The 125,248-nt window shown below is 53.8% G+C and overlaps 4 protein-coding genes across 4 annotated transcripts; 2 read left to right on the top strand and 2 right to left on the bottom strand.

Annotated features, from left to right (window-relative positions):
• Positions 1 to 34,506: 34,506 nt before the first annotated feature.
• CAMK2N2 (calcium/calmodulin dependent protein kinase II inhibitor 2) lies at positions 34,507 to 35,304 on the top strand. The gene is made up of 2 exons (XM_077827245.1): positions 34,507 to 34,675; positions 35,234 to 35,304. Exons 1-2 carry the CDS (start codon positions 34,507 to 34,509, stop codon positions 35,302 to 35,304), a joined length of 240 nt encoding a protein of 79 aa, XP_077683371.1.
• Positions 35,305 to 48,133: 12,829 nt separating this feature from the next.
• On the bottom strand, positions 48,134 to 79,621 carry EEF1AKMT4 (EEF1A lysine methyltransferase 4). Its single transcript, XM_077826550.1, has 3 exons — positions 79,396 to 79,621; positions 61,216 to 61,499; positions 48,134 to 48,663 (listed from the first exon to the last, which is right to left on the bottom strand). The coding sequence occupies exons 1-3, from the start codon at positions 79,619 to 79,621 to the stop codon at positions 48,376 to 48,378; spliced, it is 798 nt and encodes a 265-aa protein (XP_077682676.1). The 3' UTR covers positions 48,134 to 48,375.
• A 952-nt stretch (positions 79,622 to 80,573) lies between these two features.
• On the top strand, positions 80,574 to 87,045 carry ALG3 (ALG3 alpha-1,3- mannosyltransferase). The gene is made up of 9 exons (XM_077826960.1): positions 80,574 to 80,808; positions 81,990 to 82,089; positions 82,300 to 82,447; positions 82,866 to 83,026; positions 84,230 to 84,350; positions 84,936 to 85,141; positions 85,523 to 85,600; positions 85,943 to 86,086; positions 86,618 to 87,045. The coding sequence occupies exons 1-9, from the start codon at positions 80,610 to 80,612 to the stop codon at positions 86,787 to 86,789; spliced, it is 1,329 nt and encodes a 442-aa protein (XP_077683086.1). The 5' UTR covers positions 80,574 to 80,609; the 3' UTR covers positions 86,790 to 87,045.
• A 799-nt stretch (positions 87,046 to 87,844) lies between these two features.
• VWA5B2 (von Willebrand factor A domain containing 5B2) lies at positions 87,845 to 124,750 on the bottom strand. Its single transcript, XM_077826275.1, has 21 exons — positions 124,582 to 124,750; positions 123,057 to 123,218; positions 115,257 to 115,488; positions 114,459 to 114,613; positions 108,307 to 108,438; positions 107,639 to 107,763; positions 107,241 to 107,417; positions 103,881 to 103,991; positions 102,898 to 103,100; positions 100,940 to 101,054; positions 99,483 to 99,665; positions 99,032 to 99,230; positions 98,403 to 98,692; positions 93,892 to 94,117; positions 93,353 to 93,694; positions 93,129 to 93,266; positions 92,468 to 92,587; positions 91,801 to 91,878; positions 90,854 to 90,923; positions 90,249 to 90,357; positions 87,845 to 88,644 (listed from the first exon to the last, which is right to left on the bottom strand). The coding sequence occupies exons 1-21, from the start codon at positions 124,718 to 124,720 to the stop codon at positions 87,976 to 87,978; spliced, it is 3,975 nt and encodes a 1,324-aa protein (XP_077682401.1). The 5' UTR covers positions 124,721 to 124,750; the 3' UTR covers positions 87,845 to 87,975.
• Positions 124,751 to 125,248: the final 498 nt, after the last annotated feature.

Genomic DNA, 125,248 nt, shown 5'->3' with positions numbered 1-125,248 from the left:
GACTCATGTGGAACCTATGTGAGTCTGTAGGGTTCCCTGGATAGGTCCAGCTTCTTGGACAGACCATTAGTAAACCACAGTTACTTTCATTCTCTCCTCTCACTGCAGAGACCTATGGGTAATTGCATGTAGCCACGTGAACTGCAACATAAATGTTCAGCAAGATCAAAAGAACCTCCCCCTCCCCAGTCAGCAGGTCTTCCCTGCCAGCCCTTTGCAGAGGGAAACCCTCACCAGCATGGCCCCTCCACCCCATCCGTCCTTCCTAGCCCCAAGGCAAAGGCCACCCCAGCACTGCCCCAAGACTGGAATGAACACCTCTCCAGGAACTAGGCACCATCACAAGAGTCAGCATCTCTAAGTGCATGGTGCATTTCTTTGACCTGCCTTCTCTAACAAGCCTATAAGGAAAGGGGAGAGGGTGTGAGATATAACAGCACTCTGCTGCCCTAACTTCTCTTCCTGGGGAGAGGATGGGGGAACAAACATGCAACTGATGTTGGTCATGTCGCTCAGTGCATGACCAGAAGGTACAGATGCTATGGTGATGAGCACGGCATAAGAACTTGTATAGAACAGAATAGAATCAGCCCTGCCCATGCCTTTGCAGGGTGAAGGCCTCTATACTGGAAGGTTTGCGCTGTTACTGGCTGCACCCGGGCAGCATCAGTGACCAAGAAGCCATCTCAACCTCACTCCATCATGGTTGCCCCTGCCAGGATGACCTCACTCCCTTTCAGGCCAGTTGCTACAAGGCCCACCACCATCAAGGTGGTGGCTCTGACTTCAGGGGGTATGAAACATTGTTTATGCAGCTGAGAACATGGGACCAGTGCCCTGAGAGGCAAATTCTCCAGAAAGCCAGACGGGCCAGTTGAGTTCAGTCAGTGACTGAGCTTCGGAGGTAGCAGAGGGTGAAAAGGGCCCTCGCCCCTGGAACCATGATGCCACACAAGGCTAAGCCACGAGCTATCACTTCACCATAGGGCACCTTCTAGTCCCAACGGTGTGTACAGGACAGACCCCAGCCAGGTCCTTTCTATCCTCCAGTTTTATAACTGGGGCGCTGTGGAGTGGGGAGGAGAGGAGACCCAGTTCCTTGGGAGTTAAATTTCTCCTCAGCATTAGCCTCCCAGCGTGAGGTATTTCACGAAGGAGACAAACACCAGATGGGGGAAGAGTTGGTTGCCAGGAACACGGCTCCCAGTGTGCAGAGAACATTTGGTGTGAGCGAGTGAGGGCGGGAGGCAGGAGATCCCCTGTGGCAGCCCACCTTGTTTGTGTCCTCTCAGTGCCAGAGTTCAGTTCACTGGGCAGATGGGGAGGGGATGGGCAGTGAATTCCCCTTGAGTGCACTCCAGGATCCCTCCCAAAGGACACATGGCCTCCAGCACCAGCTCCCTCTACATCATTTGCTCTGGTCGCCTCATCAGATTGCTGGTCCATGGAACCGGGCAGCTCACTTCCTAGCAGAGACTGGATCAGACTGTCTGTAGGAGCTAGGGCTGGAGAAGACCCATTAGGAGGTCTAGTCTATCCTCTACCATTAGTCCTTCCAGTTCAGGAGCCCACCTCCCACCTCTCAGATCAAAGCACTGGCTGGTGCCTTCTGATTTCCTGCCTCTGGCAATGGCCACTTCCCTTAGCAGGAGGCAGAAGCACCTGGTTGGCGGTGGGGCTGTGCAGGCAGCGAGTATGGCAGCACCTGGGCAGGAGACTGCTCAGAGTTGCTGGAGGCATCTCAGGGCAGCTCTCAGCACCCAGGAGGTTCTGTACTGTGAACTCACTGAGCATGACCTGTGGGGAGCCTAGGGCATGGTAGGGGTGGGGGATTCAGTCCAGGGCATCATCCAGCATAGAGGTCAGCCCCAATTCCAGCTGCCGGTCCCTCTGCCTGCGCTCTCAGCCCATTCACAGCTGGGCTTGGGGCTGCCTTCTCCCAGACAGGCTGCAACCTCCTGGGGCTGATTCCTGGGCGAAAGAGTAGGAAGTAGCATCTAAAAGGAATGACAAGCCAAGGAAGCCGCCGTGCCCAAGGGGGAGGCAAGCCAAGGGCAGCATCCCACTGAGTCACCTTGTGCCACTGCTCCCAGGAGGGAGCAGGAATTCACTGCCCCAGCAGCCGCTGCTGGAGGAGCAGGTTCAGCAAACAGATCTCCATGGATGTGACTGACAGATGACAGTCCCGCCCCTACCTCACCAGCGCTCTCCCATTTCCCACCTCAGGGAATCCATCACTCTCACCCCTTGGCACTCTGCCCCAGTTGCCTCCTCTTGTGTCTTGTCCCATGGACTTGGGAGGACACAAACACCTGGCCTGAGGCAGGCACCCCCCTGCTCCACACACACAGCTGTAGATGCAGGCCTGCTCGCTCACCCCCGGATACACCCAGCCAGGCGTGCTTGTCCATACCCACCAAGAAGGGCCCTGTGACACAAAAAGCCTTACAAAGGAAGGGAAAAGGGGGCCCTTTTTGGCTTCTTTGCGAGGCCTGAAAGCAGAGCTGCTTGTCTGTAAGGGGGTCTTGCCCCTTTGTTTGGTGCATTAGAAAGTCCAGTATTGCCTACCCTGTTTTCCCAGAAAGCCCTGGAGCTTCCCAAATGATTCCCCGCACTGGGACATTGCAGCTACCAAGGCAGAGATGCCTGCAGAAAGGAGATGGGGAGGGCCTGGAATTCAAAGGGCTTTGGAACACTTTGCTTTTTGCTGATGTCGATTTAACTATGAGGCCCAACAACTAGTCCAGAACGCTCCATTTGCTTGAAGGTTCAGCAGGACCTCCCGACGCAAGCAGGGATGGGGAGACGCCACAGATCAGAGATCAGCAAAACTACCCGCCCCACTCTTTCAAGGGAGGCCCTAAATACCCTCTCTCCAGCAGAAAGCTGCAAAATGGGGCACAAGGCCCTGCGATGGTTCCTGCAATATATTTGAAAACCCTGACTGAATGATGCTGAAGTGTCTTTGGAGTCCATTGTATAAAAAATCCAATGTTTGTGTGTCGTTGGATTGTGTGTAACTTGGGGGGGTAGGGGAAGCCAGGGCCAAGGTAAACCTTGGGAAGTGTTCTGAGCTTCAACGGCACAGATAAAGATAAGTAGGAATCTCTAAGGGGAGAAGAATGCAAATGTATCTCCCTCTATAAATAGACTCTCAGATATGTACCTGTATGTAACGTAACTATACTGTGACAGGGTCAGGCCAGATGGTTACAGGAGAGTGATCCTATTGAGATCCAGGAAGTGGGCTGGTGGAAGCCCGCCCTCTACTAAAGGACCTCCCCCCAGCCTAAGGGGAGTATCCACAGGTCCGGGATTCCAAGTGAGTAAGGGGATAACTAAAGATAAAACAGGGACAGGAGTGAGGTCATAGGGCTAAACAAAGGGAACTTGATCGGGACACCGAGCAGAGAACCCCGGACAGCGCCCACTGCTCCTCGAAGGTGTCAAGGGAGCCAGCGGATGCCACCCAGAGGAACTCTGCCCAGATGCATGAGCGGACGGAGGAGCGGAAATAGGCCCCACAGTCACAGGAGACCCCGTCGCCAATCTCCTCTCCCTGGTTTTGTAGATGGCCATTTTGGCCAGAGCTAGGAGGAGGTTGACAAGGAGGTCCCGTGACTTCGTGGGGCCATGGATAGGGAGTGGGTAGATAAGAAGGTGAGGGGAAAAGTGCAACCAAAAATGTAACATGATGTTCAAAAGGAGCCAGAATAGGGGCTGAAACCTGGTGCACTCCAGGTATATGTTCGCCAGGGTCTCCCTCACGCTGCAGAAGGGGGAGGCGTAGGAATCTCTAAGGGGAGGAGAATGCAAATGTATCTCCCTCTAGTTAGGCAAAACCCCAGCCCTGAGGAAAGGCCCTTTGTCTGCCGATCACCTGTAACATGTGGACCAGATCAAAGGCCCCAGTTGAATAAAGGAAAGAATGAACTATTTGCGGTTCCTCTCTGTCTCCCCTGTGTTGGGCACTGTGTGAGGGTGAACTCAGAGGACTGCTCCCAGAAGAGGTTGCAGAGGTTGGCTGTTGGCCATGCAACGTGACAACCTTTTGCTGCTGAACAGCCTCTTTGCAATGCTGGGCAACATGCGGACATCTCTGTGGCTGTCCCCATGTGTACCAGAGGGCCCTGTCCCTCTGGACACATCTTGGGGATGTGCCCAGCTGGGAGGAGCAAGCTTCCCAGGCAGGGCCAGAGGGTCATCTCACCACCTCACGTGGCCCAGGGATTGGCTGGGATGGAGCTTCTGCTCGCTTGCGGGGAGGCTGCATTTGCTGCGGTCTGTTCCCAGCCTTCTTTCTCCCATGCACAGGAAGATACGCACCCTCTACTCGACAGGGGACCCGTTACACTGACCCTGGGGCTTGTCAGCCCTCAGGAGCCCGGCAGAGGGGTGGGGTGTCCTCCTGGCTTAAATATTCTGGGGCCACGGTGGCTCAGGAACTGGGGAGGACACCTGTGTGCACACAGGAAGGTACTTATCTGAAAACCGCACACACACCCCCCATCCACCCTCCATGTTGTGACAGCTCCATCCCATCCCCCCATGCTCTGACTGACAGACCCCCGGCCCCCGCACAGACCGTCTTCAGTCTGGCAACTCCCCCTCTCGCTAACATTGCCGTCTGTTACTATGGCAATGATAGTTATGGCGACAGACAGAAGACTGCAGCCTATTCAGATGAACAAGCGGGAGCAGGTGAGAATCTTTGCTCAGAAATCATCCCATGGGGCCTGCAAGGGCTGCTCTGCCTGGACCCCGAAGGTCACCTCCACAGCCACAGGGATGGGGAGGACCAGCTGGGGCCCCAGGGAGGGATGCTTTGACACACTAGGTCTTCTTTACTCTCCTCACCAGCTCCCAGGGAGCCCCAAGGGGCCACTTGGGCTGGTTGCCTCTCCTAGAGGCAATGTTCAGAGCCTAAAGAGGTAAAGCTCCCAGCAGGCAGGAGGCTGCAGCGGTAGTTACTAGCTGTATGACAAAAAGAAAAGGAGGACTTGTGGCACCTTAGAGACCAACAAATTTATTTGAGCATAAGCTTTCGTGAGCTACAGCTCACTTCATCGGAGGCATTCAGTGACAGTGGCCATCCAGAGACTCCAGTGAGGATCAGGGCCCCTGTGGTGCCAGCCCTATAGGATCGGGTACCCTGAGGTGCCAAGTGCCGTGCACACAGCAGGAAGAGACAGTCCCTGGTGCACAGAGCTTACAAACCAGTTAGAGACAAGGGGAGGCCCTGGCAGATCCAGCCATTCCGCAATTAGTTGGAGACGCTGAATAAAGGGCTCAGCCAAGAAACAGAACTGAGGGATTCCCCCAAAGAACCCCAGGCTCCAAACATCCCCCACTAACCCATCTCTCTCCCCTTGGCTTTCTCCCCTTGCTCCCCATTCTGCTCTGCCCTGGAACCCGACCCAAACCCAACAGGACCCGAGGACACACGTCAGGTTCAGGTCAGAAAACAACCCCGATCTTCTCAGGCTGGGGCCAGGTCGCCCCTGCTGACCTTCGCCTGCGGGGGCAGTGCAGCCAGAGCTGCGTGCCCCACCTTGGCTACAGCATAAGAGTGCCAAGCAGTCACAGCACCCGTCACTCCACAGCACTCACACAACGCAGCAGGGCCCAGGAGCTGGCAGCCACCGGCACGCACAGCCGCCTCCACGCAGGAACTGGTGGCAGTGCTGACTCGGGTTCCCAGGGAGAGGGCAGGGTCAAAGTCAGAAAACAACTTGACCCTCCTGGGCTTGGGTCCCATTTGAGCTTATATATTAGGCCTGAGCAGCCCTTTCGCTGGAGCTGCCTCACCAGGCAGGGAGTGGCCGGATAAGACAAGCCCTCCCCAGAACATGACCAAAGCTCCAGAGGGTTGCCTCAAAGAATTCACCTAACCCACCTGCATTTCAGCCTGGTCCTGCCACCGTGCAATGCTCCATCTCAGTCTGAGCGGCCAGCACTCCTGCAAGTTGGGCCACGTGGTCCCCACCGGCTTCACCTCCACATTAACGAGGAGCACAGCTATGATCTACTCTAGGTAAAGCGCCGGTGGCCCTTGGGCTTCTGGTGGATTGCCAAGCAGGCCCTCAGCTAGGCAAAGTTAGCAAGCCCCTGTTCTGGGCGAAGGGAGACTGTCTCCATGTTCTGTGGTTCATACACTCCCCAGCTCCCAAAGTGGGCCTTTGGAGACCAAGTTTTCCTTGAGGGAAACCAAGATACCTACATGCTGCTTTGGTCATTGTTTATATCAGCTCCTGGGCATTGTGAAAGGGTGGACTCACCGCTGGAGCGCCTCTCCGGGTCTGGGCGTGGTGGAGTGGTTCTCTCCCCATCCGGCACCCCCTGCCAATGGTTGTTCTGGTCCGCTGGTGGTGTGCCGCTTCCCCTGACTCAGCCCTGCAGCCAGCTCATGATTTAAATTCACCCCTTCTGGCGTAATAATGTCCAAACTCAAAGGAACAAAAGCTCTTTTATCCTTCCCAGCGTCAGTTCTCCACAAACTCTTCCTCCCCCTCAGAGTTCCTCCTCATTCTGTCCCACAGCTCTGCCTTCCTGGGGGGCAGGGTCCTCCCAAGCCACGGACTCTCAGGGCTTCTTTCCTCGAGCCTCTTCTCTTCTAGGCCTGTTTTAGGAGTCTCCTTCCCCCCTCAGGGACAGTCTCAGGATATAACCTCCTTCCTGCAGGCCCCTCTATCGCTCCTTTCCCCTTTAGCCTGGGCCTTCCCCCAAAGCCCCACTTGCCCAGCCTTGCCCCTCTTTCAGGGTTTATTTCCCTTTTCAAAGCCCTCATCCAGTCCTGTCCTTTCCTCAGGACCCTTTGTCCAGGGACGTTCCTTTCCCCTGTAGCCCACTTTCCCTGACTCTTTCCCATAGCTTCCTCTCAGGAGATCCCACCAACACCTATTTTCCACACAGGCCTCCCCCCATCTATAGCCTGAAGCCCTACCCTTACAGTAGCCACCTAGTCCCCTCCAACTGGGCCTTGTCTCAAATTGGTCCTGGCTCCTCCTCCAGCTGTAATTGGACGCACTTGTTGAGCTCTCCAGCTGCTCTTAACCCCCTTAAGTGCTCAAGTGGATGGGAGGAAGGTTAAATCCCATCACAGACCGGTTCTAGCCCCTGGCTACCTGTGTCAGAGTCTGAGACAGCAGAGCACGAGCTGATATGGGCCAAGCTCATGTCAGTGATGGCAATTAAAGTTCAGGAGGCTGTACTCATTTGCCCGGAAGAAGAGGAGATGTGGAGGTGATTTATTAGAGGGCATCATCCCCTGGCGAGGGACAGATCCAGTGTCGAAAGGGAGGTTTATGCCCCTGAGGATGGATTTAAAGCCAAGGAGAGTCCATCTGGGAATGAACGGTAAAGAGGGAACCTGGGCTCGGCTTGGCTCCCACAGTTCCCAGGCACAAGGGATCCTGGCGTCTCTCTTCCGTGGAGCTGGGAGCGAGGCATGTTATACAGCAGGTGTGAACTACCCCCAGGGAGAGAAGGGGCTGGGCCGCGGGGGAACAATCAGCACATGTCCGGAGAGCTCAGCCGACCCTCCACCCCCATGCTAGGATGACCGGGGGTTTCAGTCCATAAGACGTGTCCTTATCCAGAGACACATCTCAGCGTCCCGGCAGGTGAGAGGCTGCTCAGGCTCCAGGCGGGGAGAGGCCATTTAGGTTCCCCCACATATTCCACCAGTGGGCCCTCGCTCTGCCCTAATGGTGCCACTTTCTGCAGGGAGGAAAGCCAGTCAGTCCTGGGACTCCCGGTCCCATTCCCCCACCAAATCCCAACCCTGACCTAGCTTAAGCATATCCCCCTCACTCCAGCTTCTCCTCTCCTTGTCTCTGCCTGTTGCTGGACTGACGAAGGCCCGTGCCCCCTCCTCATCGCTACCAGGAGTAGGACCCAGCAGGCCAGCTGTGGAAGGCAGAGCTGGCTGCTGCCAGCAGAGTTTGCTTAGAGCACTGCAGATGGACGTCTCAGCGTGTGTGTGTCACCAAGAACACGGGAGGCGCAGAGCAGTGGCACCAGAGGTCACACACTCACTTTTCCCTAACACTCAGGGCTGGAGGGAGGGGGCACGGTGGGGCGGGGGGGGGGTTACACCATTTTTATATCTGAACCAAGGGAGGAAAAAAAAGTTAAGTCTCCTCCCTGCACCCCCACAGAAAATCAGACAACTCATGACACCAGTGTCCCCCAGCCCTAGCTGCTTTCCGATTGTAGCAGGAAAGTCTGATGACCAGCTTGCCCAGTGGTCAGCTCATGGCCTTACGGTTTCTCCTGCTCTAGTCGTCCCAGAGACCCCTGATTGCAGCCTCAATGACTCACTCTTGCTCCAATTACTCCCCCAGAACTTGGTCACTAAAAAGGACGGGGGGGGGGCAAGGTGGGGGACCCAGGTCACTTCCTTCTAGCAATCTGGAGCTCCTCAGTTTGGGGCATGGTCGCTGGCTTGGCGGACTCTCCTCAGCCTCTTAGTGTGCTGTTCAACCAGTCACTCTCTCTTAAGGCTTTCAACTCCCAAAGAAAATGGAGGACGGAATCCAAGTCCCGAGAGCAGCTGTCACCAAGCAGTTGCCCCTCCTTGCAGAGCTCTCAGCATGAGCTTTCCTGCCTGGTGCCACATGCAACTCATCCCCCCCTTTCTCCTGGGATCCCAGAGGCCTTTTAAATTGTTCCTCCACTGGGAATATGCCCTGTACCTGTTGAGGGGAGGCCTCACTAGTCCTGTATTTCTCTACTTCATACCCTGGTTCAGTGTGGGGCCTGTAGAATCCTTCCTACAGGTTACAAGCAACACTCCAAACAGTTTAGCAACCTTCCATGCTCCCTTTAAACATCAGCCCTTTGCTCACCTTTCTTCATTCACTTTCCAGCCATTCAACTCCCTTCCCATCCCCAGCCCCAGGAACCTCCTAACCCCTTGAGCAAGAAGTGCCCATGGGCCAGAATTACAAGGGCAAAACGTCTGCGCCGTTAATGAACGATGCAGGATTAGTTCTGACCCCTATGGGAGCAGGGAGCTGAAACGCATGAATGACGGCTGGGATTTCTGGTTTGAGTTTTGGAAAAGGCCTCGGTGCTCCTAGGGACAAAGGTAACTGGAGTCATCAATACAACAACTACAAAATGGAGAGTGACAGGCAAGGCAGCAGTCCTGCTGTAGAGGATCGGGAAGTTATAGTGTATCACAAATGGAGCATGAGTCAACAGTGTGATGCAGTTGTGCAAAAGGTTAATATCATCTGGGGTTTATTAATAGGAGTGTCGTACGTAAGACCCAGGAGTTAATTGTCCCGCTCTACTCCGCACTGATGTGACCTCAGCTGGAGCACTGTGTCCAGGTCTGGGCACCACACATTTGGAAAGATGTGGGCAAATTGGAGAGAGTCCAGAGGAGACCAATAAAAATGATAGGAAAGGTTTAGACAATCTGACCTGTGAGGGAAAGTTAAAAAACAGGGCCTGTTTAGTCTAGAGAAAACAAGGCGGAGCAGGGAACCTGATAGCAATCTTCAAATCTGTTCAGGGCTGCTATAAAGAGGACTGTGATCAATTGTGCTCTGTGTCCACTGGTGGTCGGACAAAAAGCAATGGGCTTAGTCTGCAGCAAGGGAGATTTAGGTTAGATAATAGGAAAAACTTTCTAACTCTACAAGTAGTTATGCTCTGGAATAGGCTTCCAAGGGAAGTTGTGGTATCCCCATAGACACATAGACTTTAAGGCCAGAAGGGACCATTAGGATCATCTAATCTGACTTCCTGCACATTGCCAGCCACAGACGCTCACCCACCCACTCCTCTTATAGACCCCTGACCTCTGGCTGAGTAACTGAAATCCTCAGATCATGATTTAAAGACTTTAAGTTACAGAGAATCCATCACTGGAGGTTTTTAAGAACAGGCTGAAGAAACACCCGTCAAGGATGGTCTTGGTTCTCTTGGTCGTGTCTCAGCACAGGGGGTTGGACTGGATGGCTTCTCACGGTCCCTTCCAGCCTACGTTTCTATGATTCTGTATCACTGCAGGTGTAGCCAGAAAGGGTGCGTGACAAGACCCAAACACCTTCCGAATAGGACCAATTACAGGGGCCCGGAAGGCCCAACAGACTTTGGTCTATAGTGCAGCCCAGGTGAGCAATGATTGATTGGTGTTCCCATCTGATAGCTGTTAGATGACTGCCAAGTGACAGAGCTGGTGGGTTTTGAGTCCAGTTCCTTGTGGGTCAGATACCATCACTGCTTGGGCCCCTGTTTGTTTGGATTTAGAGAAACATTACAAATGCCAGTCCCAGCCTCTGGGGCTTTGGCTGCCAATTACAAATGCAACCCTTACCCAATAAACTCAACACAAGCCAGCAGTGAATCCCATGCCCACACCAGATCACCCCTAATTGGCAAGAACATATCCCAGAACAAATCCACCTAAGGCTCAGGCTCCCACAAGAATCACAAATGCCTGCTCCAATAGACAGGGCTCTGCAGTGAGTCCAGAAGGGCAAGAGTGTCCAACTATTTCAGGCCAAGAGGAGTGAATGCCAACGTTTAACACCCCTCTTGAGAGCACTTTGCCAGCAGCCTCTCTTGTTCATGCCAAGTGAAGTCCAGCTGATTACAGCTTTAGCACAGAGAGGGCATCTCCCCAGGCCACTTAGGGCTTTGTAGGTAAGACCCAGCACCTTAAACTCCAAAGGCAATAAGTAGCCAAGTGCAAAGTCCAGAGCACAGATGTCATATACTCACAGTGGGATACTCCATTTAACCAGCCACTGCCCTGTCTGCTAAGTTCACCATCTGAATGGATTTAAGGTGCAGCCACGGCCCATAGAACAAGAGCATTACAGTGGTCCAGGCTAGAGAAGACAGGCAAGAATCATGCCTCAAGGTGCACATCTGAGGAAAAGTTCATAACTCCTCCTGACGGTTGAAACAACAGACTGGACTTCTACATTGAGTGCTTCCGCCAACGTGCACGAGCTGAAATTGTGGAACAGCAGCATCATTTGCCCAATAACCTCAGCCATGCAGAACACAACGCCATCCACAGCCTCAGAAACAACTCTGACATTATAATCAAAAAGGCTGACAAAGGAGGTGCTGTAGTCATCATGAATAAGTCGGAGTATGAACAAGAGGCTGCTAGGCAACTCTCTGACACCACATTCTACAGGCCATTACCCTGTGATCCCACTGAGGGGTACCAAAATAAACTGCACCATCTGCTCAAGAAACTCCCTGAAAAAGCACAGGAACAAATCTACACAGACACACCCCTAGAGCCCCGACCAGGGGAATTCTATCTGCTACCCAAGATCCATAAACCTGGGAATCCTGGATGCCCCATCATCTCAGGCATTGGCACCCCGACAGCAGGATTGTCTGGCTATTTGGACTCTCTCCTCAGGCCCTACGCTACCAGCACTCCCAGCTATCTTTGAGACACCACTGACTTCCTGAGGAAACTACAATCCATCGGTGATCTTCCAGAAAACACCATCCTAGCCACTGTGGATGTAGAAGCCTTCTACACCAACATTCCACACAAAGATGGACTACAAGCCTTCAGGAACAGTATCCCCGATAATGTCACAGCAAACCTGGTGGCTCAACTTTGTGACTTTGTCCTCACCCACAACTGTTTCAGATTTGGGGACAATTTATACAAGTCATAGAATATCAAGGCTGGAAGAGACCTCAGGAGGTCATCTAGTCGAACCCCCTGCTCAAAGCAGGACCAATCCCCAATTTTTGCCCCAGATCCCTAAATGGCCCCCTCAAGGATTGAATTCACAACCCTGGGTTTAGCAGGCCACTGCTCAAACCACTGAGCTATACCTTCAAGTCAGCAGCACTGCTATGGGTACCCACATGGCCCCACAGTATGCCAACATTTTTATGGCTAACTTAGAATAACGCTTCCTCAGCTCTCATCCCCTAATGTCCCTACTCTACTTGTGCTACATTGATGACATCTTCATCATCTGGACCTACGGGAAGGAGGCCCTTGAAGAATTCCACCTGGATTTCAACAATTTCCAACCCACCATCAACCTCAGCCTGGACCAATCCACACAAGAGATCCACTTCCTTGACACTACAGTACAAATAAATGATGGTCACATAAACACCACCCTACTGACTGCTATACTTACCTACATGCTTCCAGTTTTCATCCAGACCACTTCACATGATCCATTGTCTACAGCCAAGCCCTCAGATACAACCGCATTTGCCCCAATCCCTCCGACAGAGACAAACACCTACAGAATCTCTATCAGGCATTCTTAAAACTACAATACTTACCTGGGGAAGTGAGGAAACAGATTGACAGAGCCAGAAGGGTACGCAGAAGTCACCTACTACAAGACAGGCCCAACAAAGAAAGTATCAGAACGCCACTGCCCATCACCTACAGCCTCAACTAAAACCTCTCCAGTACATCATCAAGGATCCACAACTTATCCTGAAGGACGACCCATCACTCTCACAGACCTTGGGAGACAGACCAGTTCTCGCTTACAGGCAGCCCCCCAACCTGAAGGAAATACTCACCAGCAGCAACTCACCACACAACAGAAGCACTAACCCAGGAACCAACCCCTGCAACAAACCGCATTGCCAACTCTGTCCGTATATCTGTTCAAGGGACACCATCATAGGACCCAACTACATCAGTCACACCATCAGGGGCTAATTCACCTGCACATCTACCAATGTGATATATGCCATCATGTGCCAGCAATGCCCCTCTGCCATGTACATTGGCTAAACCAGACAGTCTCTATGCAAAAGAATAAATGGACACAGATCAGACATCAATAATTGTAACATTCGAAAACCAGGAGGAGAGCACTTCAATCTCCCTGGACACACAATTACAGACTTAAAAGTGGCCATTCTTCAACAAAAAAACTTCAAAAACAGACTTCAACAAGAAACTGCAGAACTGGAATTAATTTGCAAACTTGACACCATCAAATTAGGCCTGAATAAAGACTGGGAGTGGCTGGGTCACTACAAAAAATAATTTTCCCTCTGTTGATATTCACCCCTCCTCGTCAACGGTTGAGAATGGGCCACATCCACCCTAATTGAATTGGCCTCGTTAGCACTGCCCCCCCCCACTTGCTAAGGCAACTCCCATCTTTTCATGTGCTGTATATTTATTCCTGTTTACTGTGTTTTCCACTCCATGCATCTGATGAAGTGGGTTATAACCAACGAAAGCTTATGCGCAAATAAATGTGTTAGTCTGTGTCAGCAAAAACAACAAGGAGTCCTTGTGGCACCTTAGAGACTAACACGGCTACCCCTCTGAAACCAACTCCCCCAGGCAGACACGAATGGGAAAACAGCATCTCTATCACTCCTGCTATTTGATCATCTAGAACCCAGGCAGAACCCCAAGATGCAAGCTTTGGACAAAGCCTGCCGTCCAAGTGGCTGACATCATCTTAGCCAAATTGCCCAGGTGCCTCCTCTAACCCTCTGTGTTCATATCTGCGTTAAGTCACTACCGGCTCACTCTGATTCATGCCCCAGTTTCTCCCACACACCAGGCTGGGAAAGAGAGCAACAAAGCTGTGTCTGGCATCCTGATAGTGCTCAGCCCTGAATGGCTGCCCATGCCCATTGAATAAACAGGTGACTGCGGAGAACCTTGTGGTACCCACATGAGAGAGCTCTTGGGGTAGAAGAGAAATTGTCCAGCACTACCCTCAGAGATCTCTCAGAGATCCAGGGATGAAACCACCTCTGGGCAGTCCTGTCCTCTCCCACCAGGGACCACAAAAGTATCAGGACCACCTCCTGAGTCATGATATTAAAGGCAGCCAATAGAGTTAGTAATATTAGCATGGACCCCTGATTTTCATCCACTGCCAGATCAGCCACCTGGCTTTGCGCTGGACCCAGGTCAGACAAGATGTGGAGAATGTGTGACATTTCTGTATTATTTCTATGAACAATATCTGTGACCCAGTTTATCCACTGAGTGTGAAGGGGTTGATTCCTACTTTAGGAACAAGGGGGAGTGGGGATAACTGACTGTCCTACAGGCATTAGATCTGGCAGGGTTGGATTTTATTGCACCATCAACATCTGAACAGAATCAACACGTATGAATGGAAGACCCAAGGACTGGACCATTAACTCCTAACAACTGGCAGCCAAGAGCATCCTCCAATTGTCTGCAGGGAAGCAGAGTGGAAAAGACTTGAGCAGGAGAAACACAGAGCGACAGAGACAAGATGGAGTCCAGGAAGGCATGGAGTGATGGGGCAGTTGCTTCTGCTTCTATAGGCACTGTCTTAAGCTTGGCTATTCCATGCTCCCCTGAGGTCTGTCCCAGGTGGATCCCAGGAGACTATGAAATGCTGCCTTGTTTTGAAAAGGTTGCCCTGCGTCACTGAAAACACTCACTGGTTGCTTGCTCCCTGAAGGGGTAGAAGTGTCCAACAAGGATCTGAACTCACCACTGAGAGCACACAGTAACACACAGAGGGTGCTGGAGGCCAGAGGCCCCATCTCACAGTCGGGGAGCTGCGGAGCTTGCCTTTGAAAGGGCTAAGCTTAGGGATTGGCAGGAAATAGGGGTACTCTCAGGAGACTGTATAAAGGCCAAGGCAACAGACCCCCTGTAGGCCCATGACACAAGGGAAGTCACAGGAATCCAGATGCTCCAAAAGTTGTCTTGCCACAACTCCACTTCCACTCTGTGGCTTGGAGGGGAGGACTCTGCCTCCCTGCCAGCCCCTGTGAGACCCCTGCACCATCCCAGGCTACTCAGGCACCGGGAAGGGGAAGACCTCCCCCTCAGAACAGAAGGGAAGGAAGCTGCAGAGGTGACTCTTGGATTTGACCCCAAGGGAGCTCAGGACCTGGCTGGCCATTCCATGCAATGTGTCTGCCACAAACTCTAACCCCGGGCACTTTACAGAGCTTGACAATAATCAGCCAAGGAGAGGGAAATGGAGAGGCCAAGAGCATTGGCAGACTCTTTTCGGGTGGGATTGGAGAGAAGGTGGAGAGCCCAGGCTTGGAGGATGGCATTTAATAGGCAGAGCTGCTTCTCTCCTGAGATGCTTCCGTCCTTCTCACCAGAGAGTTTTAATAGGCAAGACCATGGGGAGCAGTTGGAAATTCTCAGCTGCTTCTTGTGCCTCTTCAGAGCCACCCAGGAAGGGAATGTCTTAGGAGAGCTATTTCCCTTGGCTTAAGTTTATGGCCCACATCAAGGGAGGCCCAGATGAGGGGGCTACATTGGTAGCCTGCTAGGAGGCTGAGGGCTGCCTGTGATTTGGCCAAATGGAGGAAGTGGTAATTGCCCTCCTCTTTTAACACTGGGGGTGTGGTCTGGAGAGACTACAGAGGAGCACTGAATTCTGGGATAGGTGGTCCTGATGGGCCACACTCATATAGTAATGCTGCGTCTGTCCAAACCCTACCTATTGCCACTTCATGGGTCTCATGTGGTCATGCTCTGGCCATGCCTGGTCCACATGACCAAATGTGTGTGGGACAGGACCCACAGGAGAGGTTAAGCGGACTGAATTTGTGCCGGAGCAGGAGGGGAGAGTTCCAGTCATCATATCTACCCTAATGTTAGGAAGAGGGGAGAGTCCTCAGCAGTGCGAGGATGCATCAAGGGGTGAAGAACTGAAGGATCGTGAACTGGAAAGAACAAAGTATAATGAAAAATGCCATTCGTCAACATAGGAGCGTGGGGGGTGGGATCACCATTAGGCTATTCCAAGCCAGACTAGAAGGGGGACTAGAGGAGGTCATGTGCTGGGGACCTGGGTGACCTTAATATCAGTTTTCAGAGTAACAGCCGTGTTAGTCTGTATTCGCAAAAAGAAAAGGAGTACTTGTGGCACCTTAGAGACTAACCAATTTATTTGAGCATGAGCTTTCAGTGTGAAATCAGAGCTATTTATCTCTTGGGAGTAAGGGGAGGAGATGGATGCTCATGTTACCTTGTTAAATCAGCCCTCGATTGGCTGTCAGTCAGTTTCAGAGGGCAGTTTAAGGCCTTGATCCTAGTCACCAAGGCAATTAGCGGATCAAGCCCCAGCTACACCAAAGACTTGAATTTCGATCTGTGAACTGCTGAGGCAGCTGGGCTCTTCTGGGATAGTGCAGGTCACAAAGCTCAGGACAAAGTGCATGAGCGCTGGGGCCAACGTACTCTGTCACGGGGATCCGGCTATGGAACAATCTTTCAGAGCAGGGCAGGTGAACCCAGATTCTGACCATCTTTAGGAAACATTGCAAAACCTTCCTCTTTGAAAAAGCCTTTCTGCCCTAGCAAGAATGGCAATCACCACAACATCCTCTTCCACAGAGTGCCCCCAGCCTCCAAAAATACCCCCACAAACAACCACAACCTCTCATCCAAGCAGAGTTTTATCCCAAGAAGGGAAAAGACACAGAGCTTCCAGAAAGTCCCCTAAAGACTTTGCTCTTGTTATTGATTTTATCAGATGCTATGGTGATGGGCAGCAGGATAAAGCCCTCAGCCGGAAAGGTTGCCCAGGCAAGGCTGCTGTAGGGAAATGGGTTCTGGCTGACATCCTGCTGTGAGGAATGATGCTAAATTTTCACCGGTGCACACACAAGAGTCCACAGAATTGGGGCCTTCAGGGATGCCATGTCGTCCATCCCTGTGGAGCCATGTTTCCCATGTTGTCCATTCCTGTGGAGCCATCCCTGCTGAAGCCACTGGCCCCAGTTCCTTACCAACGCCATGCTCAGCCCTTGCCTTCCAGCTCAGCCAGTCCAGGTGCAGCATCACGCCCCATCCCTAAGCGGGGACACGGGCGGCTGGAAGTGGGGTGAGTCCAGGCAGGCCTCCAAGGGGAATTCCTGGCACAGGAGCCAGCCCCATGGCAGCAGCAAGGAGCAGCACTAGCTGGCCCACTGCCCATTCAGATTTGGCCCTATGATGGAGGGTTCTCGGGGGGGGAGGGATAGCTCAGTGGTTTGAGCATTGGCCTGCTAAACCCAGGGTTGTGAGTTCAATCCTTGAGGGGGCCATTTAGAGATCTGGGGCAAAAATTGGGGATTGGTCCTGCTTTGAGCAGGGGGTTGGACTAGATGACCTCCTGAGGTCCCTTCCAACCCTGGTATTCCATGATTCTGTGGTTGCGGGGCCAAACCTGAGCAGAGCTGTGCCCTCCCCCCACACTCCCTGTACACAGAGTCACAACCCCACTCCCTCAATTCTGACCCCACAGCTCCTCCATCATGATGGAGGACCTGTGGGGCCAAACCAGAGTGGGCACAGTGGGGCAGTGGGTGGCCAGTGCTGCTTCTCCATGCCGCTGCCGATGGTACACACTGCGTAATGGGCGTGTTGCTGCTGGGGCCGCTGCGCTTCCCCAGGTCTCGCAGGAAGATTAAGACAGCAGTAACATCTCTACAAAGCAGTGACACTTCTTTGCCAGGGCCCACCAGCCGAGGCAGCAGCTGTGAGTCACACTTCGGTCTGTCCGTGCTGGGATGCCCCGAGGAGGCATTTCCCGGGAGGCTGGCTGGTGGCTGTGGAAACTGGGATCTTCTTAGAGATGGGCACAGTTCAGCCACCAATCCCGAGCTTTCAAAATGCTTTTCTTGTAGCTAAGACACTAAACTGGGTGAGAGCTCTTTGGGGAAGGGACCCTCTCTCCCTATGCGTTTATAAGGGGCTGATCTCAGCTGAGGCCTGTACTGTAATACAAATAATAATAAGATTTAATAGTTATCCTGGGTGCTTCAAAATACCAATGGGTGAACTCTAGGGACCTACTGGGCTCACTATAGGGGCTTACCGGGATGCACTCAGTCCAGGGCAATATTGGGGGGCTATGTATAATGTATTGCAAACAGCGTGCTCTTTAGCCATTAGAGTATCAGCCTGGTGTTTGGGGAGAGGGGGAGGAGGGGACAGATCTGTCTGGCATCTCTCCCCTATTTCCTGTCCATACTGGGGCAGGGGAATGTCCCAGGTACAGAGCTGATCATAGAATCATAGAATATCAGGGTTGGAAGGGACCTCAGGCGGTCATCTAGTCCAAGCCACTGCTCAAAGCAGGACCAATCCCCATATAAATCATCCCAGCCAGGGCTTTGTCAAGCCTGACCTTAAAAACCTCAAAGGAAGGAGGTTCCACCACCTCCCTAGGTAACCCATCCCAGTGCTTCACCACCCTCCTAGTAAACAAGTTTTTCCTAATATCCAACCTAAACCTCCCCCACTGCAACTTGAGACCATTACTCCTTGTTCTGTCATCTGCCACCACTGAGAACAGTCTAGATCCATCCTCTTTGGAACCCCCCTTCAGGTAGCTGAAAGCAGCTATCAAATCCCCCCTCATTCAGGATCTCTGTGCCAATTTATGGATGCCCCAGCATGAATGAAAGGCCTGCTGTTTGGGCTGCAGATGGGAATCTCAGCGTCTCCTGGGCTGCACTGATCTGCGTGGGAGCAAAGTGTTGCACAGGAAATGGAATCCCTTCAGGAGCGTCTGATCCCTGTATCCGCTCCCCCTTCCAGCTTGCCACCCTCCTGCCCCAGCAGCAGCTGCCAGCTCAACAGATTCTATGAATAAAACTAGGCTACGTGTCTGCCTTTTACTTTATACTCACATGGACTCAGCCAGAGGCAGGCACACACTCGGGGAGTCACATACCAGCAGATACAGCACTCGGGCACAGATAGGGTCCCAGCCACAGGGCATCAGACAGAGAGTGACTCTCTCTCTCTCTATCTCTCATGTGTACACACACACAGGGACCCACACAGGGGATCAGCCAGTGTCTCTCTCTGGTGTGTACACACACAGGGACCCACACAGGGGGTCAGACAGTGTCTCTCTCTATCTCTGATGTGTACACACGCACAGGGACCCGCACAGGGGATCAGACAGTGTCTCTATTTCTCATGTGTAAACCCACACCCACACAGGGGCTCAGACAGTGTCTCTCTCTATCTCTGGTGTGTACACACACACAGGGACCCACACAGGGGATCAGACAGTGTCTCTATTTCTCATGTGTAAACCCACACCCACACAGGGGATCAGACAGTGTCTCTCTCTATCTCTGGTGTGTACACACACAGGGACCCACACAGGGGATCAGACAGTGTCTCTATTTCTCATGTGTAAACCCACACCCACACAGGGGATCAGACAGTGTCTCTCTCTATCTCTGGTGTGTACACACACACAGGGACCCACACAGGGGCTCAGACAGTGTCTCTCTCTATCTCTGGTGTGTACACACACACAGGGACCCACACAGGGGCTCAGACAGTGTCTCTCTCTATCTCTGATGTGTACACACGCACAGGGACCCACACAGGGGATCAGACAGTGTCTCTCTCTATCTCTGGTGTGTACACACGCACAGGGACCCACACAGGGGATCAGACAGTGTCTCTCTCTATCTCTGATGTGTACACACGCACAGGGACCCACACAGGGGGTCAGACAGTGTCTCTCTCTATCTCTGGTGTGTACACACGCACAGGGACCCACACAGGGGGTCAGACAGTGTCTCTCTCTATCTCTGGTGTGTACACACGCACAGGGACCCACACAGGGGGTCAGACAGTGTCTCTCTCTAGCTCTGGTGTGTACAAACACACACACACGATGGCAGTTGTCTGTGCACACAAGCTCAGCCCCAGTTCCCTCTGGCACGGCTCGGGTTCCCCCGGGCGCTCCTGACCCTGAGGCTTGGCGGTGCAATCCCGCCCCCCTCTCCCAGCCCGGCCGCAGGTGCTTTGCCTTCCGGAGCCGCGGCGGGATCTCGCCCTGCAGCCGGGGCGGCGGCGCGCTGCGGAGCTGCCCGTGGTGCTGAATATTAATGCGGCCCGTTTGCGCCAAAGGTGGCTTCTCCGCAAAGCTGCAGCCGCCCCGCGGGGCGCTGGGGGGGAGGGGAGGGGAGGGGAGGGGAGGAGCCTCTCCACCGATCATTGAGAAAACGCTTTAGCCTCGCCCCCTCCCCCTCCGGGGGCAGCTGCCTCCCTGGGCCCGTCAATTGCCCCAGGCACTCGCCATAACAAGACCCCTTCCCCCTCCCCCCAACCAAGGGAACCTTCCTAGTAGCCCCTAGTTCACCGCCGACCCGGCTGGCTTGGGGGACAGCCCCCAGCAGGATCCCTGAGCGCCCTGACACCCCGCTCACTCATCCTTCCCGTAGTGCCCCAGAGGTGGCCGGCGCAGGAAAAGCTGAATGAAAGAGGCGTTTGCCCGGGACTGGGCTGGAGGCAAAACTATCCTTTGTTTGCCGGGCCCTCCCCACGCTCCCGCGCCTCCCAGCGGCTGGGGGGGGGGGGGCGGGGAATTAGCCCTGGTGAATGGCAAGGGGTCCTCCTTGCCGGGCCTGTGCTGGGACCTTCCCCTCTTGGGACGGCGAGTGACATTCAAGTCACCGTGAGGAAACGGGGCGACTCTCCCGCTGCGGCACGGGAGCAGAACCGAGACAAAAGGTGGCTGAGTAAGGAGCGGCTCGGCCCGGGTTTGCAAGTCCCACCGCGTGCTCTGGCCCTCTCCCGGGGGGACCGGTAAAGGGGCCGGAGTCACCTTCACGAGGGGTCGGAGTCACGCTGCTGGAATCAGGGCTTCTTTGAGCGGGCTCTGTGCTGCACGGCGGGATCTTGCGAAGGGATTTGAATCTAGGCCCCTATGGCCTCATCACCGCGGCCTCTGGACTCCCAAACATTAACCAACTCAGCCTCCCAACATCTCTGCGAGATGGACGGGGACCAGCCTGGGAAGGCAAGTTTAACTAGTAGATTCAGCTTGAGAGCCTTCTCTTTATTCATCGCGTCCCCCAGAAATCCATTGGATCTATCTGTTTGGCCACCAAGGCATCTGTCGATTCCAGAAGATCTGGCTTCTTATACCAAGCCCGTCACCATGGTATCTGGGCACCTAACAAGATTACGTCAATATGACAGGTAGCCGGACCCTAGCCTGTCTCTGGGCTTTTCTTTCCCCTTTCCAGGAACATAGGGCGGCGCTGTCTGGTTTTAATACTATTGTTGATACCAGTTTGTACCTTGTTGCTACTGTGGGAAAGCCAAGGCAGAGAAATGGGTGTTCCACTGCACCCTGAAAGGGGGAAGGTCTGTGGTCAACCCTGAGAGGGCATCCTGCCGTGAGTCAGTTGCTGGGAAAGCTGTCCTGGAACTGTCCCTCTGCTCAGAGGCCGTCCCATTGGCCAGGTGGAGTGCAGCTATTGTGTTGATGGAGGGAGAGGTGGATTCTGCATAGCCTGGTGCCTGCCCATTGTGGGCTTCGGACACAAAAACCAGGACCTTTAACTGAACCCCAGTGCCCCTAACATCAGGGTGATATGTTCACACCAGCCTGTGAAATGTAGTAGGTGGGCTGCTGCAGGCAGTGTCAACTGGGGCTGTATCCAGGCCTGCATTGCAATTGGTGAGCTTGGAGCAGACAAACACCTGTATTTCCATGGTGAGTCTTCATTGCTCCAGCAAGGGTGTGTACACAGAAGAAAGCATGGAGAGACACTGTTGCTGTGGGGTGCCTGGTATCAGGGGGGAGCCCACTTTAATGGTGGAGCCGCGCAGCAGATCCCCTTATTGTGGATGATGAAATGGCGTCAGCTAGTTCTTACAGTGGTGTCGTCTTCCCACCAGCCTCGATGCCTCTCTTGCCTGAGAAATGATCCACCAGGAAATGAACCATCACTGTATTATTTATTTTCCACCATTGGTTTATCCCAGTTCTCCAATGTCTCTCTCTGGATGGTCTCTTCCATTCCACGACCTGAGGATACTCTTAGGACAAATCAGTTTCCTGACAATTGTCTATCCAGCATCTGACAACTTTTCCTGGGAAGGCCAACATGATAGATCATTAGGATGCTAGGAGCTTAGGTCCCTTGCCAGTCACTTTGTCTTTTGATTTTATCAGTCATTATTAATATTATACCCTTTACTAGGTTTATCTGTTTCAACTTGTTACATATTTATCTATCTGTGTCCTGGATGGTGTGTGTCTCCTGAGTCACTGGAACTCTGGGATATTCAGCATCAGTCAATTTCTGGTTATGGTTATCTCAGGAGAAAAATGTATTAAAAATGGCTTGAGTGATGGGGTCTCTACCCCTTCCTGGCTGGATCGATCTTGCTGGCAGGAAGCTTGGCCTGAGATTAAACCAACTGTTCACTTTCCTCATTATGTCTAATTACATCTCATTCCATCCTCTTGTACCACCCAAGCAATTCCTCTCCCTTTCTGGTGTTTACACCTGTCTGACATATTCATAAGCTGTCATCTCTTAGCCAAACTATTCATACAGACAAAGAGTACATCCACTGTCATATTAAGGAGAAGGTTTGTTTTTTATAAACCTTCTGCTTCAGGGCATAACCCACATTCTAAAGTTAGGAAGAAACTTCCCTTCTGGGTTGGGACATTCAACACTTGTCCTTTGTGGGGACTCTTATGCCCTTCTCAAAAGCATCGAGTAGTGACCCTCGAGATGGGCCCCTATCAGAGACAGAATATTGAGCTAGATCGGCCACTGCGCTGACCACTCTGGCATTTAATAGAATCATAGAATCTCAGGGTTGGAAGGGACCTCAGGAGGTCATCTAGTCCAACCCCCTGCTCAAAGCAGGACCAATCCCCAACTAAATCAGGACCAATCCCTAACTAATTTCTGAGGCTCTTACAAAGAGCAGGGACATGCTGGTGACAAGGTTAGATGTTAAAAAAACCAACAATTCTAGGGTGACAAGGTGACCAATGGAACCATTGTCCATTGTGATACACAGTCCCAGCGGAGATCCGTCAGCCTGTTCCATTCCGATGAGCCAAGCCACCAGGTCCAATCCTGGGCCACACCCCCAGGAGGTGCAGAACACACAGACCAAAGGGAGGCGAGGTGAAGGTGGATTGAGGCCACAGATTCTGGGCTGCTGCAGGAGCTGAAATAGGCCCTGTTGTAAGTTAGAGCAGCTCTTGGATGCTCTGACTTATGGCAGCCTGTCCTGCATTGTTCATGGGCTGCAGCCTGGCCCAGAATCCCTGCAGTGCCATATGCTATGAGCCTGCCCCCTCCTGCCCTGATCCTCCATGCCAGCCCCTCCCTCGGTACACCCTCTGTGCCAAAGCTTGCCAGGGGAGCAGTGGGAGGCCACATGCCTTTGCTGGGGGGAATTCTTCCCTGGTCAGCGGCAGCACATTAATGTCCCCGTGTGTCACTGGAGCTGTGTACAGGAACCAGAGCGGGGGACAGAACCTGCCCCTACTGAAACACATACAATATTCCACTGGTTGCTGAACCCCCCATGGTACAAATGACCTTTTAAAGGCAACCATAGCCATTGTGTGAAATTAAATGTATGACGCTACAGATTCCTTCCCAGCCACATACCCAGTCAGCATGAAGGGTGGGTCATTGGGCAGGTAAGAACAACTGGAGAGGCTGGGAAGCTGCCAAAGCAGCAAGATCATGATACAAATGAATGGTGATCCAGAGGCCCAGAGAGAATCCCAGTCTCCTTCTGCCCCATCCTGCATGAGGCTAGCACCTCCCTAGGGACAAATCACAACACCCATTTAGGGCAAGGAAGTGCCATTTTCCAGCTAGGGAACTAAGACACCCAGAGACTAAATGACTTGCCCAAGGTCACACAAGAAGCCTGTAACAGGGCAAGGAATTGAACCCAGGTCTCCTACAGCCCAGGCTAATGCCCTAACCACTGTACCATCTTTCCTCTTTTAATAACTGGCCTTGTGATGTGTAAGACTAAGTCTCACCACTAACTTGAAAGTTTTTTTAAACAAAAATCACAGCTGTGAGGCTGGCTTTCTAGCCTATCACACAGCTATTCGCTCAGACTCGCACCCTACACAAACTCAGAGCTGGAGCCCAGGGCCATATGGAGGTGGAAAGGGAATTGTCCCTAGAACCCTCTTCCTTTCTTGCACCCAGGATCCCAATGAGGTGGTATCTCAGCATGTTTCATACACCACTCCTGGGGACAGGACCCTGCACTACACAAGGTGGATTGGACAAGGGGAGATCAACATCTCTCTGTTCACAAAAATAACCTTGACCAAGGATAGAGGGATGTGTTCTGCTGCTCTGGTTAAAAATCACTTCTCTTAGTAAGATCCAGTATGATACATACCAGTCACAGGCCATATAGAAGGTTCTAAGCAACAGCCTGCATGTGGGGCTGGGAGTGGGGGCAGAAGAGGCTGTCCCATCAGCTGAGCCTGCTTGAACGCAGGCCCAAAAGCCTTGAGTGCCCCCTGCATAGCTGCTTAAACCTCAGCGATTCTCAACCTTTGCGATACCAGGACCCCTCTCCCAGGGGATCTAGCTGAAACCTCCTCCCAGTGAGCAATATGGGGAGGGCCAGGCGGCTGAAGACCCAGGACCCCCCTGTTCTCCTCACTGTAGCAGATCACAGCATGAGCTTCCTCCCACTGGGAAGCAGAGGGATCCATTTGGGGCTGTAGGACCATTCCAGTCCCAGAGCACAGAGCAGGAATGATTCATCAGCCCATCTGCAAATTCAAAGCCAGCCCAGCAGGCTCTGGAAAGGATACAGGTTCCTCAGATCCTTCCGGCAAAGCTCTCCTTTGCCCCAGCAAACCCATTCTGGAACTGTTGCCACACAAAAAAAAAAGTTAGCAGGGCAAATATCATGTCCCTAATAACACCTGAATCCCAACTGCATTATCCAGAGCGATACTGTTTATACCAGCTGCAGAGCCTATAATCCGGGTTTAATGCTCACAAGACACTCCCTAAAGGGTTAAGCTCAGTCTACTACAAGTTCAGTCCTAAGCAGCATACAAATTCTTTCCAAGGCTTTCGGATTTTCTGTGGGCAACGATCCCTTTTCAGGGCGCTGGGCTCACGCACAACAGTTCTTCTTTGCAAACGGGCGCTGTACTTTGCAAGCGTGGGCTGCAGCGTTCGGCCGAGAGGAACAAACAAACAGTCAGCGCTCCACACAGGCCCGCTTCGTCACTTGCCTCTGACTGATGCATCAGCTAACACACCACAATAGATCAGCGCCACAATGAGACGGTAACAGCAAAACACTATTGTACCGGCATATCCCCAGCAGCGCAGTGTGTCAGAGACTCCAAGCACTTCCTGATCTCCAGAGCTGGGCTGACCTTGGCCCCAAGGCCCAGATTTAAAGAGACAGGTGTAGCAGTACCAAGCGCTGCCCTTTTACCAGCTTTGGGTTGGACAAACACTTTAACAAGTTGGCTGTGTTTATAGAGGAAGACTATTATGGGGCACGACATCACAATTGGAGTGACACATGCTGGGTCACATGGGGAGGAAGGCAGGAGAGTCAGCTACCTCTCCTGGCAAAGTGCCAACTTCCTTCTCCCCTCCCCGCCCCCCACCGACTGCAGCTTCTCTGAATCTCCAGGAGCTCAAGTCAGCTGTAGTGGAAGCTTTTGCACCAGAACCAGCATGGTCAACCCCAAGCATTTGAAAATCAGGATTCAGGGCCCCAGCGTCATGCAATTGGCTTATAAATCATGAGATTTAAAAGTAATAATGAATGTGTGGTCTTTACATTTCCTAGCCAGTTGAGCCTTTCAGGATCATGTCTTCCAGCTTTTCTCTGCAACCAGAAGGATTAGAGGCATACACATTTTTGTAACAAAAGCTGAGGTTCCCATGACTCCTGGATCTGGGGCTTTCAGACAATGCAAAATTCACAACAAAATCATGGGAGTTGGTAACACTCTAAAGCTCATGTTGTAACAAAGACTGCAGCACAATGAAGGAATGTAGCCTCACAGCCCTCTCTGGGTTACAGCTCTCCTGCTTCTTGGACCTCCATGTGAACTCTCCTCCATGCCCTCCAAGCTCCATATTTAAGTGGAGCTGTAAAACCATTGGGGCAAATACCTGACTTCGTTTCTGCTGCTGTTCCACAGGCCAGATTTTCAGAGGGCTCAGCAAGTTGGGTGCCGAGCTCTTTGGAGGCTCCAGCCATCGGTGGCGCAATGGCAGGTGCTGAGCCCTTGAGGTGCTGTTCCTAAGTGTCTGCATTCTCACAGTCAACAGAGCTCAGCATCCCCTGCCACAAGCCTGGCCTGCACCCTGCATCTGCCACTTGCTTCAGGGAATGCACTTTGCCTGCCAATGCCGCATGGAAAGTCAACTTGACAGCACAGGAAATCCCATTTCCTTTCCCTCGCTGTCTGTTCACTGCTCTGAGACCAACCACTTCCTTACTGTCCTCTGGGTAATCCATGGTCTACAGATCCATCGTCTTTAGCCCAAAAGTACCGATATTTCCATATTTCCCTCCCTCACCTCTCTCTCTCTTCCTCACACATATACTGTTCAGCTGATATCTTGCAGCCCCCTGTCTGAGTCTTCTCACCAGCCCCCTTTGATAGCTGATCACTGTTTTTGACAAAGAAGATTTTTACTCCCAGAATTCCATCCAGCTTTCAGTCTGTTCACAGAGCACATTTCTGGGTGGGGGCAGCCAATCCACCAGCTGTAATAAAGAATCCCCGAGACCCCAGGAGTTGGCGATGGTTTCTGCAGCTTTTGGTTCTTGGATTGACCCAGACTGGATTTCGTCTTGATGAATGTGTTTGTCACAGGGAAATACCCCATTGTAGATGGCTTGTGGACCCAGCATGGTAGGGAGAGGATCTTCCATAGCAATTACTAGGTAGCACCTAAAGGTCAGAGCCAGGTTGGGCCTTATTGTTCTTGGGGCTGTACAAACGCTGTACGTTAATTATATTTATTGTTATTATTATTTGTATGATTGTGACACCTAGGAGCCCCTGTCACAGACTAGGACCCTGTTGTGCTAGGTGCTGTATAAACAGAACATAAGGCCGGTCTCTTCCCCAGAGAACTTACGATCTAAGAAAAGACACGTTGTGCCAGATGAATAAGACGCAAATGCCAGCTGAGTTAGAAGGAAGACAGGTAACAGCTCTAGGAGGCTGTGCACAATCCCTAGACTCAGATTATAAAACCATTAGGGACCACTGTGATCATCTAGTCCGACTTCCTGTGTAACACAGCCCATAGGCCCTCAATAGTCCACGCCAATCAGTAGCGGTGATCACCTGGATCAGTTCAGAATTGGAATAGAGTGGAAAATGTTGCCAGGTTTTTGACTTGTAAAACATTGGTATGTACCAGAAGTAATGTACTTTGGTGAAAGAAGGTGTTGTGAAAGTGACGTGTCTGGCTGAGTCTGTATCTACACTGATACACACACCTGTACACACACGCACACAGATTCATACTGAGCTCAGAGCTGCCATATAAGGCTACACACCTGGCAGTTTCTGATGTCATGATAACCATGGAAGCTGAATTCAAGAGTTTTCTTGACATCATCAGAAAGCCCCCGCCCGATGCGTGCTGCCTCATTCACTGGTTTGCAGCAATTGTGGTTCCAGTAGTTGACATAGCACAAAAGATTTCCCAAAGACAACCTGTTATTATCCATTTATGAGAAAAAAAACAGTCCTCGTCCCAAGTCTTTCTGCTGTTCATTTTATTCCCAGGCAGCCATCTCACAAAGCAGGGCCCAGATGCAACTGCAAAAAAGCTTTTAAAGCATCGGTTTTAATTATTTAAATTATGAATAAAATGGGAGAGGGGAATGAAGATGTGGGAGAAAACATGGTAAAAATTCCCCACCCACAGGTGTCTTCCTATAAAGAGAGGAGACCCCAGATAACAGAGTCTGACCTTTTAATAGCCTCAGGGGCAGTCAGAAAAAGCAAGCACAGTGCTAGGGTGCATAGGGGATGGGATAGCAAGTAGTATGGAAAATATTCTGGTCCTATTGTCATCCTCCTCTGAATTACTGTTCTGGTCATACAGATGGGGTCCAGAGACAGGAAACGGGAATGATCAGAGGCCTGGAAAAACTTCCATAAGAGGAGAGATTGAAAAAATTGGAACTGTTTCATTTCGAGAGGGGATGGATAAGAGAGGACGTGACAGAGAGACGGGAGAGGGAAGGTAAGTCAAGCACTCCTGCTCACCTCATCTGCTAATGTAAGGCAAGAGGATGGTCAGTGAAGCTGAAAGGTAACCCGCTGAAAGCTGACTAAAGGAAATATTTCATTACACATTAACCTGTGGAATGCACTGCCACTGGATATCATTGAAGCCAAGAGCTTAGTAGAAGTTGTTGTCAGACGTCACCGGTGTGGTGCTCTGCTCTGTCCAATGTTGATAACAGTCAGCTGCGTGCGTATGCTCCCTCTGTGTGCTGCCCCGGCTCTGCGCAGATCGCTGACACAGCAGACCCCGAGAGAACCCCCAATGACCACAGACTCTGATAAGGTACGAAGGCACCCAGCCAGGTTTATTGTCGAACGAAGCACAGTAATAGTTTCCTCTAGACTCTACCGGGCATGCTACGAATATGTGCCCCCTGGCAATGGACACAGCTCAGTCAGGGGCGGGACACTCCACTGCCCCCTAGGCTGGACAGAGACACTGCCCCAGGGATGCATTCTTATACACAGGTACTAACAAGTTACACATCACTCCTGACGTATTGAGGTGCAACCCCTCTACGTAGCAAGGTGCCACCTCTCCCCTTGTACATGTTGGTTTTAACAAAACAACTCTATCCATCATACTGCCCCTTTGCCCCTGTCTTTAGGATGGGTCAACCTGTTCCTTGTTATCGGTGGGGAATGTGCAAGTATTGGAGTGTTCTGGTACCATCCTAGCATATGTTTATCCTATTAGTACTTGATCCCCTTTAGATATGTGTATACATCCAATTAGCAGCCTTCTGCTTGCCAACTTTTGTGAGAAGGGCCTGCCTCTGGCTCCCAGCTTAACTTTGCTTTAGGCCTTAGGCCTCGTACCAGGCCTCTGATATAAGGGTTTATGTTTCAGGGCCTCATCTTACCACAGAAGTCAAAAATGGATCAGACTTTTTTATCGATAATGAGAACATTGATAGGATATTCTTAAAGAAGGGATATCAACCCTCCTGCGTGGGGACATAAACCAACCACTAAGTGATGGGGGATAGGAAGAAACTTCCCCTGTGAGCAGGCTAGAGCATAACTGATCTCTAGGAGTTTCTCAGACCTTCCTCTGAAGCATCTGGGGTTGGGCACTGTCAGCGACCAGATATTGAACTAGATGAACCATTGGTCTGATCTAGTCTCTTTCTATACGGATGGGATTCCTCATTAGCCAACCGGACGGCCCTTAGTTCTATAACTTTCCCTCTCTCCCCCCAGCCCTCTCCCCTCATCCCCACAAACTATCCCCACTCCCGTCCACCGCTCCCGCCCCACACTCCTCCCCACTTGTGTGTACGAATGAGTGTGCCTACGGGGATGTGTGTGTGCCCATGCCGGTGTCTGCAGGGGGCTGCATGTGCCGCCATGTCCCTGCACGTGCGTACGTTTGCTACTGCATTAGCCCTTGTGGGCTTGGAAAGCAGGACACATCTCAGCATGGGCCATGGGCTGCTGCCTACTTTTTCAGGTGCTCCTGCAGCATTATAAATGCTCACATGAGGTTGGATCAGCCAGTTCAGAGCAGCTGTAACAATAATCTGGGCCCACGGGATCTTATCACTGGTGCCCTTGGCCTCCCTCCCGTTGTTTGTCACATTTACTTGATGTGACTGATCCTCCATTTGATTGTTAATTCTTTCTGGCAGGGACATATCTTCCCCTGGGTTTGTGCCACACCCAGTGCAATAGGGCCCCAATCCTGACCGCAGTCTCTGGGGACAACTGTAATATAAACACACACAGACAAACGAAATCATGATTACCAGTACAATGATAATTCCCAACGATCCCTTCTGCTAAAGCACTTATCACCCAAAGATCCCAAAGCACTTTCCAAAGGTTGGCGCCATAGATACCAACCCTGCACATGCAAAAACAGACACACACACAGCATCGCACACACAAGCTGTCGCACTTTCACAGCACTTTGACTCTGAAAAGCCGTAATAGAAGCGTCGTGCCAATAGTGACTGGCTTAGACACCTGTGTGGGGGTGAAAAGAGGCCCGAAGAGTGCTCTGGACTGGAAAAGGACACGCCTCTTGCTTATGCCATCCTCTCGACACCTTTCTTTATCAGTGGAGGCATCGTTTTGCCTCCGAGTCAGCATGCTGGCATCACATCTGACAGGCCCGTACTGTTTGTTTAGCTGGGCCTTTGGGAAGCTATGGAAAGAAACTGGAAAACCTTCCAATCAGCATAGTACCTAGAGCCAGTGATGGGAGACCAAGATGTGTGAAGCGCTCTGGAGCAACAGCCAACCCCCTTGAGGCCATTTTAACCTTGTATTCCATGCCCCCTCACCAGTTGGTCTGACTATATATGTTGGCCTGCCCTATATGCATTTTCCCTGCTATACAAAGGTGGATGAAATAAACTTAGGTCTCAGTTCTACCCTCAGATCCAGGAGTGTAACTCTCATTAAATCATGCCTTTAGGGCGAAGGCACGGTCCTGTACACTCAGTTCACATGGTCCTAAGTATCTCAGAGGCCCTTGTGCAGGGTTCCTGAATGTGGATCAGCTTCACCCTTGGTTTTCTATAGTTCTGCTGCTTTACCTCTAAACTGTCTGCAGTTATGCTGCGTGGATCGGCCCTATTGCCTTTTGCATGGCAAAGAAGAATTGTGAGCCCCTGAGAAAGAGAAAGCTCTGTGTATGCTCCACAGTCCAGGAGAAACCCCAGCACGGACATATGGACAAAGGACCGTCTTGCATATGAAACCCACAGTTAATGCCAAAGGCAGGAGGAGTTTGCAGAGACAAGGGCCTGCCTTGATGCTGACCTGTGGCAGATGGGCTATGTGCTATGGTGAGAGGTGCCCTAGAAATAGAAAGATTTGGGGCGAATCCTGCCAGTAGTGGTTCTTCCCTTGGAATCAAACATTAGATGCCCATGGCACACACAGTTTACTCTTCTGCAGGCAGTAACACTTTGGTCTAATTCTGATTGTTCAGCTGGGTGTAGGGGTGCCTGTGGTCTCGTGGCCTGTGGTCATACTTGATGCTCTGGTGGCCTCCTTCTGCCCTTAAACTCTATGTGACTCTCTTCACACAGGAAACACTTCTGCCTCCACTGTGAAATCTCTTTGATTCCCTTTCTCCTGCTTACGACAGTTTCATCCATCCAGACAGGAAGCAGAAACACCATGGATGTGAGGCTTTCCGATCACACAGCCCAAGTGATCGATTCTGGATCGGTGAATTATTTGCTGCTCTCTTCCCTTCTCTTGTCTGATACCCCATTCCTAGCACTCTCCCATACCCCCACCCTCCTGCCTGCAGCCCCCTCCCCCAGCTCTGACCTGCCTGTATCAGAGTTCCCGAAGGGTGAAATTCAACCCAGAGGACTCACCCACGGCCAGGGCCTTAGAAGCCACTTAAACCCCATGTTAAAGGTTTACACAGGGACATAACTGATGCACCGACCCTTGGCATTCTGCCGGGGGGCTGCATTTCACCTTGGAGGAAAGCTCTCCCCTGATGGACTCCATCCCATATTTTATACCTCAATCATCTCAATAGCCTAGGCTCACTCTGCACTCCCAGAACTACAAATGTGTACGTATCTCAGCCTGGTTTTCCATGCTCTTATACATAGGGTTTTGTAACCCATGCCTGTAGGGTCTGGATGACCCTCATTTCATCACTGTAAAGGTCCAGCCCACCCGGGACGTGGTTCTCTCCTCACTTGCATTGGTTTTGTACTGGGGTTCAAGGGAGCGACTCCTGACTGCTATTGGTGTAACCGAGAGCCCCTGGCTTCTGCCGCGGATAGATTCCCTTCTCTTGAAGGCATGCCATCATTCCCTCAGTGCCCCTGTAAGCGGCACGTTCAACAGGCTAGTTGTCTTGTCCTCAGAACAGACACGTTTCTGAGCAGCTATTTCTTGTTGCACTAGCCTACAGTTGGTTTCTCAAAGAGTAGGGGAGAGGGGGTGTATCTCCCCCTCCCCCGGGCTGCCCACTCCTTCCCATAATCTAGTGGTTCCCAAATGGTCACAACCCCAAGTGGGCTCACTCCATCAGCAGGTGGGGTTGTGGAGGAGGCCATTTTACAAAATGACCTCCTCCACACAGTGTGACCTCACATCCCCCACCCCATTTGTGTGAGGTCATGCCAGATGGAGAGTGGTATTTTGCTCAACAAAATGGTGCCCTCCGTGCAGCGTGACCTCATACTCACTGTATGCGTGTGACGTCACACTGTGAGGAGAAGGAGGAGGCCATTTGCTAAAGCAAAATGGCCTCCTCCATGCAACATGACCTTGCACATACAGTGCGTGTGAGGTCACGCTGCAGGGAGGCTGCCATTTTTAAGCGGCATCCTCCATGCCATCTGGGGGTGTGGGAAGCCATACAGGTGAGAAAAATGGGGTCATGCCAAGAACATGTCTGGGGACTGCTTCCCTAGCCCATCCAATCTCTATCCCACCTCCCCAGTATTGACCCTAGGAGATGGAGAAGGGAGATAGTATTACAGAGAACTAGCCCTTTCTCTCTCTGCATGGTACCTAGTGCAGAAGGTCCTTTCTGTGCATGGCTCTTCGGGAGGTGACTCACACTCACAGGATAAGCTGCATCAGTCCATGCTCCATACTCCACTGGTACAGTACAATCTACACCAGAACCAATAGCCCCAGTATAGGCAAGGTCTTAGCCTTCAGGGCTTGAAGCTCTGAGGAGCTGCAAAACAACTGTAGACACAGCATGCCACTTCCATGATCTGGAAGCATGCGTGCGTTAAAGAGCAGCATGTGGGCCTTTGCGTCACTGCCACAATTGGTTAATCACCATTCACATCCTTGGCACTAGCTAAACTGATGCTAATGCTGTCTGGGTGAAGCAGTCACCACAAATATTAACACACAGAGAGAGGGAGACACACACACAACCTCGCCTTGCAGCAGAGACCAGGCAGGGAGACTTTCAGGCCAGAAGCAGGTGTTTCACCCCACCCCTCAATCTGAGAGCAGGGGTTGTAAGGGAAGCTAATTTGCAACTTTAAGCAGCACCAGGAGCCACTTAGGAGGATGAGGAGGATGGGTGGGGGTTGCTTTTGAAGATGTTACTAACAGGCTCCTGGGGAAGGTGAAGGCTGGTGGAGGACCCGTGCCTAGGACATGGGGGTGGGGGCTGGGGCCGGGAAGTTGGTATGGAAAAGGAATAAGAGGGGGCATTTTTTAAAAATACAGGCCTTGTTGTCAGGAGAGAAAGATCGACAATGGGGGAGGGGGAGGAGAGAGACAAAAACTGGGGGCAGGGCCGGGGGAGACACAAAGAGGGGAGGAAAGGGCCGGGGGAGGCACGAGGGAGTGGGGGAGACACTGAGGGGCAGGAAAGGGCCGGGGGGAGACACACAAAGGGGGGAGGAAAGGGCCGGGGGAGACAAGAGGGAGTGGGGGAGACACAGAGGGGCAGGAAACCGCTGGGGGAGGCACAGAGGGGGGAGGAAAGGGCCGAGGGGAGGCATGTGGGGTTGGGGAGACACAGAGGGGGCAGGAAAGGGCAGGGGGAGGCACGGGGGAGAGATCCAGAGGGGGGAGGAAAGGGCCAAGGGAGGCAAGGGGGGTGGGGAAGACACAGAGGGGGCAGGAAAGAGCCAGGGGAGGCACGCGGGGGGGGGAACACAGAGAGGGAAGGAAAGCGCCGGGGGAGGCAGGGAAGATACAGAGAGGGAGGAACGGGCAGGGAAAGACACAGAGGTGGGAAGAAAGAGCCGAGGGGAGACACTGGGGGGGGACGGACACAGAGGGGGAGGAACGGGGTGGGATACAGGGGGAAGACGGGCAGGGAAAGACACAGAGGGGCAGGAAAGGGCCAACGGAGGCACGGGGTGGGGGGAAGACACAGGGGGGAGGAACAGGGGGTTACGGTGGGGAAGGGCAGGGAAAGACACAGAGGGGGAGGAACGGGCCGGGAGAGGCACAGGGGGGGAAGATACAGAGGGGGGACAGGCAGGGAGCCCTCAGGTGTCTGGCTGAAGCAGCCTCCCCCACCCCGGCCCTGGGGAGTGTGTGTAACTGCCCTGGGGGGGGGGGGGGCGCCCAGAGAGCGCTGCCCCGGGAGCGCCGGGCGGGGGGGAGAGGCAGGGACCCCGGATGCCTCCCCTCCGCTTTTGCTGCAATCTCATTGTCATTCCGCTCTTGCCTCTTGATGTCACCCTCCTCCCTTCCCCCCGCGCAGCCGGGGGCGGGGGGGGGGGCTGGGACGGGGGGGGGGAGCTGGGGGAGGGCGGGGGGGGGGCCAGGGGGAGGACCTTCCAGAGCAGGGGCCTCAGCGCACCAGCCCCGGATGCATGACTTCATTCTTCCGCCTGGGTTTCCTTTATGATGTAGGGCTGCCCCAGCCCCAGCGCACAGACACCTCGGCAGGCTGCAGCGCTCCGCACTCCCTCGCCAGCCCGCCCGCCCGGCTCCGCTGCCGGATCGCGCTCTCCGGCCGCCCCGCAGGACCCCGGCCGCCGCCAGCATGTCTGAGATCCTCCCCTACAGCGAGGAGAAGGTGGCCCGCTTCGGCACCGACTCCGAAGTCAGCGAGATCTCCTTCAGCTGCCGGCTCCAGGACACCAACTCCTTCTTCGGGGGCAACCAGGCCAAGCGGCCCCCCAAGCTGGGGCAGATCGGCAGGGCCAAGAGAGGTAAGCGCCCCCTGCCTTCCCCGGTGGCAGGAGTGGCTCTGGACCCCCCCCCCCCGCCCCTCCATCCGGATCCGCAGTGGGGAAGGGTCTCCCCAGGCTCGGGGAAAGGGAACGGAGAACCCCACCACCACCACCCGCGTTCCCCTGGAGGGATCGGGCCGGGCTCTGTCATCGCACATGCCAGAGAGCGGCTCCTGCCAAAGCCCAGGGCTCTCCATTGTCCGCGCCACCCTCCCAGTGTCCCTGCTGGGGCGACCCCCACCCCGCTCCCCCAGCCGCATTCTGTGCCCGCTCCTGCCGCTGGCTGCGGTCTTTCTGAACCACCTTAGCTCGCTCTGCGCCCCCGCAGCAAGCCGGACAGGCAAGGGGCTCGCTCCGGGAGCCATTTTCCTGGGGCAGATTTCTCCAGCCGATGTTGGCTTGGGGGGGGGAGGTGTATAGGGAGAGGCAAATACTGCGAGCCTAAGCCCCACAAGAGACCATCTCCGCCAGCCCAGCCCAGCCTTGCTTAGGGGCTCCTGCTCCTGGATCCTGACTGTCTGCTTGTCCCCCCTGCAGTGGTGATCGAAGATGATAGAATAGACGAGGTGCTGAAGGGGATGACAGACAAGTCGCCTTCTGGGGTATAAGCCGGCAGAGGAGGCGCCTGCACTGAGCTGCAGACTCTGTTCACTGATTTTAAGCACTTTTGGCCGTGCATGTTTGTTGGACTGTGGTCAACGAGGAAAGCAAAGGAAGGAGATGAGGCTGCTGGCGACACCTTCCACCCCCAACCCAGACCCCAGCCCGAGGCGGTAACGGATGGGGCCATCTCACCCTCCTCAGCATCCAGCCGAGAGCGATGGGACAAAGGGAGCTGGCCGTCCATCCCTGTCCAGATTTTCAGGGCGCCGTGCCCACCCCGGAGATGCCATCTTTTTCAGCACCACGTCCTGCCCTGGCAACCCCCCTCCCTGCAGAATGGAGGAGCCGGCTACTGAGGCGCTATCCAGGGCCAGCGCCACTTCCAGCCCCCTCCCGGGGAGCTGTCCATTCCAGCGCCACTTCCAGCCCCCTCCCGGGGAGCTGTCCATTCCAGCGCCACTTCCAGCCCCCTCCCGGGAGCTGTCCATTCCAGCGCCACTTCCAGCCCCCTCCCGGGAGCTGTCCATTCCAGCGCCACTTCCAGCCCCCTCCCGGGGAGCTGTCCATTCCAGCGCCACTTCCAGCCCCCTCCCGGGAGCTGTCCATTCCAGCGCCACTTCCAGCGCCCTCCCGGGAAGCTGTCCATTCCAGCGCCACTTCCAGCCCCCTCCCGGGGAGCTGTCCATTCCAGCGCCACTTCCAGCGCCCTCCCGGGGAGCTGTCCATTCCAGCGCCACTTCCAGCGCCCTCCCGGGGAGCTGTCCATTCCAGCGCCACTTCCAGCGCCCTCCCGGGGAGCTGTCCATTCCAGCGCCACTTCCAGCCCCCTCCCGGGGAGCTGTCCATTCCAGCGCCACTTCCAGCCCCCTCCCGGGAGCTGTCCATTCCAGCGCCACTTCCAGCCCATCCCGGGAGCTGTCCATTCCAGCGCCACTTCCAGCGCCCTCCCGGGGAGCTGTCCATTCCAGCCCCCTCCCGGGAGCTGTCCAGTCCAGCACCCTCCTGAGGAGCTGTCCATTCCAGCGGCACTTCCAGGGAGCTGTCCATTCCAGCCCCCACTCCTCTCCCATGCCCTTCTTCCCAGCCCCACTAAGCCCCCCCCCACTTTCCCCATGCCACGATGCCGAGGTGCTGTTCCCCTGAGAGCGCGGAGCCCTTGGGATCGCCCAGCGGTCTCATCTCGAAGAGGGCTCCTGTAGCCATGCTCTTTACACCTTTCTCTGTCTCTCTCCGAGTGGCTGTGTATCTCGCCCCTGCACAGACACACACCTCTCTAGCTGTAGCGGGCTCATTGTGCGTGCAGTCACCCCCCTGCTGTATTTCAGACCCACACCCATTCTCTAACTCATCCATCCATCCCCACACCTCATCCCTGTCCAGTTTGCAAAATACCAGCAGATCGGTCGCAAATCCAAAGCCAGCAGTGCTGAATGGAAGGCAGAGGTTCCGACCCGGATGGACTATAATATAAAAGACAGTGATCATTTTGCTGTCGAGAGACATTTTTGCTCCATCTTTTTTGCATGAGCTTCCTGGTCCTGGTGCCACATCTTGGTGCCACTGGTCATCCCACTCTGGCACGCTTCTTTTTAACAGAACTCCTCATATTTGTATTTTTATATCCGAATCTTTGTTAAAAATGATCTGCTAGTGTCTAAGGTTGAAATACTGCATCAAAGATTGTTCATATTTTTCCCATAGGAAAGGAAAATAAGTGTAAAGAATGGAATTTAAATGGTTGGTTCTCGTAATTCTATATATCAGTATTGGACAGGACTTCTGGGCTGTGGTTAGGGTTTTGCACACCTCAAAACACCAGTAAACAAATGTATCTAAGAATCTTATACTGTGATTAATGGCTTTATTGACGGACCATGCAGAAACATAATGACTTTAGAAGATCTGATTGCACTGGCTACGAATGTGCTTGGATAACTCGCTGGTTATTTGACTCCTCTTTCTTGGGGGATGTTCCGAGTGGGTGTTTTTAATTTTGTACTTTAATTTGATTTAATTTTTTAAAAAGCTTATTCTGGTCTGATGTGCATGAGAAACGATCATCTTTTCAATAATATACTGTGTCATTTTATGAGGACAACAAAGCAAAAAAAGAAAAAAAAAGAAAAGGTCATGCCATTCTAAGAATGACCCATTGTACATTTTAATGCCATTTTTCACTGTATTGGTGAACAAAACTCAATGAATAAATACATACCTGTACCAAATGAAGGCAGCCAGCCCTGCGTGTCTTCCCTAGCAAGATCTTTGTCACTGGGCTTGAGCCAAACCTCAGTGAAGCAAATGGAAAACCTCCCAGTGCAGTCAATGGGCTTTGGATCTGGACTGTTGAGGGGATAGTTGAGAGATCATTCAAGGACTTCTACCATGTTCTCCAGGCAATCACAACCCCCGGAGAACCGCACTGGGTCACAGGTATTTTTGCTGCAGTTGCCACCTCTCTCTGTGGGTTGGCTCTCTGCATTGCTTGGGGTTCAGGAGATAGGGTGAGAACCCCTAGCTCAGGCCTGGTGCTGCATCCCGGAGGGTCACATTCCAAGTCCCTGCAGGTTCGCTGGGAGGGAGGGAGGGCAGCAGGTGACCTAGTTTTTGCTTAAGACAGAAATAGAAACCAGGCTGCTGAGCGGCTTGTGGCTGTTAAATATTTTACTGGGGCCTCTCAGAGGAGCTGCCCTCATCCTGCGGTGGCTGGGTGGAAGGAACTCTGCAGCAGGGAGCTGGAGGAGGAGGCTGGTCCCAGAGGCACCCGGACCAAAGTGGAGCCAGCGTTGCTTTCCATCTCAATTCAACAGTCAGGCAGGCACATCACAAGGGCCAACACAAGGGTTCATTGGCCGTAGAATCCCATGGAGCTGAGGAGGAAGGGGTGCCCCAGGGCAGCAAGGGGGTCAATGGCCAGGCCATCAGGTGCTCTCTCTGTTGCTGCCTTAGGCACAGGCTGATAAGAAGCCCCAGATAGGCTCACAGACTTTAAGGCCAGAAGGGCTCATCATGATCATCTAGTCTGACCTTCCACACACTGCAGCCCACAGAACCCCACCCACCAAGCCTGGAATAGCCCCATAACCTCTGACTCAGTTACTGACACCCACAAATCTTGATTGAAATATGTCAAGTTACAGAGAATCCACCACTGACTCTAGTTCAAACCTGCAAGTGACCCATGCCCCACACTGCAGCAGAAGGCGACAGCCCCCCAGGGTGTCTGCCAATCTGACCTGGGAAATACAGAAGGGGCAAAGCTCTCCACCCTTTCCTGAGCCCTACAGACCATCAAAAGCCCCTGGAGAGGAGAGGCTGGAGCCTCCCACAGGCCTTGGGAATTTCCTTTAAACCACTGGGAAATGCACTTGGCAATTCAAGGGCTATTTTGGAGGAGGAAGGGGTGCTTATTTACCTTTCTGGGCCACTCTAACACACATACACATTGGGGCCAATCCTTCCTTCTCTGCTCTTTTACATTTATTAAACTAGCTTTTGCATTGGTTGAAACCTTGCTTTTTCTGAGTAAGGGAAGGATGGAGGCTAGGTCCATCAGTGGCTATTAGCCAGGATGGGCAGGGATGATGTCCCTAGCCTCTATGTGCCAGAAGTTGGGAATGGGAGATGGGTCACTTGATGATTACCTGTTCTGTTCATTCTCTCTGGGGCACCTGGCATTGGCCACTGTCAGAAGACAGGACACTGGGCTAGATGGACCTTTGGTCTGACTCAGTGTGGCCGCTCTTATGTAAAGAGTCAAATTCAGACACCACAACTACAGGCAGTGAGCCATGCTACAAACACACTGAACCACAGACATACTCATATACACTCAACCCACACACAGAGAACCACAGATGCACAGCCAGTCACATAGGCTGGCTGACAGACTCATATACGCACATGCAAAGAGCACACGCTCCCAGATGCCTACATACACGCTCAACATATGTACTCAGAGACCCACATTCTGTATGGGAATCTGTGTGTATGACTTTAAGCCACATGCATACAGGAACTCCACAAACACCCACACCAAGACACACACACACCCCCTATGTCTGCCCAAGCTGTATTTACATGGCTTAACGCTGACATGAATAAATGCCCATCCCCAAAATGCTCAGTATCTGGGGGAGGGAGGGTACCTCGGGGTCTGAGCCCCCTGCAGTTCAGTGTCTCTACAGCTGGGCCAGCTCCTGTCTCCTTCTGCTGGAAAGAGAAGCTTGTGGGTATGGGGCCAATGGTGGAACATGGGTGTCTACAGATCTCGCCCTTGCTGAGCCATGTCCCGAGCTCTCTGAACACTCCTGTCTGTGCCCCCTGAGCTGCAGGAGAGATGAAGCTGCCCCCGAACCTCTGGATTCTCAGCACCAGCTAGAGTCTCTCAGGTGCACATTTTACATTCATATTTTTTAACATCCTGATCCCCTTCTAGATCTCCCTATTGAATCAGATTGGCAGATGCCAGCCTCTCCCTGGGACTCCCATCTGGCACCTGCCTTCAGGGTGTCACAGTAACACAGAGCAGGGAGCACCAAGACAGGCCTTCCCCGCTGTGACCGCTACTGAAGTATTCACACCATCCACAAAAAGCGGACACAACCCCGGCCCCAAGGAGCCCATGTAAGGCCCCTATTGTGAAGTTGGATCCACATGGGTGGGCAGGGGTCCCATTCGATTGCATCCTCCCAAACTAATGGGCTGTTTGCACAAGGAGACCACCTCTAGTGGAGACCACAGCCCAGGGCAAAGTCCCTGCCTGCACCAGGGGACTTTCTCCAGCAGCCTAACACTTGCAATGGACTCTCTCTGCAGCACCGGCCCCTTGGTCTCCCACTGATCCTGTGTGTGCGGGGAAAGCCCCTTCAATTCCTCATATGGAGCCCAGGATCGGAGCTGGAGCCCTTTATCCAGAGACAGGCTTGTGAGGTCCCTAGAGGGGAGAGGCCTCCCCAGGCTGGAAGCTGCAGGCTGAGTGACCAGCATTAATGGGGTGTTGTGAGCACCCAGAGAGAGCACTGGGTGCTCCTCACACTGTCACGGGTGTAGATCTGGAGTAACTCCACTGCCATCCATAGAATTACCTGGGTGTAAACGCCTCAGGCCCACACTGTGTTGGGTCCTGTCCAGCCACACAGGGAGACACAACCCCTCCCGCAAAGGGCTCACAGCTGAAAGGAATGAAGGCTTGTTATGCTAACTACAGTTCGGAGGGGTGGAGGGAGCCATTCCCCAGCAGTGGGAGTATGGGAAGGTCGTGACCAGGAAGCAGACGGCTCAGGTTCCCCCCAGTACAAACACACACACACACCCCAGTATAATCACAAAGAGTTGCTGCTTCTCATAGCCCTGGGTTGTGGCCGTTTCCAAATCTGAGCCTGTGGGACAAGGGAATAGATCTGCCCCTGCCACCCAGGGTCAGGCCAGGAGGTTCCAAGGCATTTCTGATTCAGCCCAGCTGGTCTGGCAAAGCAGCAAAGCCCAGCCACAAGAGGGTAAAAGGGAGGGAAGGCAGCAGTACGGGGTCTCTCTGGTAGAGGTCACCCAACCTATGCCAGTGTAAACGAAGCACAGCCCAGGGCCAGCCTCACAGAGCAGCACCGGTGAGAAAAGGCCAGAGCCTCACCAGGCAGCCCCGGGAGCTGCTGAGGCTGATCCGTCAAGGGCTGCCATAGCCCAGAGGGGTGTTGATTAATGCTATTGACTCGGTGCAGACCGCCAGCAGTTTCCATGGACTATCCTGCCAGGGTTTCCACAGAGCTGACGGTGTGAGGCCTGGGTCGGCTCAAACGCTGGGCTAGCAGGATGAAGAGATTCCCCTCCAGAGGCGGCACAGCACTGAGATGGGAGCTGACTGCACTAAAGGGGACGCTAATCTGCCTTCCTGAGAGCAGCCTCCCCTCTGCCCATCCTCCCCCCACAAGGGCAAGGGGAGGAGGCCCACTCCCCCAGCCTCTTCCAAAGCCCATCCTGCCCCAGCCTTCAGCCTTTACCGACAGTCCCCTTTCCTGCCCGTTCTCTGTCCCCACAGTGACTTTTTAGCTGGAGGGGCTTAAAGCACGGTTCATGCCCACTTTAGAGCAATGGTTAGTGACTCCTTGCTGGCTGCAAGCTCCAGCACACATTCTGGCTCCTGGAAGTGATCAAGCACAGGGTTAATTTACTGTGGGAATGGGTATGTCTGATCAGGCCACCTGTAAACCCAGTCCTCCCCCAAAGTGGGTATTCACCCACGAAAGCTCATGCTCCACTATGTCTGTTAGTCTATAAGGTGCCACAGGACTCTTTCCCGCTTTTACAGATCCAGACTAACACGGCTACCCCTTTGATGCTTCCCAGAGCCTGTGGGTCCCGCTCTGCACACACAAGACTCTCTCCCCCAAGCAAGGGCAGTGAGTTATATGGGCCCGTGGTGCCCATGCTCCAGGAATATTCAGGGCCCGGGGGTCCGGCTCCACCAATGTTTAGGGCTGGGTCTCTCCCCCGGCCCTGCCTGCCGCCCCCGCATGCCTGCCCCAGAGCATCTCCCAGCCCCACCTGCCACCCCCACACAATTTAAAAGGGCTCAGCGGGCCCCAGTCACCACCATCAGCAGTGCAGCAGGGCTAAGGCGGCTTCCTGCCCAGCCTCGCTCCATGCCACTCCTGGAAGCAGCTGGAACAGCCCTATGGCCTTGGGTGTGGGGGGGAGTCACCATGCACTGCACCCGCCCTGAGCACTGACTCCGCAGCTCCCATTGGCTGGGAACTGCAGCCAATGGGAGCTGCGGGGGAGGTGCCTGCGGGCAGTGGCGCACAGAGACCCTCTGGCCCCCCAGCCTAGGAGCCGTAGAGGGGTGTGCAGGTTGCTTTTGGGAGCCACCCAAGGTAAGCATTGCACCCCTCACCCTCTCCCACATCCCAACCGCCTGCCCCAGCCCAGAGCCCGCACACAAACTCCCTCCCAGAGCCCACCCCCCATACCCACTCCTACACCCCAACCCCCTGTCCCAGCCCAGAGCACACACCCCACACACAAACTCCCTCCCAGAGCCTGCACCCCAAACCCCCTCCTGAACCCAAACTCCTGCCCAGTGCCTGCACCGCTCCCCTACCCAAACTCCCTCCCAGAGTGTTAGGCAGGTGTTGGACGGGGGGCAGGACTTGGACCCATTCTGGGCACCACCAAAAATTATACATACCTGCTGCCCCTGCCCCCAGGAGTAAAATGTCTGGAGAAACCTGCCTTCTCCTCAGTATTAAGGAGGAGGAAACAACAGGGCCTCACCTCCCAGAGAGGCTGCCAGCAGCTACCAGGTGCGAGATGGCTACTTTAGGGCTGCAGTTGAATGTCGCTGCTAAATTTAAAAGGCCAGCCTCCAAAAGGTACACTGGGGAAAATGTTACTGTGCCCAGAGATTTAACTGGACAGGAAGATGCTGGTACTGTGCAGATCCCTGTTTTACCACATTGCAGGGCTCCTTATCTAGCTAGACCTGTCCCTATGCAGAGCATATCCTGGCAAAAAACAAGTATGTCCCCCTGAGAGGCCAGAAACTGTCTCCCCTTTACTTCCAGCCCAGGGTGCATCACCTGCCCTGGGTAGTATTGCTCAACGGCCAGTTAGTGGTGCTGGTCTCACTCCCCCTGGACCCCCACATCCCAAGGCTTGCTGAGCTACCGAAAGGCAACAGTGAACAGTCACCTGCCCTCACATGCAGGATGCTGGGGCCAGCATCACATCAAGAGATTTGAAACTGCCAGGTGCCAGGGCATACCTCCCACCAGCGGGCTCCAGACAAAGAACATTCACGATAGGCCAGCAACACAGTCAGTTCACGCGTTTATTTGCACAGGGCCCGCTCTGAGGCGAGGCTTTGCCAAACGTTCTCTTTATAATGGCTTCAGAGATGGATGGGCTTGAAGCCAAGCGGTGCTGGGTACCCCCTGTGCTAATGGGGAGGGCCTCAGCGGCTCAGGGTGCCAGTGAGCGACCCAGATCCCGCAGCTTTCTAGCTGCCAGCGTTGCAGCCAGTTGCTGCTGGAGAACCCTTCCCTTTGCCTCTGGATGTTCTAGGTGACACAGGAATCTAGCCCCAGCCTATCCCAATTCTCACTAACACACCAGGGTCTTGAGCGGTTCGCTTTTCCCCTCCGATCCACCCCACACTACCCAACCTCTTCACTCGCATCAGAGCTTATCCATTTTCCTACCTCTGGCCAGTCCCCGAGCAAAGAGGTCCAGTTTCCCAGCAGGCTGGTGGCAGATCAGTTCATGGGCCACCGGCAGAATGGAATTTGATGGAGTCACACTGGGTAACTAGCAGGCATCTGCACTGGGACCCTGTCAGCAACGAAAGAGTCCGGCCCGGCCCAACCTGTGCCACTGAATTCTGTGGGTCAGGGCCTCAGCTGCTGTAAATCAGCATTGGGCTGCTGACCTCAATGGAGTAATGCTGATTTACACCTGCTAAGGAGTTGGCCCTCTGGGGGCTTGTCGCTTATGAGATGCCAAATAATTATTTTAAAAAATATAAATTCCATTGGCTGAAAGCCTGGCTTAATCTAAAGGCAGCTGGTGAGCTTTCAGCCCTCTTCAGTCACTCCCAGGCAGGGAGATGGAAGAATTAGGACAGCCAGCTTGAAGTGTTGTATCTTTCTAGATGCTGAGATCGTGATTCTGGCCAGGGATACAATGACCCACAGGGAAGGAGCATCTCACAGGTGGCATAAGCCAGAGGAAGCCGCGAGTGACAGTCCCAGGAAGGGCTCGGTGACCCCAAATGGCTACTGTAGGCCTAGACAGAGGGGTTATGGGTTTTGCGTAAGGAATCCCATCATCCTAGGTGGCAAGGGGAGGGGCTCTAGAACAAACCTACCCCTTGTCTTTGGAGCAGAGGGTGTTTCTGGGGCCCCACGGGCTAGCTGCTCAGAGCACCCTCGGAGAGCACAGTGAGGCAGCCTACTGGCTGCGGAAACCCAGCTGTGATGGCATCAAGGCCGTTGCTTGGGCTCCAACTGATGGGTGCAATTTGTAACCAGTTAACCCGACTGTGCCCCTCATTGGTTCCTGCCATAGTGGCCATGGCCTGGCCTTCGAGTGCCCCTGCTCTCCCACCCAACAGCTGGCCCATCTCACCCCACCCATCACCACAGCCAATGCCCAGCTCTCCGAGGACTCGCCCCTCACAGGGCTTTCTGTGCCCCAGGGCAGCGAGCGACGGTGGTTCTGACTCCCTGTATGTTTGCCTCCTCGTGGGGCTATCAGCCTCTGGTGACTCAGGTGCCAGCTGCCAAAGAGCAAAGCCGTCCCTGGGCCCTGCCCAGCCCTGAAGGAAGCAGCTAGAACAGGCTTCTGCATTTGCACAGCCAGGCACCCCAGCTCAGCTGCTGCCGGCTCCCGTCACGTTCCCAGCTGCAGAGACGTTCTCTAGCGGACAGGCGAGCTGGAGAGAGGCAAGTGCCCCAGCCAGCAGGAGTCCCCGCTTTTGCGGGACTGGGAGCCATTTGCGATTTCACAAGTTCAGTTATTCTGGCACGTTCTCTGCAGGTGATGCTCTCTCCTGACACATGCAGTCTTACTCTAGTTCCTTCCCACCCACAGAGCACTCCCAAAGAGCTAGAACACAAATCAGAGGCAGCCAAACCAGACAGCGGGAGGCCCAGCTGGTGGCAGGAACAGGGATGTTTGAGCCCAAAGAGGTTTGATGCCAGCTCCTCCTCTGCTTTCGTTCCCCTGGGAATGGAAAGAGGGACCCATTCTCTCCGATCAGTTAAAACCTCTTGAATTGCTTTGTTGAACGCTCTTTTTGCTTTTTAAATGCACTTTTTGCTGGGACATAATCCTACTTTGATCACCTTAGACACGCTCTGGATTTGCCCACACAATAGCTTCTTGGGGCAGGGACTCCCATCATGTACACACAGCACCAAGCACAAAGGGACCCCAAGCCCTGATCATGCTCCACAGATGGTACCAAAATACAAACAACAACAGAGGCTGCACCAGTGCAAACTTACCCCAATTGCCTCACGACAGTGCTTGGACCCGGAGCTCCCTATGCTAGAGGGGAGTTGGCTCTGCAGGGCTCATAGAGTCTAAGGCTGGAAAGGTCCAGTAAATTAAGTCTGACCTTCTGCATAACACAGGCCAGAGAATGTCAGCGTTACCCCTGTAACGATAAAGGGTTGCACCCAACATGAGGCACAAACCCATGACCCTGAGATTACTCATACTCTTCTGAGTGATCTAGCCAGCCGCATTGAGCCCTTGGATTTGTTAACAATACCACCGATGATGCTATAAATTAGACTCATGGAGTCTTCGATGGAGCCAGCTCTTCACTTGGAACTGCACTGAGATCCCCCAAATCGCCCCGGTAAACTTTCAAGAGCGAATTGGTGGACTTCAGGAAAAACGGTTCCCCCCCAACCTCCCATGGCTTTCACGGTGACCCTGCCCATTCCGTATGGATTCTACACGAGCCTTGCAGACCACATGGGAAAGAACCAACCCAATTAACTTCAACTGCTCCCAAAGTGACAGCTGAAAAGTGAAGTGAGTTTTCCACCCGTTCTATCCACACAGATAAATCTAGGTCAGGAGCAACATTAAAGATTTCATGCACACAAATTTTATGCAGAGCTAATATAAACACTGGGAAACATAATAGTTTTTCTCAGACACGTGTGGGTGGAGAGGCTAGAGTAGCCAATCCAGTGCCGCGGCTCCAACTCAACGGCTGCAGCATCTCCGAGGAGCTGAAAAGGTGTGCACGCACGAGGGAGCCAGCCAGATGACTAACAAGGAGAGTGCTGACATTTACAAGCTCCCACATATATGTGGCAAATGAGTCGGCTTCACAGATACAGCCCAAAGGCAGCGGGACTAATCAGTAGGCCTCCACCAGCCGAGGGAGAGCAACAAAAGGGTGAAAAAAGTCAACACCACAGCAGGATAGGGTGGCATGAAGGCTCACTGGGGAGAACCTGGGACTGACCAAAGGCGGGGGTCAGATCCATTTTAATATCAGGGTGTTGTTTGAGGGAAGGTTCCCATCAATGCAGAAGGGGGTGATGCACTTAAGGTCTGAACTACCCCGGCAACCGGAATGGCTGTTTGTGCCACACGATGACACTGAATGATGTTCTACGGGCGAAGGGGCAACGTGGGGGCCAGGGAATACGCACAGGAGGATAGGAGTGGTTCTTAGCCTTGCCAACCCAGCCATGCTTGGGATGCTGTTGTGTGGGAGGTGCAGGCCCCAATAGGGGAGTCCTACTGTAAACCAAATGCTGAGGTTTTTTACCACCATGTCACCGCGACCTGCTCCGACTCCTGCAGCCCCAGGGCACGCTAGGGACCGCACCTGTACGACTGCAGCAGTGGGAAAGAACCACACCAGCCTCAGGGCAGAGGCAGCCTTGGGAAGAGATGGGGAAGCCAGCAACTGACATGGTGGAAGTGGAATCTTCTTCCCAACCCAGGAGACAGGGGCCCATGCAAAGCGCTGCAAGGCCCAGGCTGACCAGACAAGAAGGGTGAATTCCCGTCCAGCCGTGGAGCAAGCAGTTATGCCAGGGAACAAGGTGGGTTCGCCATGCTGGGACACAGGGCAGAACTGGAGCAACACTGGGCAGAATTCACCCCTCCCCCAAAGAGGCAGCCAGCTGGACCAAGCAACTCTTGAGTCCTGAATCCCAGGGCCTGAGCTCGTGCTGACCTCTGCGGCCTGGCTTCTTCCAGCCCAGGAGCCAGCTTCACTCCAGCGACCAGTGCGTGACACTGAGGCAGTTGGTTGTCATGTCCCATCTGTCCCTGATTGTGTATGGTATAACCAGCCTCTCCCCCTCCCCCACTATTTCTGGCCACATGCGTAGTAAAATAACACATAAAACATTAAAATTCAACAATTTAAGGGATAGCCCTCTCCTCCCCCAATCCCAGCAAGGCCACAGGTTCCTTTGCCCGGGGAGCTGCACAAGGAGCCTTTGAGCAGGGGAGGACCCAGCCGGGGTCACGCTGTGGGTGAGAGCTCCCCAGGGCACGGCTGACTGAGCAGGGACCTGGGAATCCTGCCCCTTTCTCGCTGGCATAATGCTTCCTAATCATGCAAGGACAGAAGCTGGATTAGAGCGATTTGCTTGTGGCGAATGCTAAAATCCCTCCCTTTGCCTCTGCACTGCTGCGAAATCTACTTGAGAGCGTGCGAGGCCGGCTCCTCTCTCCGCATCCCCCCCAAAGATGGATGGAGGGAATTAATATGATTCAGGGATTCTCTGGCAGCTTCATTACCAGCCACAAAGACCAGTGACCTGGGGGGGTGGGGGGGAAGAGAGCCAAAGCACCGCGCTTGTCCAGGAGCTGAGTCAACCTGAGCCTCCCCACACAAGTGCCCTTTGCCAGCTCTTCCCCGGTTCCGCCTGGCCTGCCCCTGGCTCCCTGCAGAACTGCAGCAGGTTTCGGGCGTTGCTCACATCCAGCCCCACGGAGCGTGCACACCGCAATGGACTGGCAGGGCTGCAGCAAGCTTCCCCAGCCCCCATGCCACCCCTCTCCCACTATGCTCTGCAGCCAGATGTGGGTCGCTCCCTGTGTCACCCCCACGGCTGCTGCTGGAGGAACAGGCTGCCGCCACCCTGCTACGGAGGGGTGGGGGGAGCAGAGTTGTAGACACAACAGCCCCCCAGGGCAGCCTGACCCCAGTGGCTGCTGGGAACTGTAGTCTACACAGGCCAGATCTTCAGGGGTGGGGGAGTCTGGGGTCCTGGGACAAGGGGGCCTTTGGGAACATAGCCATGTTCTAAAGCCTTGAGATCGACAGCACCAGGATGAGGAGCTGGTCTGGGCGACTAGAGAGAAACCAACTTTATTGAGCTGGCTGCAAACCAACATTCCCTTTGGTCTCACAGCACCCAGGTGGCTGGAAGGATGGGCTGGGCTCCAGCCATAGGCAAGGCACTGGATTAGAGGAGTCCGCTGTCACCCAGCCCCATGAATCTGGCACTGGCAGCTGCAGCTGGCGCTGGTTGGTTTAGGCCCCCAAGTTGGCTGGTGAACTCCTTGCTGCTGCAACGGTGGCAGGCCCTTCCCACTCACAGCTCAATAGCACTGAGATAATCCTCGCTGTCCGAGGCCTGGAGGAAGCTGGGCGGGCAGGCGGGGCCGGGCGGCTCGTGGAGTCTCCGCCCCAGCGCCAGGTCGGCAGGGGACAGCTCCTGGCCCTTGCACATGACGTAGAGGAAGTAGTGGAAGTCAGTGCCGTAGGTGGAGTGGCGCAGGGACCAGCCGTAGGCGGGCTGGGCATAGTGGCGCTTGCGGAAGTGCGGCTGGGCAAAGGTGATGGAGATGAAACGGCCTCCCGGCCGCAAGACTCTGCTGACCTGTGAGGAAAAGGTTAAAGCGGACAGGGTCAAGGACCCCCCTGCACTGTGCCAGGTTCCCCTCCTGGGCAGGAACCTCTCCAAATCCAGGGAACACTCCCCCCCATCCCTGCCAGGGCATCCCTCCAACCTGTCGGCTGCTCCAGGAGTGTGCAGAAAACGGGTCACCTCCCATCTTGCTAGAGATCTCAGGCTATGCAGGGAGGACGCAGCTGATCCCCAGTTTCAGGGCATCTGCTGCTCTCCACAGGGGTTTGGAAAGAATTTTCTCCACCCCTCCGGCAGCACAGTGCAGCTGGGCAGGAAAGGGTGAAGCAGCGGCCGGCCCCCACTGAAAGGAGGGGAAGGGATGTTACGGGATCTAGCAGATTCCAGCCTGCGCAGTCCTTGGCCCTCTTCCGCTGCCTACTCCCTGCTGCTGGAGCTGGCATTTGTCGCCATCAGCCCTGGCTCCTCCTGTTGCCAAGAGACCATGCTTGGCCTCCTCCACCTGCTCTGCACCCCTCCAGGGGTCCGACCCCCACCCTGCTCACACGGGGAAGGCTCACTGCAGGGATGACAATTTTACCCAACAGCACAAAGGCTGCAGCAGGAGCATTGGCCAGGCCTGGGGCTGCAGCTCCCAGAGCCCCCAAACGAGAAAGCCCACTAGGGTCCCCAGGTGCAACTGCTACGAGAGAGCGGGGGAGCGGAGCGGTTTTCCTTTGTCTTTTCTCCGGACTCTTGTGCATGCCCAGCACAGACGAGGGTAAAGCTACCCCACCCCCACAGGTGGCAAGACCTCACGGTGCCACCCCCCCCCCACAAGGTAACAGCTCCAGGATCCATGCTCCCCACCCAAGTGGTTGTTTGTGCAGAGCTCCCCCATCCCAGCCCCCCACTGTGCTTGCCACGCCAGAACGTCCCTGAGCTGCGCTCGAAAACACAGCGTCCAAGGTACGGGGTGTTTGAAGCAGAGAGGACTTGACCCTTTTAATCATCATTTTCTCCTCAGTGGAACTAAGCTCCTGCTAATAGGATGGAAAAGAACATCAATTTTCTTGCTTGGCTTTATCCAATGTCAAAGGCATTTACGGCCAGCGCCGGCGTGCTCAGCATGCTAACGGCGCTGCTTGGTATGAGCAGCCAGCGTTGGCGGCCTCCCTGCACTCTGCTGCACAGCTACTCCCAGCGCAGCCTGATGGGGAGGGCACGGCGCAGAGCCGGGAACTCCCCCGCACTCAGCTGCCTGGGTTCCTGACAGGTGGGGACCGACCGCCCTTCGTCTCTCATGACTCACCCTTAGCCAAAGGGCTACAGCGCCAGGGAGCTGCTGCTGCAGTCCTGGCCGAATGCTGGCGGTGGGGAGGGGGCTCTGCAGCAGGCGGGCAGGGGAGGGACCACCCACGCAGGACAGATCTCTGTGGCAGGGTAAAAGATTCTCCTTTAATCCTCCGGCAATACAGGGGCCGGTATTTCCCACGGACACCATCCATTTGTCCATCGTTTGATGCAGAGAGAAATCCACAGCTGGTGCCACTGGCAACGCAGGGGCTATTAGTCCTGAAAATGTAGCCGCTGGGCATCCTCTGATCAGAGAGGGAGGAGGCCGAAGTTGGGCCTTGGGAGATAGCGCTAACCAGGGCCCATCCAGGACGGCCACAGCATCATAGGGCAGGAGAAGGGCCAGCCCTGGGCTTCCCAGGTTGGTGCTGACACAGATTGTGCAACCACATACAACGGCTTTGGGGACCATGCGATATTAAGCTGATGTGCCACTGTGGGCCAGGAACTGTATGCAACTCCAGGGGCAGGGTTCCCACAGCTCCTCCAGGAACGAAAAGCAGATGGGGATGATTAAGGTGAATCACTCAGGTTATAAACACCTGCAGCGAGGTCCGCTCCCCACCCTCCCCCTCCCCCTCCCCCGGATGGAGGCTGACATGTCCTGGTTCAAACTAGGTCTCCACAGAGCAACGGACAAGGAAAGAGCTTAGAAGATAAATAGGCTGCATTTAAACTGACTCGGGGCTTCGTTTTAATTCAGCAAACGGACAGGGACCGTCTGTCCTTAGGGAGCCCCAACCTCTGTGGAAGGGTTGGGGAGATTTTGACTTACCAGGGCTCCATAAGACTGAGGGGTGACCTCACCCAAGCGTCAGCCCATGGCAAAGCACTTTCATTGGTTTTAGGAGGTTTTCTCTGTACTGCTTTTACCGTAAGAATAAAGGTGCTTGCTCATAAGAGCTCGGGGTAACTTGTAACTGCTGGCAGTAAGCTGCTCATAGCCCTGGGAGAGGAAGCAAGCCCAGTGTGATGCAGCAGGGAGGGGGGAGTGTTGACCTGGAAATGTGGCAGGGGAGTTTCACTGGGGATGGGAGACCTGAGAGCCTGTCACCTGAGCCAGGAGGGGGAGGGGTAGATAACACCTCTGCCCAGGAATGTGGACAGAGGCTGCAGGAGAGAGCCTGCTGGAGGGCGGGGGGGTTAGTTTCAGTTCGGTGCTGGGTGGTGGAACGCAGGGAACCCCAGGGCTGGGGTCTAAGCTCCCTGCTCCCGCAGAAGGACTTGACTGAGGGGTCCTTGTTGTACCCACAAGCTCTGTTTTAGACTTCCTATTGTCCAATAAACCTTTGTTTTACTGGCTGGCTGAGAGTCACAGTGAATCCCAGGAAGAGGGGTGCAGGCCCCGGACTCCCCCACACTCCGTGACACCCAGGGATTGGCCTTTAGGCAGAGCAGCTTGCTGGGGACAGTGTACAGCACGGAGCTGTGCAGCCTTAAACCCCTGCCCCCCTCCCCCCCAAAGGGAGTGGAACACAGGTCCCTGCCTGTCACTGTCAGGAAACAAAGGTCCAGAGACAGCTGACGACTGGAGACCTGAGACGTGGCTGGGAATTCCTGGAGAAGACCAAGGAGGGTGGGGGCAGAGGGGAATACTGGTGCAGTTACCCTGAAACCCATGACAGGTGCTCCTGGCCAGCACAGTCATTGGCTCCAGCAACACAAGTGAGCACTCTGGTCCCGCTCGCTCAGCCACAGTGGCCTTCCCTAGCACTCTGGCCCAGGCACCTGCCCCCGCCTGGAGCCCCCAGCTCTACACTTGGCCAGTGCTCTGAACCTCAAAGGCTTAAACAGACATCATCCCCCCCTCCCCGAGGGTCCCCTCCGCTGCATGAGAGAGGAGGCCAGGCTGCATGACTTGGGGTTGATAGGGCATGCAAGCCCCGCTCTTTGCTATCCACATGGGGCAGAGGGAGGTTTTGCAGGGAGGTTATTTCTGCATCCTCCCCTTCAGTGTAAGCAGCTGCTCCTGGCTGATGTCCAGAGACCCAGACCCAGACCCAGCAGGGACCCAGCCCCTCACTCCTGAAGGAGGTTCTCTCTATGAATGGGAGGCCCCTCTCTGGGGCTAGCAGCCTCAGAACGAGGGCAAGTGGCGAGAGCCCCAATCATCTCTCAGAGGAGAGAGAGTCCATAAACCAACCCCAGGACACAGACAGGATACTACAGGGAGACACTGCTCCCCTGGCCGGCCTGCACCCAGTAGCCTGTTCCTCCTTCCCTGGGTGGGATGGGCCAGGAAAAGCCCCAGTGCAGACAGTTGGACAGCGAGGAGCTGATGCTGGAGGCCTGCCCCACACATATAAGGCAGCAGATCACACGCCCAGAGTGATCAGGCAAGAGCCCTCCCCCCTGCCCCTCCTTCCAGCAGCTGGGGAGGGGGAGGGGGCAATAGGATATTTAAATTACCTGCCCTAGATGGGCCCCAGAAGCAGAAAGGCATGAACGCCCACCCCAAGGGGCAGGGTCTGGGGCATTCGGTGGGGGAAAGGAGTCCGTGCACATAGTTAGGGCTCTGGAAGATCACATAGACGTGAGCCGCAGCGATGAACTCCCACCCCCTCCACACCAATCCCCCTTAGATGGGGGGCAGAAAGCCCCTGCCCCACCCTGGGAAGATTCCAGCTGTGGTAACAGGAGGCAAGGGGTGGTGCATGCATTGAAGTCAGGCCCTTTAGGACAGCTACATGTGCTCAGAACTATGCTGGAGAAGGTTCAGGGGCCTGAGCTCAATTCTCTGCCCTGGAGACCAGAAGGCTCTGCCCTTTGACTCACACTCAGTGCCGCATGGGGCAGCTCCAGGGACTCAGCAGGACCCCAAGTAGCCTTCACTGCCTCCTCCAAGAGAGCTGGAGTCAGGATTCTCGTTCCGCCGGCCTGGGGTGGCTGCATAGACCACGTCCCTCCACAGGAAATGTCCCTACTCCAGGCACTGGGAGCCCTGAGCAGGAAGCCTGCCTTAGCAAGGCGTTCGCCATCCAGAATGTGGCCAGGATGAGGGGCCCAGCAAAACCAGGACACGGCTCAGGAGCCACCTGGGCCTGAATGCACAGAGCTGGGGAGAATAACCAGACACCGGAAGAACTAATCACAGCCCTTTGTGCCTCCATTTCACCGCCCGGGGGAGCTGGGCCTGCCAGTCCCAAGGGTTCCTGTTTTGCAGAACGGCTGGAGCGCCAGGAGCCAGCCGCTTCTGACTTCACCCAGCCAGCACGCAGTCACGCTTGGCCAGCAGCCATTGGACTGCCTGAGAGCCAGTGTGACCACGCCCCCAGACCCAGCTCTAGGGCTAGGAGAATCTGCCCCTTAAGCCACACCTGGGACCCCTGCCCCCAGACATGCCCCACCTAATTCTGCTCAGCGGAAGGTGGAAATGGAGCTGTGAAAGCCCCAATCTGCAGGGGGCGGAGTTTCTGAGGCAGGTCTGGGTGCTGCTGGTCACTGCCACCAGTCTGGTTCCACCTCCACCCCCCAATTCCTGCTCTGTGGCAATGCCAGGGGGTTAGCAGACCCGAGAAGGAAGAATCGGTGTCAAAGGGACTGCTCCCAGCTGACAGGGGTATGCGGGGCACTGCAAGGTACATTACAGAGCTTAGCAGAGGAGACAGAAAGCAGGAGCAAGGACAGGAGCAGACCTGCAGGAGAACAGCCCCCACCTGGGTCAGGACTCTCACCCCATATTGCTGCCATGGGCCAGCCCCCCAACCCAGGGGGAATTAGCCTGAAAAACACTGAGGATGCACTAGCCCCCCACCCCAAGGCAGTAGCCTGTCCTTAGCAGCTCCCCCAGCACAGCCGGCTGGGGCCAGCACCCCTGCCAGTCACTCAATCGCAGGAGGTGGTAAGTTGGCCCGGAGGGTTTACAGCCACCAGGGCTCAGTGCAGAGAGCCGGGGTCTCCACTAAGCCAGTCGCCAGCCGCAGCGCAAAGGGAAGCAGCACCTCCCAAGGGTGGGAAAAGCAGCCCCCTGCCCAGGCTGGTGAAGTGCCAAGCAGGGAGGAGGCCCACCTGGACCTTCGCAGAGGAAATCAGCACAAGGCCGAGCACACGGACCTGCATGATCAGAGGGGCTGGGCCGGGATAGGGGAGTGGGTGAAAGGATGTCACAGCTGGGAATCTACAGTGGGGAAATGGGGTATAACTGGGCAAGTGCTAGGATGAACTGGCGGGGGAAGCAGCTGGAGAGGAGAAGAGCAAAGGAAGAGGAAATTTGCAAGAACACCCACATCCGCCAAGGGCTGGAGGGATGTCAGCCCACTGCTGGGACAGCCAAGCGCTCAGCATGGGGCAGGGCAACAGAGCACTGGGGGCTCCCAGCGGGGGACCAGGCACCGCTGACAGAGCAGTGACGACCAAGGAAAGGCGAGAGGATCTTAGAGGCAAAACTGCAGCCTGGCTCATGACACCAGAGGAACCACTCAGGGCTGCAGTGGGAGCTACCATGGATTCAAGACTAAAAACCCCACCTCTCCATCTCCTAGGCTGCTGTTAGAGCGACACCCGCCAGCCTGGACCACTTGCCCAGGCTTGAACCAGGGGCCTCTGGACCGGACAGCATGAGCTGCTGCAGCATGAGCCAAAGCTCCCTCGCTGGGGCTGTAACAGGCTCAGCTCCTCTGTGGAGCAGGCAGAAAGGGACGCAACACACACTCACCAGTGGGCCCTCCTCTCTTCAGAAGGCCCTTCCCGCGCCCCTTGAGTCCCACAGCGGGTCAGCGTCCAGCACTTTACACTGCAACCGCCAGACTCGATCAGCCCAGGGGCCTGGCCAGTCTGTTGTTCTGCCTCCAAGAGGGGCATGAAACATCTGGCCCAGATCCCCCAATGCATTTAGGCACCGAACTTGCACTGAAATCTGTGGGAGTTTGGTGCCTAAATACCTTTGGGGACCTGGGCCTCTGCGCTTTCCCTGTTAAAATCTATCAGCACCATGAACATTGACAGAGCTTCGATCTGGTGAAAAATTCATTATTGTGGGCTCCCAGCGCCAAGCCAAAATCTTCCCCGCTCAGGCTGCTAAGACGGTCTCCTCAGTACCCAGAGCTGCCTGGGGGGCAGGAGGGAGGGGTGGGGGGTCCCTGCTGAGAGCAGGCTGGTTGGGGAAGGAAGGGTCTGAGCCCATCACACACGAGGTGGGATCCATCTCCTGCTGTAAAATCTCCAGTTAAGAGAGGACTAATGGCTGTTGCTAAGAGACAGCTTCCCAGAACTTTATCCACCAGTAGCTGCTGCAGAGGGGCTCTGGGGAGATGGGCACAGGAAGAAGCATCTGCTTCCAAGTGGCCCCCCGGCTCTCTCGCCATCCCCTACTAGCACAGCAGGATCTGATCACTCCCTAGCACAACTCACAGGGGCCGCTGGGCACTCCAGCTACATGAGCTGTCCTCCCCCGGCACCGCCTCTGCCCCCCAATCCCAACCCAGAGCGCCCTCCCGCCTCTTCCAGCCCTGGGTCCCAGTGCCCCTTAATCTCTACCCACAGCCCCCCAGCTACTCCAGCCCTGGGCTCCCCACACACCCAGCTCTGCCAATTCTTCTCTCTCGTTTGATGTCTGTCCCCTCCTCCCATTCCCCCCACAGCAGGGAGCTGGTGCCCCAGGGATCCGAATGCAGGACCCAGGGTCCACAGATCTGCCATTAGCCAGGTGGCACTGCCATGGAAAGGTGTATGGGGTGAAGGGCACAAGAGCCCCTGTGCAGAGGCAGGGGAGGCATGAAACTCCACATGCACTGGTGAGCACCGGGGTCTGTACATGTTCACGTGTGCGTGCTCTGCTGTGTTTCATACACAGCCTTCCAAGTCACACCCGTGCAGGTCTGGGGGCCCCCCCTGCAGCTGTGGCCATGCGTGTTCACGCAGCACCAGGGTGCCGTTTGGATGTGCACATGCACACCCCCCCCATGGTCGCCGGGAAGGGCTGGGGCGGCCGCCCGTAATCTCGTTACAGCGAGAGCCCAGCGCTGCTCCCTAAGAGGATTGGAGCTGCCAGTTGGACAGTCATGAGAGAGATGCTGCTCAGACACAAGTGGAGGCTGGCATAATACGGGTTTCCAGGTCATCAGTCCAGGCAGAGCAGCACCAGCCGGCCCAACCGCATGGGGTCTGCCTAGAGGGAGGGCAGAGCCCCCTGGCCAGTACTTCAGTGTCCACAAATCCAACAGGCCGGGGAGAGGAGCAGAGGGATTTGGCTCTTCCTCTCATAACAGGGGGGGGAGGAGGAGGAAAGCAAACATGTAATGACAGTGCCAGGCCAGATCTGCCTGCTGCCCTCCAGCCCTAAGCCCTTTCCCTAGGGCAAGAGAGGCTGGGGGAGGGGGCATAAACTGGGGAGGAGTTTGCAGTGGGACATGGCTGTAAAAGGGCCAATGGGATTGGGGGCAGAGCATGTCCAGGCCTCCCATGCAGGAGCAGAGAGGGGTCTGGCTCTCCCTACACAGCTGCAGGGAGAAGCCCCCGGTGCTGCTAAGCCCAGCTCTGCCCCCCACCCCAGAGATGTCCTGTCCCAGAGCAGGGCACACAAAGCCCCCGTCTCCAGCCACCCCACCTTGAACGTTGCTTCACCCAGTTCTAAGCCAGAGAGGCTGCAGGGACTGAGGTCGGAGTGAAGGTTACAAGAGCTTAACTTGATCGACTGACAGCTGCAGGCAGCACCACCAGCCCCAGCCTCCACCCAGGCCTCTCTGGGAAGCCAGCATCGCCGCCAGCCGTGGTAAGAGTGGGAGCAGAGACGGGCACAGATCAGAGCACAGCTCAGCTGGCAGGGACCCATCGCCCGCGTGACTCCCATTGCCCCTAGCACCAGGGGGCAGGCCCAGCCCCAGCCCCGCGGCAAGTGGCCCAGGGCTGGTGGGGAAAGAGTCTGCAGGCAAGTGAAGGGTAAACAACAGAGGGCAAGAGGTTATTCGGCGCCAAAGGAGAAGCTAAAGCATCCAGCTGGACAGGAAGCCCCCTGGTTTGAGATAATCAGACCAGACTGGACTGGAGCAAGAGAGCCTGCCCTGGGGAGAGGGACAAGGTGAGACCGCTGCTCCTGGCAACTGCCTGCCCACACACTTCCCATGATTCCCAGTGGGGTGGGCAGAGTTTGCAGGATCCTCTTGTCACAATCACAGAACTGGCTTGGAGCAGGCGAGGGGGCCACATGGTGTCCCTGGAAAACCCCTTTGCTGAGCAACAGGGATGCCCTAGGTCTTCTCTCCACCCACCCTGCACCTAGCCAGCATGCAGGTGACTGTTGCTGCCTCTAGGCCAGGTGGGGCAGGGAGCATCATGCTCATAGAGCTCCATGGGGAGACAGGGGTCACCCCATCTCTTCAACCCCCTTAGCTGCCCTCCTCCTGAAGGACAGGAACCGCCCCCTCATAGAGCTCACTCCTAGGCCCCCCAGTTCTTGGCATGCTTCCCTTTTCTCCCGCTGCTCTCCACAGAACTAAACCCCCACCCCCATCTCTCCTACCCCACACACTCCAGCCCTGCTGAGCTGACACTGGTGGGAGAGGGCAGCCACCAGGGAGCCTCAGAGCTGCTCGTACCAGCCGCTTTACAGCCCAGCACCAAAACAGCAGCATCTGGGCAGGGAAGAGAATTAGCACCCACAGCTGCAGGGCCCTATGCTCTGAGCCACAGAGGGCAGCTGGCTCACAGCCAAGCTCTCAGTGGACAGGACCATGGGCAAACACGCAGGATCTTTGTCCTTATCCCCAGCCTTCGGGAGTCAGGATCCGGGGGTCAGGATCCAGGGGTATTGGCAGAGCTGTGTTCACCTAGGGATCCCAGGTCTAGAGCAGCAAGGGGGCTGGGGGCAGTGGAAGGAAGCTCACAGGGCTCAAAGGGGTGATTGATTCTTTGTCTATTTGTGGCTGAGGCACATGGGAGTCAGCGGGGGCAGGGGAAGGCCTCCCCCCATGTCATGCACTGCGTGGTTAGCCACAGCCAGGCAGTGATTATACGGGGGAGAGCATGGGGCTGTTTCAAGCTTAGCAGAAGGCCAGGCTCTTTCCCAACCCCTCTGGCCCAGGGTGAGCCACCCAGGGGAGCCCAGGGCCTTGAGCAAGTTCCCCACGGAAGTAGCCTCACCGAGCAGGCCTAGACTCGGTGCAGAACGGGCAGGGGTGGGGAGATACTGGCTCAGGAGGAACCCAGCTGAGGTTAGAGAGAGAGAGAGAAACCAGTGAAAGCAAAAGGCCAAGCAGAGGAGGAGAGCGGGTGCAAGACAGGAGGGGAAGGGACTTCCCATCCCAGTGGGCAGCACTGCCTGGGCCAGCGATCCCCAGTGCCCTGCCCTGGTGAGTTGAATCAGGTTCCTGCTGTTGCAGCCACATCACCCCATCGTGCCAATTAACAGAGGGCTGGAGGCATCACCCGTCCCCATAGTAACGCCACGGCCCAGTCAATACTGACAAGGGTTTCCACGGGCAACCGGGAGAACAAGCCAGGCAGATCTCCCTCTGCAAGGGGGTCCCCAGCTAACAAGATCGAAGTGCAGGAATCAAAGGGGGGATGGGATGGGCTCTGGTTTCTAATACTTCCCGTTTCTGTGCCTAGTGCCCAGGTTCACTTGACTCGGGAGGCACCAGGAGAAAAAACCCAGTGAGCCTGCCTGGGGCAGGGATGCTCAGGGCCCAAACCCTCTTGCTGTCCCCTCAGCCTAGAGGGTCGTGATCACCCCCCCCAAGAGCAATGTGGCACAGTCAAAACAGGAGGAACCCCACTCAGTCCCACGCCCAGGCCCAGGACAAGGGAGAGGCCTTCCAAGCATTTTAGCCAGTCTGGTTCCAGAGGTCTCCATCAAAGGTCCCAACCCTTCCCTAGAGGATGATTCCTGGCTGGATCCACGCCCCTGTTGGGGAACACTGGGGCTCCCAGCCCTTCACTGAATCGTCTACATTACAACAGCATGTGGGAAATGGTTTAAGAAAAAAAATGGAAGACTAAGACTTGGTCTACACTTAAAGCTTTAAGCATGGCCTAGTCATGTTGGTCAGGGGAGTGAAAAAGCCACAGCCCTGACCGCCGTAGCCATGCCAACCCAACCCCAGTGAAGATGCAGCCATGTCGATAGAAGAATTAGCTAATGTCATTCAGGAAAGTAGTAGAATGTACACACACACACAGGCAGAAAAACTCCTGCCAGCGTACACTTGGTCTACACTAGGGGCCTCGCTTTACCCACTCACCCCCTATGGAGACCTGGTAGGGCTGAAAGAGTTAATCGTGGTAGGCAAGCGGCATGGCTGGGTTGTTGGTTCCAATGAACGATCAGAGACGGTTAAGGCATGAATGGAATTGCCTGGGAGAGTCAATAGAAGGCCAAGGACCAGACAGGAACTTCTAAGGACTGGCAGCTAGGGGAAGCAGGACATGCGGAACTGGCCTGACTGTAACTGGAAACGGAAGATGGAGGTGTTCAGAGCGGGTATAAGAACTGGCTACCAATGAGGGAAAGATGAGATGCTGGATGCTTTGGGCTACAGAGACAGGTGATGCTGCAGCATGGTAAAGTTTACATGCATGTCTTTTCCGTCCTAACCTCAGGATCTTATGACATGTTGTATTCCAGATTTTGGCGTGTTGTGAAAAAGCCATTCTGTCTCTCTGCAAAACACCTGTGCATTGCATGGCTGCCAAAGGGGAAACGTCTTGCTGCACAATGAGACACCGGGGTGATTTAGCCAGAGCGCCAGTATTTGGGTAGCGAGGCCGTGGGGCTGACTTTCATAAGAAGTGCTGGCCGAGGGCCTATCGCTACACGGGCTACCCTCCCAGAAAGGTCAGAGGCACGCTAGCCCCGTGGATCGGTGAGACGTGCAGACGTCCCAACTGAGAGCAGGCACCCGCGCTGCTGGGCGCTGCACAGACAGCGAGAGACCATTCCTGAGCCAGAGAACTTACAGCCTCACTGGACAACGGGTGGGAGGGGAAGTGATTTGCCCAGGGTCAGACAGCAGGGCAGAGGTGGGAACAGAATCCAGGTCTCCGGAGCCCCAGTGTGATGCCCCCTATGCCAGACCTTCCCTGGGAGGAGATTCCACAGCCAGCTCCATCTTCCTAGCAGGCAGTTCCCCTGACACAACCGGAGCTGCCCTCTGGCTCTTGCTGCCCCAACAGGGCAGAGTGAAGCCAAGCACTCATCACCTGCACCAACAGAGGCAGGGACCTGCTGCTCCCATGGCCACTGCCAGCTTCCCAGGCAGCACTGGCCCGAACACAACATCAAAGGATGAGCCACTGAAACTATTTGCAGGCAACAGGCTCTGCAGCCACTTCACCATGGCAACCCTGATGAGTCATTGTACTGGGGAGGAACAGGGAAGAGGAATTTCACACCCTTAGCAGTCCTGAAAGAGTAGGCAGCCTTAACTCTTTCCAAGGAGCCAGTCCCAGCCCCGGTCCTAATCTGCAGCCCCCTCTGCCATCCCAGCCCTGGGCTCCCCCCTCCCCAGCTCTGCCAGTGCCCCTCTGTGCCAATCTGCAGTCCCCTCTGCCATCCCTGCCCTGGGCTCCCAGCTCTGCTGAAGCCTCTCAATCTTGACCCACAGTTCCCCCCCCGACCCGCTTTTGCCTTCCTGATGTTGTCTTCAGAGCAGAGATGCCCATCCAGCAGTCTTGTGGACCAACATCCCTGCCCTGACAAAATCAGCCAGCTCTGAACGACCAGGCAAGGAACACAAGAGCATCTCCCCTCCACAACCTCAGGATACAGCCCCAGGGCAGAGCAAGACCATCAGTGGCCAGAGGTCTCTGGGCCAAACCAAGAACACTGCATTCACTCCAGTGTCTCACTGCTCAGCAGTTTCCAGGAGGGGGTGAATGGCTGGGATGTGCCCCGGTAGCTGGCGGAGATGCTGGTGGTGGAAGAGCTCCGTACGGAGAGCGTGGGTGGGGAGGAGTAACTAGCACCCCCTTTGGGGGAGAGGCAGCTCCCCTCAGACCCATAGATCAGAGCCAAGACCTGACCCCAGTGCTGCCTGGCTCCCACCTGGACAGTGGCCCAGGGATGGGCCAGGCCGACTCTACCCCTGGCTTTGGAGCAGTCAGGCAGCTGGGGCTGTTCTCCTGGGGGTGGCAGGGATGCTCAGTCCCAGCTCCATCACACATCCACATGGCATGTCCACCACGCCTGGCGGATACGAGTCTACATCCTGGCTGGGACCAAGTCTGGTCCCACCCTGCACCGACTGTCACAAGGGGATCAGAGCCACTAATGACCTTTGAGTCCTGCCCACTCACCTCCTTTAGCACCTGGTCCAGCAGCGCCGTGGTCTCGGGTGACACATTCCAGGGGTCCATCTCCGCCACCATCATGGAATCCAGCGTGCCCTTCTCCAGAACCACGTCGAAGGTGCCGTCTGCGAAGGCCAAGTCCCGAGCATCCATCACCACCCACTGCAGGCCCTGGCACTGGGCGTAGCGGGCTTGCATGCCCGCGATGCACACCAGAGAGTAGTCAACGCTGGTGACGTCCGTGTAGCCGAGCTGGAACAGGTCGGAGCTCAGGGCGCTGTTTCCACAGCCTGCAAAAAGGAGGATGGCCAGGTGAGAGCCAGCCGAGGCAGATGGGTCCTTGAACTACAGGGGTGGCTCCGTGACGCCCAGCAGAGCCGTGAGTGTTTTGCAGCTGGGGAGTCGGAGCCAGCTGCCCCAGCCAGCTCAGCAGGCTGTTAAGTCTGGAACCTACAGAAGACTATTCAAATGTCAGTGTTAACTGTTTCAGTGCCAGTCATTTTAGCCGCAAGATCCAGCTAATGCACTTTTCCACTGTCTGTGGATGCTGGGGCAGATCCGGAGGCAAAGGGGCTGCCATTTGCTGGGGTGCTGACCCAGGAGCTCAAGCCTTGGTCACACACAGTATCAAGTCCAGTGGGGGATGGGAGGTTGAGACTTTCCCACTGCCCCCTCCCAGCGGCTCCCCAACCCCCAGATTGGTGAGATGATAACACACATTCCCTGCCCCCCCCCACCCCCCGTAAGCTGGGGAGCATGAAGGAGACTGGCCTGTCTGTCATCACAGCTAATCCAGCAAACCCCAGCGATTTCCCTTCACTGCAGCCGGCACACAAAGCCCTCTCTGCAGCAAGCTCTGGACCAGCCTCCTCTCCCCACAGTGCACTGCGGAAGAGACAGAGCACTCAGACTGACGGGGCCCCAGCCCGGGGTCGGGGCCCAAACACTCAACAACCTGTTTCCAAACTGACTGGGGAAGCTGGATATCAAAAGTAGTAACCTCAATTTTTGTGGGGCTCACCAAAAAGGCCTGGTCTCCTCCAGTTCTGCTTTGCGATTCCAAGAGCAGTCAGTTCTGGGAGGGGGAGCGGTGGGGTGCAGCAGGGTCAAATTAACTTAGAGACAAAGCTCCACGTAATGAGCAGTTTGCAAATTCCATTTTAATGTCATGGGCGGGCAGACGTGCCCAGGCAGAGCAGCCAGAAGGACCCAAGACTCTGCTCCATCCCACAGGGCAACTGGGGACACAGATCCCAGCCCTGCTGAACTCGGTTCTCCACGGGCAGCCTGGCCAGTTTCACCATGGACAGTGACGGGTTTACAATGGCTCCAGTGGCTCCATGGAGCCAGGCCCATGCTCAGAAGGGGCCCCGGCCTGCTCCACTTGCACTGCACCCCAAGACCCTGCCGGCCTCCCCCGCCGACCACTTGCTCCCCTCGGCCTGCCCGCCGGCTGGCTGAGGGCTCATCTCTGCCCCCTGGCCAGAACCCAGTGCACCTCTGGCTCCAGGCAGTCTGTTTCCCACCACCTGTGGGGCCCCACCTGTCTCCCCAGAGCTGAGCCACCTGGGACTGGTGCAGAAGCCTTGCTAGTCTCGGCCAGGTGTGGGGGGAAAAGAGCTTGAAGGGCTTGGCTGGGGTCCCTCAAGACACACTTGCCTGGAGGGGCCCAGCCGGGGTAGGTCCTGGCCTGCCTGATTGAGCCACTCCCGAGGGGACGAGGGGACAGAGCGACTCCCAGCCCTGGCTACGCTGCCAACTCAACCCGGCAGACACAGTCGCCTCCCAGCAAGGCTGGTGAGTGCAGCCAGGAGGCAGGGCTTGCAGGAGTGGGTCTGTGGGGAGTAGCGGGAAGTGCTGGGCTGGGAAGGGGCAGGGAGGATCTGTGTGTGTTTGGGCTCTAGGGAGTTGGGGGTGCAGGCCAGTTGTGGTGGGGTTGTGATCGGGGGCCTCTGGGCAGGGGTGGTGTTGTGCAGGGCGCTGTGCATTTGTGGGTGGATCTGGGGGGGGCTCTGGCCATAGGGAGTCGAGGGGTGTTGGGTGGGGGAGCTGTGTGGTGTGACGTGGGCCTGCCCCCAAGGGGAAGGGGCATGCTGGCAGCACAGGGCTGGGCAGGCCACTGTGCATCTCGCAACTGCCGGTTTGTAAATAGTGCCCTCGCATTGGGTGGAGCAGGGCCACCCCTGCCATGCCATGTCCCATTGACTCTGGCTGGCCCCTCCTTCCGGGACTGACCTCCCTGGGCCATGCTCCATTGCCTCCCACAAAAATGGGGGGGCCCACAAAAGGTTAATCCGGCCCTGACCACGGACTAGAGGGGTTTGGCCAGGAACCCAGCACCAGGGAAGAGGGAGCAAGATTCTGCCCTGCCCCACTCCGGGTCGGGCACGTGAGAGACTCCAGTCTGGGATTTACCGGGGCCAGCCCATGTCAGAGTGGTCTGGGGCAGCGCACTCAGGGCAGCACAAACATCAGAACTGGATCCTCTGGTGACATGGAAGGGACTCGGCTGTCCCTGCCATGCCCTGGGTTTCCAACACCAGCACAGGTTCAGAGAGTGTACTACTCCCAGGGAGGTGGGGCAGGGGCATGGGCATGAAGGGCAACTCCCCCCACAGCACAGTACTGCCCCCTCCCAATACCAGGCTGGGGTGCAGACACCGGGCAGCTCCCCCAGCAACACAGCCCCCCACCCCCCGTGCCAGGCAGGGGTGCAGAGATGGGCAGATCCCTCAGATGCACAGCATTACCCAATGCCAGGCTGGGGTGCAGAGACAGTGCATCCCCCGCAGTGACGCAGCCACCCCCCCCGCCATGCCAGGCTGGGGTGCAGACACCGGGCAGCTCCCCCCAATGCCAGGTGGGGCTGCAGAGATAGGGCATCCCCCCCAGCAGCCAAGGTCTTTACTTGGTTTCTCTGACAGCTGAGTCAGTGCTGGGTGCAGCCAGTCTGTGGGTCCCTACACCCCTCCCAGGCTCCCCATTCCTGCCCCCTTCCCACCCCTTGAGCTGCATGGGGAGCCGACCCACCAGGTAGGGATGTAGCTGGGATGCAGAGGGCCACTGGCCAGTGGGCAGATTACTGCAGCCTGGCACCATCTGGCAGGCTTTAACCGATTTGGAGAGAGTGGGGGGTGGAAGGAGCATCTGCGACTCTCTAGTGCATGTGAGGCAGAGCAGGGAAGGGAACGGGCTGTCCACGCTCTCAAGGGAGCTCCCCAGCCAGCCCCACAGGGGTACATGGGAGACCAAGGCAGGGGGGAGCCTGGTATTGCCCTGCAGCAAAGGTATCTGGGACAGCCAAGCCTTGGCCAAGTGCCCTCAGACCAGGGGCTGGGGAAGCTCCCAAGCCAAGCCTCATGCAGGGGTTGCAGCTAGGCCAGGGAAGGTGTATCCCTGGGGGTCTCCCCAATGCAGAACTCCCCTCCCCAAGGCTCTCTGCCTGCTCCAGACTGGGTGAGACACTCCCTTCCCTGCTCCAGATGGGGCCTGGCCTAGCACACTCAGCCCTACCATCAGGCTTGGCTCCAGCCCGCACCCCACACCCCAGGGCTCCCCTCCTACCTTTCCTGAGCAGCCCTCAGCCTCAGGGGGATTTGGCTGCTATTAATCACAGATCGTATAGATTGATCCTGTTAGGGGATCAGGCGATTAGACCCTGTTAATCTGAACCTGCTCGGAAACTCGGGGAAAACTCCAGATTAAGGAGGCACCAGGTTAAAAGCTGCAGCAGCAGCCAGATCAGAGATGGATAAAGCACCAGGTGGAATTAAATGAAGCTTTGACTCCTCTCCTCCCGGTTAAATCCCCTGGACAGACAGGACTTCCCCGTGGCCTGCTGGGGGATCTGGTTAATTCACAGGAGAAGCACTGTGCTCAGGACAGCAAAGGGATCAGGCTAGAGAAGCAGGATGTGATGGGCATTGTCCACCCCCACCCCGCAATCACGCCCAAAGGCTTTACAAACCAAGACAAAACCATGCGCCACGTAACTCACGGGGAGCGTGTTTATAAGAGCAGGACAGTGGGGTGGGAGGAGGTATTGTTTCATATTCTCTGTGTATATATAAAGTCTGCTGCAGTTTCCACGGTATGCATCTGATGAAGTGAGCTGTAGCTCACGAAAGCTCATGCTCAAATAAATTGGTTAGTCTCTAAGGTGCCACAAGTACTCCTTTTCTTTTTGCGAATACAGACTAACACGGCTGTTACTCTGAAACCACACTGGGTCAGACCATGGTCCATCTTGCCCTGCTTCCTATCTCCGTCCGTGGCCAGTATCAGAGCTGCAGGGGACTGTACAGAACAGGGTAATTATGGAGGGATCCATGTCTTCCCCTCCTGGCAGTCAGAGGTTATGGGATGCCCCGAGCATTGGGGGGTGCCCCTGAACCTTGGCTTGTAGTCATTTGTGGCCCTATCCTCCATGAACTTATCTAGGTTTTTTTAACCTAGTTCTACTGTTGGTCTTCACAACATTCCCTGGCAAGGAGTTCCACAGGTGAATAGTGCATTGATTCTCCAGAGGCACGGATTGGCCAAAATGACCAGGTTCCTCACCCTAGGCAAGGCTGTGCTCCCCTGCACTCTGACAGTGAGGCCAGAAGGCAATCACCTCCTGCAGAGAGACTGGCCGTAGAGTACACCTAGCAGTCCCCGCACCCAGCCCACCCACTCATCTCTTCTAGACAGAGACACCCGGTCTTGGGGCGAAGGCTTCAAGTGATGGAGAATCCCCCCCACATTCCTCATTGGCTACGCCCCCCAACTTAGCTAATGTTAGCACTTACCACTAGGAAGTGCCGACCAAAGCCAGGCTGCTGCTAACATTGTGATAGACAGCAGCTAAGTGTGTCTCAGTGTTTCCTTGTGCTCCCGTCTGTCCACGTCCATCTGTCATTTCTTGTCTTATACTTAGATTGGAAGCTCTTTGGGGCAGGGACCACCGTTTGTACAGCTCCTAGCACCACAGAGTCTTGGTGCATGACCAGGGCTCCGAGGCGCTGGGGTCAGAAAAATAAGAACGCGTTGGCAATTCATGCCCAGATGCCAGGACTGGGCTTTAAAAGCAGAACCTAGAATTCAACCATCCCGCCCTGTGCATTGTCATGCCATGCAGGTCAGCCCCTCTGCCACACAACTGGGTGTTCCAGCCTCCTCCTCCAGGCTCTGCTCTTTGTACTCTGGATTGGCAGACGTTGCGCTGGTGAAGACCCCCTGGCTTCTCAGCCCTTTGGCCCGGCCCTTTGTCCTGGCATCCTCGCGGGGGAACAGCTCTTCGTTGTTAACTGGGTCAAGCCAAGGTTTCCACCCAGATCAGTTATCAGCCAGCAAATCCCTCCAGAGCCCTCGCCTATTGTCTGTGAGGGGCCTTGCTGGTGGAGACGTGTTCTGATCAGAGCCCTTGTGCCCATCTCAACAGCTGGCCCAAGCGTAGAGGCGCCCTGCCTGCGCACCACCAGGTGCGGGGCATCAGTCGTCCCTCCTCCACCCGGCCCACGGCAGTCATGGGACAGTTCGACGTTCACAGCAGGAGTCAGCTGTTTGCAGCATCAGGTTCAGTCGTGCGCCAGACATCCGAGTCACAAGCCTGCAACGGCTGCCCCCACTCAGGTCTCACCTCCTGCACTGCCCAGCCAAGCAGCAAAGACCCCCCTTGCTAGGCATCCCCAGCACCTGGGCCACGATGCTCTGTGGTTTGCTGCTCAGCTAGTGTGGCAGCAGGTCACCCCCACTGCTGGGTCATTTCTTAAGTGTCCAACCATCCTGCATTAACAGCAACACCGATCTTCTGTTCCACTTTTCCTCCATTTAGCCACCTGCAGCTTGTGGGGGATGAGGGAGGCTAGCTCAGTGGTCAGAGTGCCAGCCCGGTACCTGGGAGACCTGGGTTCTAGACCCTGCTGTTCCAGACATCTCATGGGCCCTTGGCCAAGTCTCAGTCTTTGTGCCTCAATTCCCAGACTGCAATGAGGGGATAAAAGCCCTGCCCGGCCTCACAGGGGTGACAGCAGCGTAAATACACAAGTGTGTGGCCCGGTTACTACGCTACCTCCGAAGATGCTAACAAAACATACAGCGAACCAATGCACTGGCTCCACCATGCTATGGGGACAGCAGCCACGGCACCATGTTTGAGCAAGTCCCGGATACCTAGGTGCTGCCTTTTCCATTTGGAAGTAGTCGCAGCCGCCGAGGGCTCTCACCCATCTGCCCCCCCGCCACACTGTGGAACAGCCAGACTTCACGTTCCAACTTAAGGGCTGCCAGCACTTGGAAACTCATGAATGAAGAGGCCCCTTTAATTGGAAGAAGCAGCTGCAGCTCTACCAACCCCCAGCCAAAGCCAAGGGCTGCTGGAAACTGGCTCCCGCCATCACAGAGCACTTCCGGCGCTGTGCTGATGCCAGGGCTCTGCCCGAGCCAGCACAGAGAAACGGATGTCCTGATGGCGCACCCTCGCCGTAGGAAGTGCAGGTCACCAACGTTCTCCTCCCTTTAGGGATGGGGCATTCTTGCCTCTCAGACCTCCAAAGGCCAACGGCGCTTTCGTAGCTTCCCCTGAAACATAGCGTTCAGTCTAGATGTGAGATACGGGCCAGGCTAGTTCCCTCTGGATCTGTCTACACTGCAATAAAACAGCTGCAGCCGGCCCGTGTCAGCTGACTCGGGCTGGGGCTATAAAACTGCAGGGTAGACACTGGGGCTTGGGCTGTAGCCCAGCCTCTGGGACCCTGCGAGGATCCCGGTCTACACTGCAATTTTATAACCCTGTGAGCTCAAGTCAGCTGGCACAGGCTGGGCATGGCTGTTTCATTGCAGCATAGACGGATCTTCAAAGATTTTATTGCTCAGAATAAAGGGCACCGGCAACAGCTCTGGATACCCTCCCTCAATGCAGTCGGCACACACGGATTGTCAGCAAATTCACCGGCCAAGGTGAGAGACGTGTAGCATAAACTGATGTGCAACTCCGCGATACGCAGACAGCGCATGCCAGCCGGCTCTTCCATGGCTGTTCTCAGGTCCCAAGCCCACGGTTCGCAGCGTATTGTTGCAAGCAAGGACTGTACTCTCATTTGAAGCCTTTTTGGGTCTGTCTATACTGCAGTGCAAGCCCAGGGTTAGCAGAACTCGACCTAGCAGACCCTGGGCTTGAGCATCTAAACACGTTTGTAAGACCAGGAACAATTGAACCTGGGGCTCCAGCATCTACCCTGCATTTTGCAGGCCTGAGTCCAACCACCCACAACTGAGACTTCCCAGCACCCTCGCAAAACGCATTCCCCACAGCCCTTTGTTCGTGATGCAGAGCAGGAAAACTTTACTGTCCAAACATGAATCTCCAGAGGACACAGAAGGCCAGCCCGTGGTATTTTTTTGGCAGACCCCCAGAGCAGGAGTCCAGTGCGGCTGTATTTACACTGTAAAGCAATAGGGCTTGAACCCTAGGCCCCAATTTGGCTCAGGCACAAACCCTCCACCCCATGGGGTCCTGGGATGCTGGATCCAAGCCCTGGATTGGTGCAATTTGCATGTAAATGGAACGGGAGGGTTAGGCTTGAGTCTGAGTTCAAACCCTGGTTTCACGCTGCCATGTAGACGTACTCTGAGGGGCGAATTCAGGAGGAATTCTTCCCGCTTGGAGGTGAGACGGTTCCTCAGTCAACATCAGAAAATGCCTTGATTGTTACTGCACAGAAGCCTCTGGACGGGAATCTAAAGCTCACCCTTACCAGCACTTTGCTCTTCCATTGCCCTTGTCACCCGTAGAGCTCCAAGCCCTTCACAAAGGAGGTCAGTATCATTTCCGGGGAGCGGGGGCTGGGGGGAGAACCGGTGCAGAGTCCCTGATGTGTCGCAAGCCCTCAGTCCCATCTTCCACTCTGACCACCCAGGAAGGTGGGGAGGCTTCTGACGCTTTGCCTGGTCCATCCCACTAGAGCGGCGGGGGAGGGACGGCCACATATAAAGCCAGACCAATGGCTGTCTCTAGGGACTTCCTCTGGTCTGCTCCAAACGCCAGGGCTCTAGGAAGTGCAGGGAGGAGCCCCCAAGGGAGCACCTGGCCCTGCCCTTCGTCCTGTCACTGCAGAGAAAGGGGAGGATGATTGAAGTGGGATTAGCAGGGAGCCAACATTTCCTATGGCCTGAGGAGAGACCCTGCAGGAGGTCTGAGCCCCCTGCTGCTGGACACCTCTCCCGGAGGGGGAAGAGGAAGATGGTGGGAATGGCAGCAGATCCTGAGCACATTTGGGGAGAGGGGACACAGGACAGACTGGGGACCAGCCCTGGGTAAGTGATCATAGGCTGGGGCGGGGAGACCCATCCCTGATGCAGGGATTCAGGGCCTCTGCAAAACCCCCATTCCTCCCTTGAGCACAGAGCCCACAAGGGAGAGTCGCTGCTCAGTCCCAGCCCCGCCTGGAGTAACCTCAGACCTAGCCAGCAGCAGGACACAGCTCCCACCACACAGCCCAGGTGGAGCCCAGCCCTCGCAGAGCAATCCCAGCTTGGCTTGGGCGAAGTGAGCCCCCAGATCCTCGCTGCCAGGCACAGGTGCCGCAGCTCTAGCCCAGTGACAATACCCAGGGGCCACAGGGGCAGTGAACTCCCTCCCACGGACGTTCCCCTTCCAAAGGCTGCCCCATGGTAGCCTCCGCGTGCCGTAGGCTGGGGACTACTGGGGGTGGGGGTTCAGGACTCCTGGGTTCTCTCCCATTTCCTCTCCGCCTCAGCTCTCCCCATGGGCCCTGGGCTCGCTGCAGGCGGAGGAGGGCAGCGTGAGCTCTTCTGCTAAAGCGAGGCCTCAGAGGACAGCAGAGGGGTGAGCGCGAAGCCCTGCTGGGTACAGCACCCACCGGGACCCGGCTGGGGCTCTCGGGTAGAAACTCCCAGGCATCCCCACGGCTCTCGGGTGCAACAGACAGGAGTGCAAGAGTCTCATTAGCAAAGCATGCTGGGAAAGAGCAGCAGGCTTTCCCCAGAGATGCTTGAGGGGAGGCAGGGAAGAGGGGCCAGAGAGCAAGGAGACGCAAAGGAGACCAGCCCTAAGCCAGCTCACAGAGGCAGCCCCAACGGCCCAGGGCCTCCCTCACCCCGGGCTCTGCACTCGCCCACATCAGGGCCAGAGTCCAGCATCCTCAGCCTCACTCGAAAGAGCCATGCTGCCCCCTGGTGGTGCTCAGGAGGAATTGGCAGGTACTTGTTTTCTAGAGGTTACCTCTGCAGCAGAAATTCAGGGGTCTCCAATGCACCCCCTGCTGCCAAGGCTGCCCTGGAATAAGCGGGCCCTTGATGGCTTCACAGACGGATATGGTGTAAACACACACAGGCTGCAGCTCTGATCTATGGAATGGGGCGCTCAGGCTGTAGGCCAGAGGCCTGCTTCCCCCATAGAGTCTTGGGAGGACAGGGGAATAAGGGGTGGGCTGGCACATATGGACGTCACCTTAGAGGGATAAGCTACACAAGCCAAGCTGGCATCTTACAGCCCCTTTGCTCCACAAACAGCTTCCTCCTTGGAACGAGGATCCGCACAAGCCCCAAACCACTCACTCGCCCTGCTGGGCCAGTGGCCTGGCTCAAGACCTGCCTGGCACCGACAATGAACATCAGCAAGGGATGTGGCTGAACCAGAGCTGGGCATGGCATGTCCTTGGCTACACTTGCAGCCACATCATGCTCTGTGCCCACCCACCTGCATGTTTCAGAGTAGCAGCCGTGTTAGTCTGTATCTGCAAAAAGAAAAGGAGAACTTGTGGCACCTTAGAGACTAACAAATTTATTTGAGCATAAGCTTCCATGAGCTACAGCTCACTTCATCAGATGCATGCAGTGCATTTCCACTGAATGCATCCAATGAAGTGAGCTGTAGCTCATGAAAGCTTATGCTCAAATAAATTTGTTAGTCTCTAAGGTGCCACAAGTCCTCCTTTTCCACCTGCATGTGTTACTGACACCCACTGTCAGCAAAGGGCATTTCCTGTAGCATAGACCAGCCTTATTAAGAGAGCAGTGAATGACTAGCCAGATGGGTATTCCACAGCCCCTGCTCTATCTGGCTAGTCATTCACTGCTCTCTTAATAAGGCTGGTCTATGCTACAGGAAATGCCCTTTGCTGACAGTGGGTGTCAGTAACACATGCAGGTGGAAAAGGAGGACTTGTGGCACCTTAGAGACTAACAAATTTATTTGAGCATAAGCTTTCATGAGCTACAGCTCACTTCATTGGATGCATTCAGTGGAAATGCACTGCATGCATCTGATGAAGTGAGCTGTAGCTCATGGAAGCTTATGCTCAAATAAATTTGTTAGTCTCTAAGGTGCCACAAGTCCTCCTTTTCCACCTGCATGTGTTACTGACACCCACTGTCAGCAAAGGGCATTTCCTGTAGCATAGACCAGCCTTATTAAGAGAGCAGTGAATGACTAGCCAGATAGAGCAGGGGCTGTGGAATACCCAAGGATGGAAGGGGGGCGGGGGGAGAAAAGAGGAGAACAGTTAGAACACACCCACACCTAACACCATCTCAGGACATGTAGGAATACAGGCCACATTAGCCCTAGGTGAGCTACGGTTTTAAATTGAGTTTGGATCTTAGCATGAGTGACTGGCCCAAAGCACGTGACCAAAAAAAGAAATCATGAGAAAGGAGGACTGTTTGTGTTAAACACGTAGTGACCCTTTGGAATAGCAGCATTCCCCGATTTAAGGTTTGGGCTAAGCAACAGGACTAAAGAAAACATGGTTAATTGGGCACCAGGTGCAGTGAATAATTGGTTAGAAACGCTTAGTGCAGTAGTCAGGGACAAAATATGGCAAAGTGAGAGACGGGGAAAAACCTTGACGAGCAGAGTGCAGCCCTAAACTGCTTCCACTGACTTTAGCTAAGGTCCAATCACCAGCAGAGACATTGCTTGCTTGTTAGCAAGCTTTTTGAGTGCTCAGAGCTTTCCCTTGCCCCTCTGGGGGAAGACAGCTCCTGGGCCTGACCTGGCTGGAGTATTCGGGGGATGCTGATCACTGTAGAGAGCGAGAGTGTGCATGGTGATATGCTGCTGCTGGACTGAAATATACCATGTGGTCTGTTTGCGGACCATGTGTGACTGTTGGATGCTGAGCCTAGCAGCCTGCTAGGCAAGGCTGAGAGCTTCTTAACAAGGCTTTTTGAACAGGAGCAGCTAACAGGGGAATGTTCTGAGGTAGTTTAGAGGGGGTATGGGGGCTACATACACTAACATTCCTTAAACTTAAGCCAAAAAACACCCCCCCCCCATAAAAGCAAAACAAAGGAACAAGCTGCTGGAGTAAAAAAGAGAATGCAGGCAGAAGTCCAGCAACAGAGTAGGGTCTACCCAGTTTATTGCACCCAATGCAGCATGTATGATTACCTGCCCTTTGGACAGGTGGTGTATGTATGCATTCTGTGCAAGGAGCTCCTGGCCCTCAGAGACTGTGTACAGCCTTTGGAGACCAGGGTGGCTGAGCTGGAGGAGCGAAGGGAGACAGAGAGGTACATAGATGAGACTTTCTGGGACACAGTAGAACGGTCCCACCCCTGGCCTGAGAGCCTCTTTGCTGTTGAGGAAGATGAAAGCCTCAGGGAAGGAGAACACCCAATGGAGCAGAGGAAAACGATGCCATAGTTGGGACCCTCCTTCCAGATGATGATGTGGTATCCTCTTGCACTGAGGATACCTCTCCGGGGGAGGGAACTCCAGCTATTAGGAAGAGACAGGTATTAGTAATGGGCGGTTCGATCATTAGAAACATAGATAGCTGGGTTTGCAATGACCATGAGAACGGCATGGTGACTTGCCTGCCTGGTGCGAAGGTTGCGGATCTCTCGAGACATCTAGATGACTTATGTGTAGTGCTGGAGAGGAGCTGGTGGTCGTGGTACATGTAGGTACCAGTGACATAGGGAGGGATAGGAGAGAGATCCCGGAGGCCAAATTTAAGCTGCTGGGTAAGAGATTGAAGTCCAGGACCTCCATAGTAGCATTATCCGAAATGCTTCCATGAACAGGGCCAGTTAGACAGGCAGAACTGCAGGGTCTCAATGCGTGGATGAGATGATGGTGTACGGAGGAGGGGTTTACATTTATTAGGAACTGGGGAAACTTTGGGGAAAGGGGGAGCCTATACAGGAAGGATGGGCTCCACCTAAACCAAAATGGAACCAAATTGCTTGCACGTAACATTAAAAAGGTCTTGAGCAGTTTTTAAACTAAGGGCTGGGGGAAAGCCAACATGTGCAGAGGAGCACGTGATTTGGACAGAGACATCCCTTAGAGAATCTCCATTAATAGATCCTCCCCATGTCCGAGTAATGAGGAGAGGATGGAAGATGATAAAATGTAGGGAGGATCTGATGACAGAGTCAAATGAAAAAAAAAAAAAAAGAGACCCATTCATTTACATCATGTAATGGCAGACAGCTAAAAAGTGACAAGTTTATAAAGTGCTTATATACCAGTGCTAGAAGTTTAAATAGTAAGATGGGCGAGTAGAGTGCCTCGTATTAAATGAGGATATTGATATAATAGGCCTCACAGAGACTTGGTGGAATGAGGATAATCAATGGGACCCAGTAATACCAGGGTACAAAATATATCGGAAGGACAGAACTGGTCGTGCTGGTGGGGGAGTGGCACTACACATGAAAGAAAGCATAGAATCAAATAAATTAAAAAATCTTAAATGAACTAAATTGTACCATAGAATCTCTATGGATAGTAATTCCAAGCTCTAATAAGAATATAGCAGTAGGGATATACTACAGACCACCCGACCAGGATGATGATAGTGACTGTGAAATGCTCAGGGAGATCAGAGAGGCTATTAAAACAAAACACAATAATAATGGGGGATTTCAACCATCCCCATATTGACTGGGTACATGTCACCTCAGGACGGGATGCAGAGGTGAAGTTTGACACCTTAAATGACGGCTTCTTGGAGCAGCTAGTCCCGGAACCCACGAGAGACAATTCTTGATTTAGTTCTAAGTGGAGCAAGAGGTGAATATAGCTGGACCCCTTGGTAATAGTGACCGTAATATAATTAGATTTAGCATCCCTGTCGTGGGGAAAACCACCACAGCAGCCCAACACTGTAGCATTTATTTTCAGAAAGGGGAACTACACAAAACTGAGGAGGTTAGTGAAACACAAATTAAAAAGGTACAGCGCCAAAAGTGAAATCCCTGCAAGCTGCATGGGAACATTTTAAAGGCACCATAATAGAGGCTCAACTTAAATGTACACCCCAAATTAAAAAAAACACACTAGGAGAACCAAAGAAGTGCCAGTGTGAATAAACAAAGTAAAAGACACAATGAGAGGCAAAAAGGCTTCCTTTAAAAAAGTGGAAGTTAACTCCTAGTGAGGAAAATAGAAAGGAGCATGAACTCTGGCAAATGAAGTGTAAAAAATATAATTAGGAAGACCAAAAAAGAATTTGAAGAACAGCTAGCCAAAGACTCAAAAAGTAATAGCAAAAAATGTTTTAAGTACATCAGAAGCAGGAAGCCTGCTAAATAACCAGTGGGGCCACTGGACGATCGAGATGCTAAAGGAGCACTCAAGGACAATAAGGCCATTGCGGAGAAACCAAATTAATTCTTTGCATCGGACTTCACAGCTGAGAAAGTGAGGGAGATTCCCAAACCTCAGCCATCCTTTTTAGGTGACAAATCTGAGGAACTATCCCAGATTGAGGTGTCATTAGAGGAGGTTTTGGAACAAATTGATAAACTAAACAGTAATAAGTCACCAGGACCAGATGGGATTCACTCAAGAGTTCTGAAGAAACTCAAATGTGAAATTGCAGAACTACTAACTGTAGTCTGCAACCTATCATTTAAATCAGCTTCTGTACCAAATGACTGGAGGATAGCTAATGTGACACCAATTTTTAAAAAGGACTCCAGAGGTTATCCCGGCAATTACAGGCCAGTAAGCCTGACTTCAGCATCAGGCAAACTCGTTGAAACTATAGTAAAGAACAAAATTGTCAGACACATGGATGAACATAATTTGTTGGGAAGAGTCAACATGGTTTTTGTAAATGGAAAGCATGCATCAACAATCTACTAGAATTCTCTGAGGGGGTCAACAAGCATGTGGACTAGGGGGATTCAGTGGATATAGTGTACTTAGATTTTCAGAAAGTCTTTGTCAAGGTCCCTCACCAAAGCCTCTTATGCAAAGTAAGCTGTCATAGGATAAGAGGGAAGGTCTTCTCATGGATTGGTAACGGGGTAAAAGATAGGAAACAAAGGGTAGGAATAAATGGTCAGTTTTCAGAATGGAGAGAGGTAAATAGTGGTGTCCCTCAGGGGTCTGTACTGGGCCCAGTCCTATTCAACATATTCATAAATGATCTCGAAAAAGGGTAAACAGTGAGGTAGCAAAATTTGCAGATGACACAAAACTACTCAAGATTGTTAAGTCCCAGGCAGACTGTGAAGAGCTACAAAAGGATCTCTCAAAACTGGGTGACTGGGCAACAAAATGGCAGATGAAATTCAGTGTTGGTAAATGCAAAGTAATGCACATTGGAAAACAATCCTAACTATACCTATAAAATGATGGGCTCTAAAGTAGCTGTTACCACTCAAGAGAGATCTTGGAGTCATTGTGGATAGTTCTCTGAAAACATCCCCTCAGTGTGCAGCGGCAGTCAAAAAAGCGAACAGAATGTTGGGAATCATTAAGAAAGGGATAGATAAGACAGAAAACATCGTATTGCCCCTATATAAATCCATGGTACACCCATATCTTGAATACTGTGGGCAGATGTGGTCGCCCCATCTCAAAAAAGATACTGGAACAAGTTCAGAAAACGGCAACAAAAATTATTAGGGGTATGGAACGGCTGCCATAAGAGGAGAGATTAATAAGACTGGGACTTTTCAGCTTGGAAAAGAGACAACTAAGGGGATATGATAGAGGTCTATAAAACCATGACTGGTGTGGAGAAAGTAAATAAGGAAGTATTATTTACTCCTTCTCCTAACACAAGAACTAGGGGTCACCCAATAAAATTAATAGGCAGCGGGTTTAAAACAAAAGGAAGTATTTTTTGCACACAATGCACAGTCAACCTGTGGAACTCTTTGCCAGAGGATGTTGTGAAGGCCAAGACTATAACAGGGCTCAAAAAATAACTAGATAAGTTCATGGAGGATAGGTCCATCAGTGGCCATTAGGCAGGAATGGTGTCCTTAGCCTCTGTTTGCCAAAAGCTGGGAATGGGCAACAGGGGACGGATCACTTGATGATCACCTGCTCTGTTCATTCCCTCTGTGGCACCTGGCATTGACCACTGTCAGAAGACAGAACACTGGGCTAGATGGACTTTTGGTCTGACTCAGTACGGCTGTTCTTATGTTCCTGGTGGTAGAATCTGATTATGTTGATATTTTGGATGTAACCAATGCCAAGTGGCCTTTGGACTAATAAAGGAATGCTTGTGTGGAAACTGAGTCATTGTAAAACCTTAATAAACTTACCAGGGTGTCAGGGTTCCTTCCCCACTCTGAACTCTGGGGTACAGATGTGGGGAACCGCATGAAAGGCCCCCTAAGCTTATTTTTACCAGCTTAGGTTAAAAACTTCCCCAAGGCACAAATCCTTCCTTGTCCTTGGATGGGTACTGCTGCCACCACCAAGTGAGTTAAACAAAGATTCAGGAAAAGGACCACTTGGAGTCCTATTCCCCCAAAATACTCCCCCAAGCCTATTCATCCCCTTTCCTGGGGAGGCTTGAGAATAATATCCTAACCAATTGGTTACAAAATGATCCAAGACCCAAAACCCTGGGTCTTGGAACAATGGAAAAATCAGTCAGGTTCTTAAAAAGAACGATTTTATTTAAAGAGAAAACGGTAAAAGAATCACCTCCGCAAACTTAGGCTGGTAGTTAACCTTACAGAGTAGCAGAAAATACAAAGAGCACAGAGGAACCCCCTCTAGCCTTAAAAAGAAAAGGAGTACTTGTGGCACCTTAGAATCTAAAATTTATTTGAGCATAAGCTTTTGTGAGCTACAGCTCACTTCATCGGATGCATTCAGTGGAAAATACAGGGGGAGATTTTATATATACACAGGGAACATGAAACAATGGGTGTTACCATACACACTGAAATGAGAGTGATCAGGTAAGGTGAGCTATTACCAGCAGGAGAGAAAAAAAAACTTTTTGTAGTGATAATCAAGGTGGATTATAATTTTGCAGATACAGACTAACACGGCTGCTACTCTGAAACCCCTCTAGCCTTAGTTTCAAAGTTACAACAAAACAGTGATAAACCTCCCTCTAGCAAAGGGAAAATTCACAGGTTGAGAAAACAAAGAAACTAATACGCCATCCCAGACTGTTACTTACAAATTTGAAATATGAGAGACTTGCTCAGGAAGATTTGGAGAACATGGATTGATGTTGCGTCCTTCTTAGTCCCAAGAGCAAACGGCCACAGAAAACAAAGACCCCAAAACAAAACCTCTTCCCCCCCCCCCCCACCAGATTTGAAAGTATCTTTTGTCCCCATTGGTTCCTTTGGTCAGGTGCCAACCAGGTTACTTGAGCTTCTTAACCCCTTACAGGTAAGGAGGTATTTAGGCTACTCCCTATGGTTATGACCCAGGGAAATTTCCAACAGGCTGCAGTGTGGTCAGCTGTCAGCAGCTAACCAGACTGGGAGGCACATTTGAGTCAGTAGGGGGCACTCTCCTCTCCAGGAGAGTGCAGACCCCACTATGCCTCCTCACCAAGTTCACTACAACCCCCCTCAGAAGCAGCTAGTTACTCCCCCAGACAGAGGGAAAGACAGTTCTCCCCTGTCTGTCTCCCATGTTCTCCCCTGTCTGTCCTGCAGCACTCAGCCCCAGAAAGGCCACGTTCAAGGACCACCGATTCAAAGAGACCTTCTCACACAGCCCAGGCCGAGGTCACCTGACACAGCCCAGGCCTTCCCCACAGCCGCTGGGACGTAATCCAGATGAAACCAGCCATTGATCTTGTTCCCCCAGGCCAGGTGTGCAGCTGCCTCCCATTGCTAACACCAGCAGCTGCTCACTCGCCAGTACCTTCCCCTTCCACACCTGGAAGTGCCCAGCCCAGGGTGGAGATGTGCGTGGGTCAAAGGGACGATTCTCTGCTCAGGCTCCCCCCACAATCCCAACACCACTGGATTTCTCTACTACAATGATCAGCAATGAAACAGTTAGCAACATTAACACTCGATGCGTCAGTAGGCTCCAGAGATAACAATCCTGGACATGAGAGGAGGCAGGTCAGGGGTCTCAGAGCTTTCCTTCCTAACTGCCAGCAGGCTCAGGTAGACGAGGCTATGCCAGTACCAGGTTCTCAAGGCTACTTCCCAGGAAGATAGATCTAACTTCACGTGGCTGAGCTCACTGGGGCTGGGGCCTCTAGGCACTACCTCAGTGTAGAGGGGCCACTACCGCAACCGGCTCCATCCCAGCCCTGTCACTCGGCATCAGGTGCAGGATCACACTGGCTAGCATGTCACCACTGTCCTCTTCTGGCCGCACTGCGTCTGCCCCAACTACACCAGTCCAGCTCCTCAGCCAGGGGGCCCCGGGACAGGCCAGAGCCCAGCATGGTTAAAACATGCTTCAGTCTCATGGCACAGGCATGTCTGAGCCATGTGTTATCCACATCTCCGAGTCACTGGGCCCTGCACAGTCCAAGGGGTGCAGCACTATCCAGGGACATGGCTCAGTCCCATCCGCCTTACGGAGCTAGACCCAGGTCCCCCACTGAGGGAGCGTCTCCTAGGGCAGACCAGTCCCCCCAGGCTCCCGGGAGGCTGCAGCTCTCTCAGGGCGCAAGCCCTGACGTTACCGCAACTCCGGGGGGCACCCTTCGCAGAGAAGAAAGGCACCATCAGTGTTTTGTTTATGGAGGACCTACAATAAACCGAAAGCGCGGGGGGGGGGGGGGGGGGAAGGTATCTTAGTGCCGGGCAGTGGAAATACGTGTCATCCCGCGCGGGGACCCCCAGCAGAAACCCACCCCCAAGATCCAGCCCCGCAGAGGAAAACGGGGACAGAGGCCGGGGTGCCCCTAACCCAGCCCCAGGCGCCGGTCCGCGGGAGGGAGGTGTAAGCCCCGATGAGGCTGAGGGGTAGCCCCGGGGGGTTTCACTCACCCAGCACCAGGATCCGGTCCCCCGGGCGCAGCTCCGCCTCCAGCTGCTGGCGGAAGCAGGATAAGCCCCCAAACCACTCAGCCGCAGTAGCCCCCGCCTGGCGGTACCGCGAATCCCAGAAGCGCCGGTCCCGGTACCGGAGGTTAGAGTCCGGCAGCCAGGGAAGATCCAGGCTCCCGGAGCCAGGGGCGCGGCGGCGGCGGCTGCTATCTGAGGGCGGGGCCATCGATCAGGGGGCGTGGCCGATCTGCAGCTGGTCGCTGAAACCGAACCTGCCGCCTCCCACGTGTATCCCCACAAAAAACGTGGCACTTCCGGGCCGGGTTTGGTGCAACGCTGAAAACACTCCGTCCGGAAACCAACCCCCCCCACCCGCCCCAGCGGGCAGGCCGAGCCCGTGGGAGTGGACCCTGTGGCCAGCTCCCAGGGGACGGAAAGAGGAGGGGATGTTGCCTCCTGGGGACCCCCTTCCTCCTGGGGACCCCCACCACTCCGTGCTGCCCCCACCACGCCCTGCGTCCTCACCCCTGTGTTACCATCCCCCGGCCCTTCTGTCACCCCCATGCACGACATAGCCCACCCCCTGGACGCCGGGGTCAGGGGCACCGCTTAATCATGGTACGTTTAGGCCCACAGTACCAGGACCGTAGCCCAGAATGCAGCCCCTCGGGGGCCGGGGTGGGGCAGGACACTTGTTGATCCAGCGACCCCCCCCCCCACACACACACACACACACACAGCAGTGAAATGCAGCCGACTCTGGGCGGAGGTGCGTCAGCTGCTTCCCCACACCCTGCCAACCAGGGCTGTAAGGGAAGATGATTCCTGTGTTCCCAACACCAGCCACTGGGGACTTAGGAAGCCTTGCTTGGTCGGGACATTTAAAGACGTGGCAAACAGCTGAGCCAGCCCCAGCGCTCTCACCAGCAGGCCACGCTGCCCTCCCACAGCCCGGAGTCCCCCGCTCTCTGTGTCCCCCGCCCCGCCAGCTTTGCCTCTCTCTGGCCAGCCCCAGGCAACACGTGGCTGGGTCCAGGGCAAGCTCCTGACATGGCCCCATCGCAGCCCGGCAGGCAGATCCCGTCCCCCGTTTTCCTCGGGCCTGGGGGACCGGCCGCCCTGGGAGGGCTGCGTGTTTCCTCCCGAAGTGGGGGAGCCCTTAGCCGGTGACACCGGGGCCAGGAGTCGGCCGCCTGGCCCGCGCAGTGCGGGCGATGGCTCCCGCTCCCGCTCCCGGCTCGGGGCTGCGGCGGAAAGGGGCGGCGGGGCCGGGCTCGCTGCGCCAGAGCCTGCGGCGAGCCTGGCAGGAGAAGCACCGGGTGCTCCTGGCGCCCCAGTACACGGGGCTGGTGGCCGCCTGGCTCTGCCTGGCGGAGGTGGGGGTTACGCACTGGGTCATCCGCAGGGTGGCATGTGAGTGGCCTGGCGCATTTCCTACGGGGCGGCGAGGCGGGCTGGGCCGGCCCGGGACAGGCCCCGAACCTGGGACCCAGGACCAGGGCTGGGCTAATAGGGGGCTGCGGGTTGGGAGTGAGGGGCACCGGCAGAGCTGGGTGTGGGGAGCCCAGGGCTGGGATAACAGGGACTGCGGGTCAGGACTGAGGGGCATTGGCAGAGCTGGGTTTGGGGAGCCCAGGGCTGGGCTAGCAGGGGGCTGCGGGTCGGGAGTAAGGGGCATTGGCAGAGCTGGGTGTGGGGAGTCCAGGGCTGGGCTAGCAGGGGGCTGTGGGTCGGGAGTGAGGGGCTCCGGCAGATTTGGGTGTGGGGAGGCCAGGGCTGGGATAGCAGGGGGCTGCGGGTTGGGAGTGAGGGGCACTGGCAGAGCTGGGTGTGGGGAGCCCAGGGCTGGGATAACAGGGACTGCGGGTCAGGACTGAGGGGCATTGGCAGAGCTGGGTTTGGGGAGCCCAGGGCTGGGCTAGCAGGGGGCTGCGGGTCGGGAGTAAGGGGCATTGGCAGAGCTGGGTGTGGGGAGCCCAGGGCTGGGCTAGCAGGGGGCTGTGGGTTGGGAGTGAGGGGCTCCGGCAGATTTGGGTGTGGGGAGGCCAGGGCTGGGCTAGCAGGGGGCTGCGGGTTGGGAGTGAGGGGCACTGGCAGAGCTGGGTGTGGGGAGCCCAGGGCTGGGATAACAGGGACTGCGGGTCAGGACTGAGGGGCATTGGCAGAGCTGGGGTGGGGGAACCGCCAGGCTGCTGTGGGCTAGTTTTTCACTGTTACTTCAAATTCAAGCTTCTGACCCTCCGTGTCCCGCCCCGCCCCCCAGCTCCTCTCACTCGCTCCCCCCCTTCTTTCTCAGCTTTGTCTCCTCCCATTTGCCCCTTCACAGTTAATTCACTGGAACAGCCCCTGCCCAGCTCCCCGCCTGGCCCTCCCTGTGATCTCTCCTTACTTTACCCCGTAGTGCCGGTCTCCAGCTCTGTGCCTGGCTGCTCCTCTGGTGTTACCGAGTTGGGAAGTCCCATGGGGCAAGGACCTGGCTTGGTGCACATCTCCCACCCCGTAGGGTTGGGGAATGACCATGTTTTCTTAGCCCCCTCCTAGCAGCTGTCTGTGTGGAGACGCTGCTGAGTGTGAGCCGCGTGCTCTCCCCACAGACACAGAGATCGACTGGAAAGCCTACATGGATGAGGTGGAGGGAGTCGTTAACGGGACCTTCGATTACACCCAGCTGAAGGGAGATACCGGGCCCCTGGTGTGAGTACAGGAAGGGCTGGGAGGGAGCTGGGGACTTGGGGGACCAATCCTGGGGGCCGGGGCTTCCTGCTGGCTAAGGAAGGGAAGTGTGTGTCTAAGAGGTGGATAGGGCCTGTCTCTTTTGGGAGGGGGCTGTCCATTGGCCAGGTCCCCTTCCCTCCTGCAGTGGCCCAGACTGCCCCGGCCCCTCACTCCCGTCTCTCTCTGTAGTTACCCCGCCGGGTTTGTTTACATCTTCCTGGGTCTCTACTACATCACCAGCCGCGGCACCAACATCCGTCTGGCGCAGTATCTCTTCGCCGCGCTCTATCTCGTGACGCTGCTGCTTGTCTTCCGCATCTACAGCCGGACCAGAAAGGTGAGACGCTACTTGTAGCCACCCGGCCAGGGTCAAAGCCCCCTGGGGCTCAAGGGAGTAATCACAACTCCAGCTTCCGAGCACATCCGCCCTGTGCGGGGCTGCGGGTCGGGAGTGAGGGGCATTGGCAGAGCTGTGGGTGGGGAGCCCAGGGCTGGAATAGCAGGGGGCTGTGTGTCGGGCCTGAGGGGCATTGGCAGAGATGGGGGAGCCCAGGGCTTGGATAACAGGGGTTGCAGGCTGGGACTGAGGGGCACTGGCAGAGATGTGGGGGATCCTAGGACTGGAATAGCAGGGGGCTGTGGGTTGGGACTGAGGGGCATTGGCAGTGCTGGGATACCAGGGGGTGGTGGCTCAGGACTGATGAGTATCGGGGGCCTGGGACTGCAGTGATGGCAGCCCCTGTCTCTGCTCGTAGGTCCCCCCCTATGTTTTCTTCTTCATGTGCTGCGCCTCCTACCGCATCCACTCCATCTACATCCTGCGACTCTTTAACGACCCCGTCGCCATGGCCATCCTCTTCCTCGCAGTCAACCTCTTCCTGGAAGAGCGCTGGTCCTGGGGCTGCTGCTTCTTCAGGTGCGTCCCCCCTAAACCACAAGGCCTGAGCCTCTGGACCCCTTCCTTTGGCTGGGGAGTGTCGGATTCTCTTGGGTTGTTCTGGGTCAGGACTGACCCCTCCCTGCTCCAGGACACGAGGCCTCTGGGGCTGAGGAGCGCAGCGAGTCCACGCTAGGGGTGGTCGCTGCTCCCAGGAGCTCTCGGTCATGGATAGAGCTCTGGGAAGGGGAACGAGCCCAGGTGACTTCTGCGCAGATCAGCAGGATTGACTCCAGCAGCATGACAGAGGTTGGGCTCTAAGCATCCATCTACCCTGCAGCTAGATACCCATGTCTGGCCCAAGTCAGGTGGCAGCGTGGATGTGCCCTCAGGGGGACTGAGACATGGGTAGGGCAGGGTCCCTCAAGTCGCAGTGCACAGGAATTAGCATTGGGAGCCTTAGCAGAGCAGAGGGGATGGGGAGGGGCAACGCCAAGCAGATGAGGGAGGAGCAGGAGCAGAGCTTGGGTGGCTGTGATGTTGGAGGAGGAGCCAGTGGAGGGATCCCCTACTGGGAGTGACCTGATCAAACCCCTGGGCCAGGACAAGGCCTCTCGGGGCAGGACTTTGTGCAGGCTGGAGGGAGGGTGGGGGGGGCATTTGGGAGGCCAGAGAGGAGGAGGCAGCAGTGGCCCATTCAGGACATTTGGCTGTGGGGATGGAGAGGAAAGAACGGATTTTGGAGATGCTGAGCATGGAGAAGCAGCAGGATTTGGAAACAGCCCAGATGCATAAGCCATGGGCGAGGGCGGAATCGGACACAACCCCACATGCCCCCGACAGCACCTGTCTGAGCCAGTCGAGCTGCGGTTGGCCGGATCCCCATGCCCCTGACAGCACCCAACTGAGCCGCTCGGCCTGTGTTTCCGGGGATGCCGCATCTAACCCCTCAGCCCGCATCCTCTGACAGGGACAGTTCGTTCCCCTGGCTCCGCTCCCCTCAGGATGGGCAGCTGCCGGTCTCCTCTCACCGTCTGTCTTGTCATTTCATCCAGGGCCCTCCCGCACCAGCCTCAGCACCATTACAGCGCTGGAACAGGGTCCGCTAGGGCTGTGGAACCTGCGTGGGGAGGGGCCTGCAGTCAGGATCGGGGCCATTCTGCGCAGGGTCAGGGCCAGGGAGGGGTGGCACCCCGCAGGCAGGGCCCTGGTGAGCCGCAGTGACTCTCTCTCTCCCCTCAGCCTGGCCGTGTCGGTGAAGATGAACGTCCTGCTCTTCGCCCCAGGGCTCCTCTTCCTGCTTCTCTGGCGCTTTGGCCCCCTGGGCACCATCCCCAAGCTCTCCATCTGCGCGCTGCTGCAGGTAACCCACCCCGTGGGCCTGGCCCAGCCCAGGCGAACGCTGGGGCCCTGCATAGCTGGGGCGAGCTGCGTGGCCAGCCCGGTCTGTGGGTCTCTGATGCCTCCTGCATGGATGCACCTGACTCTGCCAGGCTGATCCCAAGAGGCCCAGCACCCAGAGACGCACGGGGAAAATCAGGACAGTGCATGGGTGGGTAGAGAGGGAGCCTGGGGCAAAGACCATCCCCACCCAGAGCCCCCTCACAAACTCGCACTTAGTATCCCCAGCTGTTCAGTGTCCCCCCAGGCAAGAGGCAAGGAGCCTGGGGGCCCAAATTCACACAGGACATGACCGGAGCAGCAAGCAGGAGAACACAATGTGTGCTTCTTCCTGCAGCTCTGCCAATGTCCCTGCTCCCCCCACACCTCTGCCAATGCCCCTCAACCCTGACCCACAGACCCTTGCTATCCCAGCCCTGGGCTTTCCCCATTCAGCTCTGCTGATGCCCATCAGTCCCAACCCCCAGCACTTAAGGGTGTCTGGCGAGGTACCTGGGACAGTCCTGGCTGGGGAGCTGCTCTCATGGTTTGGGGATCTCACTTGCAGGTGGTCCTGGGGCTGCCCTTCCTGCTGGAGAACCCTGTTGGGTACATGACCCGCTCTTTCGACCTGGGCCGCCAGTTCCTTTTCAAGTGGACGGTGAACTGGCGGTTCCTGCCAGAGGAGGTTTTCCAGCATCGGGCCTTCCACCTGGCACTTCTCGCAGCCCACCTGGGCGCCCTGGGACTCTTTGCACTGCATCGGTGGCACAGGTGAGACCCCAGCATGGAACGGGGCGCTGGGTACAGAGCAGCTGATCCCTGAGGTTTCCCTGCAGCCCCTACACTGCCAGGTGGTTTGGAGAGGAGGCTGAGGCAGCCCACCCCCACAGATCCCTGCCTGGCCGGGCTACCGGGAGCATAGCGTTAAATAGCTTCCATTGCGCTGGGGCTATGGAGTTTGGGGGGAAGCGGGGGAAGGGAGAACTTTAGTCCATTTTTGGGGCCTCCCCTATTCAGACCTGGGCCCCCGGCTCTATGAAGCCATTGCTGGCTGTATAGCCTCGGAGGGGCCAGTTCATGGCCCGGGGGGTCTGCAGCCTCTCTGCCGGGATTGGGCTTGAAGGGTCCTGTGCTTGTCCTTCTCCCCTGCAGGTCTGAGGGGAGTCTCTTGTCACTGCTGAAGGATCCAGCAGAGAGGAAGAGTCCGCCCCAGCCCCTGACAGCCAACCATATCCTTACACTGGAGCTGGCGATGGAGGCTAGGGCAGGGCAGCCCTGGCCGGCCAGGGAGTGCTTGAAGGCCATGGGCTTGAGGAGGCCTCGGTGCAAGCATCTCCAGGCTCCCAGCCATGCGGCGCTGGGGAGACCCAGGCGTCCTGGGGCCTCCCAGTCCCACAGCCCGGAGCGGCGTGGCTGTTTGGGAGCTTCCCCCACACTGGGTTAGGAGGGGGGAAGCAGCCACTCCCTGTGCAGCCTTGTGGCTCTGGGATTCTGTCACATGCTGGGAGGTTGGGATGGGAAGACAGTAGTCCTGGAGCCAGCAGCTCCGTTCCTCCTTAACGGCAGCGCACAGGTCGTCTTCGTTCTCTTCACCTCCAACTTCATCGGCATTTGCTGCAGCCGGTCCCTGCACTATCAGTTCTACGTGTGGTATTTCCACACCCTGCCCTACCTGCTGTGGTGCACCCCTGCCGGGAAGCTCAGCCACCTGCTGAGGTACGTGCCTGGGAGGGGAGTGGGGTCGACCTACCTTTGTGCCTCAGTGTGCTGTCCCCAGCTCCTAGGAATCCCTCCCGCTGCTGGTACTGCACAGGGCAGGCCCTGGCCTTCAGTGGTGCCATAAACTTGAGCAAATGAGGGGCTGTGTGGGTTCCTCCCGGGTAATTATCCACATCGCAACTCTGCTTGATTCGTCATCTCTGCTGAGGAAAGGGCCAGGGCCAGGATCGCAGGGGCTGTGGGTCAGGAGTGAGGGGTATCGGCAGATCTGTGTGATGGGGAGCCCAGGGCTGGGATAGCAGGGTGCTGTGGGTCAGGAGTGAGGGGTAGCGGCAGATCCATATGACAGGGGGAGCCCAGGGCTGGGATAGTGGGGGCTGTGGGTCGGGAGTGAGGGGTATTGGCCGATCTGCGTGACGGGGAGCCCCCCAGGGCTGGGATAGCAGGGTGAGGAGCTGAAGGCTGTTCTCCCTCCTGTGGGGGAGGGACCTGACTCCCCAGCGCTGACCCAGTTCTCTCCCATTGCAGGGTGCTAATCCTGGGCCTCATCGAGCTCTCCTGGAACACGTACCCCTCCACACTTTGCAGCTCAGCTTTCCTGCACGTGTGTCACGGGATGATCCTGCTGCAGCTCTGGTACGGCACCACTGCCGCCCTGGAGCCACAGAAAACGACCCCCTCCCTGAAAAAGACACAGTGAGACCGTGGGCAGCTGGACGATGGGACCTGCAGCCCCTCCCCCTGGGAGCTGGAACTGGATATTCTGCCTGGGCGGGACGATGCCCTGGGCTGGTAGCCCTGGCTGCTGAATTTCCAGGCTGTTCTGCAGGTGCCGCTCAGCTGGTGGCACTGCCTGTCCTACCCGGTGGCTGAGTGGAGCAGGCCCCCCCCCCCGGGGACACCTCTTACGTGGGATTTCCTCAATAAACGTGGCAACGTCCCGTGGGCTCTCCTGACCTCGGCCTGCAGTCTGGCCCTGGCCTGCAGTGATCAGTCTGGCCCCTGCTGCTGTTGGGGCAGAGGCACCATTTCACAGGACGGAGCAGCTGCCCTGCTGTTTGGGGGGAGTGGGGTATAATGGCTAGAGCAGTGGCTTGGGATCCAGGACTCCTGGTTCCATTCTCAGCCCTGGGTGGGAGTATGGGTAGAGCAGGGGGCTGGGTGGCAGAGGGCAGCTCTGGGAGGTAGGACTCTTGGCTTCTATGTGCTCCCAGGGGAAAGTCCCTGAGGGGTACCTGCAAAGACACCCGTTTCAGGGAACAATGTGGCTGGCCTTCGAGGTGCTTAAAACTCGGTCAGTCTTAGAGGAGATGGGACCACACGTGGGGATAAGCATCACTCCCCACCCGGTGCTCCAGCCCTGCTCAGGCCATGGTTCAAACAGGGCTCAGTCCCATTGACCCTACACCACAGAATCATTCTGGAACCTGGTCCCCTAGCACCCTCGAGTTGCTTTTACAGAGCAAAAGAGCCTTTCACCTCCTCTGTTTGTTTCCCCACCTTCAGAATGGGGGTAATGGGACTGCCCCACCCACTGGGGGTGCAGTGAGGCTCAGTGCAGCGTACAAGGGCCCTGGGCCTATGTGAGCAGAGCGAGGGGGGGTTTCATATGCCTCCTCTTCACCCAACACTGCCTGCCCCTCACTTGCTTCCAACCCCTTCTGCTGCTCGTTGGGCTACCCCAGGCCCCCAGCCGGAGGCCGAGTGACGGGCACCTGGGCTCAGGAGCGGGACTGATGGTGGGAGGGAGCTGGCTGCCGGAGCAGGTGGGGCCCGCCCATCTCAGAGGGAAGCGCCCCCTGGTGGCAGTGCAGGAGGGGAAGGAGCTGTGGACACAGCAGGTCTGAACCAAACCTCTTTATTGGTGCCACAGCTGGCCCCGCCCCTCACATGTTGCTGGGGTTGTAGCATAGCATGTTCAGCCTGATGTTCTCGTCCCAGTGGCGCAGCAGCAGGAAGAGGTGGTGCGCTGCCCCTTTCAGAGAGCCCACATCCACTCCCTCCGGCAGCTGCTGCGCCCGGAGCCAGGCGTCTGCCTTGGCGGCCAGCAGCTCCCATTCCACAAATAAGCCGGCGCAGCGGTGCTCGAGCCAGGCCAGTGCCACAGCCGTGGCCCAGCTGGCACTCTCCAGGTCCCCCTCCTCGGCCTCGAGCCCCACCTCCTGCAGGCTGACCGCTTCGGAGGTGGCGGGCGAGTGGTCGCAGGCGTCGGTCTCGGAGCCGCGCCCACTGTCTGCCTGCGGCCAGATGGCAGTGCTTAGGACCTCAGAGCAGGTGCTGTGTGAATGGGGCAAGCCTGGTTCTGGTGCCCCCTCCTGGCTGCCTCTGGCAGGCTCCACGCCCTCTGGAGAGGGCTGGCTCGCCACTTGCTTTGGGCCGCCATCACGGCTGCCCTTGGCAATGAGTGCCCAGGGGGCGGTGCAGGAGCCAGGGCTGAGGCTGGCATGGTGCGAGGCATATGGCGAGGCACGGCGCAGACGGTCCAGTGGGATCTGCACCACTTCGGAGAAGCTTTCTGTTAGCTGGAAGGTGCCCAGGGCCTGCTGCAGCCGCACCTGGTGGGGAGGAGAGGGCGGGGGGGAGCATCTCACATTCACTGCACAGGGCCAGCGTCTGTCACTCCCACTGCATAGAGCCTAGGGTGTGGAGGAGGGGTCCTGCACTCACTCCAGAGGCCATGGGGGGCCTCCTGGCTAGGTAAGGCCCTGGCTGCAGCAGGGCTGTCTCTGAGAGGCAGAGCTTGTGCACCAGGCAGCCCTTTTGCTGATGCTGGCACTGCACAGTAGGGGTGGGGAAGCCCAGCGCTGGGGCCTGGGCTCGTTATGTACAAACATAAGAAGGTCCAGGCTGGGTCAGGCCAACAGTCCATCTAGCCCAGAGTCCTGTGACAGGTGCTTCAGAGGGAATGAACAGAACAGGCCATCATTGAGTTGTTCACTCCCAGCTTCAGGCAAACAGAGGCTAGGGACACCAAGAGCAGGGGGTTGCATCCCTGCCAATCCTGGCTAATGGCCATTGATGGACCCATCCTCAGTGAACTTATCCAATTCCTTTTTGAACCCCATTATTTCATAGAATACCAGGATTGGAAGGGACCTCAGGAGGTCATCTGGTCCAACCCCCTGCTCAAAGCAGGACCAATCCCCAATTTTTGCCCCAGATCCCTAAATGGCCCCCTCAAGGATTGAACTCAACCCTGGGTTTAGCAGGCATTATAGTTTTGGCCTTCACAACATCCCCTGGCAACAAGTTCCACAGGCTGACCTGACTGTGTTGTGGGAAGAAATACTTCCTTTTCGTCGTTTTAAACCTGCTGCCTGTTAATTTCATTGGGTGTCCCTGGGTTCTTGTGTTATGTGAAGAAGTAAATAACACTTCATTATTCACTGTCTCCACACTAGACATGATTTTATAGACCTCAATCATGTCCCCTTTTAGGCCTCTCTTTTCCAAGCTGAGAAGTCCCACTCTTTTTAATCTCTCCTCATATGGAAGCTGTTCCAAACCCTTAGTAATTTTTGTTGCCATTCTCTGTACCTTTTCCAATGCTAATATCACTTTGCTGAGATGGGGCGCCCAGAGCTGCAGGCAGGATTTGAGGTATGGGCGTACCATGGATTTATATAGTGGCATTGTAATATTTTCAGTTTTATTATCTATCCTTTGCCTAATGGTTCCTACCATTGTTCGCTTTTTGGACTGCCGCTGCACACTGAGCAGATGTTTTCAGAGAACTGACAATGCTCTGAGTTCTCGTTCGCGAGTGGTAACGGCTAACATAGATCTGTCCCCATCACACGGACACACGGGGCCTGAGCTGGGGTGGAGCAGGTAGGGAAGGCTGGGGCAGCAGTAGTTTCCCCTGTACAGTGCTGAGGCCTGTCGTGGGGCGCACACACAGTATTGACTCTGCGCTTTGGAGCCTAACCTCTGGCAATACCATGCAGTGGTGGGGGCAGCTCTGCAGGAGCCCTGGCTCCCGTGAGGTTGGGGCGGATCCTGGCCTTGTCATTACAAGTCTGCTCCATCATGTAGGAGACCCAGGTTTGATTGCAGGTCCTGGGGTGGGATCCATCCCTGGCACTGCTGGGCTGGGAGTGGAGTACCCCAGGAGAGTAGCTGGGCTCAGCAGGGTGGGATGACAGTGCAGGGTCCTTACCAGTGGGAGGTAGTCATGGATGGCACTGTCCTTGGAGAGCTTACTTTCTGGGGTCAGGCACTGTGGCCGCAGTACTAGGCCGTGCCCCCTGATCCTGCTGAGACTGAACCTGCCAGGAGAAGAGACCAGTGAGCAGCATGGCCTGGATCCTGCCAGCGTTGGGAGAGTGGTGTTCATCGCAGGAGAGAGGCGGTCCATTGGGAGGGCTGTGGGCCTCCAGCACTGAATGAACACACCACAACTCCCCTCCGTGACACAGCAGCCATGGCCAAGAGAGATTCCTCTCCAGCTCCTTCCTGCCGAAGAAGGTGACCAAGCTGCAGGGGGACGCTGGCCACTCTCCAGGAGGCTGCTGGGTCCCAGGCCAATGCACGCTGCAGTGCAGGGTGGGCTGGCAGCAGCATGGGGAGAGATTAACCCTTGCTGTGCTGCAGGGTCAGGGCTCAAGCACTGGAGGTTTTGCAGGAGGTCCCCTCAGTGAAGAAGCGGTGGGGTGTCCCCCTGACAGGCTAGGGCCTTTCCTGTTGAATGCAAAGTCCCCTCTGCATGGAAGGAGCCCCCAGCCAGGCCCCCCCAACCCCAGAGAGTCAGTCTAGAAGGCCTACCTGGAGCCAGCAAAGTTCTCCATGGATTTCTGGGATCCCACAGAGGTGGCAGAGGGACTGGCCACAGGACCTGGCATGGGGAGGGAAGGTCACTCCATAGGGCTGGGCTCCCCTGCTTTCTCTATCCCCACCACAATTGCCTGCTGCCACAGCACAGCTCCACAGAGGCCCCCAAAGCACCCCTACCTGTGGGGGAAGGGCTCAGCCACGCTAGGAGGTAACAGGGCAGGTAGAGGGTCCCCATCCACGAGGCCTCAGCAGGTCCTCTCCCCAGACTGTGCCCCACCTGAACATTACTCCAGCCTCTGCCAAGTGCAATATGGTACAGGATGGGAAGTTTACGACCCCAGCAGGGGCTGCCTTCCCAAACCCAGCACTCCCGCAGGGTACTGCAGACAGGTCAGGAGCGTGGGGAGGTTACGGCTCCCACACAGGGTCTCCTACGTTCCTGGAAATGGGAGCCACCCTCTCATCAGACCCTTTATTTCCACAAGAGAGCCAGCATCTCTGCGGTGGCTGGAGCAGCGATGTTGGAGAGCAGCCCATTCTGGCCAGTCCCAGGAGCACAGACGTGGGCAGCAGGCTGTCTGATAATGTAACCACACAGGTTAGGGGAGGGGGCTCAGCCCCCTCATGAGACATCGCACCCCAACATGGGATTGAGAGGTGGACAGTAAAGCTGACGGGTACCTGAGCCCGCTGTGCATTACACATCCAAATGGGCTGTGAGATGATTCACGCTAAAGCTCCAGGCTTCCTGCCACTTCCCGGGGGCTTGGCAGCAGCCACAGGCAGGCATCTGTCCAGGAGCTGCGGTGGAGAGGACAGTTGGCCCCATCTCTCTCTCAGGTTTTCCTATAGGGCTGAGCTGCGCAATGTCTAATCCTCAAAGAGCCTACTTTCTCAGATTCCCCCGCCTCCAGCTCTGGGCTGTGTGTGGGACTTACCATCGGGGCAGCTTTGCTTTTCCCAGGCACCGGCAGCAGAGGAGATGCTGACAGGAGATGCGGGTGTCTCGTCTTGCTCTGGAACGGAATCAAGAATTCAGAGCCTACGCTGGGTGCTGGGACCCTCCAACTCCCAGCTGCACCCGGCTGAGGACATGGAGCCACAACCTCCATGGGCTCTAGGGCTCCAGTTTGGTCCCCATTGCAACAGCAGTGGCCTGTGGTGCTGTCCTCTGTCGCCATCTCCATTTGATGCAGAGGCTGCACCCACCCCCAGGATCCCAGGACCTGCACAGGATTGCACTTGGGAGTGCCAGCTGTGGGCTTCCAGGGAGCACCTCACCCCAGGGCCCTGGCTCCCAATTCAAGGTGCTGAGTATGGCCCAGAGAACCCCTGATGCTTTGATCCAGGCTACTCAAACTCTCCTAATTTCCCATCCTGGGTGGCTGAGATCAGTGGCCCCTTGAGCTGACAGCCCTCTGACGTAATCCTTCGGGGGCTGTGCAATGTCAGCAAGCCTGCCATTGCCCTAAGAGCCTGCGCAAGTCTCAGTGGTTTGCTGCAGTTCCTCCCCAAGAGGGCTGGTTCTAGGGAGGCTGTGTTGGGGTTTCATGGGCATGGGACAGCGTGCCGGGGCAGGTTAGCAATGCAGGGCTGGGCTGGTACCTGCAGAGATGACAGCATCATCCAGCTCCTCTGAGTCACGCCGTCGTCCCAGGCCCACTGAGTAATTGCCCTGGCGCCGGCTCCCAGCCTGGGACCCTCGGCGATGGCTGGAAGGGCCCCCTTGGAAGGAATCACAGCCACCATCAGCTGTCAGCTGCACCACAGAGCCAGGCTCAGAGCCTGCAGAGGGTCCCCAAGCCCCCGCTGGCCACTGCTGCTTTGAGCCCAAGAACCTCAAGCCCACATCCTCTAAGGCATAAAGTGCCTAACTCCCATTGATCTCAATGGAAGTTAGGCTCCTCAATACTTCTGAGGGTCTGGGCCTCAGTTCCTTTAATGCTTCCTCTCACACTCGGCTTTCCCACTCTCTGGGCAGTTCTTTGGAGTCTAATCTATCTCTGTCCTCGTCATAGCCAGCTGCCCTCCTGAAACATCTCTGAGCCTGGACCCCAGACACACCTGACCACACAGGTGTATGCATGAGCATGTCCCAACAGGGAGACAAATACAGACCCCGCTACATGTACAGGCCCATGGATGGGGCCAGGTAGACCCAGACACATGCAGATCCACATATGCATACAGAGTCCCATGGGTCCCTAGAGGTGAGCTGGGGGACTGGGAGGGAGCTCAGTGTAGCAATGCCTCCTGGGAGCCGTACCTGCATTGCGAACCTCAAGGGCCCTGGGCAGGGCCTCCTGGGTGGAGGAGTCCACAGGCACCAGGCAGGTGTAGATGGAGGGCGTGTTGCAAGCCTTGCTAGACTGCATGGCCTTGAGGCGGAACCTCCGGGAGAAACCTGAGAGAGAGTCACAGGGTGAGGCTGGGAGGGGAGGGGGAGAGCCGACGGGACATGGTGGGGCACGCAGGTAAGTGCATACTCACTGTGCTCCAGCTCAGCTTCCCTCTGTGCCACATTCTCGTGGTCCCGGATGACAGAGCTGGCAGTCAGATGGTGCAGCAGTTTGTCCCAGGCCTTACACGACTGTTGTGCCAGCTCCTCCTTGCCCTTGACGTCCCTGGCTTGGAGCAGAGGCTCCAGGGTGACTGTCACTTCCCAGGAGATGGGCTTCCCAGCACTGAGTGCATGGATCACCACCTGGCATCGCAGGGGCAGACAGGCACCCCCCTCACACTCACCACGCTCAGCCGCTGGCGACGCGCTGAAAAGATACGGGGGCTCCACCAGCATGTCCCAGTCCAGATGGGATGGCGAGAGCAAGTTACCTAGGAGACAGCAAGAGTGAGGTCAGGGGGCAGAGTGGGAGACAGCCCCCCACGGCTTCTATACAGCAGTCCCTTGCTCCACCCTGGGGACGGGACTGCCCTGAGTCCCCTGCACCTTCCTGAGGGGGCTGTCCAGAGACCTGAGCTTATTTGGGCTCCAGCCCCCAGCGCCTCCCTTCTGCTGTAACAACACTCACTGGAATCTGCCAGGCTCCTTCGCAGCAGCTGCAGCTCTGGCCCAATCTCATCCAGCTTCCCTTCCAGGGACTGGTTCCGCTTCTGGGACACCTTCTCCAGGGCTCTCTGCAGCCGATGGGCATCCAGCTCACCATGCGGGGACGAAAAGCTGCGTCCAGATAAGGCAGTTCGTGCCAGCACCTTCTTCCGCCGCGCCAGCTCCTCGGAGCTCAGCACCACGCATGCCTGAGCAGGAGAGATTCAGGGGTCAGTCTGGGGAGTTGGGGCTCTGCTTTGGGCGGGCTTGCAGATGAGTCCCCCTGGGGTCACTGCAGGGGATCAGCTGGCTCATCTCTGTACACAAGCCTAGCGCTGAGCCCACCTATCTCTGCACGGACTCAAGGCCTGATAGGTGGAGTGCTGGCTGGTGGGCAAGCTGCCCCCAAGACTGGGGCAGTTGCAGTCCCAGACAAACCAATGGAGCTCAGAGAGGGCTTTGAGGCAGCCCAGTAGCTCGCATAGGCTGAAGTGGTACCTCCCTCCCTCGGGTTCCCTGGACGTGCTCTGGCTGCTGGCAACGGTGGTGTCACAGCAGTGTCCAGGTTGGAACTAGACCCTGTGTGCAACTGAGCCTCAACCCACAATTGTAACACAAGATTTTCAGGGCAGGTGCCCTTAACTAGTTTTAGAGCTGCAGTCCAAATATTCATTTCAACTTGGCTGTGATCTGCTCCTCTCTCTGTCAGCCATTTGACTAGAATATAAATACATCTATCAATGAGAAAGACTGATCATTCCCTGTTATTTTGGGTGTGGTAGCTAAGCAAAGATTGCTGCATTCCCAAATTATTAGATAAAGCTGATGAGGAATTGTTGGTTTATTTGATATTAATCTGATGAGATTAATTTGATTATTTGATACTAACCCCTTTTATTGTAGGGTGATTTGGGTAACATTAAACCACGAGTATATTTCCAGTGAGGCTTTTTTTTTTTTGTTAGTTTAGTTACTAAATAATATAAAACTCTGAAAACCAGACACTTTTCTCCCAGATGTCAGAGCCCAAAACTGTAGGAGCCTGGGACAGAAGCCAGAGATAACTCAGGTTTCAGAGTAGCAGCCGTGTTAGTCTGTATCCGCAAAAAGAAAAGGAGGACTTGTGGCACCTTAGAGACGAACAAATTTATTTGAGCGTAAGCTTTCCTGAGCTACAGCTCACTTCATCGGATGCATTCCGTGGAAAATACAGTGGGGAGATTTATATACACAGAGAACATGATAATAAGCCACCTAGTGGTGATCCATATGACCTGCCTCCTATAGTCCTCACACTGGGGCTTCCCCGGATGGGCCCTTTTAGAAAGAAATATTAAATCTGTTGTACGGATTGAGATGTTGATTCCCTTTAAAATCTTGGGGTTGTAAAGTTCTGTCTTTGCTCCAGAGAGCTGGCAGCCAGAAAAGCAGAAACAAAGTTTCTGAGAAAAAACAGAAGTGACAGCCAAGGACTGTTGCGAAACTCTGCTTGGTCAGCAAAGCGGAACTACCCCTGTGCAGTTAGCAGGGAGCGTTTTTGCAAGCTGGAGGCAGTGTTTAATATTCACGTTGGCTGGGCTGTAGGGGGGATGGTTCTGAAAGATGGATTATATTTTCTTTCCTATTCTGCTTTCTGAATGATCTAGAGGATTTAGTGGACAAGTCCCTAGTGTAACTGGCAGATCAATATTGTAAGGGCCAGTACATTTGGTTGCTTTCAGAGTCACCTCCTCAAATTAAAATAGATTTTAATAATGTTGTAATTTAAAACTGTCATGTACATATTTCTTGTTTCATCTCAGAAAAGCAATCACGGAGAGTCACCAAGAGTCTGTCTCAAGGAGAAGACGTTGCTATCTTGCCAGTTATCAGGAAGAGGTCATCATCCCATGGATTCAACGAAAAATTGCGTCAAGTCCACTTTAAGATGCTGGAGACTGTAGCCCAGCGTTTTGACCCTTTCTCCAAAATAAACCAAAGTACAACACACACATTCAACACATGAAACAAAAGGGATGCCTTAAATTTGACCCTAATGGTTTGTTTATTTTTATTAGTTATCTTTAATCATGAATGAGCCAGTATGCCATGGAAGGTGTGAGGATGTAGTTGTATGTTTCACAGAAGAAATTGTCTAGATGAATTTAATTTGACGAAGCAGGACATCTGGAGATCTGCTTAGACTCTGAAAGCCAGAGCTCAGGCTTGGATTGAGAGGTTGACAGTGGTGACAGTTAAAGGCAACGAATTATAAACTATGGGTGATGCACATGTAGGCTTTCCCATGGCTTGTGTATTTAAGATAATGTTTTGCAAGACCAGCCCTAGAGCCCCGTATGAGATAACAGGGAACTTTTGCACTGCTCTGGGTAGACCCAGCTCTCAAGAAGTATCATCTTGAGATGGTGCCTGCCATAGTAAAGCATGGAACGTGACACAGAGGTCAGCAGCCATCAGCCAAACTGAGGCTGTGACACCCATCAACATTCACTGCTATGTCCCACAGCTGGCAGGAGACAGTCGATTTCGGAAGGGAGCCATTTGTGTTGACGACAGGAGAGATTCACTTGGGGAAGCTCCAGGAAGGAGCTATCAGGAGTCTGGGGACATGGAGTTAGTGGCCCCAGTTGCATGACCTTTTTTAAATTAATTGTTGGACTGTAATTTGCTATCATTCCTCTGCCTAGAGACTGCCACAGAAGTACCTTGTGAGTATAGGTTTCGAGGCCTAGGTTGATTCCAGGAGAAGGTAGTCCAAGTACTGAAGTCTCCAGTCCCAGCTATTACTCAGGGCATCCCAGGAAAAGCTAGGATGTTAACTCTGGGAACGGCAGACAGCTAACGTGATGGCAGAGGGCTGGGGGCCTGTGTGCCTAAATCTTGAGAAATCACATTATCTTCACTTACATTTTTCATTTGACTGTCAAATGTAACCAGCCGTGATATCCGGGACTGGAACATTTTATGTAACCCTAAATTGAGGAGGGGAAGTTGGGGGAGGAAAGATGGATCATTACCTAGCAGATGAGTGACCTTAATTGGTACCAGAGCTGCAGTCTAAACACTAACTTCAACAAGGGAGTGAATTGACCCTCCCTATATCTGCCCTTAACAGGAATTTAAAGAAGCATGTCAACTGGCAGGGAGATAGATAATGAGCTGTAATTCTGGGGCTAAAAGCTAAACAAAGACTGCTAGCTTCCTCAATGATTAGATCAAGCTGATGAGAAACTGGTGGTGTATTTGGTATTCCTTAATTTGATAATGAGATTAAATAGATGGTTTGAGATTAGCCCACTTTATTTTAATTTTGTTTGTTTCATGTTAAATTAAGACTAATTTTAAGTGATTTTAATTGTATTGGGGTTTTTAATTAATTAATTACATTTTAAATTCCATGTGACTGGGTAATTGTGCCCATCAGATGTCCTTTCTCCAGATGTCAGGGCCTAGAACTGCAAGAACCCAGGGGGCAGATAACAGACATAGCTCCAGGGCCGTCCCTAGCTATTCTGCGGCCTTGTCATAAACATACAGCTAAGGGTAGCATACAATCCCTCCTTTACCTGTAAAGGGTTAAGAAGCTTAGATAACCTGGTTGGCACCTGACCAAAAGGACCAATAAGGGGAGAAGACACTTTCAAATCTGTGGTAGGGAAGGGTTTTGCTTTGGCTCTTTGTGTGTGTTCTCTTGGGAGACAAAGAGAGAGATCAAGCAAGTAATCTAGCTCCTACTGAATGACACATCTAAATTTACAGAAATAGTAAGTAATAGCAAGGAAATGCATCAGAGTATCTTTTGTTTCAGCTTGTGATAATTTTCCCTGTGCTAAGAGGGAGGTTTATCCCTGTTTTCTGTAACTTTAAAGTTTTGCCTAGAGGGGAATCCTCTATGTTATGAATCTGATTACCCTGTAAAATTACCTTCCATCCTGATTTTACAGAGGTGCTTCTTTTATTTTGTTTTTATAATAAAATTCTGTTATTAAGAACCTGATTGGTTTTAGGGTCCTAAAAACCCAAGAGTCTGGTCTGTGCTCACCTTGTTTACCTATCTGGTTGGTAGATTATTCTCAGGAAAGGGGGTGAAGGGCTTGGGGGGGATATTTTAGGGAAACAGGAACTCCAAGTGGTCCTTTTCCTGAATCTTTGTTTAACTCACTTGGTGGTGGCAGCAGTACCCATCCAAGGACAAGGAAGGATTTGTGCCTTGGGGAAGTTTTTAACCTAAGCTGGTAAAAATAAGCTTAGGGGGTCTTTCATGCGGGTCCCCACATCTGTACCCTAGAGTTCAGAGTGGGGAGGGAACCCTGACAGGCCCTATGCAGCCCCCAGGTCGGGGGGCGGACTGGCTTGGGGGGCAGGGGGGAACCGCCCCCCCCCAGCACTCACCAGTGGGGGCAGGTACATGAGGCAAGAGGAGATGGACAACCCAGCCTTCTCTACTCACGGCAGTCCCAGTTGTGGCCAGCCAGGGGCTCGGCCACACCTCACCTTGGTGCCAGCAGTCAGCCCGGCCTGTGGGAGTGGAGCAGATTTGGTGGAGGAGTCGCACAGAGAAACGCTCTTCTGTCCCTGCTGAGAGTTGGCTTCAAAGGTGCAGGCCAGTGAGCCACTCTCAGGTGCTATGTCCCTGGAGCCAGTGGACTCGCTGCTGGTGGAGCCATGGGAGAGCAGGCCCTGGCTCCGGTCTGTGCTGATGGAGCAGTGAGTGAGCACATACTGCTCCTGGATGTAGGAGGCCTGGTAAATCCTCTTCCAGATGTCAGAAACAGGATCCACACCTGCCAAGGAGAGACACAAGCAGCAACCCTATTCTACTGGAGAAAGAGACGCTCCCCCTCACCCCAGACCCCGCCTTTATAGCCCTCTGACCCTGCCTGGCAGGGACTCATCCTTTGGCCAGCTCTCTCCAAACAAGAGGGGTGGGTGCTGCAAAGTCTGGAGGGCTACGTACACAGCACCAACACAGCGAGAGCAGGCAGTAAGTGACCAAACGGGTAAGAGGTCAGTATTCTGCCTCTGCAGCTCCTCTGTGAATGAACGTCCATCTCACTGGCCAAGCTCCGCAGGCACAGCCAGCCCCACTCCCACACTAAGTTGTCACTCACTGCTCCACTCACTCTTCTCAGACTCCTCGACGGCCCCAGCAGAAAACTCCAGGGAAATCTCACGGGAAATCTCCTGCAGGGCTTGACTGATGTCCTGGCTCTCGCCAGCTGGATATGGGTGAGCCACGTCCGGGCTAAATGCCTCATCCTGGGACTGGAAGGCTGACCCCACAGAGCCCCGCGAAAGGCTTCTGCACACCCGTTCTCTACCCTGGCAAAACAAGAGGACAAGGTAGTTGTCACAGCCACAGAAAGAGGCTCTCCTTTTGGCATCAGATCACGGGCAGGGAAGAAATACACCAGCATGTGAGTTTCCTTGCCACAGGGCCCAGCCACCCGGGGCTCCAGCAGCAACCTTCCTCACCACAGAGCCTGATGCTTTGCAGCTACTATCCAATCCCCACTGGTGAGCACGGCCCAGTGGAAAACCCTCACCCCCGCCCGCTACACAGAGGGTTCTTACTGTCTTCTTGTCCCGGAAGCTGGAGATGTTGTAGAGGGTGCAATAGCTGATGAGCCGGTCTCCTGGGTACAAGGCTGCAATTTCATTGGGTGACAGCACAGCCTCCATGGTGTCAGGCACATACCAATCTATGGTGATGTCACTCACGGCAGGCTCAATTGCCTTCTTCAGAGACTTTATCAGCTGAAGAGGGGGCAGAAACCAGACCCATCAGCCCTCAGAGGCTCATAGCCTCCCCACCTATATGTTCCACTGCCATACGCACTCCAGGGGGCTCCAGCCCTTTGAATTACCAACCAGTTGTTGGTCCCGAGAAGCAGATGACAGACACTGAACGTTGAGCCGCTCAGAGCACAGACTGGGCCTCCCAGACACTGCGAGTGGCTCTGGGTCACAAGATGGCACAGAAACACTGATAGCAGGAACCAAGCTGGAGTAGGGGATGAGGGTAGATCTGGGGCTACAGGGGCGCTGTTAAATGCTGGTGGCCAATGCCTTGCTGAACACTGGCAGAAGGCTGGCTCGATGGATCCTAGGGGAGTGAGCAAAGCCTGTTCTTGGCACTAAAATATCTTTCAAAGTCATTCAGGGTGGGGAGGACCTTAATTCTTCTCCCTCTACATTTACTCTCCCATTGCACTGAGTTCCCTCCCACCGACGGGAGATGGATGCAGCTCACTCCAGAGCCCAGGATTACCACTCTGAGCACCAGCCTAGGTACTGGGGTCCCAAGAGCAGACACGAGGCCCTTCACCCCTAGGGACTGAGTGACAAAGGGTGGGGGAATGGTGGAAGGATGGCCATGTGGTTAAGACACAGGTGGGACTCGGGAGAGCTGGGTTTAATTTTTGGCTCTGCCACTCATTCTGCATGATCTTGGGCAAGTCACGCAGGCCCAGATCCTCAAATCCTCGGAGCCTTGATTTCAATGGAAGCTAGGAGCCTATACCACTACTTCCTTTGTCTGTTCAGGTTGTAAGCTGTTTGGGGCAGGGACCATCTCTCAGTGTGTTTGCAGTTTATTAACCTAGTGTCTTAGCCACTGGCCATGGCACATCACTATGTGTATGAGCAGTGCCCAGCACAACGGAACCCATCGCAGCCAGAGCCATGTAGATGGGCATTCCCAGCAGGTGTGCGGTGTAGCCATGCTGCCTAGATCAAAGTGGTGCGCTCTGTGTTGGAGACCCCTGGTCCCTGCCATGAGCCACACGCCACAAGCTGTGTGACATGCCAAGTCCCCTGGTCTGTCTGCAGGCTGGGCCCTGCAGGCTGCACCTGTGGGTGCTCTATGTAAGCCACCCCTCTGTAACAGAAAGAGGGCAGCTGAAACCAGTGTCGTTCTATGCCCATTAGGTATGGTGGGTGAGCTTTAGGCATCCTTGGTTAATAGAGACCTCAGTGCTTTCACCCCCACAACTGAGTCCAAAATATTGGTGCAGAGGGAGGACGCTTACCTTTGGCTGCAGCCTCTCCTCAGGGCTCAGAAACTCAGCCCGACCTTTGCTCACTTTGGCCAGGCCTCTCAGGAGCCTCCGGCAGGCTCCAGAGCCCAGGCCAAAGCTGAAACACCTGCAGGAATAAGCAGCACTGCTTAAAGCAACCTTGAGGCCTACTCTGAGACCCACCTGGCCTAGATGGAGATGGCTCTAGCCTGAAAGGAGGAGGCACTGAGCCACCCCACTTGGGCTGGGATATTTGTAGGTTTTCTAGGACTAGGTCTGCACTGGGGTCTTTGGCATAGAATGCTCAGAGACCTCTCTCCTGGGGTTTGAGGTTAGAGCTGGTCGGAAATGTTCCATTGAAAAGTTTTTGATGCAAAATGACATTGTTGTCAAAATCAAAACAATTAGACATACGGTGTTTGTAGTACTGGCCCCGGGATGAGAGGATAAGGCAGGTGAGGTAATACCTTTGTAGAACCATGTCAATTTAAAACAAAAACTCAAAACAAAGAACATTTTGAATTTTCATTTTGAAATGTTGGGGCTTTTTTAAAAAAAATTTCATTTGTATATTTGTATTATTCTTTATAACACTTCGTGACATGTCCATAGCAATAATGCATAATATGCACCTCTGCTATAGACCTGCCATACTATGACATAATACAATATAGTTACAATATTTTATTATTTTATTTTATTTTTAAAATCATTAGAGGGCAGCTGCTACTTAGTACAGATTGAAACATCACATCTTGTTTTCTAGATCTGAGTCTCCTGTTTGTGTTTTAATTAAACAGTCTGACAGGCTGACATTTGAAGTAATGTACAAATAATAAAAACGACATGAAGATTACAATTAAAAATCAAGGTAACATTTCAAAATCCCCAAACAAAAATTTGAAATTCTGGAACAAACATTTTCCAGGTCCAAAAGTTTTTCCGAAATTCTGTTTCGTGAGAAATTCATGAGAACAAAAACAAATTTCAGAATGTCAAAATTTCCTGTGAAATGGGAATTCTGAGTTTGGAGTGCTCCATCTGAGTGTGTGTGTGTGTGTGTGTGTGGTGGGGGGGTGGGAGTTATTCTCTCAGGAGTGAACTTTGGTATAACCAGGGCCAGGGCCAGGGCCGTCCCTAGGGAGGTGCGGGGTCAGCAACAACCCCCTCCTTTCTGCCCCAGGCCCTGCCCCCACTCCACCCCTCTCCCCAAACCCTGCCCCGCCTCTTCCCGCCCCTGCCCTGCCTCTTTCCGCCTTCCGCCCCCTCCCCCAAGTGACGCTGGGAGCCAGTGGGGCGAGCTGGGGTTGCTCCTGCCACTTCTCACCCGTGAGTGCAAGCCTGACCCCCGCTGCCGTCACCAGGCCTCCCACTATCCCCGCAGGCCAGCCTGGCCCCTGCACCCTAACCCCACCCACCCTGGGCCGGCCTACTGCCCCCCCGCACAACACGCACACAGAGCCATCCCTAGGGTACAGCGGTTCGGGCCGGCCGCCACAGGTCCCCCAAAGAGCGGGCCCCAGGGTGGCCACCCCGATTCGCCATACACTAGGGACGGCTCTGACCAGGGCTTAAATTCAGCTGGAGCTGTCCAGAGCAGAGCTCCGGTAAATATTTTCAAACCCATGGGACTGAAGCGCCAAGCCATGGCGCACCCTGCGGGGCTTCAGCCCTGAGCCCCCCTTGCCCCACAGCTGAAGCACAGAGCCCTGGGAGGTTTCATAGGGAGCCCCGAGAGTGGGGGGAAGATTGGGAGGGGCTCAGGGAAATACCCTAAGAGAATTTAAGCCCTGGGTATAACAGTACCAATGCAGGGCCCTCTGCTCATCCCCTCTGGCACCAGGGGCTGCAGGCTAGTTCCCCATCCCCTCAGCCATCCTTCCCACAGCAGAAAGATTCTTGTCCTGTCCCTCCCCTGGGTTTGTTTCCCTCCCCTCACAACCATACACAAACACACACACACTCCATACCTGACGGTGCTGGCCTGCCTCCGAATCAGCTCAATGATCTTGCCTGCATTGCTGACACTGGCATCTGTGAAGATGAAGAGCTGGCGCGGGTAACCACGGTGAAGAGGCTGCCCCAGGATCCAGGTCAGAGCAGCCAGAAGGTTGATCCCACGCATATCGGCCTGGAGCTTCTGTATGTACTCACAGGCCAGTCTGAGGTTCTCCTGCTGACACAAACAGTGTGGATTACAGGGGCACCCAAAGCCCACAGAATCACCTCCAAATTCTCACTCTTCTCCCCTCCTGTCTATAATCCCTCCACACTACGGTCATGTTGAAGCAAGGAGTCTGATACCGAGCGCCGATCTGCTGGCAAGCGCCGCTCACACCATGGGAGCAGCTAACTTTCAATCACAGGAGCCAGAGAAAAAGACTTAAGTCAGGGGTAGGCAACCTATGGCACGTGTGCCAAAGGCGGCACGCGAGCTGATTTTCAGTGGCACTCACATTGCCTGGGTCCTGGCCACCGGTCCCGGGGGGAGTCTGCATTTTAATTTAATTTTAAATGAAACTTCTTAAACATTTTAAAAACCTTATTTACTTTACATGCAACAATCGTTTAGTTATATATTATAGACTTATCGAAAGAGACCTTCTAAAAACAGTAAAATATATTACTGGCACGCAAAACCTTAAATTAGAGTGAATAAATGAAGACTCAGCACACCACTTCTGAAAGGTTGCCAACCCCTGACTTAGGTGTTAAACAAGCTCATGATGAGAGTGCACCAAGCAGCCATGGCCCATGAAGAGTCAGGGACATGGATCAGGGGGCGTTGACTATTGGAGGGGTTGGTCATGGGGGGCCAACATGAGGTAGGGAAGTGTGGTGAAGGCTTCAGACTGGGATGAGTGAGGGAGACTGGTGCCTGGGGACCCTTGAGCCAGGTTGTGATGGCATCTGGGTTATGAGACACAGGAATCCTCACATGCACCACACTCACATTGCTGCAGGGCTTGCTTGCTGGGAAGAGGGGTTTGATGTGGGAGCCAAATCCAGCAATGTTCAGCAAGGTGCCAGAAGGGAGGCTCTTCACTGCCACCAACAAGGCCTCCTGGGAAGAAACGAAATATAACACATATGGCAGGTGAGGCCAGTGATGATGGGGAGAGCGGAGAGTGAGGCTGATTAGCTGTAAGCGGGACACACCCTGTCCATGAAAATGCACCTCTCCTTACCAAGGAGATCCACCAGGCTGCAGAACCATCTTCCAGGGGAAGGGCTGAGAGCCCCACTGCTGGGAACGTTCATAACTGGACTGGACAAAGCCTTGGTGCACGGGCTAGAGAGAACACTCCTGCATTGCCTCTGTGGGTCCATTCGATTTCTGACATCTCTCAACAAACATGGCCTCTGGGACCCCTCCCTCTGTGGCACAAGGCTGGAGCACCTCTCTGCGGAGTCACTTCCTGGTACTGGCACTCACTGGGTAACTGAGCCAAGTCACTTCCCTCCTCCTCAGTCTCAGATGCCCCCCTTGCCTTTCTGGGTCAGCTGAATAAGGATGCTCCATGCACAAGGGCCAGTGTGGAAGGCGGTGTTGGGTTGGGGAAGAAGCAGACAGATGTGTGGCTGAGGCTGGACTCACTGGGGGGAAGGAGGCCGGAGGCAATGTGACAAGGGGGAGCAGCAGCAAGAAACTGAGGTGTAAAGGGCCTTGAAAGGGAGGACAAGAAGCTTGGATTTGATGCAGTGGAGAAGGGGAGCCACTGGAAGGCTGTGGGGGGGTGCTGGGATCAGAGGGTCAGGCAATGACAATGATCCTAGGATGTGGGTGTATTTCTGGTTAAAGCCTACAGGGCATATCTTCAGCTGCTTAAGTGCCTTGCTTCTTCACAGGCTACTTCAGCCATTGAATTACTGTGGAGCTATGGACTGATGGAGCTGATCTGCTCCTATATATTTACACACACGTTCGATACAGGCCAAGGAGTCCAGGATGTCCCGGACAAGGCGATCACGTCCTGTTCCTGTTTCAGCCCCTCTCCCTGGATGGGATAGCTGTGTTTTCCCATGACGAATCTCAGTGTATTTACAGCCCATTTTTCTAATCTCTTTAGGTTTCTTTGTATCGTCTTCCTGCCCTCACTGGTGCTTGTATCACCTCTTCAGTTAGTCTCACCTGTGAACTTCCTTAACATGCTTTCAGATCATTACATGAAAACGATGAAGAGGATTAATTAGCTCATGTTTACACTGTACCTTAAATACGTGAAACGCTATGCAAATGCTAAGTACCACTATTAGAGAGACAAGGTGGGGGAGGTAATATCTTTTATTGGACCCACTTCTGTTGGTGAGAGCTCTGTGTAAGCTCAAAAGCGTCTCTCTCTCACCAACAGAAATTAGATAAAAGATATTACCTCACCCACCTTGTCTCTCAAATATCCTGGGACCGACAAAGCTACAATACCACTGCCTACAAGTAACACTATTAACAAGTTAACTCAGACAGGTCCTGGCAACAATCTCTACAGTCCCCACTAGAAACCTCCCCACAGCTCTACCCATTGCCATTTGCCAGTCTCTCAGTTTTCAACCCAGGTACCAGTGCGCCTATCCAAGCCAATCAGAATGACTGTTTCAAGCACCATTTCATGGGACACAATCAAATGTTTTCTTTCCTAAAGTCTCTCTCAATAAAAACTGCCATGTTCCTTTCATTCACTGATTCTACTGTTCTGTTAGAAAGAGCAATCAAATTTGCTTGACGTGATTTATTCTGTACAGCCCCTTATTGCTCATGGTCCTCTTACTCTATAAACAGCATTCTCAGAGTATCCATCCCATTATTCTAGAAGGGACATAAGGGCAGTAATTGTCAGGATCATTCTCTGTCAGTTTTTAACGACTGGTACCACATTTATTTTTCTCCAGTCCTCTCATATCTTTCCAGTTCTCCAAGACTTTATAGAAACAGTTCAGCAATCAAATGGATTTGTCAGTTTATTCCCCTAATGCCCTGGGGTCTGGGCCATCCAGACTAGCTAATCTTTATATGGTCACATTTTCCAAGTATTCCCTCACCTGGTTTTATCAATAGGTCTTCACTATTCCCTATGCAGCAAATCCAGCCTGAACAGCTGGGCTGTGGAGATGTGTAGGGAAAGTGTGAAGGAGTATTTCCTTCGGCTACAGAGAAGCTGGGGAGCCATTCTGCAAAGACCTTTCAGCTCAGTTGCTGCAGTAGCCTATGCAGGGCATTCACACAGCCTCACCCCCACAGGAGGAAGGAGATGAGAGGATCCACACAGTGGCAGATCCACTGGTCCCACCTCCAGCTCATCCACATCTCCCTCCCCACCCCTCTGCTGTGCAGAGGACTTCACTCACCTACTGCAGGTCCTCTGCCCCTAAACCTGTTCATACTGTACAAAGTCATATTGGTTCCATGGCCCAGGGGCTCTCAGAGGAGGGAGATGGATTTGGCCTGCGTGTCCCAAACCTCTTTGCTTTATTAATTTAAGACAATTTTTTTTGAGCAGCTCAGAACCTCAAACATCTGAGTCAGCACTGATGTCATCCCCTCCTCATTTTCTAATGTCTCTATCCTTCCCTTCCCCCAACCGTTTCTTTAAAAGCCCTTCTTATTAACAGCCTCAATCTGCTTTGTCTTTTCCCTGCAGCATGGACTGACCCTGCACATTGTTCAGCTACCTCCTCCCCTCTCTGTTTCTAATACAGATCAGTCTGTGATGTCTGTCTGTCTTCCTTCCATTCTAATCTCTAAAGTCTCTCCGCATTGGCCAAAGTATTTTCAGAAGTAACTAAGGAGTCTTGCCCCTCCAGGATATCATGTCCCTCCCCGCAACCCCAAGCAAAAGCATGAGAAGAGAGATGGGACTTACACCCTGCCCAGATGGTCAGCAGACTCAGGCTCTGGTGGTGGACTCAGTGAGAAAGCAAATTGCAGTCTGTCTCCTCCAAAGCAAATGGCATGACCTGGCCCCTCCCCACAACATTCAAATCCAGGGATTGTTAGCAAGTCCCTCAGTTGACCTCAAATGCAGCAGCACAGGGAACAGAGGTAGCCAGCCTGCCTGTTAAGTAGCTGATCAACCAAGGGGATTAACACAGTCTCTGTGCCATCAGGCCCCACTGAGAAGGAGGAAAGGAATCTTGAGGGCTCAGGGTGACCTAATGTTTCCTCCCTCTCACCTCACCCCTAATGGGAAGATTTGAGACACATCAGTGATTCACCCTGAGGACTTGGAGCCATCCTGGCCACTGCTTGTTCCTGGCTTTCTTCCCCTAGGTGCATCTTATGCCGCCTGTCCCCAAGCTGGGCCCTTTTCCCCCTGACCTTGATCCTGATGATGTTGGGGCCACTCATGCTGCCGCTCTGGTCAATGAGGAAGAGGATTTCCCGGGTGACCGTCTGGAGGTCAGTGGGCACACTGCCCACCTCAGGGCAGAAGTTCAGCATCAGGACCGGGTTGTGGAAGATGTCTTTGTGGAATCGCTTCTGAACGAAGGCCACCTGTGAGCACGAGAGAGAGATGGGAGTGGGGTGGGATCCTCAAGCCTCACATCCCCCTTCCACAGGCACTTCCCTTTGAGCCTCACACATCCTCGCCCAGGACAGCTGTTTCCTTTGAGTCTCAGACTTCTCCCAGACCTTCTCCCATCCCAGTCCTCTAACTGGCTGGGACACCTCCCCCTCCAGGACCACCCTGCTGAAGACCCTCCGAGGCTGGTCACCTGTCTCTCCCGATCACTGTCCTTCTTGGCGATTCGCACGTAATCCCGACGACTCCTGATGTGTGCCTCATACTCCTGGTAAGTCATGGCACCTTCCTCAATGACCAGGTGAGGGCAATGGGGCTCTGGGCAAAAGGACAAACATCAGAGAAGTCAGTAGCTCCCATCCTATGGCCCTGGGACACTTCCTGGTGCTCCTCAGAACTTAGAGTCATGAGGACCCAGCAATTGGGAAGTGAGGTGCTGGGCGAGGTGCTGGGCCCTCTCCCTTTTGAAGTGGGCTGCAGAACAGAATGGGCCCCTGACACAGTCTTCTAGGACTGGTGAATGGAAAAAGCCTCTGAAATACTAAATATGACTCCATGTAAGAGAATTGGGGTTTACTCCACTGGCAGCACCCCCAGCTAGGAGAGGCAGAGAATTAAACAATGGAGAGCTTCCCCATGCTTAGCATGCCTGCTCCCTTCTCCACAGCACCACCAGCTGGAAGAGTCTTGAACTGTAGTAACCAGGAGCTTCCCACAGCTAGCGCTCCTGCTAGGAGAGGCCTTGAGCTCCCAGAGTCAGTGCCTCCTGAATTTTCCCTGCAGTGCTTCCTTTACCCTAACTGTGGACTCCAAGTTAAAAACATGCTCCCAGAGTAATGTTGGTTCACTTGTTCCTCTTACCACAGGGGTACAAGATAATCTCCAAACTCCTGTCACATTGGTGACCCTCTGCCAAGGTAACACAAATGGTGGAGGCAGAGTTGGCATAGGGATTTGCATCAGCCCGTAGGGCATGTGATGGGCTCTCCAAGCCTGCAGGGCAGAGGAAGAATAAGAAGCAGAAGTTACAGCTACTAAGGGGCTTAGGGAGATAGGGGTAAGGCCCATGATTTGTTGTTTTTAAAGGTACTCAGGCATTGCTGCACTCAGTGTTGTAACACCTAACCAATTTAGGAGCCTAAATTTCATTTTCAAAAGGCATTTAGGAGACAAAATCACATTGACTGTTGATGGGATTTAGGCACCTATATCAGGTAGATGTCGCAACACTGATGCACAGAAACGCCTAAATACCTTTAAAAATCTGGGCCTAAATCATCTAGTCTCAGCTCTGGATCATCATTGTGGCTTTTATATCCAGACATCATCCCAAGGCACTTAGGGTATGTCAACCCTGTGATGGCGAGTCTCAGCACCTGGGTATACAGACTCGGGCTTGAGCTACGGTGCTAAAAATAGCAGCGTAGCATAGATGTTGCCACTTGGGCTGGAGCTCAGGCTCTAAGACCCATCCCCCTTGCTAGGTTTCGGAGACCAAGCTCCAGCCCAGTGGGAACGTCTACACTGCTGTTTTTAGCACCATAGCAGTGAGCCTGAGTCTGCAGACCGCAGCTGAGAATTGTTGCTGCAGATTTTTTTTTGCAGGGCAAACATAATCTAATTCCCTGTTGCATCAGCTGGGTGCCTTTTTTATTTTTTTGAATACTTGTGGCCTGTTACGCCAATTCTTTCTCTCCCCTAGACCCTGCTGTTCCTCCTCCGCAGAAGACTTACAGAGATATCTGGAGTAACTGCAAATAGATAATAATAACATCCAAAATCTATGCTAAAAGAACACTAAGGTTGCAAGTCAAGCACTGAAAAGTTAGGAAGTGTCAGAACTCAGGTTGCCTTTGCAATCTGAATTCAGCCCCCTTGTGCACATGCATTATGATACAATCTTTAACTGCATGATCACATATGATTTTTTCCACAGGACCTCTGCCTCATTGAGTGAATGAGAAATTATTCAATATTTTTTATCCCACCATTCAGTGATTTGCCCCAGACCTTATTTACTCCATACCATTCAAACCCTGCCCTGAATTCAAAACTGCTCATTCTCTCCTGAGAGTTTTTATGATGCTCTCACCTTTGTATCTGAGGGCTGCACAATCTTTCTTTAATTTATCTTCACAACACACCTGTGGGAATAGGTGCTATTATCATGCTCATTCTACAGATGGGGAATTGAGGCACAGAACAATTAAGGCTAAAATTGTCAAGTGTCCACTACTTTGGGGGGCCCAATGTGAGACACCTGTGGCCTGATTTTCCAGAGTACCAGGACTTTATATGTTCAAAGCACAGCACAGCTCCAACAGTCTACAGCTGCCATTCTGAGCACTCTACACATCTGGCCATAGATGTCTCACGCTGGGCATCCAGAAAAGGAGCAACACACAATTAGTGGCCAACCATGAACATTTTGGTTTAAGTGACTTTCCCAGAATCACCTAGGAACTCAGGGGCAGAGGCAGGGATAGAATCCAGTTCTCCAGGGAGACATTCAGTTACCTTAACCATGAGACCATCCTTTCTTGTCCTGCAGTCCCCTGCCTCATCCACTACTCAACTTCCTACTTCTGCAACAAACGAGGCAGGGGTCCGACAGACTACAGCCAACCCTGATTCATTCCCAAAGCACTGTCCATTCTGTGGCAGTGAATGAAGCTGTAGTATGTGATCATGTGATTAAAGACTGTACCACAATGCATATGCAAAAGAGGCCAAATTAAGGCTGCATTTTTGGTCTGGACAAACAATGTATTTTCCCCTAATCTCACTCTTGGAAACAGGCAAACCATTTCAGCAGAAATGTTTCAAAACAACTCAGGCTGAGGCAGACATCTGGTATGGAAAATTTCAGCCTAAATACTTAAAGTCTGGTAAAGTTATAAGCAACTGAAAACAGGGTCTTATAATGGAAAGTTTATGCAACCTTAACTCCAGGCCACACTACCAGCTCTGCTAAAATAAAACAGATCCATACCATGAGAGGGAGGAAGGGTCTGTCAAACTGAAATGGACAGAATTTTCTCATTTACTAGCCTCCAACACATACACACACACACTCAGGCACATTCATACTTGGGGGTTATCATAGAATAACAGAGTTGGAAGGGACCTCTGGAGGCCATCTAGTCCAACCCCCTGCCCAGAGCAGGACCAATCCCAACTAAATCATCCCAGCCAGGGCTTTGTCAAGCCTGACCTTAAAAACTTCTAAGGAAGGGGATTCCACCACCTCCCTAGGCAACGCATTCCAGTGTTTCACCACCCTCCTAGTGAAAAAGTTTTTCCTAATATCCAACCTAAATCTCCCCCACTGCAACTTGAGACCATTACTCCTTGTCCTGTCATCTGCTATCACTGAGAATAGTCTAGATCCATCCTCTTTGGATCCACCTTTCAGGTAGTTAAAAGCAGCTATCAAATCCTCCCTCATTCTTCTCTTCCATAGACTAAACAATCCCAGTTCCCTCAGCCTCTCCTCATAAGTCATGTGTTCCAGACCCCTAATCGTTTTTGTTGCCCTTCGCTGGACTCTCTCCAATTTCTCCATATCCTTCTTGTAGTGTGGGGCCCAAAACTGGACACAGTACTCCAGATGAGGCCTCACCAGTGTCGAATAGAGGGGAAGGATCACGTCCCTCGATCTGCTGGCAATGCCCCTTCTTATACGCCCCAAAATGCCATTGGCCTTCTTGGCAACAAGGGCACACTGTTGACTCATATCCAGCTTCTCGTCCACTGTCACCCCTAGGTCCTTCTCTGCAGAAATGTTATGTTTGGCTAACATCATTAGGCAAGGCCCTGAAAATCTGGTATTGCTTGGCAGAGGGGCAAAATTATCCTTCCCCCTCAGGACTTCCCATCAGCCTCCTTTCACTGTCACACATAGACTCATAGACTTTAAGGCCAAAAGGGACCATTGTGATCACCTAGTCTGACCTCCTGCACATTGCTGGCCACAGAACCTCACCCACCCAATCCTGTACTCAGAGGTATGCGCAGGAATAAAAATCTGACCACTTTTGGAGGGGCACGTTCTATCTCTCCCTGCCCCCAATGTCCCTGGAACTGGAGAAGCTGGCTCTCTCCTCGAGGAGCTGGCTCTCCCCACCTTAACCCTAGAGTAGTTCTGTGCCCCTGCTGATTATTCGGGGCACATGTGCCCCTGCTTGCCCCCTCTTGTGCACGCCCCTGTCTATACTAGACCCATAACCTCTGGCTGAATTACTGAAGTCTCAAATCATGATTTAAAGACTTCAAGTTACAGAGAATCCACCATTTACTCTAGTTCAAATCAGCAAGTGACCCGTGCCCTACACTACAAAGGAAGGCAAAAAAAAACCCCAAGGTCTCTGCCAATCTGACCTGGGGGAAAATTCCTTTGCAGCCACAAATCTGCCAATCAGTTTGAACTTGAGCATGTGGGCAAGATCCACCAGCCAGACACCTGGGAAAGAATTCTCTGTAGTAACTCAGAGCCCTCCCATTTAGGGTCCATCTCCGGCCAGTGGGATTATTTGCTACTAGCAGTCGCGGATGGGCCATATGCCATGGTAGGCAATCCCCTCCATAAACCCATCAAGCTCAGTCTTGAAACCAGTTAGGTTTGTTGCCTCCACTGCTCCCCATGGAAGACTGTTCCAGAACTTCATTCATATGCAAGTACTCACACCCAAATGTGCACACACCCATGCTTCCATACACAGGAGTATTTATACCAACACATACACACACACAGGCACATTCAAACACAGGTGCAACGCACACATAGAGCCATGCATGCACATGTGCTCACACCCAGAGACAAGCATTCATGCGTGCACACAGATGCGCACACACGCACGTATGCTTACACAAGTGCATGCAAACACACACGCTCACACACACACAGCCATGAGCACAAGCACTTACGCTCACACAGGGGCACGGGGTTAAACACATTTGCTAAGAGGGAAGGTTAAGGTTTGGAGGCCTCGCAGAAGGAGGAAGCGAGTTTTGAGGAGAGACTGAAGGAGGAGAGGGTGGAAGTGGAAGAAAAGGGGCTCTGCGCATAAGGGACAGTATAGAAGAAAGCCACAGGCTATCTGCTGAGAGCCCTCTGCCCATCCCACTTGGCCAGAGTCTTCCCTGAGCATCCCTTCCTGCTCACCCTTATGCCACCCCACACACAGACACTCACCAGAGCATGGCCTCCACTGAAACTGCCACTGGCTAGTTACCACCCAGTGTAATATTCGCACCAGTGCTCAGTGCCAACATCCCCACCCCCAGAGGCAGTAGTTCAGGGGAGGCAGAGAAGAGCCTCTTCAAGGTCTAAAAAGGATGGTGGGGATGCTCACAGTGCAGCTGGGACCCCTTGACGTTTCTCTTTCTGGCATACCTCCCCCTCCTACCAGAGAGGGGCCTATAAACCACTCAGCACCAACAGACATTTTCTCCAGATCGATGCACAGTGAGGCCGGAGTGCGGCACCTCAGAGACAGATGGGCCTTGAGCCAACACTAATGGGATCAATTCCCCTAACCTCTCAGGCACACACTCCAATCTCTGTGCAATTCATCCCCATCACATCCCTTCTCCCCACAGCCATTCCTCACTTTCATTTCTCTGAGTGGAGGAGGATATTGGCTAAGCAATAAAGAGCTAGGCTTTTACTGCTGGGTCTAAGTGGTAGCAGCTAAGACTCCACCCCAGGTGAAGTGAGTTGACTGGTCTCAGCCAGCTATCCCATAAATCCATGATGTGCAATGGCATTTGGGGGCAGGAGTAAGTGGACTGGCTCATCTATTGTCCTGCCTCAGATACCCTTTGATCCTTCCTGCATTCCCTGACTCACCCAAGAGCTCTCATTCTATTATTAATGGTGTACTTATTTAACAGGGTGGTTGGGTTCTTCAGCTGACCCTCCTGGCTATAAGGTACCGGGACACCAAAGGACATGTTAATTGATTCCTGCTGGATATAATGGAAGTGGCAGTAGCCCTTTGGCCAGAGGTATCTATGGGTGCTTTTGTCTTAAGTGAGTGCCCTGGGGAGGCAGCTTGGGATGGGTTTTCCCTCTCTCAAGTTTGTGTTGAGTGTATTGGAGCACGGCGAGAATGCCACTGGTTCACAGCTTGGCATTTATAGTCATAATCTACTCTCTGCCTTGAGAAGCTTAATCAGAGATGGCATGTCCCAGGGAGAGATAAAATCAGACAAGGACATTGGGGCGGGTTGGACGGACCAGGTAAACATGAGAGAAGGCCAGGAGGTTCCTTGGCTATGGTGGGATCACATCATGTGAGTTCAGCTCCCCAACCCTTTTGTTTTATTGTTCAGCAGCTGGAGCAAAATGAGGCTCAATGATGGAGGGAGGCAGAAGGAGCAGGTTTGGAGAAGGGATTGGACGGAGGGACAGAAAGTAGCTTTTCCCTTAAATACCAAAAGGAAATGTCTTCAGGAATGAGGTGCATCATCAGATAGCCTTTGTTTCATGGGACATCTCTCATTTTAGTCCCAGAGTTACCTACATGTCCCCCCGCAGCTTTTATTGTTGGAAACTTTCCATCAAAAACAGACTCATGAATCTGAGTTAACAGAGAGAGCCATTTACACTAAGGGAATGAATCCCATAACCGCAATGGAATAGTAATTTTTTTGTGCTCTTAATTTTGGGCCTTTGTCACACTCTGCAACCCCATTTGAGCCTTGGTAGGTGACGGGTAGGATCAGTAAGCGATAGATCTAAGGAGCTGAGGGCTGGAATAGCAGGCTGTGGTGGGTCAGGATAGAGGGACATGAAATGAGCTGTGTGTGTCTGTTATCCCAGGGCTGGAATAGCAGGGGGGGGGACTGTGGGTGGGGATTGAGGGACACTAGATGGGCTGTCAGGGGGAGGCTTGGCCAGCTGTTGCCCACACTCTGTCCAGCTCTATTGACACTTCACTTCCATGAGCATTGATGACGCACCAAAACAGAGAGAAAAATAAGCCGACAGAGAAACATCACCCTCATACCTGCCAGCAAGCAGGGCCCCTTGACCAGCAGCTCAAAGGAGAATTCATAGGGGAAAGGATTGTAGGCCTGGCCCCTGAAGATGTCTGTGCTCTCGGGAGGCACAATGAATGACTGTTCACTTCGCAGGCCAGTAGCTCCAAAGCAGCTAGTGGGACTGAAACAAAAGACAAGTCAGTCACGAGCTGACTGCAAAGCACCCGCTAGGGGTGGGCTTGGCCTGCTGGGGAATGTTAGCCTCTGCAGTGCTGAGCAGCCTGCAGAGACCCTGTATCCACAGCAGCCTCTCTCCCTATCAGCGCAGAGAGCTCTTGCCATGCACTCCTGGGCATTGCAGCAGCTGGGAGATTAACAGGTTCCTCTGATGATAGCCTGGGATGTGCACCAGACTTCAGTGCACAACTGGGTATCTCAGGCAGGCCATGGGGACTTTACTGCCACCTCAGGCCAGTGGAGATCCACAGTTCATCAGGGAGGGAAAATGAAGCGCCTTCCTAAACCCCAACATCCTCCCGCATTTACCTGTCAGGTAATTCCTGGTCTGCCCCCCTGTGAGCAAGCAACAGGAGAATGTGGGAATCCACAACTGGGAAGACCTGGGAAAACCCTCTAGCGTGAGACTCTGTGTTCAGGTTTGGTGAAGTTAAGGTGCATTCTGGAAATCTCCTCAGGAATGAGGTGACCACAGAACCATCCAATGCTCCTTATCCCCTCCTTACAGCCTCTCTGCTTTCCCTCCCCTTCCATAACCCCCTCAGCCCCCACTATGGCACAGACTCCGAGAAAGCCATGAAAATCACCATAGGGCCAACCTGTCGTCACACAAGCCTCCCGGCTCACTCGCATTTTCCGGGACAGCCACCACGAGGGGTGTGAGGATGGAGGGGAACGCAATGTGGAGCGCACCGTCTGGCAGGGTCGACAGCTCCTGGCTGCTGGTGAAGACTACAGTCAGGATTTCTGAGGGCCCAATGGGGCCCGTGCTGAGAATGAAGGTAGAACGCTCTAAATCTTCATCAAGGATTAGGTGACCTGGGCAGGAAAGGAACAGTCAGCAGGCAGTTTCCACAGAACAGGCATTTAGAGCATCAAGCTGGTATTTGCAGTTACAGACCAGCACCAGGACAGGGGATTAGGCCCTCAGCCATGGACAGTCCCAAACTGAAATAGTGAGGCCAGGGGGATTATTATTCATTATACATTAAGTATTATCAGTGTGCTTAGCAATGTACAAACATATAAAAAGACACAGTCCTTGCCCCTAGAAATTTAGTCTAAGGTCTGGTCTCACTATAAAGTGAAGCTGATGTAAGCCACCATGCGTTGACCTATTTGTGTACGTGTCTACACTTGAGCTTGTCTCCCACTAATGTAAGTGCCCCGTTACAGTGATGCAGTAACACCTCCTCCCTGAGCAGCATTGAGCCATGGTCGATGTACTGATGTCAATTCAGTGTGAGTGTAGACACTGCATTACTTATGTTGACCCTAACAGTCCTCCAGCAGCTGTCCCACAATGCCCGACACTGAGAGTTCTGGTCATAATTGTGAATTCCACTGCCCAGGGATCACAGAGACTGGAAGGCCTCCCTCCCCTTTAAAGCTCCATGAATTTTTGAAATGTCTTTCCCTGATTGTCCAGCTTGGCAAGCACACCTAGCAGCTCTCTTTTGTTGTGTGCAACTCCCCAGCTGATCATGCTGGCTACATGCTCCAGATGCACTCCAGCTTAGAACAGAAAGGAGGTACTGGATCTCCTGGGCCTGTGGGGAAAAGACGCTCTGGACCAGCCATAGAAACATGGATATCTATAAGCAGATTGCCTGGGGGATGCAGAAGGGACCAGCAGCAGTGTCGTGTGAAAGCAAAGAAATTGCGGCAGGCATATCAAAGGCCAGGGAGGCCAACAGTTGATCCGGTGCCGAGCCACAGACGGGCCACTTTTACAAAGAGCTGCATATCATACTTAGCAGAGATCCCAACACTATCCTGCACACCACCATGGATACCTCCGTGGAGCCCAAGCCACAGGCTTGTGTCATGAAAAGCGAGTTAGGCAAGACTGTCCATCAGCGTGTGGACAGTGCGGGTATGTACACAGGGATGTCCCTTGAATCCTCCTGAGAGAGCTTGATAAAACTTTCATGGAGGTACTCTGCAATCCTCTCTTGAAGGTTTCTAGGGATGGCAGCCTTATGTCTTCCTCCATGGAAGGACCCTTTCCCACACCAGTCAGCGTTAATTTCAGCAGGCACCATTGCAGTATACAGGCTAGCAGCATACAGTCTTGGGCAGTTTCAGGACACTAGCAGCAGCTGTGCTCTCTCTGCCTTTGTTACCTTCAGTAACAAGATATCAGTTAAACCACCACCATCTATGGAAAATGGTGCCAGTATTCAGTGCCATTGGCCTATACCAGTGGTTTTCAACCTGTGGTCTACGTGTAAGGGTACATGAAAGGTTGTTGTTACTATAGAATAGTGGTTTTCAACTTGTCTAAGATTTCCAAAGGGGTTCACCTCTGTTTGAAATTTTTTATGGATTTGCAAATGAAAAAGGTTGAAAACCACTGGCCTATACTCATAGTTTCATGCAACTGAGCAATTCCTCCTCCTTTTCCTCGCCCCTGGCGAGCCATACTCACCATGGCTGGTACTGTGAGTGGCGCCATGCACAAGCTCTCCAAAGCAGAATTGTCAATAAGTATGCCTTGTTTAAAACTTTATTGGAGAAAGAGAAGGGAGCTATGAATCTTAACTTTCACTTTCTGTTGTGACTATAGTGACAATGGTACCTTCGTGTGTTTTACCTGCAGGTTCTCCCGCTACACCTTTGGAATGGCTGAGCCAGATGCGGAGGAGAAAGAAAATTACTCGGGATGACATGTTCAATGAGATCCTCCAAGCCAGTGGTGCATCAGACTGTGAGCAAAGGGCCTGGAGGGTGAACATTGCAGACAGCCTGAAGAAGGAAAGGGAAGACAGGAGAAAGGCCCAGGAGTCCCAGCAGGGAAAGGAGAGAGAGATGCATCAAGCTATAATAAGGCTTCTCTGGCAGCAAATACAGATGCTGCAGACTCTTGTGGACCTACAGGGTCAACAATCACAGGCATACCTCCCTTTGCCATCCCTGGAGAACTCCATTACACCTCTCTACACACACCCCTAACTTTCCACCTGGCATCAGGGGGCACATCTCTACCTCACCAGTCCACCCCAGGGGACATAAAGGACAACCATTGCTTCACATACACTGACCTGTGAAAGCCACAGTTGCTGTATGAGTAGGTAAATGTGCGTAGGTAGGACACGAATGGTCTTTCCCTTGCTAAGTTATGTTCCATTAATTTATTAAGTTGTTAATGTATTTGCTTTTAAATTGCACAGATTTTTCTTTGTACTGGTTTTGCTATTGAATAAAATTATATTATTTGGAAAATAGTTCATCTTTATTAGCTTCCAACATATGCTGCAGAGTGCCTAGCTGTTCTGAAAGCACCTACTTACTAACTACTTTACAGTGTGACCAGGGGTGAAAGTGAGTCAGGACACTTACCAGTACAGTGCTGGGGCAACTCTGGCCCCCAGAAGGGGCGAGGCCTCTGGCAGAAAGGGCAGGGCTGGGGGGTCAGCATCCCCCAGCCAGCCCTTCTAGGCCGCCTGGCCCGCGCCACCCAGGGCTCCTGTATTGATTTAAAGGGCCCGGGGCTCCTGCCGCTGCTGCTGCAGTAGCAGCAGCGGCGTCCGGAGCCCCGGGCCCTTTTAAATTGATAGCCACAGGGCAGCTGCTCCTTTTGTCCCCCCCCAACCCATCAACGTCCGGGGGGGTGGGGCGGGGGCAAAAGGGGCAGGGACATTAAAGCACTGCAGCGTCCTTTGCTGTGGTAGCGATTTAACGTTGCTGCGCCCCCCCCCACCTACCCCGTTGGCAGCCCAGGGCTGCCAACATAGGGGGGGTGGGGGGCGCAGCAACGTTAAACCCCTGCAAAAGGCAAAAGGGGCAGGGTCAGCAGCGCTTTAATGTGGGCTGGGTATGGTCTGGTGCGGGTTCTTACCGGTATGCCATATCGGCCCGTACCGGCTCACTTTCACCCCCGAGTGTGAAATAACTCGTAGGATCATACACACACAGTGTAATAACCATAAATGTACACCAAGCACTGCAAAATTATTAGGTGCATTGACAGTGTTATAGTCATAGATGTACACCAAGCACCACACCATTTCTAACAGGCCCACAAATAGCAGAGTGAGGTACAGCACAATACACCACAATGCATTACTGTGATCCCACTGTTAAAGTGCTCCTTCAAAGCCTCTATGAACCGTATAGCTCTGAACTGAGCTCTTCTAATAGCCTGTGAATGTGGCTGTTAAAACTCAGACAGACTCCACCCCAGCTGCAACTTTTCCCCCGTTTGCTTCACAGATATTATGCAGGACACAGCAGGCAGCTATAATCATTGGGATTTTTGTCACTGAGATCTCATCTTGTGAGTAAACAGCACCAGCATCCCTTCAATCTACCGAGAGCACATTCAACTGTCATTATGCATGTGCTGAGCCAGTAATTAAATCTTTCCTTGGTGCTGTTGAGATGCCTGGGGTATGGCTTCATAAGCCAGAGGACAACTGGTAGGTGGATCCCCCAGGATCACTATTGGCAATACGCTGGTCGGGAAAGAAAGTACCTGCTTGTAGCTTTCTGAACAGTCCTGTTCTTAAAGATGCCAGCATCATGCACCTTCCCTAACAAGCCAACACTGATGTCAGTGAAGCATCCCTGGTGATCCATCAATGCTTGTATAATCATAGACAAGTAGCCATTTGTGTTGATGTACTCTGGGGCAAGGTGCTCTAGTGCCTAAATAGGGAGATGCATGCCATCTATCGCTCCACGCCAGCTTGGGAACCCCATTTCTCCAAATCCATCCACTGTGTCCTACAAACTGCCAAGAGTCACAGTCCTGTGTAGCAGGAAACAATTAATGGCCCTGCATACTTGCCTGACAACAGCCCCCACAGTGCATTTCCCAATTCCAAAATGATTTCCCACTGACCGGTAGCAATCTGGAGTTGTCAGTCTCCAGAGTGCAATTATCATTCGCCTCTCCACTCTCAGTGAAGCTCTCATTTTGGCATCCCTGTGCAAAGGGCTGGGGCGAGGTTGGCACACAGATCCAGGAATGTGGCCTTGTGCATCCGAAAATTCTGCAGCCACTGATCCTCATCCCAACCTGCATTACGATGTGTTCCCACCTGTCAGTGCTCATTCCTCATGCCCAAAAGTGGCTCTCCATCATCTGCAACTGCTCCGTGAATATCACCTACAAGCTTTAATTGGTTCTCATTATGTCCCACAGCAATCTTTGTCCTCCAAGAAATCATCACATTCCCCACAGATTCCATTCTTCTTACGGCTCTGCAAATACCGGAAGGCCATGCATCCTGTGTTTGCAACACTCATGACAATAGTGCAGAGCTATGCAGGTTTCATGCTTATGTCAGAGATGGCAGACTGTGAGAAGGGTTCATGGGATTTTTTAAAAAGGTGCAAAAAATATGGGATACAGATGACATTATGGGATGAAGACAGCTGCACACTGGGTAGTTGACCCCTTAATCCCGGTGACCCCTGTGCCGCTCCTTTCTGTCCCACCATGCATTGCTAACATTTCCCAAAGGACAATGCGCTGGATGGCAGCAAGTTGCACACTGGGATATCTACCAATATTGCAACCACACTGTGCATCGACGAAAGCATTGCTTTTCAGGGGAGGTTGAAATCCCCCACCCCAGCTAACACCCAGAAGCACAAAGACAGCCTTGAAAGCTACATGACATAGACGCCGACTCCATGGATACTCCAGCCCTGGAGCACACACGAAAAAAAATTAGTGGGTGCTTAGCACCCACCAGCAACAGTGGTGCTGCAGCCCCAGCCAGGGATCAGCAGTTCCTAAGTAGCCCTGCCTACACCAATCAGCTGGTAGGCTACTGCACTAATCAGCTGTTTGGCGGGCTCCCCAAATGCAGCCCCCCCTGCCTATCAGCTGTTCTGCAGCCTCTGGACTGGCTGCAGCAGAGGCTGACCCAGTCCTACTTTTCAGCCCTCAGTGGGGGGTGGGACCCCTCCTCCAGCAGCCTCAGGGAGCTGCTCCAGACAGGGTTGGGGATGGGGGGAGCACAGGGTTCCCTCTGCTCTGCAGAAGTCCAGCCTCATGAGCAGCAGTGAGATCTTGCTTACCTGGGTTGGGTGGCCCCGCCTCCTATGTAGATCTCCTGGGCAGGCTCCAGCTCCCAGCCAGCTCCAAATGCAGGCAGCACTAGGTGAGTCCAGAAAGAGGGAGCCTGGCTGGGGGTGTGTAGGGCCCACTGCAGTGGCAGGAGAGGGGAGGCCACCATGGGCACAATTTGGAGGTGATGGGGCATGCAGAATCACTACCACTGCCTTCCTACATTTCTGCCAGTGCTGAGCTGCTCTGCTCTGGTGGGGAAGGGTCTGTCCACAGTAGTGCCATTGGGCAAGGGGGTGACTGTCCTGTCCCCCCAGGATAGTAAAAATCTGGGGGCAAATTTGTCTCTCTCATCCCTCTCTTGCACCCATGCATCCTTTATCCAAAATACTCATTTGGCATGGAAGTTAAATAGGTGTTAACAAAATCAGACAAAACAGTTTTTCAAAGTGTGATTTAAAATCCCTTCCCCTCTCCATTGTTCCATTTTCTGTCTCTTGACTCTCTTGACGTTATAATTTCACTAGTTCTCCTATTATCATAGGCTTTGTCTGGACTAGCATTTGTTCTCCTGATGTAATTGATTGCCAATTGCTTGTTAAGTGTCTGTAAATGCTAATCTAGATGCAAACATTTGCAGAGTATCAGGACATGGGGGCTCAGCCTGAGCAAACCACAAAACTTTGTGCTCCAGAACATTGTGGAGAGCCTCAGTTATTAACACAATTAGCATTCACAGTCAATTAGTTCAAATTATAACAGGACCACCAACTCTAGTCTAGACAAACCCAAAGCATGAGTCCCCCAGGCTAGACAGGACCTGCATTTTTAATATAAAAGGTGGCAACATAAATGTATCTTCACTCCACAAAACAAACAAACACATTAACAAAACAAAAAACACCTAGGACCCCCAAATCTTCATGCGTTCTTTACACATCAAAAGAAAATCAAACAAAGGCACAGTCTCAGTTATTGCCCCTTTACAGATCACCTTTAAAAATGAAATGATCCTTTACATTCCTAATTCCCCTTTGTGGGGCTGAAAGACTGGATCTGGGTGTGAAAATTTGTTCCTTTCCACCATTGCATGTACATATAGAACAGTGTGCTGGGAGCACAACAGAATAGGTAAGGGTAAGAAAAAGCTGATAAGGGGGAAAAAGAAAAGGAGTACTTGTGGCACCTTAGAGACTAACCAATTTATTTGAGCATAAGCTTTCGTGAGCTACAGCTCACTTCATCGGATGCATACTGTGGAAAACTCAGTATGCATCTCCAGTATGCATCCGATGAAGTGAGCTGTAGCTCACGAAAGCTTATGCTCAAATAAATTGGTTAGTCTCTAAGGTGCCACAAGTACTCCTTTTCTTTTTGCGAATACAGACTAATACGGCTGTTACTCTGAAACCTGTCATTATGCTAGGGGGAAAGAGGCCCTCAAAAAAACCCTGTCTTGAAAACAGCGACAGGGTTGGTTTAAGAGGGTTGGTTTAGTAGTCAAGTTTCAGAGTAGCAGCCATGTTGGTCTGTATCCGCAAAAAGAACAGGAGTACTTGTGACACCTTAGAGACCAACAAATTTATTAGAGCACAAGCTTTCGTGGGCTACAGCCCACTTCATCGAATATATAGAATGGAATATATAGTAAGAAGATATAGATAGATAGATATACAGAGAAGGTGGAAGTTGCCATACAAACTATAAGAGGCTAATTAATTAAGATGAGCTATCATCAGCAGGAGAAAAAAACTTTTGTAGTGATAATCAAGATGGCCCATTTAGACAGTTGACAAGAAGGTGTGAGGATACTTAACATGGGGAAGTAGATTCAATATGTGTAATGACCCAGCCACTCCCAGTCTCTATTCAAACCCAAGTTAATGGTATCTAGTTTGCATATTAATTCAAGCTCAGCAGTTTCTCGTTAGAGTCTGTTTTAAAGCTTTTCTGTTGCAAAATTGCCACCCTTAAGTTTTTTACTGAGTGGCCAGAGAGGTTGAAGTGTTCTCCTACCAGTTTTTGAATGTTATGATTCCTGATGTCAGATTTGTGTCCATTTATTCTTTTGCGTAGAGACTGTCCGGTTTGGCCAATGTACATGGCAGAGGGGCACTAGTAGTCAAGATTTCTGAGGTCGGGGGCAGGAAGAGGTGGAGGGAGGGCGGGGTCTTGAGTGGGGCAGAGCACCCACCTGGAAAAATAAAAGTCAGCACCTATGCTACAGGTAACTTCTCAGCCCTCAGGAAGCTCTTGGTTTCCATCTATGCTTATTTTATTTGAGCAACCCTTGGCTTCAACATCATTTTAGCCACACCCTTGTCCTAATTAGGCTAGGTGACGTCACACCACCCAGCATACTTACCGTTGGCGCAGAGCAATGGCTGGCCCAAACTGGGGCTGCAGTTAATGCAGCAGTCCTCTGCTCGGTGTCGATTCTGGATCTGGAAGGTGATGCTTCTGCTTCCTGTCACAGCTTCAAAACCCACTACCACCTCAGACTCCTCCAGGGGATAGATGAACACACCTTTAGGGGGCAGCAGAGAAAGAATTCTGAGGCTGAGATCGCAAGAGCTACCAGACAGAAACCAGCCTGACTCAGAATAGATTCCAACCTTAGGCTCAACATTCCCAGCCTGCACTACGTGATGTATTAGCTCTTCACCACATATTCTGCTTTAGTGCTGGTGAAAGGTCCTGAAGAGCATCCACCTCCATTTATCCACAGCGCTGCTACAGCACCGGCAATTGCAACATCAGCTTCTCCCATGTTCCACACTCCCTAACATGTCTTATCTCTGCTCTGAAGGCAACCCTTCTATTGTGGAGAGAAGAGTTCAGACTCAGTTTGTTTATTCGGTCCATAGCTCCCAACAAGGGGGTCAAATCTGATGGTGGCTTTTGTGATGTGGACATCTGCCCTCTGGAAATTGGACCGAGACTCACTAACTCACTTCACCTCCTAAACCACTGAACAGCCAACACATGGAAACGACTTTTGGTCACTACTCCCAACGTGGACAGAATGGAGCAGTTGACCTAGTGATGCAAGGTTTTGTATCCCAGTTCCAGTCCCCTCTGAGCTAACCAGTCCTCCAACAAGGGATTTTTAACCTTCAGGGTGCAGTAAGGAAACTAGGAAACTGCTCTAGATCCATTTTAGTATCTACTTAATGCATAAGAGTGTGCCTAGCCATTTAAATGCACAACAGCCTGGCTATTTGTCACCTTGTTGAAAGGTGACTGGATCAGTGCCTCCTGGATACAAACCAGCTCAGATTCACCTATGATATGGTGAGGAAGAAGGAAAGCCCAGTGCTTCCACCTCTTCTTAGGGCACATCTTCACTGGCAATGTTAAAGCGCTGCTGCGGCCCGTGTAGCTGCGCTCTAGAAAAACCACCTCCACGAGGGGAAGAGCTACCAGCATTGGGAGCGCGGCTCTGTCTACACTGGCACTTTACAGCGCTGAAACCTGCAGCACTCGCGGGGGGGTGTTTTTTCACACCCCTGAGCGAGAAAGTTGCAACGCTGAGAAGTGCCAATGCAGACAAGCCCTTACTCATGGGCTGTGCTAGGTTTGGGAAGGATCCTTCTGCCAATCTAGCATTCATGTCCTGGTTCAAACATGCGTATTCCACTGCCTCCTATGGGAACATGCTGGGTTTGGTTCTGCGTATACTAGTTCTGTATACGGATTGTCCTAGTGGGTCTCCTCCTTTAGCTCACTAAGTAAAGGCAAGAGTTCAAGAGACTAAAGATGAACAGGTAGAGGAGGGTGAGTGCAGCACTGCTCCACACCAAGACAGGTCAGATCTGCTCCTATATACCAGCAATCTGCTAGTTAAGTAGGTACAACTTATTCTTTAGCTCTAGATAGACGCATCTTACCTTCTACAGGATCCTCCTCTGAGTTGATGTAAGTGAGGTGAGCAGTGACTCCCAGGGAGTACCCGTTGGCACAGGCCTTTACGCATGAGCTCTTCAGAGGGAGAGCTGTCCAGGTAGCTAGAGAATACAATCCTGGCATGGTCTCTAGGCACAGCTACCAGGTCCTGCCAGCTGGAGCTATCAAGAGAAGGTGAAACAACACAAGCAAGCATTGAAGTTTGGAGGCAAGGAGAGGTCAGACTGAATACTGTCTTTAACTATCAGGAGAGCTTCAGAAGTCTGGAATAAGTCAACCGCAAGATTAGAATATTGCCCAATGAAGCTGGTGACTTTACAGTATTCTTCCTTCCTCAATTCCTTCTCACCCCCTCTCTCTGCTTCTTGGGCTTCCATGATGCTTTGCTATCCTGGATCTTCTCAGCTTTCCTCTCAAACTCTCTCCTCTGCCCCCTTTCTCTGTCACCCTTGACAATTCCACTATCTTCCCAATCACCGAAGTGTACAGCCCCGGGGTACCATTCAACTCCCTTCTCCCCTCACGTCGCAGTTCTAATCAGTTCTTGTTACTTTGTACTCTGCAAATTCTCTACTGTCCTTTCATCTCCATCCCAACCTTCATCTAAAACTCTCACCTGAGCCTTGGTCCTCTCTCACCTCAGCTATTCAA

The sequence above is a fragment of the Eretmochelys imbricata genome, chromosome 9 (assembly GCF_965152235.1).
Source record: "Eretmochelys imbricata isolate rEreImb1 chromosome 9, rEreImb1.hap1, whole genome shotgun sequence".
NCBI classification, from domain to species: domain Eukaryota; kingdom Metazoa; phylum Chordata; order Testudines; family Cheloniidae; genus Eretmochelys; species Eretmochelys imbricata.
Note: the sequence above shows the minus strand (reverse complement) of the source record. Positions and strands in the feature narration are given on the sequence as shown.

Bases quoted from the DNA above. Each gene is read 5' to 3' on its own strand.
- CAMK2N2 (XM_077827245.1), top strand. From the start codon at position 34,507: ATGTCTGAGATCCTCCCCTACAGCGAGGAGAAGGTGGCCCGCTTCGGC. The intron at 34,676-35,233 runs GTAAGCGCCCCC...TCCCCCCTGCAG, and splicing joins GATCGGCAGGGCCAAGAGAG to TGGTGATCGAAGATGATAGA.
- EEF1AKMT4 (XM_077826550.1), bottom strand. From the start codon at position 79,621: ATGGCCCCGCCCTCAGATAGCAGCCGCCGCCGCCGCGCCCCTGGCTCC. The intron at 61,500-79,395 runs GTGAGTGAAACC...TCCTTTTTGCAG, and splicing joins GGACCGGATCCTGGTGCTGG to GCTGTGGAAACAGCGCCCTG. The intron at 48,664-61,215 runs GTGAGTGGGCAG...TTTTCCTCACAG, and splicing joins TGGACCAGGTGCTAAAGGAG to GTCAGCAGAGTCTTGCGGCC.
- ALG3 (XM_077826960.1), top strand. From the start codon at position 80,610: ATGGCTCCCGCTCCCGCTCCCGGCTCGGGGCTGCGGCGGAAAGGGGCG. The intron at 80,809-81,989 runs GTGAGTGGCCTG...CTCTCCCCACAG, and splicing joins GGTCATCCGCAGGGTGGCAT to ACACAGAGATCGACTGGAAA. The intron at 85,601-85,942 runs TATCCTTACACT...CGGCAGCGCACA, and splicing joins CAGCCCCTGACAGCCAACCA to GGTCGTCTTCGTTCTCTTCA.
- VWA5B2 (XM_077826275.1), bottom strand. From the start codon at position 124,720: ATGCCAGGATTGTATTCTCTAGCTACCTGGACAGCTCTCCCTCTGAAG. The intron at 99,666-100,939 runs GTAAGCGTCCTC...CCCCCTCTTCAG, and splicing joins AGGAGAGGCTGCAGCCAAAG to CTGATAAAGTCTCTGAAGAA. The intron at 90,924-91,800 runs GTAAGTCCCACA...TCCCCATGCCAG, and splicing joins AAAGCAAAGCTGCCCCGATG to GTCCTGTGGCCAGTCCCTCT.